This window comes from Muscardinus avellanarius, assembly GCF_963383645.1.
Source record: "Muscardinus avellanarius genome assembly, chromosome: 15".
Classification (NCBI taxonomy): domain Eukaryota; kingdom Metazoa; phylum Chordata; class Mammalia; order Rodentia; family Gliridae; genus Muscardinus; species Muscardinus avellanarius.
The window spans coordinates 20430874-20546571 of NC_137801.1; the positions used below are offsets into that span (position 1 = coordinate 20430874).

At 45.9% G+C, this 115698-nt stretch overlaps 2 protein-coding genes across 2 annotated transcripts; both read left to right on the forward strand.

Moving 5' to 3' along the window:
• Window positions 1–19057: 19057 nt before the first annotated feature.
• RAB10 (RAB10, member RAS oncogene family) lies at window positions 19058–78906 on the forward strand (the record flags this gene model as incomplete). The annotated part of the gene is made up of 6 exons (XM_080711920.1): window positions 19058–19184; window positions 54170–54230; window positions 65327–65465; window positions 73464–73553; window positions 74002–74103; window positions 78823–78906. The coding sequence occupies 6 exons, from the start codon at window positions 19058–19060 to the stop codon at window positions 78904–78906; spliced, it is 603 nt and encodes a 200-aa protein (XP_080568046.1).
• A 21408-nt stretch (window positions 78907–100314) lies between these two features.
• Window positions 100315–114917, forward strand: GAREM2 (GRB2 associated regulator of MAPK1 subtype 2; the record flags this gene model as incomplete). The annotated part of the gene is made up of 6 exons (XM_080711477.1): window positions 100315–100426; window positions 103229–103369; window positions 110931–111061; window positions 111734–112636; window positions 113415–113578; window positions 113933–114917. 6 exons carry the CDS (start codon window positions 100315–100317, stop codon window positions 114915–114917), a joined length of 2436 nt encoding a protein of 811 aa, XP_080567603.1.
• Between the last annotated feature and the right edge of the window lie 781 nt (window positions 114918–115698).

Here is a 115698-nt window from a genome sequence, read left to right on the forward strand (position 1 = left end):
TTAAGAGACCCTGTTTCCAAATAAAAATGTAAAAATAGGTCTGGGAGTGTAGCCCAGAGGTAGCAGGGCTTCCAGGAACCCCAGTACCACCAAAAAAAAAAAAAAAGGAAAGAAAGCGTTGGGCGTGGTGGCGCACACTTGTAATCCCCGCACTTGGGAGGCGGAGAAAGGAGGATTGCGTAGGTTCAAAGCCAGCCTCACTGGCTTAAGAGACCCTGTTTCCAAATAAAAAATAATAAAAAAAAAATAGTTCTGGGAGTGTAGCCCGGAGGTAGAAGGGTTTCCAGGAACCCCAGTACCACAAAAAAAAAAAAAAAAAAACACAGAAGTAAATCTTCTTTTCCTTGTATTAGGCAATGGTTTCTTAGATATGACACCCAAAGCACAAAAAAACAAAATAAATAGATAAAGATAAGTTGGACTCTGTCAAAATGAAAAACTTGTCTGCTGCTCTGGATACCATCAAGAATGTAAAAACACAACATACAAAATAAGAGAAAATCAGCCAGGTATGGTGGTGCACACTTGTAATCCCAGGATTTGGGAGGATGAGACAGGAGGATTGCAGGTTTGAGAATAGCCTCCGCAAATAGTGAAATGCTCAGCAACCTAGCAAGAACCCGTTTCAAAATAAAAAGAAAAGCCGGGCGTGGTGGCGCACGCTTGTAATCCCCGCGCTTGGGAGGCGGAGACAGGAGGATCACACAGGTTCGAAGCCAGCCGCGCGCGCTGGCTTAGGAGACCCTGTTTCCAAAATGAAAATGCAAAAATAGGTCTGGGAGTGTAGCCCGGAGGTAGAAGGGCTTCCAGGAACCCCAGTACCACCAAAAATAAATAAATAAATAAATAAATAAATAAATAAATAAATAAAATAAAATAAAAAATAAAAAGAAAAGACGGCTGGGGGTGTAGCTTGGAGATAGAATACCTGAGTTCAATCTCCAGTGCCACAGAGAAAGAGAGGGAGAGGGAGAGGGAGAGGGAGAGGGAGAGGGAGAGGGAGAGGGAGAGGGAGAGGGAGAGGGAGAGGGAGAGGGAGGAAGAGAGGGGGAGGGAGGGAGAGAGAGAGAGAGAGTATCTTTACAAATCATGTTTCTAGTAAGAAACTTACTAGACAAACATATGTAGTATTTATATATCCAGAATATATGAATAATTATTGAAAATAAAAAATCCCAACCCAGCCGGGCGTGGTGGCGCACGCTTGTAATCCCCGCGCTTGGGAGGCTGAGACAGGAGGATCGCGCAGGTTCGAAGCCAGCTGCAGCTACTTAGTGAGGCTCTCAGCAACTTAGTGAGACCCTGTTTCCAAATAAAATATCAAATAGGTCTGGGAGTATAGCCCGGAGGTAGAAAGCCTCTGGGTTCCACCCCCAGTACCACAAAAAATAAAAAAATAAAAAGTTTAAAAAAAGGGATAGGGTTTCCAGGCATGGTGGCGCATACTTGTAATCCCAGCACTTGGGAGGCTGAGACAGGAGGACTACACAGGTTCGAAGCTGGCCTCAGCTACTTAGTGAGGCTCTCAACAACTTAGGGAGACCCTGTTTCCAAATACCAAATAAAATACAAAATAGGTCTGGGAGTATAGCCTGGAGGTAAAAAAAAAAAAAAAAAAATCCCCTGAGTTCCACCCCAGTACCACAAAAAGGGTGGGGGGGGCTAGGGTCAGGCACAGTGGTACATGTGGTATCTATAATTCTATAATTCCAGTGTCTGAGAAGCTGAGATGAGAGGATTACAGATTTGAGGACAGCCTCAGCAACCTAGTGAGGCCCTCAGCAACCTAGTAATACCCTGTTTCCAAACAAACAAACAAACAAACAAACACACAAAACAAACAACAACAAAAAAAAAACTGCTGGGGTTGTAGCTTAGAGGTAAGGTCCCTCTGGATTCAATTTCCAGTACCAAAATCAGACAACCTTAGCCAGGTGTGGTGACACACACTTGCAATCCCAGTACTTGGGAGGCTGAGTCAGAAGTATGGCAGGTTCTAAACCATCCTTGGCAGCTGGGCGTGGTGGCATGTGCTTGTGATACCCACGCTTGGGAGGCTGAGACAGGAGGATTACACAGGTTCGAAGCCAGCCTCAGCTACTGAGTGAGGCTTTCAGCAACTTAGTGAGACCCTGTTTCAAAATAAAATATAAAAAATAGGTCTGGGGGTAGAGTCCAGAGGTAGAAAGTCCCTGGGTTCCATCTCCAGTACCACAAAAACAAAACAAAACAAAACAAAACAAAACAAAAAAAACCACCAAAGCCAACCTTGGCAACTTAGCGTGAAATCTTGTTTCCAAGTAAAAAATAAAATCAGGCCAGGTGTGGTGGCACATGCTTGTGATCCCAGCATTTGGGAGGCTGAGACAGAAAGATCGCAGTTCGTGGACAGCCTCAGCTACTATTTAGTGAGGCCCTTTGCAACTCGGTGAGACCCTGTTTCAAAAGAAAGAATAAAAAAATAGGGCTGCGGGTGTAGCTTGGAGGTAGAATGCCTTTGGGTTCTATCCCCAGTAACACACACAAATAAATTATAATAATAATAAAATAAAATCAGGGTAGGAGTGTATCTTGGAGGGAGGATGCCTCTGGGTTCAATCCCCAGTATAAAAAAAACCAAAAATAAAATAAAGGGCTGGGGATATAACTCAGTAGTAGAGCATAGAATACTTGCCTAGCATGTGCAAGGCCCTGGGTTCAATCCCTAGCACTGAAAAAAAAAGTTATGTACACCATATAATCATAGTAAAATTCCTACAAATATATTATATAATATAATATATGTAATATACACAAACATTTTAACAAATATATACATATATAATATATATGCATATATAATATATACATATAAAACGTATATGCATATATAATATATGTATATATGTAATATACATATACTATATATGCATATATAATATATGCATATATAATATATACACACGTATAATATATGCATATATAATATATAAACATTCCTACAAATATATCTATCTCCCGAGCAGCCCAGGTGTGGTGACGCATGCTTGTAATCCCCGTACTTGGGATGGTGAGACAAGAGGATTGAGGGTTCGCAGCCAGCCTCAGCTACTTAGCGAGGCCCTCTGTAACTTAGTGAGACCCTGTTTCAAAATAAAGAATAAAAAATAGGGCTGAGGGTATAGCTCAAAGGTAGAATGCCCCTGAGTTCAATCCTCAGTACTGCAAAAAATAAATAAATAAAATACTTTATCCATGTGTGGTGGTGCACACCTATAACCTTAGTACTTGGGAAGCCAAAGCAGGAAGATTGCAGGTTCAAGACCAGCCTCAGCAATTTACCAAGATTCTCAGCAAACTAGTGAGACTCTATGTTTCAAAACAAAAAATGAAAACAAGAGTATAGCTGGGAGGTAGAATGCCTCTGGCTTTATTCTCAGTAACACACACACACACACACACACACACACACACACACACATTAGACTTTGCATTTTATTGCTCAACCAATAGCATACACACTCTATTAGTCAGGACTTCTTTTGAAAGGGACAGAAATCCACCTTAAAGTCGTTTAAGCAGAGAATAGAATGTATTGGCTCACATAGCCGAAAATTACAGGGGTTGTTGTTCAGGCAGAGCTAAATCCAGAGGCTCAAATGATGTCATCCAAGAAACCTTTTCTTCCCAGCCCTCAGATCTACTTTCTTCTGTATTGGCTTCATTCTTAGGCAGACTCTACCCAAGTAAAGGCAGGACAGCCACTAGTGTCTATAAGATTACACCCTCCCAATTTAGCAGAAAAACACAATATTTTTACTCAGTAATCCTATCTCAAACCCAAAACATCCAGAACTAGATTTTGATTCTACTGGCCCGAGTCATGGGTGCGGCAGAGGGGCGTGATACTCTCATTGGCTAGACATTGTAAGAGAGGGCAAACCATATTGAGTTTGTGTTGATGCTACAAATGTCAAAATTGTCTGGGTGTGATGGCACACTCCTGTAATCCCAGTACATGAGGGGCTGAGACAGGAGGGTTAAATGTTTGTGGCCAGCTGAGCGTGGTGGTGCACATGTGTAATCGTAGCATTTGGGAGGCTGAGACAGGCCCCGATCATGGTTCGTGGACAGCCTCAGCTACTTAGTGAGGCCCTTTGCAGCTCAGTGAGATCCTGTTTCAAAATAAAAGAATAAAAAAATGAGTGGTGGGGGTGTAGCTCGGAGGTAGAATGCCCCTAGGTTCTATCCCCAGTACCAAAAAAAAAAAAAAAAAAGTTTGTGTGGCCAGCCTCAGCAATTTAGGGAGGCTCTCTGCAACTTAGTGAAACCCTGTTACAAAATAAAATATGCCCAGCTGTGGTGGCGCATGCTTGTAATCCCCCGTGCTTGGGAGGCGGAGACAGGAGGATCGCGTAGGGTAGGTTCGAAGCTAGCCTCAGCTACTAAGTGAGGCTCTCAGCAATTTAGTGAAACCCTGTTTCCAAATAAAACACAAAATAGGTCTGGGAGTATAGCCTGGAGGTAGAAAGCCCATGGGTTTCACCCCCACTACCACACACACACACACACACACACACACACACACACACATTAAATAAATAAATAAATAAATAAATAAATAAAAATAAAATATACCTGGTCATGGTGGCACACGCTTGTAATCCCAGTGCTTGAGAGGCTGAAACAGGAGGATCATACAGGTTCAAAGCCAGCCTCAGCTATTAGTGAAGCTCTCAGCAATTTAGCGAGACCCTATTTCCAAATAAATTATAAAATAGGGCTCGGGTGCAGCCCAGAGTAAAAAGCCCCTGAGTTCCACCCCCCAGTACCACTAAAATAAATAAATAAATAAATAAATAAATAAATAAATAAATAAGCCAGGCATGGTGGCGCACACTTGTAATCCCAGCATTTGGGAGGCTGAGACAGGAGGATCACGATTTGAGGACAGTCTCAGCTACTTAGTGAGGCCCTCCACAACTCAGTGAGTCCCTGTTTCAAAATAAATAATAAAAAATAGGGCTGGGGCTGTAGCTTGGAGGTAGAATGTAGAATGCCTCTGGGTTCCATCCCCAGTACTGCAAAAAAAAAAAAAAATATATATATATATATATATATAATTGTATGTAAGAGTGAGCTTCATAGTAATACATTAATATATGCATATAACACTATTTGGTCTGTTTCCTTCCCCTTTCCTCCCCTTTTCCTACCCTCTCCCATCTCCTTCATTCCATTCTAGTCTACTTTTCTTTTTCCTGTTTTCTTTTCTTTTCTTTGTCTCCCTACCCTCCTTTCTTCTTTCTTGTACTGGAAAATGTCCCCGGGGGCATTCTACTATGAGCTACATCCTGGGCCTTATTTTATTTTATTTTTTTGAAACAGGGTCTTGCTGAGCCTGGAGTGGTGGTGCTCACCTGTAATCCTATTCACTTGGGAGGCTGAGGCAGGAGGATCGCAGATGAGAGGACAGCCTAAGCAAACAATGGGACTCTCACCAACCTAGTGAGGCCCTGTTTCCAAATAAAAATAAAATAGGGCGTAGCTCAGAGGTAGAGTGCCCCTTGGTTCAATCACCAGTGTCTGTCTAGAAGTCTGTCTGTCTGTCTGTCTCTCTCACACACGGAAAGAAAGAATGGAAGGAAGGAAGGAAGGAAGGAAGGAAGGGAGAGGAGGAACCTTGCTAAGTTACATGTGCTGGCCTTGAAATGGCAATCCTCCTATCTCAGCCTTGTCTGTTTTCCTGAGGCCCCTTTTCGTGCCTTTTTCTGTCTTCCACATAAGAGAAAAATCATGGGGCCCATGGTTTTCTGATGCAGCTTATCTCACTTAGCAAGCTGTTCTTCAGTTCCATTCATTTTCTTGCAATTCTGTTCTCCTTTAGGGCTGAGTAAAACTCCATTGTAAGCCAGCCGTGGTGGCGCACGCTTGTAATCCCCGCGCTTGGGAGGCGGAGACAGGAGGATCCCGCAGGTTCGAAGCCAGCCGTGCTGGCTTAAGAGACCCTGTTTCCAAAATAAAAATATAAAAATAGGTCTGGGAGTGTAGCCCCGAGGTAGAAGGGCTTCCAGGAACCCCAGTACCACCAAACAAAACAAAACAAAACAACAACAAAAAAATCCACAAATCCATTGTATACCTGCTCTTCTCTGGGTCTGGGCTTGGGGGTAGAATCCTACTTTACTGGAGGGGAGTGTGTGTGCATCTTTACACTTAATTCTGTCTTGTGGCTCCTAAGGCAAATACCAGAAACACCCAAAGAAGGAAGACTTTGGCAGACAGACGGAGCCCGGCTCATCCTTCCCAACAGGGCCAGATTCCAGGGCCCTGTGCAAGTCTCTGAGGACTTGATCGTTGAGTTCCCTTCAGAGCTAAAGCTTCAGGCATGAGGCCGCTGCTCTGGGCGACAGGGGCAGCAGAAGGGTGGGAACCCCAGCTAAGATTCGGGGAGCGAGATGCTGCCCACTGACTGAGGCGGCTGCAGGGCCGGGTGGCCAGGCTAGCCCGACTGGTTCAGCCCGGCAGGGAAGGGCAAGTAAGATCTGGCCGGAGGGGAGGTTGGGCAGGGGTGTGGTGCTGACTCAGGGGCTGGCAAGTCAGATGACAAGGCCAGGACAGCTGTTGCTGGGTGTTTTTAGAAAACTCTGGCTGCCAACTGTTCTCAGGACTGCTTCTCCTCCTCCTCCTCAGAAGCAGGCAGGAAGGAGGGCGTCTTCTTTATCACAGGCTCTGGGTGGGAGCGCTACTGTGATGAACCCGGAAAACAGAACAAGAAGTCAAGTCTCCCGAATTCCCGTGGAGTTCTCAGAAATCACTTTATCTTCTGAGGCACCTTGCCAGGAACCCCGTGTAGGAGGGAAGAGAGCAGCGGCCAAAGTTAGGAGGGTCGGCAATCCTAGCCCAACGTTATCACTTATTAGATGACTTTGATCAAGTTAAAAAACAGAGTCTCTCTGGTGTCCAGCATGGCCTCGCTCTTTGGCCTAACAGACTGGATTTGTGGCCTGTTTCTGCCCCCCAGTTCCTGAGCCTGGACTGGGATCCCATCCCTGTGGGATGTGCGGGTGCCCGGGAGACAGCGTGCTATAGTCACAGGCCACGGTCCTCCCAGCACGTTACCCCTTTGTCTGCTTCTTTGTGCTAATAGACTCAGAGTCTAGAGTTTAAACTTGTGCTTCTTCTTTTTTGTTTTTTTTATGGTACTGGGGATTGAACCCAGATGCCTTCTACCTCTGAGCTACACTCCCAGCCCTATTTCTTTTCTTTTCTTTCTTTTTTTGGTGGTACTGGGATGGAACCCAGAGGCTTTCTACCTTCAGGCTATACTCCCAGACCTATTTTTTATACTTTATTTGGAAACAGGGTCTCACTAAGTTGCTGAGAGCCTCACTAAGTAGCTGAGGCTGGCTTTGAACCTGTGCGATCCTCCTGTCTCAGCCTCCCAAGGGCAGGGATTACAAGCGTGCGCCACCACGCCCGGCCCAGCCCTATTTCTTATTCAGGCTTTCACTAAGTTATGGAGGGCCTCACTAAGTAGGTGAGGCTGTCTGAGAACCTGTGATCCTCCCGTCTCAGCCTCCCAAGTACCAGTATTACAAGCGTGTACCACCACACCCTGTTTTTTTTTTTTTTTCTTCAGGTTTGGGGATGAAACCCAGGGGCATTCGACCTCCGAGCTATACCCCCTGCCCTATTTTTTTATTCTTTATTTTGAAACAGTGTCTCACTGAGTTGCAGAGGGCCTCACTAAGTAGCTGAGGCTGTCCGCAAATTGCAGTCCTGAATGCTGAGATTATAAGGATGAGCCACCACACCTGGCTTTTTTTTTTTTTTTTTTTTTTAAGACAGGGTCTTGCTAGTTGCCTAGATTGGGTCCTCCTGCCTGAGCTTCCTGAGTAGCTGGGACCACAGGCACACACCACTGCACCTGGCTTTTACTGATGCTTCTGATTGGTAGAACTCAGCTCATGTGCCCACCGCCTAGATGGGTTGTGAAGATGGGGAGCGGTGCTGGGGAAAGGAATATAGAGGGAATAGAGCTCTGCATGCTGCAAAGGGGTTTGCCGCTGGATCCCCAAAGGCCTGATAAAGGTCCAATAGAAACTTTTGCGCGTGAATGTGGGTGAGGGTGGAGGATGGCACTGGTAGGAACAAGGCAAAGAAACAGCCCCTTATTGGCTGTCAAGGACGCTGGGCAGGTTCGTCCTGTGGACACCAGTACCCTAAGGCAGGGGAAAATAGTGGAACGCTGAGAGTCCAGCCTGCTCCGGGGCCCGGCTTCCTCTAGCGGGCATTCGGGACAACAGAGATGGCACTTGCAGATATTATTTTGGCAGTGTCTAAACCAGTTGGCATGTAGTGTGAGGGCTTTTGATACTCTCTGCTTCTGCCCTTTCTCTGGCTCCAGGAAAGAGGTGGGGCGGCTTGCAAATAACTGGGTGTTTATTCCAAAGAGCTGGAATCAGATAGGGCAGGGTAAGTGCCGACAGCTGTCAGCTCAGAGTTGAGCACCCAACTTCAGGAACAGAAAATTCTGTGAGGTCTCAGTTTCCATGATTAAATAAATGTGATCAAAGAAATCTGTCACATTTTAAAATTTGCATACCTATTGTTGTGCGACGTGGTGATTTAGGTGTAAAGGAAATTTATGCCATCGTAATTGTCCCAGGTTTTCCCTAGACTGAGAAAGTAGATGCCTGTTAGCCTCTGTGTGTGTGTGTGTGTGTGTGTGTGTGTGTGTGTGTGTGTGTGTATGTGTTACTGGGGATGGAACCTAGGAGCATTTTACCTCCAAGTTATACCCCTAGCCCTATTTGTTATTCTTGATTTTGAAACAGGATCTCACGAGGTTGTGGAGGGCCTAAGTAGCTGAGTCTGGTCATGAACCTACAATCCTATTGTCTCAGTACTCCCAGTACTGGGAGTACAAGCGTGTACCATCATGCCGGCCTCTTCTAGCCCTTTTTGACATTGCCCCATTGAATAGTTTACTATGCATCACTTCATGGTGAAGGAGAATCACTATGTTTACATTTTTTTTTTTCAGTACTGGGGATTGAACCCAGGGCATTCTACTTCCAAGCGACACACTATTTTCTATTCTTTATTTTGAAATAAGTCTCACGGAGTTGCAAAGGACCTCACTAAGTAGCTGAGGCTAGCTGCAAACCACAATCCTCCTGTCTCAGCCTCCCAAGCACTGGGGTTGCAAGTGGTGTGCCACCAAGCTTGGTTTGTTTCTTGGTGGTTTTCTTTCTTGCTTGCTTGATTTCTTGTTTTCCTACTGGAGATGGAACCCAGGATACACTATCTGTGAACTACATCCCTAGCTCTTTTAATTCATTTATTATTTTATTTTTGTGGTGGTGCTGGCGTTGTTTGAAGCCAGGGGCATTCTACCTCCAAACTGACCCTCCCTCAGCTTCCCCCCTTTTATTATTATTATTATTATTATTATTATTATTATTATTACTAGTGGTGGTACTTGGGTTCCTGGAAACACTTCTACCTCCGGGCTACACTCCCAGACCTATTTTTATACATTTTAAATTTGGAAACAGGGTCTTGCTGGGCGTGGTGGTGCACGCTTGTAATCCCTGCGCTTGGGAGGCAGAGACAGGAGGATCGCGCAGGTTCGAAGCCAGCCGTGCGTGCTGGCTTAGGAGACTCTGTTTCCAAATAAAAAAAAATGCAAAAATAGGTCTGGGAGTGTTGCCCGGAGGTAGAAAGGCTTCCAGGAACCCCAGTACCACCAAAAAAAAAAAAAAAAAAAAAAAAAAAAAAAAAAAAAAAAAAAAAAAAAAAAGAAAGAAAGAAAGAAAAAGAAAAAGAAAGAAAGAAAGAAAAACAACAGGGTCTCTTCAGCCAGCGCGTCTGGCTTCGAACCTGCGCGATCCTCCTGTCTCCGCCTCCCAAGCGCAGGGATTACAAGCGTGTGCCACCACGCCCGGCTATTATTTTGTTTTGACACAGGATCTTGCCAGGTTGCTGAGAGCCTCACTGAGGTGCTGAGGCTGGCCTCTAACCTGCCTCTGTCTTGGCCTCCTAAGTACTGGGATTATAGGTGTGTGACACCATACCTGGCTTATTCATTTAGTTTTGTAGTGCTGGGGAATAAACCCAGGGACATTTTACCTCTGAGCTACACCCCATCCCTTCAGTTTCTTGTTTTTGCAACATGGACTCACTAGGTTACTGAGAGTCTCTTCTTGCTGAGGCTGTTCTCAAACTTGTGATCCTCCTGTCTCAGTTTCCCAAGTACTAGGATGACAGAAGTTCACCACTGCACCCAGCTTATTATTTACTTAGTTATAGTTTTTAATTTTTATTTATTTATGTGTGGTACTGGGGATTGAACCCAGGGGCATTCTACCTCTGAATTATACTCCCAGACCCTACTTTATTTTTCATTTTGAAAAATAAAGACCTTTGAAACAAGGTCTAGCTAAGTTGCAGAGGGCCTTGCTAAGTTTGCTGAGACTGGCCAGGAACTTGGGATCCTCCTGTATCAGTCCCCAAAGCACTAGGATTTTAGGTATGGAAAATCATGCCCCACCTTATTTTATTTATTTATTTATTTATTTTTGGTGGTACTGGGGGAGGGGGACCCAGGGGCTTTTCTACCTCCAGGCTATACTCCCAGACCTATTTTATACTTTATTTGGAAAAAGGGTCTCACTAAGTTGCTGAGAGCCTCACTAAGTAGCTGAGGCTGGCTTCGAACCCGTGCGATCCTCCTGTCTCAGCCTCCCAAGCTCTGGGATTACAAGGGTGGGCCACCATGCCCGGCTCCCACCTTATTTTTTAAATTTTTTATTTTTACAGTACTGGGGGTGGAACCCAGGGGCATTCTACCTCCAAGCAACACCCCCAGCCCTATTTTTTCATTCTTTATTTTGAAACAAGGTCTCACTGAGTTGCAAAGGGCCTCACTACCTCACTAAGTAGCTGAGGTTCATGCTTGTAAATCCCAGTATTTGGGAGGCTGAGACAGGAGGTGGCGCACGCTTGTAATCTCAGTACTTGGAAGTCTGAGACAGGAGGATCGCGCAGGTTCGAAGCCAGCCTCAGCTACTTAGTTAGGCTCTCAGCAACCTAGTGAGACCCCGTTTCTAAATAAAATATAAAATAGGTCTGGGAGTGTAGCCGGAGGTAGAAAGCCCCTGGTTTCTATCCCCCAGTAGCACAATAAATAAACAAATGATAATAATAATAGTAATAATAAAAAATAAGCCTGGTGTGGTGGCACATGTCTGTAATCCCAGTACTCGGGACACTGAGACAGGAGGATCACAGGTTCCAGGACAGCTTCAGCAACTAGAGAGATTTTCATCAACCTAGAGAGACTCTGTTTCAAAATAAAGAAACAAAATAGGGCTGGGAGTGTAGCTTGGAGGTAGAATGCCTTTGGGCTCAGTCCTCAGCACCATAAAAATACACATACACATACACACACACACACACACACACACACACACACACACACACACACACACACCTCATATATAGCTTAGCAGTAGAATGCTCCTAGGTTCAATCTCCAGTTTAAAAAAAAAAAACAGCTGGGCGTGGTGGCGCACGCTTGGGAGGCGAAGACAGGAGGATCGCGCGGGTTTGTAGCCAGCTACGCTGGTTTAAGAGACCCCGTTTCAAAAAATATAAAAATAGGTCTGGGAGTGTGGCCCGGAGGTAGAAGGGCTTCCAGGAACCCCACAACCACAAACAACAACAACAACAACAAACCACTGTGGAAGACAGCCATGTTGAAGGCTTTTAAACAAACTGAAGGCTGAGGGATGGCAGGCTGAGGAGAGAGGTTGCTTTTATCAAGGAGAAAACCACATTCAACTAACCTTGAAATCAGGAAGATACAAAGTAGATGTGGGCAAGAAAACTTTTCTGGAGAGAAGCATTTGTAAGGAAGGATAGAAAACTAAGGCTGGCGAGGGCCCGGAGCCTCGTAGAATGCCAGCTGCAATCCAGCAACTGCTTAAGACCCTCAGCAACTTAGTGAGACCCTGTTTCAAATAAAAAAAATAATAAAAAGGGCAGGGGTATAGCTCAGAGGTAGAATCCTTAGTACCAAAAGGTGTGGGGAAAAAAAAAAAACCCAAAAGAACTGAGATGCCATAGGACTGAGATGCCATAGGACTGAGATGCCATAGGCATCCAAAGGGCTGGGAAGTCTGGGGCCAAACTTTTTCTTTTTGTGGTACTGAGGATGGAACCCAGGTTGACCTCTGAGCTACACCCCTGTCCTATATTTTATTCTTTATTTTGAAACAGGGTCTCACTAAGTTGTGGAGGGCCTCACTAAGTAGCTGAGGCTGTCGGTGAACCGTGATCCTCAGGTCAGATCTCAGCTTCCCCGAATGCTGGGATTACAAGTGTGTGCCACCACACTTGGGGCCATACTTTTCTAACAGGAGGGGGCCTAAATCAAGGTATTCAGGCAGTCAGGCAAGGTGGCATGGCACACATCGTGGTACAGCCTGTTGTCTCAGCTATTTGGGAACCTGAGGCAGGAGCCCAGGAGTCTGAGCCTGCCTGGGCAACTTAGCCAGACCCTCTATCTATCTATTTTTTTTTTTTTTTTTTTGGTGGCACTGGGGTTTCTGGAAGCCCTTCTACCTCCGGGCTACACTCCCAGACCTATTTTTACATTTTTATTTGGAAACAGGGTCTCCTAAGCCAGCTGAGGCTGGCTTTGAACCTGCGCGATCCTCCTGTCTCTGCCTCCCAAGTGCAGGGATTACAAGCGTGCGCCACCATGCCCGGCGCTCTATCTATCTATTTTTGCAGTACTGGCGATGGAACCCAGGGCATTCTACCTTCGAACTACACCCCCAGCCCTATTTTCTAGTTGGTGGTACTGGGGGTGGAACCCAGGGTCTTTTCTACCTCCAGTTTTTACTCCCAGACGGTTTCACTAAGTAGCTGAGGATAGCTTTGAATCTGTGCAGTCCTCCTGTCTCAGCCTCCCAAGCGCTGGGATTACAAGCGTACACCGCTAGGCCCGGCAATCTTTTTAGTTTTTGAAACAGGGTCTCACTCAATTGCAAGGGCCTCGCTAAGTAGCTGAGGCTGTCGGTGAACTGAGATCCTCCAGTCTCTGCCTCTGGAATGCTGGGATTACAAGTGTGCACTACCACACCGGGCTTGCCAGACCCCCTTTCAAAAGAAAAAACAAATGTTCACTTTTTTGGCAGACTCTAGTGATAAGAACAGTGGTAGCCTCTAGGCAATCAGTACTTAGCCCCGGGACAGACTAACAATGACCTTCCTTAAGGAAGTCTGTGGGTGTGAACACAGGAAACAGGCAGTAGTAAATAGACAAGTTCCAGAGACTGAAGGGGCAGTCAGGCAGTGACGCAGCAGAGCTGGCCCTTAAGGGAAAACTCTTACGAAGAACCAAGAGCGAAGGGGACGGGATGAAAGGACCAGACATGAGATGCAGGGACTAAGCAATTGTGCAGGAGACTCTTGCTAAAGGTGACCCTGGGTCACTATCTTTTGAGGTGGAGATTTCCTTTAAGCCATAGAGGGAGGTCCTGGAATGGGAAGCTGCTCAGCTTTGCCTTGTTTTCAGCTGTGCTTTTAAAAAGAAAAGTAAGCCAGGAGGTGGCGCCACCCTTCCCCCCAGTATTTGGAAGGCTGAGACAGGAGGGTCCCAGGTTTGCAGTCAGCTTCAGCACCTTACTGAGGCACTATTTTATTTTATTTAATAAATTTATTTATTTTTTGGTGGTACTGGGGGTGGAACCCAGAGGCTTTCTACCTCCAGGCTATACACCCAGACCTTTTTATATTTTATTTGGAAACAGGGTCTCACTAGGTTGCTGAGAGCCTCACTAAGTAGCTGAGGCTGGTTTCAAACCCGTGCGATCCTCCTGTCTCAGCCTCCCAAGCGCAGGGATTACAAGCGTGTGCCACCTTGCCCGGCTGGCCCTATTTTATTTATGTTATGTATTTGTGTATGTGTGGGGGGGAAGGTACTGGGGATGGAAACCAGGGGCATTCTACCTCTGAGCTACACCAGCCCTATTTTTTTTTTCTTCTTCTTCTTCTTTTTTTTTTTTTTTTTTTTTGGTGGTACTGGGGTTCCTGGAAGCCCTTCTACCTCCGGGCTACACTCCCAGACCTATTTTTACATTTTTATTTGGAAACAGGGTCTCCTAAGCCAGCGCACACGGCTGGCTTCGAACCTGCGCGATCCTCCTGTCTCTGCCTCCCAAGCGCGCGGGGATTACAAGCGTGCGCCACCACGCCCGGCCTTATTCTTTATTTTTGAAACAGAGTCTCACTGAGTTGCAGAGGGCCTCGCTAAGTAGCTGAGGCTGTCCTCGAACCTCCCGAATGCTGGGATTACAAGCATGTGCCACCACGCCTGGCTTCCTATTTTAAATTAAATGCAAAACAATAGGGTTGGGAGTGCAGATCAGAGGTAGAATGCCCCTAGGTTCCATTCCTACATCCCTAGTAACACACACACACACACACACACACACACACACACACACACAGACACACACACACACACACAGAGCCAGGATGCCCATACCTGTAATCCCAGCTGTGAGGTAGAATGCCCCTGGATTCAAACCCCTGTGACACACACACACACTCACACACACATACACACACACTCACACAATACTGTCTCTCTATATATATGGTGATAGTGTCTTAAAAATATAAACATATACCTGTTTCCTTTCTCGGTTTTACAAATATGTGGACTAGATTTGTTACAGAGCAACTTTGAAAGAGGCGTAAATCCTAAATTAGTCCTAGTTTGTCATTTTCTTTCACTGTTTCCATTTTTATGAATATTACAAATAATATTTTATTGTTTAGGCCTATGTAGATCCTCATCTTATTCTTTATTTTTCTAGAAGAGTCAGAGGCCTTCTTTGCCTTGATCTTTTTTCTTTTTCTTTTTCGGAACTGGGTATTGAGCCCAGGGGTATTCTACATCGACAGTACACCTCCAGCTCTAATTTTTTACTCTTAATTAATTAATTAATTAATCAATCAATTTGGTGGTTCTGGGGGTGGAACCCAGAGGGGCCTTCTACCTCCGGGCTACACTCCCAGGCCTATTTTATATTTTTTTGGAAACAGGGTCTCTTAAGCCAGCCTTGGCTGGCTTCGAAACTGCGCGATCCTCCTGTCTCTGCCTCCCAAGCGTGGGGATTACAAGCGTGTGCCACCATGCCCGGCTTTACTCTTTATTTTGAAACAGGGTCTCACTAAGTTGCGGAGGGCCTCATTAAGTAGCTGAGGCTGCCCGCGAACCGTGATCCCCCTCTCTCAGCCTTTCAAGTACTGGGATAACAAGTGTGCGCTACAACGCCCGGCTTTGCCTTGATCATTTCTTTTTCCTTTTCTTTATAGTGTGTGTGTGTGTGTGTGTGTGTGTGTGTGTGTGTTGCTAAAAATTAAATTCAGGAGCGTGGGACACAATTGTAATCCCAGCATTCAGGAGGCTGAGACAGGAGGATTGAGGTTCGAGGACAGCCTCAGCTACTCAGTGAGGCCCTTTGCAACTCAGTGAGACCCTGTTTCAAAATAAAGAATAAAAAATAGGGTTGGTGGTGTAGCTTGGAGGAAGAATGCCCCTGGGTTCCATTCCCAGTACTGAAAAAATAAAAAAATAAAAATTCAATTCAGGGACATTCTAACTCCAAGCTACACCCCAAAGCTTTATTTTGTGTGTGTCTCTGTGTGGTATTGGGAATGGAACCGAGGGGCTTTCTATCTCCAAGCTACATGTACCTCAGCCCTATTTTATTCTTTTTTTTTTCCCAGTACTGGGATGGAACCCAGGGGCGTTCTACCTCCCAGCTACACCCCAGCCTATTTTTTCTTATTCTTTATTTTGAAGCAAGGTCTCACTAAGTTGCAGAGGGCCTCAATAAGTAGTTGAGGCTGTCCACTAACAGGTGGTCCAATTGTCTAAGCCTCCCAAGTACTGGGATTACAAGTGTGTGCCACCACACCTGGCTATATTTTATTATTTTGTAACAGTGTTTCACTAAATTGTGGAGGGCCTCACAAGTTGCTGAGGCTGGCCAGGAACCTACAATCTCCTATCTCAACCTCCCAAGTACTGGTATTCAACGTGCACCACCACACACGGCTCCCAAAGCTATTTTTTTTAATTTATTTTATTTCTTTGTGGTACTGGGGATGGAACCCTCAGCCCTATTTTATTTTTTATTTGTAAACAGGATCTTGCTAATTTGCAGAGTGTCTCACTAAATTGCTGAGGCTGGCTTTGAACCTATGATTCTCCTGTCTCAGCCTCCCAAATACTGGGATTTATAGGTGTGTCCCACCATACCTACATCTGCTTTTGTCATTTCTCCTGACTTCAGTGGCAGATGTGGCTTGATGCTTAGGCCTCGTTCCAGCAAAAACTTTAATTAACTTTATTAAGCTAATACTAGGTAGCAAATCCTAAGTATTAGCCAAGTCTCTTAATTCTTATTTCATAACTGTATAATTCATAGAGTAAGCTGTGTTGTGGAAGTTTTCTTCTCCCCCCCCCCCTTTTTTGTGGTGTCCTGCCCCATCTTATTTTTATTTTGAAAGAGGACCTAAGTTTAAAGAGTCTCACTACTTGCTGAGGCTGTTCTTCAAACTGTGATGCTCCTGTCTCAGCCTCCCATGCCTGGTTTAAGAGAAGTCTTTAAAGAACAGGAGCCCTAAACTGGGTGCGGTGGCACATGTTTGTAATCCCAGCATTGGGGAGGCTGAGACAGGAGGATCCGGGTTCTAGGCCAGCTTCAGCTAATTAGTGAGGACTTCTGTTTCAAATTAAAGAATAAAAAAATCAGGCTGGGGGTTTGGCTCTGAGGTAGAATGCCCCTGGGTTCAATCCCCAGCAGCGCGCGCGCGCGCGCACACACACACACACACACACACACACAAATAAAAAAATCACGAACCCTGAAACATGATGCCTGGAACTGCCTCAAAGACTCATTTTAGTTACATATCGATAACACAAATATTTGGTGATAGTGGGATTTTGTATGTGAAAAAAAAGTATATATTTTACTTGTCTTTTAATCCCTGTTTGTTGCTTTGCTGATGTCCTAGGGTTTCCTATTCTTTCAGGTTAAACCAGCTCACCAGGTTCAACTACTCTGCCTGGTGTGATGGGGCACACTGACAGTGGTTAAGTCAGAAGCACTAATATTTCAACTACAGAAAGAGAGAAAAGGGAGGAGAAAGATTGATGGGAAGAAAGGAAGAGGATAAGATGAATGAAAATGCACAGACAGGCCATGCGCTGAGGGACATGCCCATAATCCCAGATTCAGGAAGCTGAGGTCGGAGGATTGCATGTTCAAGACCAGCCTGGTCAATTTAGGGAGACTCAGTTTCCAAATAAAAAGAAGCTGGGCGTGGCGGGGCAAAACTGTGATCCCAGTACTTGGGAGGTTGAGACAGGTGGATCTCAGGTTCGAGGACAGCCTCAGCAATTTAGGGAGGCTTTCGGCAACGCAGACCGTTTGTAAATAGTAATGATAATAAAAGCAATAATAATAAAGCCAGGGATGTAGCTTGGAGGTAGAATGTCTCTGGGTTCAACCTCCTGTCCCCCTACTCAAATAAAAAGAGCTGGTAATGTGGGTTGGTGGAAAAGCACTCCTCGGACAATGCTGCATTGGGTTGGAGGAGGTTGGAGGTTGTCGTAACCATCTTTTTCAACGCCATGGTTACGACTTTGTAAGGAGGGGCTCAGCCTCCTCCGTGCAGAGCTCTCGGGCACTCCAGATTTCCCATGAACCGCAAGGCTTGGGGCGGGTTCTCTGCGTAGATTACTGCAAAGAAGCTTCCATCGGTGAGGAGGGAGGTTCTCCCGGAGCCCGGGTCCCTTCTCTTCTCGCCCCGGAAGGTCGATTACATCATCCCAATCCGAGCAGTGTGGCCAGTTTTTCCATTCCATACTCCCGCTCTTCCGAACCCCAACTCGTGCTTCCCGAGAAAGCCGAGAAGGAGCGCTTAACGTTTCCCCTGTCACTGCGGGTCCAAGGGAGTGGACACTCGAGGAGGCTTCTCGTTTTAGCCAAAGAGGCTACTAAACGACCCAGGTCGTCAAGTTTTTCAAGTCTATCAGCTATATCTACGCAGGGACACATGACCACCCACGCCCGTCACTGCGCCATGATCCTCACTTCCACAATTCCAGACAAACCCAGCGCAGAGGATACCCCGCACCTTCCGCAGGGCGACCCCGGGAACGCGAGAGGGGAGCAGGGGCTAGTCGCCGAGCTGCGCCTGCGCAGTCTCTAGGCAGCGCCTTCCGCGGGGCGTGCTCGCAGCGCCGCGCACCCAATCAGAAGGCCCCAGGGAGCGCGTCCGTGGCCTCGCCCTCCTTGGCCCCGCCCCCTCCCCTCTGGGCTCAGCCTCTGAGGGGGGCGGAGCGCGCCCGTCCCCGCCCACGCGCACCTCCCACGCCCTCCTGCGCGCGTGCGCAGAGGCGGGCCGCAGGGCGAGGGCGCGAGGGAAGGGCGGGCGTACGTCCTTGCGTGCGTCTGGGGCGCGCGCACGCCGGCGTGAGAGGGCACGGGGAAAAGGTGGCTCTGGCCCGGGCGGCTGGGCTTCCTGGGGCTATGTAGCTGGGCTCCTCGGCTCGCGCTCGCTCTTCGCCGCCTTCACTTTGCCCTAGCGGGGAGTTTCTGCTCGGAGGAGGCCGTCCTCACGCCCGCCGCGCTCCGTGGACGGCAGAAGTCGCTCGCCCGCCCGTGGGAGCGTCCCGGCCGAGCAGCCCTGAGGGGGGAGGGGAGGCCATTTTGTCCCGACCGACTCCCCGGAACCGGGCGGAGCGGCTGGGAGAGGCTGCGGAGCCAGGGTCGCCGCCCTCGGAGGCACCGGACGCCGCCCGCGTCGGGGCTTCCTCGACGAGGCCGCTCGTAGGTCGCCCGCGTCCTCTCGAGTCCTCCTTTCCCCCAGGCTTCCCCGGTGCTCCGGCCCCAGAACCACCCGGGTGAGGAGTTGGCCGTGGTGCGAGGGACCGATCCCCTGGGGCCGCCGGCGGCGAGAGCCCGAGCCGCTCCTCCCAATGGCGAAGAAGACGTACGACCTGCTTTTCAAGCTGCTCCTGATCGGGGACTCGGGAGTGGGGAAGACCTGCGTCCTTTTTCGTTTTTCGGATGATGCCTTCAATACCACCTTTATTTCCACCATAGGTAAGACCTGTGGGAGGATGGGGTACGGTCTCTGTAGCTGCAAGCCGGTTTCTTTGACTCCAGACATCTTGCTTCTCGTAATATACGCCTTTGTTTCAGCGATTGCGATTCCAAACGACAGACCCAAGTTACTGTTGGAATCGAGATCGAGCTTACTGGGGCGGGGTCTTCCCTCGCGTTCCATCCGGTCTTCTGCTTTCAAGTCTCCCCCTCTGCTCCGAGTCTGCTGGTACAAAATATGCAGCCTTTAACGACGTTCCAGAATCCTGTTTAAGCGACTTGGTCGGCTTTTTTCCTATATTTGTGCGGAGTTGCTAGATGTGTGGGGTTTGTCAGGAACGCATTTTAGTGTTTGGGATTGAAGCTGTGCTATGTGGTAAAGGCCTGAATTTTATACTTGGGGGCAAAGATAAGATTCCATATGGTCATAACGTAAACTCGAGGGTTTACGTGAAGAACAATTCAGGCGAATTAGAGGGGAAAAGTGAGTTGGCCGTGTTGACTAATCCGTTGATGTGTCAAACAATCGGAGGCTCTTCATGCTCGGGGTGCCTCACCGTGCTTTTCAAGACATCCATAGAAGCAGTAATCTGAGGAAGACGATCAGTTTCTGTCCTCATCTCGAGAGGATGAAGTCAAGTTCTTTTAGTTTCCATAGACGCTAGAATTTAGAGGAAAGTCTTTTGCCAGTCATCGCCCTAAGGGCTTGTAATGTACTTTCACCACATGTTTCAGAATTACTTAGTGTGAAAGTAAGAGCTAACTATTGACCTTTTAATTCAGTTTCCCGTTTAGCTGAAGAACAGGGAAGGATCTCAGAAAGTCCCTGTTGACTCTGGCACAAATGCTAATTGTAAAGTAATTGTACGTGTATCCGCTTCCCCCACCCCCCCACAAATTCCTTAAAGAACACCTGGTTGTCTTTGTCATTTGGTGCACAGCTCTAGCATTGGGGCAGTGCAATAAACCTCCGTTTTAAATGTAACTAACTTTATAATGAGGCTAGAGAAGCAACTCCAGTGTCTTGGAATTCTGGAAATTGTCAAAATTAAACTGATTTCAACCAATTTACAGCATTTCTGAAATTGTTGGCTTTGAGTTCTTATGACATATTTATCAGCAACTTAACTCGTGAAATAAGTTTATACTGAAATTGGACAGTTGATTGTTTAAGTATTTTACTCACTTTCTGGGCGTGTACCCGTGCAAGGAGAGGGGTTGTCATCGTAATCATTATTTCCTGAATACCTCACCATTCTCTTGGACCATCATACATTTCATGAAACCCAGAACTTGTTCTGCTTTGTGGGTTAGCACTTTTTAGCACTAAGTTCCTTTTTACTATTTTGCTTTTAGCTGTAGCTAGATGGGTAGGTCAGGTAGTTAGGTTGGACAGCAAGTATTTACTGCGCACCTAATGCTAGGCACTGCTGTAGACACTGGGGACAAGTAGTGGATACAATAGATCCCTTGAGCATCCTGGTAAGGACAATTGTAACAGTGTGGAAAATGCTACAGTAGTAAGCATGAGAGGAGGGGGGAGTAGCCTAAATTGTGGGGAGTGTGAGTAACCTTGCATGAACATGATATCTAAAATGAAGTCTGAAAGACAGATAGGAATTGGGCCAGAGGGGTGGGATATGCAGCCTTTCTTTCTTTTCTTTTCTTTCTTTCTGTACTTAGGATGGAACCCAGGGGCATTCTACCTCTGAGCTACACCCCCAGCCCCCATTTTTAAATTTTATTTTGAAACAGGGTCTCACTGAGTTGCAAAGGGCTTCACTAAGCAGCTGAGGCTGTCTGCAAACCACCATCCTCCTGTCTCAGCCTCCCAAATACTGGGATTACAAGGGTGCACCACCGCTGCTGGCTAGCCTTTCTTGAATATTCAGGAAGGATTTCATTGTGTGTGTGTGTTTGTGTCACTGGGAATGGAACCCAGGGGCCTTATACCTCCAAGCTACACCCTTGGCCCTATTTTTATTGCTTCTTTTGAAACAAGTTCTCACTAAGTAGCTGAGGCTGTCCAGAAATCTCCAGTCTCCCTGTCTCCCCCTCCCAGATACTGAGATTGCAAATGTGGGCCACCATGCTTGGCTAGGATTTCATTCTTGTGCTTGTGTGTGGTCCTGGGAGATTGGACCTAGTAGCTTTCTACTTCCTAACCACACTCTCAACCCTTTTTAATTTTTGTTTTTGAAACAGGGTCTCACTATTTTGCTGAGAGTCTCACTATGTTGTTGAGGTTGGTCTTTTTTTTTTTTTTTTTTTTTTGATACTGTGGATTGAACCCAGAGGCATTCTACCTCCAAGTTATTCTCCCAGCCCGATTTTTTTTTTCTTTTTCTTTTCTTTTTTTTTTTTTTTTTTTGTGGTACTAGGGTTGGAACCCAGGGGCTTTCTACCTCTTGGCTACACTCCCAGACCTATATTATACTTTATTTGGAAACAGGGTCTCACTAAGTTGCTGAGAGCCTCACTAAGTAGCTGAGGGTAGCTGAACCTGTGGGATCCTCCTGTCTCAGCCTCCCAAGTGCTGGGATTACAAGCGTGAGCCACCACGCCCCAGCCCGATTCCTTCCTTCCTTCCTTCCTTCCTTTCATTTACTTATTTTTTCAGTACTGGTGATGGAACCCAGGGGCATTTGACCTCCGAGGTACACCCTCTGCCCTATTTTTTTATTCTTTATTTTGAAATGGTCTCACTAAGTTACGGAGGCCCTCACTAAGTAGCTGAGGCTATCCTCGAAGTGTGATCCTCGGTTCTTAGCCTACCAAATGCTGGAATTACAGCGTGTGCCACCATGCCCGGCTTCGATTTATTTATTTGGAAACAGGGTTTCACTACGTTGCTGAGACTGGCTTTGAACCTGTGATCCTCCTGTCTCAGCCTCTGAAATACTGGGACTAGCCAGGCGTGGTGGCTCATGCTAGTAATCCCAGCATTCGGAAGGCTGAGATCGGAGGATTGTGGTTGGACAGCCTCAGCTATACTTAGGCCTTTTGCAACTCAGTGAGACCCTTTTTCAAAATAAAGAATAAAAAATCGGGCTGGGGGTGTAGCTCAGAGGTAGAATGTCCCCAGTACTGCAACAAAACAAAACAAAACAAAAAACTGGGGTTACAGATTACAATGTGTTCCTTAACTTGCCTTTGAGAAGGGTGATAATGGAGAGTAGGAAGCCAAGCAGTAACTCCATCTCTTCCAGTCATTTTTGTAAAGGAATGGAAGAGATGGACAAACAAACAAAACCCAATTCTGGAAGATAATGGCATCTTTGCGTATAGTCCTTTTACTTGGGAAAGCATATGGTGATTTTGGATCAAGGCCTGTTGGGTAGGAATCCTGATTCTACAGGTTACTAGTTGTAAGATATTGGTAAATTATTTAATCTCTCAATGCCTGCCTGCCTTCCTGGTACTGGGGACTGAACCCAGGGGTGCTCTTCGAATGAGCTACATCCTCCGCCCTTTTTATTTTTTATTTAGTGACAGAGTCCTGCTAAATTGGCTGGGTTGGCCTTGAACTTGAAATCTTTCTGCCTCATCCTCTTGAGTAGCTGAGATTACAGGTGTGTGCCACTGCATCTGGCCTCATTTGTGTGTGTGTGGGAGGGAGGGACTGGGGATTGAACCCAGGGGCATTCGACCTCCACACTACACCCTCAGCCTGATTTTTTTATTCTTTATTTTGAGACAGGGTCTCACTGAGTTGCAAAGGGCCTCACTAAGTAGCCAAGGCTGTCCTCAAACCTTAATCCTCCTGTCTCAGCCTCCCAAATGCTGGGATTACAAGCGTGTGCCACCCTACCCCAGCCCCATTTTACTTTTTGTTTTTGAAACAAGATCCTTGTAGCTGAGAGTCCCACTACTTTGCTGAGGAGGCTGTTCTCCAGCCTGTAATCCTCTTGTGTCAGCCTCCTAAGTACTGGGATTACAGGTGTATACCACCACGTCCAGCTTCTTTTTTTTTTTTTTTTTTTTTTTTTGTGGTACTGGGGTTCCTAGAAGCCCTTTTACCTCTGGCTACACTCCCAGACCTATTTTTAATACTTTTTTATTTGGAAACAGGGTCTCTTAAGCCAGCAAGGCTGGCTTCCAACCTGTGCAATCCTCCTGTCTCCGTCTCCCAAGCTCGGGGATTACAAGCGTGCGCCACCACGCCCAGCTTTAGTTTGTTTTTTAAGTAGTATTAATAATAGTAGCCCCTACTACATATGGTAGTTGTTAGTATTTTGTGGATCAGTGAGAGTAAAGTACCTAGCATGGTAACAGGCGCATTGTAGAAGCATGTTACATACTAGCTATATATAGAATATATGAACCTTCTGCTACTAAAATGTAATAGAACATGTTATTTTATGGATTGAATGTCTTGCACACTATGGTCACCAAAATATTTGTTGATGTTCTGCTAAGCAATTTCACTTTGGTCTCTGAGGTTTATAATTTTAATATAAAAAGGTTTTATTTGTGCCGCCCCCCCCCCGCCCTGTACTAGGGATGGAACCAAAGAGCCCTCTACCACTGAGCTATATTCCCATCTCCTTCTCTTTTTGAGACAGGGTCTCACTAAGTTGCTCTGCTAACTTGTGATCCCCTTGCCTCACCTTCCCAAATTGCTGGGATTACAAGCTTGTGCTACCATGCCTAGCAAAATGTTTGATGTAATTATCTTACAGGTGTTTAGCTGGGCGTGGTGGTGTATGCTTGCAGTCTCAGTACATGGGAGGCTGAGACAAGAGGATTATTTATTTATTTATTTATTTATTTATTCATTTTTTGGTGGTACTGGGGTTCCTGGAAACCCTTCTACCTCCGGGCGGGACCTATTTTTATACTTTTTTATTTGGAAACAGGGTCTCTTAAGCCAGGCGGCTGGCTTCGAACCTGCGTGATCCTCCTGTCTCCCGCCTCCCAAGTGCGGGGATTACAAGTGGGCCTGGCAAGACAGGAGGATTAGAAGGCCAGCCTCAGCAATTTAGCGAGAACCTCCGCAACATAGCAAATCCTGTTTCAAAAAATAAAAAAAAGAGCCAGGCATTGTGGCGCACACTTGTAATCCCAGCATTTGGGAGGCTGGGACAGGAGGGTTGCAGTTCACAGACAGCCTTAACTACTTAGTGAGGCACTCTGCAACCCAGTGAGACCCCTGTTTCAAAATAAAGAATAAAAAAATAGGGATGGAGGTGTAGCTAGGAGGTAGAATGCTCCTGGGTTCTATCCCCAGTACCGCAAAAATAAATAAAAAAGGGCTGGGGGTATAGCTCAGAGCTAGAATGTCCCTAGGTTCAATCTCCAATACCCCCTACCCACCCAAAATATGAAATGTATATGTAGATTAAAAAAATTTTTTTTTGCGGTACTGGGGATTGTACCCAAGGGCATTCTACCTTCAAGCTATACCTCCAGCACTATTTTTTATTCTTTATTTTGAAATAGGGTCACCAGGCGTGGTGGCGCACACTTGTAATCCCAGCATTCAGGAGGCTGAGACCAGAGGATCGCAGTTCGCGAATAGCCTCAGCTACTTACTGAGACCAGGTTTCAAAATAAAGAATAAAAAATAGGGTAGGGGGTGTAGCTTGGAGGTCGAATGCCCCTGGGTTCCATCCCCAGACCTGCAAAACAAAACAAACAAACAAACAAACAAAAGAAATAGGGTCTATTAAGTTGCAGAGAGCATCAGGAAGTAGTTGAGGCTGGCCACGAACCTGCGATCTTCCTGTCTGAGCCTCCCAAGTACTTGTATTACAAGTGTGTGTCAGTACACCCAGCTATATATAGATTTCTATAGTTGATTTAACCATAACTCTTTTGGCAGTAGGAGCTCAAGAAAGTATCACCCATTAGTAATTTGGTAGCAACATGAACTTATGCCCAAAACATAAATTTTTAGTGCGCTGTTTCTACTGGATGTGCTATCTTTTGGTGATGTTAGACCCCTCTCCATTTATTTATTTGTCTTTTTACTAGGAATTGAACCCAGGGGCATACTACCTCTGAGCTGTTACTGCAGTACCCCACCCTACCCCGTCCCCTACTTTCCTGTGGTACTGAGGGTTGAACCCAGAAGCATTCTGCCTCTGAGCTACTCCTCAGCCCTATTTTTTAATTTTAAAACAGTCTAAGTTGCTGAGGCTGGAGGCTGGTCATAAACTTGTGATCCTCCTGTCTCAGCCTCCCAACCTCCAGCTTTTTTATTTTATTTTATTTTATTTATTTTTTGGTGGTACTGGGGGTAGAACCCAGAGGCTTTCTACCTTTGGGCTATACTCCCAGGCCTATTTTATATTTTATTTCCTATTTTATATTTTATTTATTTATTTATTTATTTATTTATTTTTGTGGGTCTGGAGATGGAACCCAGAGGCATTTGACCTCTGAGATACACCCCCTGCCCAATTTTTTATTCTTTATTTTGAAACAGGGTTTCACTGAGTTTCGGAGGGCCTCACTAAGTAGCTGAGGCTGTCCGCAAACCGCAATACCCCTGTCTCAGCCTCCCAAATGCTGGGATTACAAGCGTGCGCCACCGCACCCGGCCTTATATTTTATTTGGAAACAGGGTCTCAACTAAGTTGCCGAGAACCTCACTAAATAGCTGAGGCTGGCTTTGAACCTGCGGGATCCTCCTGTTTCAGCTTCCCAAGGGTGGGGATTACAAGCATGCGCCACCACACCCGGCTCAGCTTTTTTATTTTGAAACAGAGTTTTGCTACATTGCAGAGGGCCTCTATAAATTGCTAAGGCTGTCCTCCAATTTGTGATCTTCCTGCCTTAGTCTCCCATGAGCTGGGATTGCAGGTGTGGACCATCATGCTCCCCTACCCTAACTTATTACTTTTTCTATAGGAGATATTTTCCATTGGGAAATGGAGTCTCTGAACTTGATATAAGAAATTAAATTGATAAAAGTTCTTGTTCCTGGGAGAGATTTAATAATACATCTTTTTTATTATCTGAGTATTTTTTGCTTAGCTTTGGAAGAGTAAGTTGATTCCAGTAACCTACATTTAAGAACCAGTTGATTACAATCAACTGTGTCCATTTAACGTACGGCAACTGCTCTTTAGAGAAACGAGCCAAACCTTCGTCACATTAAATAAATGTGTCTGGCTCCACTGTGATACTCACGTGGTAGCGTATGCTGCAGGAATGCCAGAGTGCTAAAGGAATTTTTCTCAGTTAAACACGTACTTTTTAGATTTAAAAGCTACAGACTTTTCTTCAAAGAATATGTACAAATGGTCAATAAGCATGAAAAAAGGCTGAACAACACTAATAATTGGTATAGTGCAAATCAAAATAACATTGAGATGTTTCTTTATACCCTGTAGAATAGTTACTATCAAAAACCATAGAAAACAAGTGTTAGTGAACATGTGGAGAAATTGGAGCATTATTGTGTTGCTCATGAGTGTGAAATGGTAAATCCACTGTGAAAACCAGCGTGGCAGTTCTTCTAAAAACTAAGACTGTGATACAACAAGTCTACTTCTAAGTTATACCCAAAGGGTTTGAAGCAGGGACTTGGACAGGTGCTTAAATGCTTTATTCAAAGTAGCTAAAATATGGAAGCAACCCAGATATCCATTCATAGATTAATGTGATATATACAATGACACAATATTATTTGGCCTTTTTGTGTGTGTGTGGTACTGAGGGTGGAACCCAGGGACTTTCTACTTCCGGGCTACATTCCCAGACCTATTTTCTATTTTATTTGGAAACAAGGTCTCACTAAGTTGCTGAGAGTCTCACTAAATAGCTGAGGCTGGCTTCAAACTTGCAGGATCCTCCTGTCTCAGCCTCCCAAGTACTGGGATTATAAACATGCATCACCACACCTGGCTCTTTTTTAGCCTTTAAAAAGAATGAAATTGCCAGGGCGTGGTGGTGCATGCTTGGAATCCCCCATGCTTGGGAAGCTGAGACAGGATCGCGCAGGTTAAATCTGCCTCAGCTACTTTGTGAGGCTCTCAGCAACTTAGTGAGACCCTGCTTTCAAATAAAATATAAAATAGGTCTGGGAGTATAAGCTGGAGGTAGAAAAGCCTCTGAGTTCCACCCCCAGTACTACCAAAAAAAAAAAAGAAGAATGAAATTGCTGGGTATAGTGGTGCATGCCTGTAATCCCAGTACTTGGGAGGCTGAGACAAGGAGAATTGTAGGTTTGAGGCTAGCATCAGCAATTTAGTGAAACCGTGTTTCAAAATAAAATAAAATTTAAAAAATAGGGATGGGGTGTAGCTTGGCGGCTGAATGACCTTGAGTTCAATTTACACACACAAAATCTGACAAGGACTAAAACACAGATGAATTAAAAACATTGTATGAAGTGAATTAAGCCAGACAACAAAAGGATAAATACTGTGTGAGGTACCTTAAATACATAAGTAGGTGGAGAAAGTAGAATAGTGATTCCCGGGCTTAGAATATGAGATTATGGGGAGTTATTGTTAATGGGAACAGAATTTTAGTTTGGAAGGATGAAAACATTCTGGAGATAGTGGTGATTGTATGATATATAACTATTTAATGCCACTGAAGTTCACTAAAAAATGTAATGCGGTTAAAATGCACAAAAAGACAAATACTGACTGATTCCTCTTACATTAGGCATTTGAAGTCCCACTTATAAAAACAAAGTAGAATGGTGATTACTAAGGACTGAGCCTGGGGGAATAGAAAGGTTTTTGGTTGTTTTTTTTTTTTTTGTGTGGTACTGAGGGTGGAACCCAGGGGCTTTTCTACCTCCAGGCTATACTTCCAGACCTGTTTTATATTTTATTTGGAAACAGGGTCTCAACTAAGTTGCTGGGAGCCTCACTAAGTAGTTAAGACTGGCTTTGAACCTGTGCGATCCTCCTGTCTCAGCCTCCCAAGGGCAGGGATTACAAGCGTGTACCACCACGCCCAGCTAGGAAGTTGTTTAATTGAGTGTAAAACTATTTCAATTTTAACAGGATGAAAAAGTTCTGGATAGCTGGGCGTGGTGGTGCACACTTGTAATTCCAGCACTTGGGAGGCTGAGACAAGAGTATAGCGGTCCACAGACAGCCTCAGCTACTTAGTGAGGCCCTGTGCAACTCAGTGAGAACCTATTTCTTCTTCTTCTTCTTCTTCTTCTTCTTCTTCTTCTTCTTATTATTATTATTATTATTATTATTATTATTATGGTACTGAGGGTGGAACCCAGGGGCTTTCTACCTCTCGACTGTACTCCCAGACCTATTTCATACTTTATTTGGAAACAGGGTCTCACTAAGTTGCTGAGAGCCTCACTAAGTAGCTGAGGCTGGCTTCAAACCTGTGTGATGTTCCTGTCTCGGCCTCCCAAGCACTGGGATTACAAGTGTGTGCCACCACGCCCGGCTAGTGGGAACCTATTTCAAAATAAAGAATAAAAAAAATAAGGCTAGGGGTATAGTTCGGAGGTGGAATGCTCCTGAGTTCCCTCCCATCTCCAATACCGCAAAAAAAAAAAAAAAATACTGGAAATCTATTGCACAATTATGAAATATACCCTTTTCCTGCATCTTAGTTGGTTTCATTATAACCCCATCACCACAATCTGCAGATAAGTATCTTTTATCAGATGGTATATAGTATTTGCATATAACCTATGCAATCCTTCCATATATTTTATTCATTTATTCATTTATTTATTTATGCTACTGGGGATTGAACTTAAGTGCTCCTCCACTGAGCAGCATCCTTAGCTCTTTCTGTGATTTTCTTTTCCTTTTTTTCTCCTTTTTTTTTCTTGAGATGGTCTAAATTGCTGTTTTGAGAATACCCTGAAACTTGTTATCCTCTGCTTTAGTGCTCCTGAATAGCCAGGATTACAGGTGTTGTACCACCTTTACCAGACTCCCAGGTACTTTAATCTTTAGATTACAGATTACTTTATTTTTTATTTTTATTTTTTGCAGTGTTGGGGATTGAACCCAGGACCTTACAACCTAAGCCCTTAAATTACTTTTTTTTTTTTTTTTTAGTACTGGGGATGGGATCCAAGGACATTGTATCTCCAAGCTACACTTCCAGCCTGATTTCTTATTCTTTATTTTGAGATAAGGCCTCTTTAAGTTGCAGAAGGCCTTTCTAAGTAGCCAAGGTCTGTCCATGAACCTCAGTCCTCCTGTTTTAGCTTCCCAAGTACTGGGATTAAAGTTCTGTGCCATAGCTGGGTGTGGTGGCGCACGCGCTTGTAATCCCAGCGCTTGGGAGGCTGAGATAGGAGGATCGCTCAGGTTCGAAGCCAGCCCCAGCTATTTAGTGAGGCTCTCAGCAACTTAGTGAGACCCTGTTTCCAAATAAAGTATAAAATAGGTCTGGGAGTATAGCCCAGAGGTAGAAAGCCCCTGGGTTCCACCCCAGTACCACCAAAAAAAAGAAAAGTGTGTTATCACACCCAGCTCCTTAGGTTACTTTGTGTTAAATAGTTGTTATATTGTGTTGTTTGAGTAATAATGACTAGAAAAACTATACATGTTAAGTACAGAAACAATTTCACCCCCAGATGTTTTTTTGTTTTTTCTTTCTTGCAGGGGGATGGAAACTTGGGGCATTCTACATCCAAGCTACATCCTCAGCCCTATTTTTTATTCTTTATTTTGAAACAGGATCTCACTGAGTTGCAAAGGGCCTCACTAAGTAGCTGAGGCTGTCTGTGGACCGCTAAACTCTTGTCTCAGCCTCCCAAATAATGGGATTACAAGCATGTACCACCATGCAGGTTCCTTCCAAATTTTTTTCATTTGTAGTTAGTTGAATTCATGGATGGGTAATTTGCTAATGTAGTATTTGCTGATGCTGAACCTAAAGATGGAGATGGATTGTACTTACCATTATTGGACTGTTTATTAAAAATGGTTAAACTAAAGCCGGGCGTGGTGGTGCACGCTTGTAATCCCCGTGCTTGGGAGGCTGAGACAGGAGGATTGCATGGGTTCGAAGCCAGCCTCAGCTACTTAGTGAGGCTCTCAGCAACTTAGTGAGACCCTGTTTCCAAATAAAATATAAAAAAGGTCTGGGAGTATAGCCTGGAGGTAGAAAGCCTCTGGGTTCCACCCCTAGTACTATCAAAAAAAAAAAAAAATGGTTAAACTAAGCCGGGTGTGGTGGCGCACGCTTGTAATCCCAGCATTCCGGGAGGCTGAGATCAGAGGATCGTGGTTCGCGATCAGAGGATCGTGGTTCGCGGACAGCCTCAGCTACTTAGTGAGGCCCTGTGCAACTCAGTGAGACCCGGTTTCAAAATAAAGAATAAAAAAAGAACAGGGCAGGGGGTATGGCTTGGAGGTCGAATGACCCTGGGTTCCATCCCTAGACCCGCAAAAAAAAAAAAAAAAAAAGTTGAACTAGTCGGGCGTGGTACCGCGCACTTGTAATCCCTGCGCTTGGGAGGTTGAAACAGGAGGATCGCGCAGGTTCAAAGCCAGCCTTGCTGGCTTGAGACCCTGTTTCCAGATTAAAAAAAAAAAAAACATTAAAAAATATAGGTCTGGGAGTGTAGCCTACAGATAGACGGGCTTCCAGGAACCCCAGTACCACCAAAAAAAAAAAAAAGGGTTAAACTAAGTGGGGCGTGGTGGTGCACGCTTGTAATCCCAGCCTTCAGGAGGCTGAGACTGGAGGATCGGGGTTCGCAGACAGCCTCAGCTACTTAGTGAGGCCCTCCGTAACTTAGTGAGACCCTGTTTCAAAAAATAAAGAATAAAAATAGGGCAGGGGCTGTAGCTGGGAGGTCAAATGCCCCTGGGTTCCATCCCCAGACCCGCAAAAAAAAAAAAAAAAAAAAAAAAAAAAAAGGTTAAACTAAAGCTTGACGTAGTGGTGTATGCTTATAATCCTACTTGGGAGCAGGAGGATCACAGGTTTGAAGCCAATATCAGGCAGTTGGCAATTTAGCGAGACCATTTTTCCAAAATAAAAAATAAAATGGGGTTGGGACTGTATCCTGGAGGCGGAAGGCCCCTTTGTTCCATCTCCAGTACCACCACCAAAAAAAAAAGTTAACCTGGGATTGGGGTATAGTTGGTTGTAGAATGTGTGCCTAGCATGTGCAAGGCCCTGGGCTTTTAGTGTGTGTGTGTGTGTGTGTGTGTGTGTGTGTGTGTTTGCGGGGTAGATGTTTTGAGCGTTATATGCTTTAAAAAAAAAACTTTTAGCCGGGGGGGGGGGGTGGTGGTGGTGCACGCTTGTAATCCCAGTATTTGGGAGGCTGAGACCAGAGGATCGCAGTTTGCAGACAGCCTCAGCTACTTAGTGAGGCCCTCTGCAACTTAGACCCTGTTTCAAAATAAAGAATAAAAAATAGGGCAGGGGGTGTAGCTTGGAGGTCGAATGCCCCTGGGTTCTATCCCCAGACCTGCAAAAAAAAAACCCAAAAAACACTTTTATTGGTGCAGTGTAGTCTCACACCATGAGGTAATTCATAGTGAGGGGTATAGATGACGGATGCACACAGTACTTAGAAGGCTCTGCTTTTGATCCCATGAAACTCCTACCTCTAAAATACTTTTTGTGTGTGTGTATGTGTTGCTACGGGGGATGGAACCCAGGGGCATTCTACCTCTGAGTTAACACCCCCAGCCCTATTTTTTATTCTTTATTTTGAAACAGGGTCTCAGTTACGGAGGGCCTCACTAAGTAGCTGAGGCTGTCTGTGAACCGCGATCCTCCAGCATCAGCCTCCCGAATGCTGGGATTACAAGTGTGCGCCACCACGCCCGGCTCCAACCTTATTTTTTATTCCTTATGTTGAAACAGGGTCTCACTGAGTTGCAGAGGGCCTCACTAAGTAGCTGAGGCTGTCCTCAAACTGATTCAGCCTCCCAATTGCTAGAATTACATGGGATTACAATCATGTGCCACCACACCTGGTTTAAAACCACAGACTTGTTTAACATTTGACCCAGTAATACCTAAGAATATTTGATCACAGTTCCTTTGGTTCCAGGTGATGGCCACTATTAACCTGTGATCAGTGAGTCAAGAGGATAAATAGTTCTTAGTTATTGAGGGCAGTTTGTCTTTTTGTTGTGCATTATCTACAGGATGTCTTTGGAATGTTAGAATGAAAGAAAGTTAATGCTGGAATGAATCCTACTGTGAATTTTCAGAGAGGCAAAGCAACTTCTAAAGGTCATATAGTTAGTGAAAGAAGCTTTTATTTTTTTGGTGGTACTTGGGGCTGAAGTTTAAGGCGTTCACCACTACAGGTGTGCATCACCACACCCAGCTAGTGAAGGAGTTTTGATTAGAATTCAGAGCTGACTGAAGCGAGATGTAGTGGCTCATACCTTTAATCCCAGTACTTGGGAGGCTAAAACAGGAGTATCACAGATGTGAGGCCAGCCTCAGCAATTTGGTAAAGCCATCAGCCACTTAATAAGATTGTTTCAAAATTAGAAATAAAATAGGGCTGGGGGTGAAGCTCAGAGGTAAAACTCATCTTGGATTCCATCTCCAGCTCAGAAAATAATCCGGAGCCAGCTTTGTTCATGTGTTCATGTCCATGTTTTTTATTCTGAGAATTTCATTGTTGTGTTCAAAAAGAAAAAAAAAAAAGAGAAAAGCAGGAAGGTAGTGCTGCTCATCAGTTTTATTTATGTATTGTGATACTAGCGATTGAATCCAGGTGCATTCTACCTCTGAGCTACACCCTCAGCCTGTTTTTTTTTTTCATTTATTTATATTTATTTTATTTTATTTATTGCAGTACTGGGGATTGAACCCAGGGGTATTCTACCTCAGAGCTACACCTCCAGCCCTTTTTAAAATTATTTTGAAACAGGGTCTCTGTAAGTTGCAAGGGCATTACTAAGTAGTTGAGTCTGGCTGCAAACCTGCAATCCTCTTGTCTCAGCCTCCTAAATACTAGCATGCGCTACCACACCCGGCTATTTATTTTATTTGGAAACAGGGTCTTGCTGGGTTGACGAAGAGTCTCAGTACTTGCTTAGACTGCCCTCTAACCTCTGTGATCCTCCTGTTTCAGTCTCCCAAGTACTAGGATTATAGGCATGGGTGTCGCCCTGCCTGGCTTTAGGTTTCAGTTTTAGACGTGGGGATGTGCTGAGTGTGATAGCGAATGCCTGTATTCCCAGTACTTAGGAAGCTAAAACAAGAGGATTGCAGGTTTGTGGCCAGCCTCAGCAAATTAGCGAAGTTCTCCATAATTTACTGAGACCTGTTTAAAAATAAAATGGGAGCTGGACATGGTGGCACAGGCTTGTAATTCCAGCATTCGGGAGGTGGAGACAGGAGGATCGCGATTTGCAGACAGCCTCAGCTACTGAGTGAGGCCCTTTGCAACTCAGTGAGACCCTGTTTCAAAAATAAAAAGACTAAAAAATAGGGCTGGGGGTGTAGTTGGAGGTACAATGCCCCTGGGTTCCATCCCTAGTATTGCAAATCAATCAATCAATCAATCAATCAATCAGAAAAAAAGACTGAAAAATAGGACACCAGGGGTGTAGCTCGGAGGTAGAAGGCCCCTGGGTTCCACTCCCAGTGCTGCAAAATGAATAAATAAAATATAATAAAATGGGGCTTGGGGTGTAGCTCAGTCAGAATGCCCCTGAGTTGGCTTGCTTTTGGAGGTGGACAATAATAGGGAAGTAGTAAGTCTTAATATCAAATGTGAAGGATTTTGTTTGAGCTATTAATATTAGAGGTAATTATGTTTTTTTCAAGAATTATGTTGTTTAATAATGTATAAGGTGGGAGCCGGGCGTGGTGGCGCACGCTTGTAATCCCCGCGCTTGGGAGGCTGAGACAGGAGGATCGCACGGGTTCGAAGCCAGCCTCAGCTACTGAGTGAGGCTCTCAGCAACTTAGTGAGACCCTGTTTCCAAATAAAATATAAAATAGGTCTGGGAGTATAGCCCGAAGGTAGAAAGCCTCTGGGTTCCACCCCCAGTACCAAAAAAAAAAAAATGTTTAAGGTGGGGCAAAAGAAGGGAATGACTGGTAGGAGAAATACTGGTTATCTGTTTGAATTTGTAACAGTACAATGTTGCCCAGGCAGTTCTATGGTAGCAGCTATAATGGACAGAGACGAGGGCTTGTTGAGTGATGATTTATAAATAAGAGACTCTGATTAAGCACAAATGTAAATTGTATGGCCAGCTCAAGAGACGTACTTGGGAAAACTGCTTATGGAGGTGGTAAAGTCAAAAAGGAGTTTAAAGGAGATACTGAAGAATCTGTAGACTGATAAGATTTTTAAGTTTCATAGTGTGCCTTCAACTAGATGAGTAATTTAGGAGTTTGGCATGGTAGCCCATGTCTGTAATCCCAGTACTTGGGAGGCTGAGACAGGGGGGTTACAGGTTCAAGGCCAGCCCTTGGTAATTTAGTGAGACCCTGTTTTAAAAAAAAATAGGTCTGGGGATGTAGCTCAGAAGTAAAAGGCCTTTATGTTTAATTCCCATAACCACAAAACAAAAAGCAACCTCTTGTCCCATCTTTTCTCCATTTCAGTCATGCTCTTCAGAGATATTCTTCAACTCTTCTATTATATATCATTGTATTTTGAGAAGTTATGCTAATATAGGGATCTATATAGTAGAGATTTAACCCAGGGGAGCTCTACTATTTAGCTACATCCCCAACCCCGTCTGTCTGTCTGTCTGTCTGTCTGTCTGTCTGTCTATCTATCTATGTATTTATTTTGTGGTACTAGAGGTGGAACCCAGTGGCTTTCTATCTCCAGGCTGTACTCCCAGACCTCCTTTATACTTTATTTGGAAACAGGTTTTCTACCTCCGGGCTATACTCCCAGACCTATTTTATACTTTATTTGGAAACAGGGCCTAAGTTGCGAGGGCCTCACTAAGTAGCTGAGGCTGACTTCGAATTTGTGTGATCCCCCTGTCTCAGCCCTCTAAGCGCTGGGATTACAAGTGTGCGCCATGCCTGCCTTGAGACCCTGTTTGAAAATAAAAAAATAGGGATGGGGGTGTAGCTTGTAGGTAGAATGCTCAATCCCCAGTACCACACACACACACACACAGATACTTAAAAGGATAAATAAAAAATTGGGATTTGTCAGTGGAAAAGTGAAGCCTAAGGTGAATGTATTATAAACAAATTATGTGCTTGGTTAAGAAAAGCTTAATACTTACTTATTCTCAAGTAACAGGATTGTTGTGGGGTTAGCCTTTGAACTATGAGTGAACCAGTTTGGGAGATAAACAAAAGCATTTTATTGAATAATACATTTAAAGACATAATTTCTCTATATTAAATGGGATTCAAAAAGAGTTTCACAGATATGTGAATGTCAGAGTCATAAATAGCACCACAGTGAGACTGGCTTATACCTAACCTTTGTGATGGACTTCTGGGAACATAGCCATGCTCTTAACTTAATTTGAATCCCTTAGAAAAATAGTGGGCCTTTTTTTTTCTTTCTGTGTGGTCTGGGGATTAAACCCTAGATCATTTTATTTCTGAGTTATATACCCAGCGCTTTATATTTTAACCTAAAATTTTTTTTGGGGGGGTACTGGGGATTGAACCCAGGGCCATTCTACTTCTGAGCCATTTTTTTTTCCCATTCCAGCCTTTTTTTTTTTTTTTTTTTAGTTTGAAATAGGGTCTTTCTAGGTTTCTGAGAGTCTTGGTAAGGTGCTGAGGCTGGTTTTGAATTTGTGCTCCTCCATGCCCAGCTTTATTTTTTAATTATTTATTCTTTGTGCTGGGGATTGAACCCATGCATTACAAGCGTGCACCACCATGCCTGGCTTGTGTTTTATTTGGAAAGTCTCTTCAAGTTACTATGCTGTGGTCCAGAACCTCTGGTCCTCCTGTGTCATTTTTACAAGCACTGGTGTTAGAGGCAAGTGCCACCAGACCCTGCTAATAGTACTAGAGTTTCTTTGGAGGGGAGGGTACTTGAGAGCCAACCTAGAGGCCTCCTACCTTTGAGCTACTCACCCAGCCCTATTTTTAGTTGTTGTTGTTTGTGATAATACTTGGAATGGAACCTGGGGGCATTCTACCTCTGCCCCCTTCTTTTTTTTTTTTTTTTTTTTTGGGTGGTACTGGGGTGGAACCCAGAGGTTTTCTACCTCTGGGCTACACTCCCAGACCTATTTTATACTTTATTTGGAAACAGGGTCTCACTAAGTTGCTGAGAGCCTCACTAAGTAGCTGAGGCTGGCTTTGAACCTGTGTGATCCTCCTGTCTCGGCCTCCCAAGTGCGGGGATTACAAGTGTGCGCCACCACGCCCGGGTACCTCTGCCCTTTTTATAACAGCCAGGTGAAGGTGCACACTTGTAATCCCAGCATTTGGGAGGCTGAGACTGGAGGATCATCGTTCACGGACAGCCTCAGGTACTTAGTGAGGTTCTTTGCAACTCAGTGAGAGCCTGTCTCAAAGAATAAAAAAAAATAGGGCTGGGGGTGTAGCTTGGAGGTATAATGCCCCTGAGTTCCATTCCCAATACCTCAAGGGCAAAAAAAGGTTCTTAATCCGTAAAGAAATTTACTAAGTACAAAGAATTGAAATATGGTCTCTCTTGCTGGTGTGCCTGGAATGAGGCCAGTAGAAGCAGATGTGATGTAGGCATAGGCCAGGCCACACGGTGTGGTGATCCATGCTAAGGATTTGAATTCCATTGAAGGTTTGAACAGTGGTATGACATGGTTAAATTCAGTTTTAGGAAGATGATTGGTTTAGGCAGTGTGCAGAATAAATTGAAATTGGAATTTTCTAGTTAGATTACCAAAGAAGGTTTTAGTGTGTGTGTGTGGGGAGGTACTGGGGATGGAACTCAGGGGCATTGCACCTCCCAGCCCTATTTTTTAGTCTTTTTATTTTTGAAACAGGGTCACACTGAGTTGCGAAGGGCCTTGCTAAGTGGCTGAGCAAGCATGAGCCACCATACCTGGCTGCCAAAGAAATATTTAAATTCCTAATTGTGTATTATTAAGTTTACCTTTAAGAATCATGGTGTCAGAGAAGCTTTAGATTTTGAAACGATCTTTTAGTGCTAATACATTAGAGTATCACGTTAGGAGGCAAGTTGCAATCCTGTTGAATTTAATCCTATAGAGCAAAACAGCCCGCCTCTCTCAGCTTCCTTTAGCCTCCCACAGTCTCTCAGCCTCCTCCATTTTCTCAGCCTCTTTTCAGCCCGCCTCTCAACCTCTCTCATTCTCAGCCTCCTCCCCAGCCTCTGTATGTGATTGGGCGTGTTCAACTTTAATTGCTTAACTCCCTTCAGCACTCGGGCCTGGTCTTGCAGAGTCATCTTCTCAGAATTGTAGTTGAGGCTTCACTATAAACAAGAAGACAAACTGGTGTGGTGGCGGACGCTTGTAATTCCAGTACTTGCAGCTGATTGTACAGGTTTAAAGCCAGCCTCAGATACTTAGTGAGACTCCCAGCAATTTAGTGAGACCCTGTTTCCAAGCAAAATATGTCTGGGAGAGTAGCCCATAGGTAGAAAGCCCCTGGGTTCCATCCCCAGCACCACACACACACACACACACACACACACCAAAAAACCCCATAAAAACAAAACCCAACAACCAGGCAGAGCTGGGCGTGGTTGTATACACTTGTAATCCTAGTATTGGGAGGCTGAGACAGGAAGATGGCAAGTTCTAGGCCAGCCTCAGCTATTCAGCGAGGCCCTCCGCAATTTAGTGAGACCCTGTTTCAAATAAAGAATGAAAAATAGGGCTGGGGTGTAGCTGGGAGGTAGAATGCCCATGAGTTAAATCTCCAACCCCCCCCCCCCAAAAAAAAGCCCCAGGCAAATATGACATCTCTTGCATCTTCTGAGGAAGGCAGCGTAGAGTTGTTTCATGTGTTATTTATTGTGGGGTTTTTGTTTAGGTTTTGATTTTGATACTGGGGGTTGATCCCACAGGTGGTTTACCTGTGAGCTACAGTCCCAGCCCTATTTTATTTTTTATTTTTGTAAGTTGCAGAGGGCCTTGCTAAGTTACTGAGGCTGGTTGCGAACCTGCTCTCCTCCTATCTCAACCTCCGAAGTTCATCACCATGCTCAGCTTTCATTTTTTTAAATTTTTAAACAGGGTCTGGTCAGTTGCTAAGGCTGCCATGAACCTGTGATTCTCCTCTCTCAGCCTCCCAGGATGTCAGTTCATACAGATTTTTCTCCTTTTGAAGAGAGAGAACACAGTGCGCTATAGCTTGGAGCTACTTGTGTACATCTTTGCAGTGGCAGTTTGAATTTAAGACCTTCTTGCTAGGGATGGTGATTTAGGTAGGTTTGAGGTGGGAGTGTTAGAGCCCTGGAATAAGAGGGAAGATTGAGCAACATAGCAAGATCTGCCCCTTGCCCCATGTACACATGCTGTACACATGCTGTACACATGCTGTACACTGAGCTCCATTCCCAGCTCAAGACCTGTTCTCAAATTGTTTCATCTTAAGTCTTTTTATAATCTCATATACATATATATACACACATATATTTTAAAATTTTAGTTGATGTTAGTGTCTAATATAGCTTCTTTTCCCTGTAAACAACATTGAGATGCTTCGGAAATTTTATAAAGTTGTTTTAATTTCTACAGTAGGGCCATGGCTTAGGCTAGTAGTCTCATCAGTAGCAGTAGGCCCCTAACTAATTGCATCGGGAAAACTGCATCTTGGGCTCTGTGGTTTAAAAAGAAGAAGAAGATAATCCTCTGTCCCAGAAATAATACTGGATAGTAATGTTCAAGATTTTATAGATTTTGTTTTTTATAATTAAAAGATTTGGGGCATATCTAGAGGATAAAAGCAAGACATTTAAAAAACATTAATTTTAATGATAATAGTATTGGCTTAGCAGAACTGTACTTCTGTATCTGTCTTAGTTTTACATGGTTTATTATAGTTATAATGAATGTACAGTTAACATTTGTTTTCCTAGAGACTTGAAGTTATGCAAGCAGCCTTGACCTTGGCTTCAGATTTCCCTTTGGAATTTGTGTTCTGGATTTTTCATACAGTAGAGGAGACCCCCCCCCCCATAGTGGGGATAGAATCCAGGGGCATTCTACCTCTGAGCTACACCCTCAGCCCTATTGTCTGTCTGTCCGTCCTTCCTTCCTTCCTTCCTTCCTTCCTTCCTTCCTTCCTTCCTTCCTTCGGGTCTGGGGATGGAGCCCAGGGGCATTCGACCTCCGAGCTACATCCCCTGCCCTATTTTTTTTTCATTTTTATTTTTTTTTTGGTGGTACTGGTGTTTCTTGAAACCCTTCTACCTCTGGGCTACACTCCCAGACCTATTTTATACGTTTTTATTTTTGGAAACAGGGTCTCTTAAACCAGCGAGGCTGGCTTCGAACCTGCACGCTCCTCCTGTCTCTGCCTCCCAAGCTCCTCCTGTCTCCGCCTCCCAAGCATAGGGATTACAAGGGTGCACCACCATGCCAGGCCCCCTGCCCTTTTTTTTTTTTTTTTTTTTTTTTTGTGGTACTGGAGTTCTTGAAAACCCTTCTACTTCCGGGCTACACTCCCAGACCTATTTTTATAGTTTTTTATTTGGAAACCGGGTCTCTTAAATCAGCGTGGCTGGCTTCAAACCTGCGCAATCCTCCTGTCTCCGCCTCCCAAGCATGGGGATTACAAGCGTGCGCCACCACGCCCGGCCCCCTGCCCTATTTTTTATTCTTTATTTTGAAAGAGTTGTGGAGGGCCTCACTAAGTAGCTGCCTCTTGAATGTTGGGATTACAAGCTTGAGCCACCACACCCGGCTCCTATTATTTTATTCTTTATTTTGAAACAGGGTCTCTGAGTTGCAAAAGGCCTCACTAAGTAGCTGAGACTGTCCACAAACCGTGATCCTCCTGTCTCAGCCTCCCACATGTTGGGATTACAAATGTGCCACTACACCCAGCAAGGAGTTGCTTTTGCTCTCTAAAGAAGTTCAAAAGCCCGGCATGGTGGTGCTCACTTGTAATCCTAGCATTTGGGAGGCCGAGACCTGAGGATCACTGTTCATGGACAGCCTCAGCTACTTAGTGAGGCCCTCTGCAACTTAATGAGACCCTGTTTCAAAGAATAAAAATAGGGCAGGTTGTGTAGCTTGGAGATTGAATGCCTCTGAGTTCTATCCCCAGAGCTCTCCCCCCCCCCCCAAGAAAAAGGTTAGGAAATTAAAGCTTGTTAAAGAATAATAAGCTTAAAGCCTGATATAGTGGTACATGCCTGTTATCCCAATACTTGGGAGGCTGAGACAAAGGAGGATCTTTGTGGCCAACCTCAGCAATTTAGTGAGGCCCTGTTTCAAAAATTAAAAAAAGGGCTAAGTTGGGCGTGGTGGCGCACACTTGTAATCCCTGCACTTGGGAGGCTGAGACAGGATTGCGCAGGTTTGAACCCAGCCTCAGCTACTTAGTGAGACCCTGTTTCCAAATAAAATATAAAAATAGGTCTGGGAGTATAGCCCGGGGGTAGAAGGCCCCTGGGTTCCACCCCTAGTCCCCCTCCACAAAATAAATAAAATCAAATACATTTTTTTGGTGTGTGTGTGGCACTGCTAGATCCCCTGCCCTATCTTTTAGTCTTTATTTTGAAACAGTGTCTCACTGAGTTGCAAGGACCTCACTAAGGAGCTGAGGCTGGCCATGAACCCCAGTCCTCCTGTCTTTGACTCCCAAATGCTGGGATTACAAGTGTGTGCCACCAGGCCTGGCCAGAAAATAGTTATTTTTCATAAATATGTTATTTGTGTTAATAAGCAGATATTGATTGATTGGTTGATTGTGGTACTGGGGATCAAACCACAAATGTTTGCTAGACAGATGTTCTACCATTGAGCTACAAAACTCTGATTTTGCAATTCTCAAATTTGCAGTCCTCTTGTTTGCAGTACAGGTGTGTTCCAACTTGCCTGTCTTTGAGTTTATTGTTTTTACTTTTATTGTTTACTTATTTATTTATTTTGCAGCGGTAGGGATGGAACTCCTCGGGCATTCTACTTCCGAGCTACACTCTCAGCCCTATTTTTATTCTTTATTTTGAAACAGGGTCTCACTAAGTTGTGGAGGGCCTCACTAATTAACTAAGGCTGGCCACAAACCTGTCTCTATAAGAGTTTATTTTTAAATAAGTTAAAAGATACTTTAATTTTTTGTTAGTTTTCATTTCTAATGTGGTAAGTAAATTTCTAATATTGTAAATTGACATAACCCACATATCTAGATTACTACTGGTGAGATAAAGGTAAATGGTGAGATGAGGTTTTAAACTGCTTGTCTCTAAACAAATTGTGTGGAGGGATTAGAAGCTAATGATTGTGGAATTGAGGGCCTAGGAAAGATGGAAAGTTAGTATACTTTCAAAGTATTTTATAATCATTTAAAAACTAAATGATGAGGCTAAGAATTGTTTTATGCATGGTTATACATACTTTTAGAAGAAGGCAATAAACAAGGTAGATACTGGGACTTACTAATTCAGTGTATAATCTGGTGGGAGCCAGTTATGATGGCACATGTCTGTAATCCCAGTATTTGGGAGGCTGAGACTGGAGGATTGCAGGTTCAAGGACAGCCTCAGCAAGTAGTGAGACTCTCATCACCCTAGTGAGACCCTGTTTCCAAATAAGAAATAAAATTAGATAGGGGGTGAAGCTTAAAGGTAGACGGCCTCCGGGTTCAATCCCCAGTATACCATTAAAAAAAAAAAAAATCCCATGGGAAAGAACAACGCAAAATGAAAAAGGCAATATATGTAATAATGATACTGAAAAAGGCACCGAAAGGGAATTCGTTGAAAATAGTAAATAAAATTTCCCAGCAAATAATGGAAAATAAAAATGCTTGCAAAATTGTTGAGAAAAGAAATTAAAATGGACAAAGCTGAATTAGCTGGCTCATGGCTGCAATCCCAGTAGTTGGAGGGCTGAGGCAGGAGTACTTCAGGTTCAGGGCCAGTGTGGTAATTTAGCAAGACTTTTATTTATTTATTTATTTATTTATTTATTTATTTATTTATATATTTTTATACTGGGGGGTGGAACCCAGGGCATTCTACCTTTGTGCTACCCCAGCCCAATTTTTTTATTCTTTATTTTGAAACGGTCTCACTGAGTTGCAGAGGGCCTCACTAAGTAGCTGAGGCTGTCTAAGAACCACGATCCTCCTGTCTCAGCCTCCCAAATGCTGGGATTACAAGCCTGTGCCACCATACCCAGCTAGCAAAACCCTGTTTAAAAAGTCCTGAGCCAGGTGTGGTGAACCACACTTGGGAGGCTGAGACAGGAGGATTGCAGGTTCAAGACCAGGCTAGCAACCTACTAGGCCCTGTTTCAAAAAAAAAAAAAAAAAAAGGATTGAGGAGCTGAGCTGGACCAGAGGTGCACAGCTGTAATCTCAGTTCGTTCGTTCGTTCTTTCTTTCTTTCCTTCTCTCTCTCTTTCTTTCTTTCTTTCTTTCTTTCTTGTAGTAATGGGGATAGAATCCAGGGGCTTTCTACCTCCAGGTTATACCCTTAGATCTAGTTTTATAATTTATTTGGAAACAGTCTCACTAGGTTGCTGAGAGCCTCACTAAGTAGCTGAGGCTGGCTTTGAACCATTGCAATCCTCCTGTCTCAGCCTCCCAAGTGCTGAGATTACAAACATGTGCCACCACGCCCGGCTCTATTCTCAGTTCTTGAGAGGTAGGATCCCCTGGGTTCAATCCCTGACGCCCACCCCACTCCACCCTATAGGGAAGGAGGGGAAAGGAAAGCAGAGAACCCAGAATAGCCAGAATAACCAAGGAAAAACCTTGCAAAGTTGAAGACTCACATTTCCTTATTTGTAATAGTAATCATGACAATGTGCTTCTACGAAATGAGGATAGACACAGATCTCTGGAGTAGAACTGACAATTGAGATTTCCAGAATAAACCTTTACATTTCTGGTCAGTTATCTTTTGATCATTAAATATTGAGCACCTAAAATGTTCTTTCCTGTTTACCCTGTCTCTACTCTCAATTTTCTTTATTTAAATCAGGTATTTGTTGGTCAAGACATAGAATGAGGGTAATTTCTCAGGGGATATTTATCACATACAAATAGTTACTAGAACTGGCTTAGTCTCTGAGCTTAGGAAGGAGAATGTAAGTTTTATTTGTTACTCTTTTGTACTGGGGATTGAACTCAGGGCATTCTACCTCTGATCTATAACTGCAGCCCTTTTTATTTTATTTGCTTATTTATTTTTGTGATACTGGGGACTGAACCCAGGGGCATTCTACCTTCAAACTAAACCCCTTTACCCCCCCCCCCTTTCTTTGTGGTACTAGGGAAGGAACCCTTCTACCTCCGGGCTACACTCCCAGATCTAATTTTTATATTTTATTTGGAAACAGGGTTTCTTAAGCCAGCAAGGCTGGCTTTGAGCCTGCGTGATCCTCTTGTCTCTGCCTCTCAAGTGCAAGGATTACAGGCGTGCGCCACCATGCCCGGCGTAGCCCTTTTTTTTTTTTTTTTTTTTTTTAATGTGAAACATGGTCTTGCTAAATTGCTGAAGTTTAGCTCAGAGGTAGGACGCCTCTGGGTTCAATCCCCAGTGCCACAAAAAAATAAAAATAAAGCCGGGTATGGTGGTTTACATTTGTAATTTCAGTACTTGAGTATAAGGCTGAGACAGGAGGTTTGAACCCAAGGACATTTTTCCTATGAGCTACACCTCAGCCTTATACTTATTTTGAAACCAAGTCTCAGTAAGTTGATAAAAAGCCTCACTACTTGCTGAGACTTGTTACGGTTTAAATGGTGGGGGTTCTTTTTCTTATTTAACTAAATAAAGTTTGTTGAATAGAAAAATTAAAACGAATAGGCAGCTTAAGTGTGGCTTTAAACAAGTCTTTATTCCAAAATCAGTAGAAGATAGAGAAGAAAAGGAAAAAGCACCATGCTGACCCACACATGCAGGAGAGCCTGAAAATGGAACTCTGGCCCCTTTTTGGGACCCCAACCTTTATGTAGAGTGTGTGTACTGGGTGTGGAACCCAGGGGCTTTCTACCTCCGGGCTATACTCCCAGACCTATTTTATGCTTTATTTGGAAACAGGGTCTCACTAAGTTGCTGAGAGCCTCACTCAGTAGCTGAGGCTGGCTTCGAACCTGTGCGATCCTCCTGTCTCAGCCTCCCAAGGGTTTGGATTAAGATTTTGTATTGGTATCTTTCTTATCAGCATTACCAAGGCAATGGGCTAATAACTTATTCCTTAGGCAGGTGGTGCCTCTTTGTCTCCGGACAGTGCACTTACTAAGTGCACAGGCCAAGAACTACTTGGCCCTTGCCTCTATTATATTGGGCAGTATCATTTGCTCATCAGCCAGGGTGCTTTGAAGCCATACACAGAGTTTACCTTTCCTATACCCAGGCCAGGTCACAGAGGGGAGTTTGCCTCTATATAGTTTTAGGGCTAAAGGCTTTAATTGACTCTAAGGCTTTTACTATAGGTTAATCATTAGAATGAAGGGCAAAGACAGGAACTCTCCATTGTAATAGCTGCAGTCCCCGCCCTGCCTCAGGGACATTTTGTAAATTAATATCAAAGCAATTTTCCAATACCCCGACACAGGCTGTCCTGGAACCTGCAACCTGCAGCCCTCCAGTCTCAGCCTTCCAGGTACTGGGATTACAGGTGTGTGCCACCACACCGGGTTTATATGCTCATTTTGTAAAACAGAAAGATAGAGATAGTTTACCTAAGGTCAAAGGATAAATGGATGGTAGAACCATCATTCAATTTGATGTCTGATTCTTACCATATATGCTATTAACCTATACTATTTTATAATTTCATCTTTCAAGTAAAAATTATGTAATCTTGACCATTTATAAACGAATAATTCACAGTGTTGTATAACCACCAGTTATGTCTAGTTCCAGCGCATTTCATCATCTCGAAAGGAAATCCCAACTCGTTAAGCAACTACTTCCCGTGTTCTTTCCCCTGTGCTGTAGAAGCTCATTCTGGGTTATTCATAGAAGTAAAAGACTGCAGCATGTGACTTTATGTTTGGCTTCTTTCAGTTAGCACATTTTCAAGGTCCCTCCATAGTGTGGGTGTGGTACATATTAGTACACCATTCCTTTTGTGACTAATAGTATGGTGTATGTATATGCTGTAATTTGTCCACTCATCTGTTGATGAACATTAGGCTGTTTCCACTTTTTTGCTTGGTTGGTTTATTAGTGGAACCTAGGGATGGAATTGAGGGGCAGGCCTTACCTCAGCCTCCCAAGTGATGAGATTACAAGTGTGTGTGTGCCACACCATGCCTGGCAGCATAGGATTCTTTTTTTTTTTTTTTTTTTTTTTTTGGCAGTACAGGGGATGGAACCCAGGGGCATTCTCCCTCTGAGCTACACCCCCACACTCCCAGCCCAGTGTTTTATTTTATTTTATTTTTTCAGTACTGGGGATAGAACCCAAGGAGCATTATACCTCTGAGCTACACCCCCAGCCCTAGTTTTTAGTCTTTTTATTATTGAAACAGGGTCTCACTGAATTGCAAAGGACCTCTATAAGTAGCTGAGTCTGGCTGTGAACCCTGACCCTCCCGTTTCAGCCTCCCAAATGCTGGGATTAAGGCATGCCCCACCACGCCCAGCTAGTAAAGATTCTTAATTTCTGTCTGGGTGTGGGAAAACTGGTTTTTGTCTGCAAAATTGTACATGTTGATCATTTAGCTATAAATTGCTAATCTTTGGTTATCTGAAATTTATTATGTAGGTTGTTTCTCCCTGCATTAATTGCTGTGTTTTTGATTGCTATCAGAAGCTGAGCTTTGCAAAAACTCTTTATAGTGGCTACAGGTTGCAGTTACTCCTCTTGCCACTGGATGGTACTTGTGTAACAAGTTACCTGATTTTGTGTGTGTGTGTAGGGGGGGGGGTGGAACTCAGGGGCTTTATACCTCCGGGCTATACTCTCAGACCTATTTTATTCTTTATTTGAAAACAGGGTCTCACTGAGTTGTTGAGAGCCTCACTAAGTAGCTGAGGCTGGCTTCGAACCTGTGTGATCCTCCTGTCTCAGCCTCCCAAGCACTGGGATTACAAACATGCGCCACCACACCCAGCCTTTACTTGATACTTTTTCTTGAGCATTTGAAAATGGATAAATGAGTTGGCTGCAGTAAATTTTTACCTGAGTCCCAGGGATCTATATATAGAAAGTGGGAGTTCAGCCGGGTGTGGTGGCGCACCCTTGTAATCCCTGTGTTTGAAGCCAGCCTTGCCGGCTTAAGAGACCCTGCTTCCAAATTTAAAAAATATATAAAAAGTAGGTATCTGGGAGTGTACCCCAGAGGTAGAAGGGTTTCTAGGAACCCCAGTACCACCAAAAGAAAAAAAAAAGGTGTTTTTATATGAGCAAAAACCTGAAAAAGAGTCGCTGGTTGGATTGAACTCTATGATTTTCTGGTAATTTAGCAAATTATAGTATGGCAGGAGAATCTCCTGGCAGAATCTTAAAGGCTGTTACGTGTTCCTAGATATTTTTTGGCACCTGAGCTATTTTTTTGTGTGTGTGTTTTTTTTTTGCGGGTCTGGGGATGGAACCCAGGGGCATTCGACCTCTGAGCTACACCCCCTGCCCTATTTTTTTATTCTTTATTTTGAAACAGGGTCTCACTGAGTTGCAGAGGGCCTCACTAAGTAGCTGAGGCTGGCTGTGAACCTCGATCCTCCGGTCTCAGCCTCCCGAATGCTGGGATTACAAGCGTGCGCCGCCACGCTCGGCTTGGACCTGAACTATTAATTGATTTCACCCTCATTCCTACTAGCTTTTCTGCTCTGTCATACATTTTCCTGTACTTAGGTAGGAATGTGGGAATATGGAGGTGTGGAAAGTACACAATGGTGTTGATTTGGGAAAAACAGGTCAGAGCTGCTTGTGACTATAGGTGGAAGACTGTAGGAATGACTGGAGAGACAGCTTTGGGTACTAAGAAATATAAGTACTTTTAGTCATAGACATGGTGATCTAGTTAAGGAGCTTAAATGGCAGAAAGACCCCGGGGCTTGATGACCATGACCTGTAATCCCAGTACTTGGGAGGCTGAGGCTGGAGGATGGCATATTCAAGACCAGCCTCAACAAGTAGTGAGACTCAACCTAGCGAGATTCTGTTTCAAAATAAAAATAAAAAATTTGGACTGGGGTTGTAGCTCAGAGGTAGAATGCCCCTGGTGGAGCGACCGTATTTGTAAACATACTTGTTAACTTAATTTTCGGTTCACGTAATAGGTACATATTTTCAGAAGTCAGGTAGTGAGTGCTTCACGGCTTTGATAGCAGCAGCTGCAGCAGCAAAAGCCCGTGCCCGCTAGTATCTTAACTTTCCCACAGTTTTTTTGCTTCTGCTTCTGTTACTCAATTCTGAATCCCTCGTCTTAATGCTTCTAACTTTTGAGGAACCTCATCTTAGAAAGTCTCTCTAGCCAGGCGCTGGGTCGCACACATTCCAGTGCTTGGGAGGCCAAGACAGGAAAACCATAGGGCACCTTCAGCAGTTTAGTGTGAGGCTATGTTTAAAAACGAAAGTAAAAGAGAGCTGAAGACTTAGCTCACAGGTAGAATGTGCCTAGTGCCAAAAAAGAAAAAATGTTGTCTCCCTATTTAAGATGAGAACTTTTTTTGGGGGGGGGGTGGTTCTAGAGACTGAGCCCAGGGACATTCTCTCTCTAAGCTACATCTCTGTCTCTAGTTTATTCTTCATTTTGAAGCAGGATCTCACTGAGTTGCTGAGACTCTCCTGCAGCCTGTGACCCTCCTGTCCCAGCTTCCTAACCACTGGGCTTACAGGTGTGTGTCCGCACGCCCAGCTGAGAATTGAACACTCTTTTATACCTTTGGACACTGGCACTTCCTCCTTCGTTTTCTCAAATAGTAGTAAATCAGGTATGGCACGGGCCTGTAATTATAGTACTTGGTAGATTGAGACGGATGGATTGCAGGTTTGAGGCCAGTGCATGGTAACTTAGAGAGACCCTGTTCAAAATAGAAAATAAGAGCCAGGCATGGTGGCACATGCCTGTTACCAATACTTGGGAGACTGAGAAGAGGGAGTCAGAGCCAGGCGCGGTGGCGCACTTGTATAATCCCCGCGCTTGGGAGGCTGAGACAGGAGGATCGCACAGGTTCGAAGCCAGCCTCAGCTACTTACTGAGGCTCTCAGCAACTTGGTGAGACCCTGTTTCCAAGTAAAATATAAAATAGCTCTGGGATTATAGCCCAGAGGTACAAAAGCCCCTGGGTTCCACCCCCAGTAACACACACACACACACACACACACACACACACACGGTTCTGGTGGGATATTAAACAATGCTCAAGGTAATTATCATAAGTGAATGAGTACCAGGCGTGGTGGCACTCTTTGTAATCCCAGCCTTGAGGATCTCGGTTCGCGGACAGCCTCAGCTACTTAGTGAGGCCCTCTGCAACTCAGTGAGACCCTTTTTCAAAATAAAGACTAAAAAGTAGGGCAGGGCGTGTAGCTCGGAGGTCAAATGCCCTTGGGTTCCATCCCCAGACCCGCCAAAAAAAAAAGTAGTGATTGAGTAAAGGCATCTAAATTTCCCAGAAACCAGGGAGTGTGGCAGTTGGCTTGGGGAATGAGGAACTTTAGCACAAGGCTCTCATATTAAAGTTACTTTTTCCTAGATCTCTGTGTGTGTGTGTGTTTTTTTTTTGTTTGTTTGTTTTTGTTTTTTTTTTTGGTGGTACTTAAAGTTGAACTTGGGCATCCTGCCTCTGAGCTACAGCCCAGCCCCCGTCTTTTTTTTGGCTTTGAAACAGGGTTTCACTGGGTTACTGAGAATCTCTGCAAGTTGCTGAAGGTCTCTTCAAATTGCTTAGGCTGGCCTTGAACCTACAGTCCTCCTGTCTTAGCCTCCCAAGTATTCGGATTATAGGCTCTGCACCTACCACGCTCAGCTCCTTTCTGTTTTATTTTAGTTATTTCTATTTTCTCTATCCTGTTTCAACATGGTTTAAGCTTAAAGAAGAGGGAAGTTGGGGAGGGCTGTAGGTAATTTTAGAGGGGTAGGAAATGAATTTTAGGCTAAATGGATGCATTTGGTAAACAAATAGCTTGGCACAGGGTTCCTTTCTGGACCAGGTGGTGGTAAATCAAGGGATGGAACTGCACTACAAAGGCAGTCTACTGTGCATATTAAATCTCTTTGATCATATATGGGAGCTGCCCTAGTAAATATAGATGAAAAGTGTGTCTAGGGTAGAGATGTTTATTTAGTCTGGTCTGTTTTCCTGGTTACTTGGTGAGATTATATTGGAGAGGGTAGAAGACAATTGCTTTTTGGGGGGAGGAGTACTGGGATTGAACCCAGGGGCATTCTACCTCCAAGCTGCACCCCCAGCCCTGTATTATTTTTACAGTGATACAGGGTCTCACGAGATTAATTAAGAGTATCATTACTGCCTGTGCACGCTTGTAATCCCCGCGCTTGGGAGGCGGAGACAGGATCGCGCAGGTTCGAAGCCAGCCGCGCTGACTTAAGAGACCCTGTTTCCAAATAAAAATATAAAAAATAGGTCTGGGAGTGTAGCCCAGAAACCCCAGTACCACCAAAAAAAAAAAAATATATATATATATATATATATATATATATCATTACTTGGTGACACTCTTCTTGAACCTTGGTCTTCCTGTCTCAGCCTTCCAAGTATGGGGATTACTTCATTTCTTTTATTGTGTGTGTGTGTGTGTGTGTGTGTGTGTGTGTGTGTGTGTGTGGTGGTGGTACTGGGGTTCCTGGAAGCCCTTCTACCTCGGGCTACACTCCCAGACCCATTTTTTATACTTTTTTTTATTTGGAAATAGGGTCTCTTAAGCCAGCGCGGCTGGCCTTGAACCTGCACTATCCTCCTGTCTTTGCCACCCAAACTCAGGGATTACGAGCATGTGCCGCCACGCCTGGCTTTTTTTTTTTTTTTTTTTTAACACAATATTGGAGATTGAACCCAGGGGCATTCTACCTCCCAGCTACATCCCCAGCCCTATTTTTTATTCTTTATTTTTGAAACAGGGTCTCACTAAGTAGCTGAGTCTGGCCGTGAACCTGTGATCCTCCTGGCTCAGCCTCCCAAATACTGGAATTTCAAGTGTATGTCAGCAGGCTGGGCTGCTTCTTTTCTTTTGAAAGAAGAACTGGAGCCAGGCTTGGTGGTGCACGCTTGTAGTCCCCGCACTTGGGAGGCTGAGACCGGAGGATTGCACAGGTTCGAAGTGAGGCTCTCAGCAATTTAGCGAGACCCTGTTTCCAAATAAAATATAAAATAGGTCTGGGAGTATAGCCCGGAGGTAGAAGGCCCCTGGGTTCCACCCCAGTACCACCAAAAATAAAAATAAAAATAAATCAAAGAACTGCCTTCAGTCCCCTAAAGGAACTTCATAGAGTGTTCTTCCATGCATTTGGGCTGAGAAACAAGGGAAGAAGGTTAGATTGCTATTTTGAGTCTTCATTCAGCTCTGCATGTACCATACTTTTGGGGGGAATTTTTTTTTATTTGTTTGTTTTTTTTTCTGTATTGGGGATTGAGCCCAGGGGCATTCTACCTCCGGGCTATTTTTCATTCTTTATTTTGAAACAGGGTCTCACTAAGTTGTGGAGGGCCTCACCAAGTAGCTGAGGCTGGCGGCGAACTGCCATCCTCCTGTCTCAGCCTCCCAAGGATTACAAGTGTGTGCTACCACACCTAGCTTTGGAGGAATTATCTTTTGAACCCTAACTCATGGGAGCTAAATATGTGGAGATTTTCATGTCTGAAAATGTCATTCTTTTGTATTGGCTAGTTATTGGTTGAAAATACTTTTTGAAAACAGACATCGCTGCCAGGTGTGGCATACTTGGGAGGCCGAGACAGGATTGCAGGTTCAAAGCAAGCCTCAGCAATTTCATGAGACTGTTTCAGAATAAAAAATAAAATTGGGTTGGGATGTAGCTGGAGGTAGAATGCCCCTGAGTTCAATCCCCACTACCACAAAAAGCAAACCATAAAATAGGACTAGGGATATAGCTCAGAGGTAGAAAGCCTCTGGGTTAAGTTTTTAGTACTACACAAGAAGATATTGTCTTAGCTGGTTGTGATGGATATGCCTAAAATCCCAGTGCTTGGGAGACTGAGACAGGAGTATCAGAGGTTCAAGGTCAGCCTCAGCAACTGGGGTATAGATTGGAGGTAGAATGCCCTAGGGTCCAGTACCTAGCGCGCGCGCTTACACACACACGCACGCACGCACGCACATGCACCATTGTCTTTTTGTCTCCCAGAATCTAGTGTTAATATTAAGATGATATTGAGAGTTGTTCGTTTTTGATCCTAATGTGACTTAGTTTGTTTCTCTGAACTTTTTCCTGGGGGAGGGTAATAGGGATCGAAACTAGGAATATACACCTCTAGCCCTTTTTTGGGGTGTGTGTGTGGTACTGGGGATAGAACCCAGAGGCACTGTACCTCCAGCCTATACCCCTTGTCCCTTTTTTTTTTTTTTTTTTTTTTTTTTTTAAATTTGGAAACGGTCTCACTAAGTTGCTGAGAGCCTCACTAGCTGAGGCTGGCTTTGAACCTGTGTGATCTTCCTGTCTCAGCCTCCCAAGCTTTGGGATTATAGGAGTGCGCCACCAAGCCCAGCGATTTGTACCTTTAGACAGGCAGATATTACATTTGCTCTTCATAGTCCAGGCCCATTTTTATGTAAATAGGAATACTCAAAGCTGAATGAAGCAGGAACCTGTACCAGAAACCTTCTTCTGATTGTTCTTCCATTGCTCATGAGCAGAGCTTGGTTGTTAGGTTGATTCTTGGTAAGGTTGTATTCTTTTCTAGGTTTCAGGCAAAGGTCTCCATTCCAGGGCTGTGCACTGTTGGCTTGAGGCCTCTCCTTGTGTCCCCAGTAGGTCTGTTACAAATGCAGGCGTTGTTTGTGCTCTCCTACCTTTATCATTCTGTGTGCAACTAAAGCTTCTTTATCTGCTCTGGTTTTCAGTTTCTTTTTGTTTCTGGCCCAAAGGAATGTCCCTAGCTTTTGGAAAGGGTGTTTGATATATGCAGCATTTGCAGATGTTCCTAGTGGAGTAAGTTTCAGTTTATTAAGTCTTCTCTGGAAGGTTGGATTAGATGACTTAATCTGTCTACAGATTACTTAGTATGGATTTCTGAATAGAGATACTAACCCTTTTTCCTACTTTACTTTTTGCTAGCTATTTATTATTCAGTTTATAGCCTGCAAAGCAAATGGGCTTTTTTTTTGTGTGTGGTTACTGGGGGTGGAACCCAGGGACTTTTCTATACTTTTCTATACCCAAGACCTATTTTATACTTTATTTTGGAAACAGGGTCACAGTAAGTTGCTGAGAGCCTCACTAAGTAGCTGAGGCTGGCTTCAAACCTGTGCTATCCTCCTCTCTCAGCCTCCCAAGTGCTGGGATTGATTACAGGCGTGGCTTGCAAATGGAGGACTATTTTGCAGTCACTCACCTTAAGATGATATAGTCAAAAAGCAGCTTCAGGGGCCGGGATGTAGCTCAGTGGCAAAGTGCCTGCTATGCAGGTATGGTGCTCTGGGTTCGATCTCCGGTTCCAAAAAAGACCAAAAAAAAAAAAAAAAAAAAAGAACCCCTTTTTTAAAAAAAAAAAACGGCTTCAGAGTTCTCATAGAAAGGGTAAGAATGAGAACCAGAACTCTCTAACGCCCTAATATTGTTTAATTTGCAGGTCAAGCCTTCATCTGGATTGATTTCAATGCACTTTTTTTCTTTCTCTAATAACACTTTTTTCACTCTGTCAAAACCTAGAGGAGGTTACTTTTAAAATATTGGTAGGCCAGGCGTGGTCACGCACTTGTAATTCTGGTACATGGGAGGCTGAGACAGGAAGATCTTACATTTGCAGTCCCCAGTACTGCAAAAAAAAAAAAAAAAAAAAAAAAGATAAGGAGGGAATGGTAGTACATGCGAGGCTGAGACAGGATGATTGCCAAATTTAGGGCCAGCCTGGGTAACTTAAACAAGACTCTCTCATAGGATAGAGGTGTGTCTTTTTTTTTTTTTTTTTTTTTTGTGGTACTGGGGGTGGAACCCAGAGGCTTTCTACCTCCAGGCTATACTCCCAGACCTTTTTTATATTTTGTTTGGAAACAGGGTCTCGCTAAGTTGCTGAGAGCCTCACTCAGTAGCTGAAGCTGGCTTCGAACCCGTGCGATCCTCCTTGTCTCAGCCTCCCGAGCGTGGGGATTACAAGCGTGCGCCACCATGCCTGGCTTAGAGGTGTGTTCTAATGGTAGAGTGACCCTGGGTTCAATCCCCAGTCATGCACAAGTTGTGTGCGTGCGCACGCACGCGCACACACACACACACACTCACTCTCACACCAAAAAAGAGAGAGGAAATGTTAAATTTCAACTATTAGCTGTTTAAAATTTTTGCTTTATTATTTCCTAACTTATAAAAATTGCTCTTTCAATGTGGTTATTTCTCATCCTGAATTTTATATTACTCAGTTTTAAAATTGTGGATATCAGATGCTGTGGGCACAGCCTTGTAATCTCAGTACTTGGGAGGCTGATAGAGAATTGCAGGTTCAAGGGCGGCCTCAACAATTTAGCAAGACCCTCTTTTAAATAAAAGTCTAACTAAATGACTTAGGGTGTAGCTCAGAGGTAGAATGTCCCAGGGGTCAATCCCCAACACCTACCCTTCGAAATGAAATTATGACAGCTTTGCTCAGATTTGCATGCTTAGTGAATATCCAGAACCAAACAAACAAGTTTAAAAAGTATACATTTTCTTTTTCTTTCTTTGATGGTGCTAGGAATCAAACTTGGGACCTTGCACGTATTAAGCATGTGCTCTATCACGGAGTTATATTCCCAGTCCAAATAGAAGCATTTTTACTTTAGTAAATTTTATTATAGTAAACACAAAGCCACAATTACAATTTACTTTTTTTTTCTATGTTACAGGAATAGATTTTAAGATCAAAACAGTTGAATTACAAGGAAAGAAGATCAAACTACAGATATGGTAAGTGTTGCTAATTTATTTACATTATATAATAGCAGAAAGCCAGGTTTCTTAAGGTTTGGTAGAAAAATGCTTCCTTGTTACTTACATTCTATTAGATTTCCTTTTCTAAAGTATAAGTGATTAGGTGACCTTCCAGTGAAGTAAAAAAAATTATTGCCAAGAATTGTGGAGTCCCTGAACTCTAGCTAAATGTTTAATTTTTCTATTTGCTGCATAAACTTGGGCAAGCTACATGTTCACTGTTAGACTTTTATATCTTCATGTGTAATGGAGTTAATTCTAACTATCTCAAAGAATTGTTGTAAGAAATACATGAAATGGCCGGGCAAGGTGACACAAGCGTGTGATCCCAGTACTTGGGAGGCTGAGACAGGAGGATCTCAGGTTCGCGGCCAGCCTCAGAGGTACTTGTCATGTCCTCCCCAATTTAATGAGACCCTGTCAAAATAAAGAATAGGGCTGGGGGTGTAACTTGGAAGAAGAATGCTCCTGGTTCAATCCCCAGCACCACAAAAAGAAAAGAAAAAAGAAAACAAGAGGCTTTGTTTGTTTGTTTGTTTTGTGATACTGTGGATGGAACCCAGGCTACCTTTGAGCTACATCCCCAGCCCTATTATTTTATTCTTTGTTTTGAAACGGTCTTATGGAGTTTCAAAGCGTCTCACTAAGTAGCTGAGCCTATCCACGAACCGCAATCCTCGTGTGTGTGTGTGTGTGTGTGTGTGTGTGTGTGTGTGTGTGTGTGTGTGTGTGTGTGTGTTGGTACTGACGGTGGAACCCAGGGGCTTTTCTACCTCTGGGCTATACTCCCAGACCTATTTTTTATACTTTATTTGGAAACAGGGTCTCACTAAGTTGCTGGGAGCCTTACTAAGTAGCTGAGGCTGGCTTCAAACCTCCAGTCTCAGCCTCCCAAGTGCTGAGATTACAAACGTGTGACCACGCCCTGCTTCTTAATGTGTTTTAAACTTTAGGAGGGTTTCAGGCTCTGGGTTTGATTCTCAGCAACACACACAGTAGTGTGTGTGTGTGTGTGTGTGTGTGTGTGTGTGTGTGTGTGTGTGTGTTACTGGGGATAGAACCTAGAGGCATCCTACCTCCAACCTATACCTCTTATCCCTTTGTGGTTTTTTGTTTGTTCTTTGTTTTTGTTATTGTTCTGAAATAGTCTTGCCAGGTGGCTAAAGAATCTAAGTTTCTGGATCTGGTCTTGAACTTGTAACCCTCCTGTCTCAGCCTCCCAAGTACTGGGATTATAGGCATGAGCCACTATGCCCACCCTTATCCTTCCTGCCTTCCTTTCCTTTCTTTTCTACTAAGGATTGAACCCAGGGCAAGTGCTCTATCATTTAGCTAAATCTCAACCCTTTTTTAAGATTTATTTATTTTTGGCAGTACCAAGGATTGAATCCAGGGCCTACCACTGAGCTACATTCTCAGACCCAACCTTTTAAATTTTTATTCATTATGTTTTGTTTTATTTTGAGATAGTCTTGCTAAGTTGCACTGGCTAGCCTCAAATTTGCAATCCTTCTGCCTCAGCCTGTTAAGTAGTTGGGATTAATGGAGTGCAACACCATACTCAACTTCACAGACTAAAATATTACATAGCAGCCAGATGCCTGTAATTCCAATACTTAGATATAATGTCTCCAGTACACACACAAATACACAGAGCAATATTTTTCAATAAAAATTATATATGAATATTAATCCATTAAATATACATAAGGGCATGTGTTTGAATAGACACATATATGCATATATAACAGAAATAAAAGTTCACAAAACAGTTTTTCAGATTATTTTGCTTTATAATATGTAAAACATTTGTTACTGAATTTGTTCTGTTCCTCTATTTTTTTCCTCCACAACTTTCTTTTAATATACATTTCCCCCTTATTGTCTCAGTCTTTATGTAACTTTTAGAAGTAAACATAACATTTGTTTTGTTTGTAAAAGAGGTGTCACTGGGTGTAGTGTTACATGCCTGTAATCCTAATATTTGGGAGGCTGAGACAGGAGTATCACAGGTTCAAAGCCAGCCTCAGCAATTTAGTAAGGCTCTTAGCAACTTAGTGAGCCATTGTTTCCAAATAAAATAGGGATGTTTTATTTATAAATAAAATGTGGAGGTATATTTGCTTGCAGGTAAAATGCCCCTGGTTCGAGGTAACAAAAAAAAAAAAAAGAAAGAAGGAAAAGAAGAAAAGATTTTTTTTAGTATGGCCTTCAAGAGTAGTCTGTAAAAGATTTCTGGACTGGGGATGTAGTTTAGTAGTAGACCACTTGCCTAGCATGCATGAAGCCCAGGGGTTGATTCCCAGCACTGCAAACAAATACTTCTATCTATAAACCTCAAGCATAGCATAAAAATGGTAACATTTCTAGTTTAAAGTTTAGTTTTTAGTCGCTTTTAGTAGAATCTTTCTGAGATGAGACATTTATACATGCCAGAATTTCAGGAAGAAGCCATGTAGCTCAAAGTTAAGTGATCATAGAGATATCCATAGTAATTCAAGAGTGTTTTAGCATAAAAAGCACATTACTAATAACTTTGAAATTTAAAGCTTTATCCTTACCTTTAGGTCTTTCCTTCCAATTTCAACTAAAAAGCAATGATTTTTATATTTCTCTAATTCAGATACATATATTCAGGTTCTTGTTTCAGTATGAAATGCCTGTTCTCAAATTGAATATTAATCTTAGAAACTTCAGTCTAAGATTTATCCTTTTCCCCCCTATATTTGAATGATCTTTATGTCTTTGTTTTTTTTTGTACTAGGGATCAAATCCAGGGGTATTCTGCCCACAAACTACATCCTCCTACTTTTAATCATTATTTTTTTTAATTTCTTTTGTTGTTGAAACGGGGACTTTCTTCTGAGCCCCCAAGATGAAGCAGGGGGTTTCTTGAGAAGAATCCTGGAGTTTCATCAAAGATGAAACGAAGTTTCTTGAGAAGAAACTTGGCGTTTCCTTTCCAGGTTCTTGTCTACGGTGAGCAAAGAATGACACCCGCAGACTGCAGGGAGGGGAGTAAATGGTTTATTGGAAGCAGTAGGGAATAAGGAAAGATGGCTGAACACCCCAAAGGGGCTGGGAGTAGCCCAAGCTGAATGCCTTCAGTTATAAGCTGCTTTCTCCCAGAGTCCACACGATCTGCCAGAAAGGAATAGGGAAGTGGCTGAACACCTCTAGGGCTGTCGGGACTCTGGTATCCAGTAGCTGCCTTCAGGTCACTACCCGAGTGTTGCCCGAGCCAAGTGCCGTCAGTTGCAAACTACTTTCTCCCAGGGTCCACACGATCTGCCAAAAAAGAGGTTTAGGTCACCCCTAGGGGCCCTGGTCGGCCTTGATGTCCAGCAGAGGCCTTCAGGTCACTACCCGAGAGTAGCCCGAGCCATGTGCCCTCAATTGCACTCTGCCTTCTCTCAAGGCTAACAAGACCTGTGAGAGAGAGAGAAAAAAACTCCCCAAAGGGGAGGGGGTCCCCGAGAGGGGAAAAAAACCCAATTGGTGGCTGTGCTAGGGGTTTTGCCAGATGTCTGCGTGTCCTCTGTTTGGTGTGGTGAGTTTGGGATCCTGGGAATTCTGGGAAGCAGCTCTCAGAATTTGCATAGGATATTTGCAAGTCCTTTGAAGAGTCTCCTTTCAGAAGTGTCAGACTTGCTCCTGCTCCTGGATTTGTTGATTAGTAAACCGATGGCTTTGTGAAGCTTTGGTCCTTATCTCTGAACCTTGGAATAGCTGATCTCAAAAGCCTTGGAAGTTAGTATTCCTTGCCCCTCAGGAAATTGTTTTTTCTACCGAGGCCTTTTCCCTGTCTATTTCCTATCTCCTCATTTTGATACAGGAGATTGAACCCAGAGGCATTCTGCCTCAGAGCTAACTCCCAGCCCTATTTTATTTCTTTGAATCAGGGTCTCAACAAGTTGTGGAGGGCCTAAGTTGCTGAGGTTGGCCTCGAACCTTCCATCTTTCTCAGCTTCCCAAGTACTAGAACTGCAGGCGTGTACCACCACACCTGGCTGAGGGTGGCTTTTAAAATCCCAGCTTCACTGAAAATTTCTACCATTTTTTTTTTAAGTGGTACTGGGGATGGAACCCTTCTACCTCAGAGCTACACTCCCAGACCTATTTTATATTTTATTTGGAAACAGGGTCTTTTAAACCAGCAAGGCTGGTTTCGAACCTGTGGGATCCTCCTGTCTCAGCCTCCCAAGCGCAGGGATTACAAGTGTGCGCCACCATGCCCGGCCCACAGTATATTTGTTACCTGTATTTTCCTTATAGTAGTGATCCTGCCAAAAAAAAATTTTTTTTTTTTTTTTCTGTACTGTGGATGGAACCCAGGGGCATTCTATCTCCAAGCTAAACCCCTAGCCCTATTTTTTATTCTTTATTTTGAAACAGGGTCTTACTGAGTTGCAAAGGGCCTCATTAAGTAGTTGAGGCTCCAAGGACCTCTTTGTTTTGATTTTGAATGGACTGTCTTGCCACTATCAACATCTGTATCTTGTACCAGCAGCAAATTCGATATCAAGATAGTCATCTGAAACTATTGAAACGGGTTTCTTGCGTTTCTTGTCTACGGTGTGCGAAGAATGACACCCGCAGACCTCAGGAAGGGGAGTAAAAGATTTATTGGAAGCAGCAGGGAATGGGGCAAGGGTGGCTGAACACCCCCAAAGGGGCTGGAACTCTGGGTCCAGCAGCTGCCTTCAGGACAATACTTGAGAGTAGCCCAAGTCGAATTGCCTTCAGGAGCAGGCTGCTTTCTTCTTGCAAGTCCGTTTTGGTTAGGGTGACTTTTGGGATTCCAAGGAGAATTTGCATAGGGCATTTGCAAGTCCTTTGAAGGGTCTCCTTTCAGGAATGCCAGACTTGCTAGGTGGGTTTGTTGATTAGGAAACTCAGGATGGCTTTGTGAAGCTCTGGCCTTCTTATCTCTGAGCCTTTGGAGTTTCAGGCATTTGTCACCCCTCAGGAGACTCAGGAAATTAACTTTTTTCTACCAAGGCCTTTTCCCTATCTGCCTATTTCCTTTCTACCTCCTCACTATCAGTTTGGTTTTGTATCCTCAACTGTGTACCTGTGTAGTGTGCCAGATGCTTGCTATTCATCTTATGCCTTTACTCCACATCCAGTCGATTATGAAGCACTGTCGATTCTCTACAAAGTATGTCAGAATCCATGTACAGTTTTTTTTCATTTGCAGTGTTAACCTCCTGACCATACCACCATTACCTGTTCTTTGAACTCTTGGCTCTTAGTTTCCTAATAGGTCCTTACTTCCCCATTTGCCTTCTTCTAGTACTTTTCTCACATAACAACCACAGTAACCTTTTTCAAATATAAATCTGAACACAGTTCTCATTCTTTCATCTATTTATAGCCTCTTAGACTTTACATTGCATTGGAAATGAAAGTCCAAAGTCTGAATCCAAGTTTCTTACCATAGTTTACACGGAGGGCCCCTGCCCACGATTCTTATCTCATTCTTATCTCATCTCGTTTGCTTTTCACTCTCCCTTGTGTATAGCTTCCAGGTCTAACTGGTTGTCTTTTGACTCCGTAAACACACTACCCCCCATTCATAGGATCCTGTATATGCTCTGGGAACCCCCCTAACCCTCAGACTACCCTCTCCCCGGTTTATAGACTGAGCCCTCCTGGGCACCGCTCCACTTCAGAAGCTCCACGTGGCCCTGTCCTCTTGGACTTACCTTTTCCACCTTTGCTCCAGCCACTGTAGCCCTTCTTTGTTCCTTTAGATATGTCGAGCAGGGTCCCGTTTTCGGGGCTTTTGTACTTTTACTGTTCTTTCCACTTGGAATGCTTCTCATTACCTCATTGCCTTGCTGCCTTCTCTTACCCAGATCTCAGTTTGGTGTTATCTTTCGAGAGGCTTTGTGTGATGACTAGCTCAGGAAACCCAGTCCTTCCAGGCACTATCACATTTAGCCTAGTTTATCTTTCTCATGGTAGTTTTCAGTATCTGGACGACTGGTTGGTTTCTGTTCATACTTTACTTCTATAGAGAGTATCTCCTAGACAGTCTATCTAAATTACTTCCTCCCTCCTCCTTACCTCATTCACCAGCACTTCTCCCTATTTACCTCGCTAGCATCTATCACAATTTGTGATTATATATTATGTTTTCCTGTCCTGATGTTGTAAGCGGAGGGAGCAGACTTTTTACTTTTCGGGGGGAAAATATATATATATATTTTTTGGATGAAGATAAGCATAATTTAAACTCAAGGTATTTGAGAATAGAGAAATTGTGGTTCTTTGAGGAAATCCACATCTTACTAAAATTATACCTAGTCAAGTAAGGTGGTCCATGCCTGTCATCTCAGTTCTTGGGAGGCTGAGGCAGGAGAATCGCAGGTTCTAGGCCAGCCTCAGCCCTATTTCAGAATCCCCCTCTCCAGGTTAATTCCTCAGCACAAAAAAGGTGGGTGGGGGGCTGGGGGGTTAGCTCAGAGGTAGAATGCCCGTGAGTTTACCTTCAGTTTAAAAAATTATGATAGTAGTACTCAACACATTAAATTTGACACTCTTAACTTATAGAGTAAGGGAAAACTTCATTATGTTACCACATCACAGAGTTGTGAAATTTGGGGTCCTTGTTTGTAGACCAGATTGATTTTTGCCTTTGACATGTTGTATGTCAGTTCGCGGCCTAAAAATAGCTGTCCTGAGAGCGCCAGAGGACACAGCTTTTCTGGCCCCACGTGTGGGACTAACAACTAAGAAAATGAGTGGTTCTTATTCCTAGGAACATAGTATTCCTTTTATAATGTGTTTTTGGAAGAAAATAGTATTTCACATTTTCTCTGCTGTGTATTTATGTAAGAAAAATTCTTTTGTCATTAGCTTTTAATTTCAGAAACCGGATCTTACTAAGTAGGTTAAAAAGAAACACATTTCAGTAGCTGAGGAAAACTGAATGGTTTTGAAAACAGGCTTAGAAACCTGTATTATTGTCACATGAAAGGAACTGGGAACACGTAAAATGTTTCATTGCTCTTTAGATATTTAACACCTGCCGTTGCTCTCTGGGTTGGACATACTCTATTGGATTAGACTTGGGCACATGTGTGTATGCCAACCTAAAAATAATTTACCAATGAACAAGCAGCTCTGGCTATTTTTAGCCCTGAGTAAAGAGTTACCAGTTAGCCAAGAGGTAAAGACTGTTTTGAAGTAAATTGTTGATTTGCCTTAACAATCAGTATGAACTGGTATATTGAGACTCTAGACTGAACTAGGGAAAAGGAAAACTTGAGATAAAGGAGCCGAGGTTATTTTATGGGGCAAATACAGCTATGTTGAAAAGTATAAATGTGAGCCAGGCGTGGTGGCTCACGCTTGTAATCCCCGCGCTTGGGAGGCGGAGACAGGAGGATCATGCAGGTTCGAAGCCAGCCTTGCTAGCTTAAGAGACACTGTTTCCAAATAAAAATATATTTAAAAAAAAAAAATAGGTCTGGGAGTGTAGCCTTGAGGTAGAAGGGCTTCCAGGAACCCCAATACCACCACCAAGAAAACAAAACAAAACAAAACAAAAAAACCAACCATTTTCATTACAGGGAGACTTTTGAGGAAGGGTGCTGGGGATGGAACCCAGGGAAACACTACCTCCTCCAGACATGACCCCAGCCTTGTGGGGGGCTACTGAGGATTGAACCCAGGGGCATTCTACTTCCAGAGTTAGATTCCTAACCCTATTTTATATTATTTTGAAACAGGGTCTCACTAGATTGATGAGTCTCACTACTTGCTAAGGCTGTCCTCAAACCTGTAATTCTCTCTCCCAACCTCCCAGCTATTGTGATTACAGAAATATGCGCCACGCACAGCTCATTTTTATTATTTTATTTTATTTTTTTGTGGTACTGGGGGTGGAACCCAGGGGCTTTTCTACCTCTGGGCTATACTCCCGGACCTATTTTTTTTTTAAATATATGTATATTTTATTTAGAAACAGGGTCTCATTAAGTTGCCGAGAGCCTCACTAAGTAGCTGAGGCTGGCTTCGACCTGTGCGATCTCCTATCTCAGCCTTCCAAGTACTGGGATTACAAGCGTGTGCCACCACGCCCAGCTTATTTTTTATTTTTGAAACAAGGTCTTCTTTAGTTGCTAAGGTTTTCTCTAAATTGCTGAGTCTGGCCTCAAACCCACCATTCTCCTGTCTCAGCCTTCCAAGTACTCAGATTACAGGCTTACACCACCTTGTTGGGTTCAGACCTTTGTTTTATTTTTTAAATTTTTGAAACTGGAGATTGGACCCAGAGGCATTCTGCCTTGGAGCTATACCACTTGCCCTTTTTATTTTGAAACAGGGTCTTGTTGAGTTGCTGAGGGTCTTGCTAAATTGCTGAGGCTGGCCTTGAACCTGTGATCCTCCTGTCTTAGCCTCCCAGATACGGGAATTACAAATGTGTAACACCACTCCTGGCTTCAAACCTTTTAATTAATTAATTAATTAATTATTTTTCTTGGTGGAACTGGGGATTGAACCCAGGGGCATTCTGCCTCCAAGCTACACTCCCAGGGTTTCACTGAGTTGCAGAGGGCTTCACTTAAGTAGCTGAGGCTTTTGATGAACAGAGAGTCTCCTGTCTTAGCCTCCCAAGTAAGTAAGTAAGTGGTGTGCCATCATGCCTGGCTAAGATCTTTATTTCTTAATGAAGCATTTATAATTATATACCTGATTTGAGGTACTTTGTTTCCAAATAAAAAATAAAATAGGTCTGGGGATATATCTTGGAAGTACACACATACACACGATTAGTACTAAAACATGATTGCTGATGAGAATTAGCTATAAAAAGGAAGAAATGAGAGCATAAACTGGGCATGGTGCCTGTAATCCCAGTATTTGAGAAGCTGACAGGAAGATCTCAGGTTCCAAACCAGCCTCAGAAACTTAGTGAAACCTTATGGTTTGCACTTGTAGTCCCAGCACTTGGGTGGCTGAAATAGGAGGATCATAGGTTTGTGGCCAGCCTCAGCTACTTAAGTGAGGCTCTCTACAACTTAGACCCCTTTTCAGAATAAAGAACAAAAGGCAGGGCTGGGAGTATAGTTCAGATGTAGAATGCACCTGGATTTAATCTCCAGAACCAAAAACAATGAAATAGGGCCGGGGATGTAGCTCTGATGTAGAACTCCCTTGTTTTTGTTTTTTAAAGCAAAGGGCTTCAGCTGGGCATGGTGGTACACACTTGTGCATTTGGGAGGTCGAGACAGAAGGATCCAAGTTCAGGGACAGCTTCAGCTATTTATTGAGGGCCTTTGCAAATCAGTGAGACCCTGTTTCAAAATAAAGAGTAAAAATAGGGCGGGAGGTGTAGCTCAGAGGCAGAATGCCCCTGGGTTTCATCTGCAGTACCACAAAAAAAAAAAAAAAAAAAAAAGAAAGAAAGAAAAAGAAGGAAGGAAAAAAAGAAAAGAAAAAAAAAGGGCCTCATAAGTAGCTGAGGCTGTCAGCAAACCACTATCCTCCTGTCTCAGGCTCCCAAATGCTGGGATTACAAGCGTACACCACCATGCCCTGCTAACTCCTTTGAGTTTAATCCCCAGTACAAGAAAGAGAGGGAGATAAGGCAGAAGGGAGGGAGGGAATATAAATGAGAGTATGATTATTGGACTATATATTAAACTTTAGCCCGAATTAATTTTATAATAATGAAAAATACTGTAATACTGGGATTATAGATGTGTGCCACCACACCCAGCCTCCTTTAACATTTTTGTTTTGTTTTGAGGTATACCCCCAGCCCTCTGTTTTTATTCTTTATTTTGAAACAGGGTCTCACTGAGTTGCAAAGGACCTCACAAGGTAGCTGAGGCTGATCGCAAACTAGGTTACTCCTGTTTCAGCCTCCTAAATGCTGGGTTTACAAGTGTGCGCCACCAAAGCCTGGCTAACATCTTTTAAATGATTCTAAATGTAGCACTGTCCCCAAATGTCCTAAAAATTCCATATGCTTTTGTGTTGCATTATAAAATTACTGAAGTGAAATTCTAAGAGTTTTTATGATGCTTGCTGGTGTTTAGTAGTAACTTCCAAGAGTTTTATGTGTCAATTGCTACTGTTTTCCAGATTTCCTATATGGAAATAGGTCATTGATTTTCTTCAACTAAACGTGTGTGCATGTGTTTATGAAAGATGTTAATTTTTAGCCGGGTGTTGTGGAGCTCACTTGTAATCCCAGTGCTTGGGAGCCAGCCTCAGCAACTTAGTGAGATCCTTTTTCCAAAAAAAAAATAATAAAGTAGGTTTGGGATGTGTAGCCTGGAGATAGAAGGGCCCTGGGTTCTATTCCTAGTACACACATACACTCACCCCCAAAAAAGAAGAAGAGCTGGGCGTGGTGACTCACCCTTGTAATTCCAGAATTTGGGAGGCAGAGACCGGAGGATTGCTGTTCCTGAACAGCCTCAGCTACTTAGCGAGGCCCTTTGCAACTCAGTGAGACCCTGTTTCAAAAATAAAAAAGACTAAAAACTAGGGCTGAGGGTGTAGCTCGGTGCTGTAATGCCCCTGGGTTCTATCCCTGGGGCCGCAAAAAAAAAAAAAAAAAAAAAAAAGGAAAAAAAAGAAAAAGCATAATTGTTTGCTAGTTGTGAGTTCAGTGAAGCCAGGTATGATGATGCACCACTTGTAATTTCAGTATTTGGGAGGCTGAGATGGGAGGATTGCAGGTTTTAAGCCAATCTCAGCAACTCAGTGAAACAAAAAGGGCTGGAGGGTATAGCTCAGAGGTAAAATGTCCCTGGGTTCAACCCCAGCACCACAAAAACAAAGAGTTAAATGAGTAGTTGTTCTATTTTCATTTGTTTTGTTTAGAGATAGGATCTTCCTATATTGCCCAGGCTGGTCTCAAAGTCTTGGGCTCAAGTGATCATCCTGCTTCAGCCTACAAAGTCACTGGGGTGGCGTGCACATGTCCACTGGGCCCAGCTAGATAGTGGCGTTTAAACCATTTTGTCAAATTGTTGTACTGTTTTGTCCTTTATCTGGAATGTAGTAATATAAAAATGCTTAATACAATTATTGGCTGTTTATTTCAGGGATACAGCAGGCCAGGAACGATTTCACACCATCACAACTTCCTACTACAGAGGAGCAATGGGTATCATGCTAGTTTACGACATCACCAATGGTAAAAGTTTTGAAAACATCAGCAAATGGCTTAGAAACATAGATGAGGTAAGACCTAGAAAATATATAAACCCTTTCTTCTTAAACTCGGGCAGCATATCTAAAAACCCCATCCAAGGCAATAACTAATTACCCAGAAAATTGATATGGCGTTGTTGTTGTTGTTGTTGTTGTTGTTGTTGTTGTTAGTGGGGGGGTACTGGGGATGAAACCCAGAGGCATTCTACCTCTGAAATACATTCTCAACCCAATTTTTTATCTTTTATTTTGAAACAGGGTCTCGCTGAGTTTCAAAGGACCTCACTAGTGGCTGAGGCTTTCCACAAACTGCGATCCTCTTGTCTCAGCCTCCCAAATGCTGGGATTACAAGTGTGAGCCACCATGCCCACTTGTATGGCCATATTATAAGATGTTCCCAAATAGAAATTTACCAACGATATTTACAATGCCGTTCTCTCATTCTTTCTCAATTTTATTTTTTGGGGGGCGGGGGGTCTGTGCTAAGTATGGAGCCCAGGGTCTCTCTGCCACTGAGCAAAATCCCCAACCTTTTTAAATTTTAAGACAGGATCTCACTAAATTGCTCAATCTGCCCCTGAACCTGAAGTCCTTCTGCCTCAGCCTCTTAAATAGCTGCGATTACAGGCATGTGACACTGTACGCAGCTCACTGAATTTTTATTGAATGACTAAAATTTTCCTTAGTAGTTTTAAGTTATTTCTAAGTTGCAGAAATGTCATATTGCTTCAAGACATTTTGAAATGCATGGAGTAAGTGGGCATGGTGGTGTATGCTTGTAATTCTAGTCCTTAGGAGGCTGAGACAGGAGGATCGCAGGTTCATAACCAGCCCCAGCAATGTAGTGAGGCTCTCAGCAGCCTAGTGAGACCCTGTTTGCAAATAAAAAATAAAATAGGGCTGGGAGTGTAGCCTGGAGGTAGAATCTCCAATACTCCCCATACCCCCAAAAAAACACAAACATGGAATAAAAAATCTAATACGGAAAAAAATCTGACCAAGAATGTTATACCATGTCACTACGTATGAAGGTAGCAGTTTCTATAAGGTATCGTTGAATAGAAAAGCATCTTTTACTCTGCTGTAGCTTAGGTGACTTTGTGTTGGAAATATTTTAATTGCTGCTTCCTTATTGCTTTGATTACAATGTATGTTTAAAAAAATCTAATGGGTTATCTTTTTTTTTTTTTTTTTTTTTTTTGGGTCTGGGATGGAACCCGGGGGGAATTCTACCTCCGAACTATGCCCCTGGCCCTATTTTTTATTCTTTATTTTGAAACAGGGTCTCGCTAAGTTCTGAAGGGCCTCGAGTAGCTGAGTCTGTCCGCGAATCATGATCCTCTGGTCTCAGCCTCCTGAATGTGTGCGCCACCACACCTGGCTACTAATGGGTTATCTTATTGGTGTTTGCATATCAAAACATCTCATGTTTAGGAAACATAGCTTCTAAATGCTTTTTATGGTTAGTTATTGCAGGTAATAGCCCTCAAAGTTACATGGAACCTCTGATTTATTCAATGAGGGACAGTGGCCTCTTTCTAACTAATGATTCTCATTTGGGTAATTTTACCTTCAAGAAAACATTTAGTATTCTAAACATGTCTCTTTATGGATATGTCAGTTTGTCTTTGTGGTTTTGCTTGATGTGGTTGTAAATACAAGTTCATTCCATCAGGATGAAAAAGATTAATCAGCATATTAGCATAGGGAAACGTGTGTGAGAATCTGCATTGTAAAGACAAAGGTACCAGCCTGGCTTGTGATCGCTGTATGGGGGAGATTGAGACAGGAGGATTGTAGGTTCTTGGCCAGCCTCAGCTACTTAGGCCCTTAGCAATTTAGTGAGACCCTGTTTCAAAATAAAGAATAAGAAATAGGGCTAGGGGTATAGCTTGAGGGTAGAATGCCCCTGAGTTCAATCCCAAGTACCACCAAAAAAAAAATCTGTGGTCCCCAAGTTTGGCATTGAACCTTACTTTACCTTAATTTCATCTTGCTTATTTTATTATTGGTATCTTAGTTGTAAAGATTTATCTGATGTTATTTTGAACTTTTAAGTTTTTGTGTTTGTTATTCAAAGAAGCATATCCCAGCTGTTTTTTCAGGTACTTTCTTAGCCTTGCTACAAATCTCTTAGGCACAGTGTAAAAGGGACAGTAGCTAGGGGAAAAAAAATCAGAGCCAAAAGGATACTAATTGAGTAGATTTCCTGGACTGATAGGAATATGTTTTTACTTCACTCAGACAGAAAGGCATCCTTGGTGCTGGTCATGGTGGTACATGCCTGTAATCCTAGTACATGGGATGCGGAGACAGGAGAATCACAGTTTCAGGGGCAGCCTCAGCAAGTAGTAAGATTTTCAGCAACCTAGCAAGACACTGTTTCAAAACAAGAAATAAAGTTGGGCTGGGGGTGTAGCTTGGAGGCACAATGCCCCTGGGTTCAATCTCTAGTACCATACACAAAAGAAGCACGTCCTTGTTGCCTTGTGAATGATGTAATTTAATCTTTATTGCGGAGTAGAATTCCATTGTGTATATTTCCCATAATTTTGTAGTACATTCATCTGTTGGTGAATACCTAGGTTGTTTTCATAATTTGGCTATTGTGAATTGTACTTTTATGAACATGGGTATATATATTACTATAGTTCTCTGGTTTCAACCCCTTTGGAAAGATACCCAGTAGTGGTATAGCCAAAATAAAGTTGTTTTGAAAAGTATTTCTGATATAACATATAGCTAGGGTTATAAGAAGACTTCAGTGTCATAACATTTTGTAAAACACACTTTCTTGTACAGATTGTTAGAGGTACTTGTACAGATTAAGAGGTACTTGTGCTTTATATATCATTACTTGCTACAGAGGCCTTTAACTTGATAATGAAAATTTATAATGTGACAATCTGCCTTGAGTCAAATTAAATGCAGTTCCAAAATTTCTCTCAGAAAAAGAAGATACAGCTGGGTGTGGTGGTGCACACTTGTAATCCCAGCATTTGGGAGGCTGAGACCAGAGGATCGCAGATTCACAGCCAGCCTCAGCTACTTAGTGAGGCCCTCCAACACTTAGACCCTGTTTCAAAATAAAGAATTAAAAAAAGGGCTGGGAGTATAGCTCGACGGTAGAGTGCCCTGGGTTCCATCTCCAGTACCACCAGAGAAAAAAAGATGCATATATACTAGTTTTAAAGAAAAAGAAAAGCTGCTCATGGCAGCACATACCTCTGATCCCAGTACTTGAAAGGCTGAAACAGGAGGATCACAGGTTCAAAGCCAGTCCCAGCAACTTAGTGAGGCTGTTAGCAATCTAGTGAGACCCTGTTTCTAAATAAAAGTAAAAGGGCTGGAGTACCTTGGGTGGGGGGGCATTTGAAACAGAAGTCTTTTTTCTTTTAGTGGTACTGGGGATGGAACCCAGGGTCATTCTACTTCCAAGCTACACCCCCAGCCCTATTTTTATTTTTTATTTTGAAACAGCATCTCACTAAGTTGCAGAGGGCCTCACTAAGTAGCTGAGGCTGTCCGCAAACTACGATCCTCCTGTCTCAGCCTCCCGAATGCTGGGATTATAAGTGTGCGCCACCACGCCCGGCTGACAGATGTCTTCCTAATCGTTACTAGTAGTTTTAATGACAACTGGACTCGTTAGCATGTTTTCCCCTGCTATCTTTTGGTAAGAGATTGCTAACCCTGTCAGGAAGCCAAGGCTGAATCAGAAGGTAAAGGAGGAAAGCCGGCCCTGGTGGCACACAGCTTTATCATCCTAATGCTTGGGAGGCTGAGACAGGAGGATCGCAGGTTTGTGGCCAACCTCAGCAACTCGTGAGGCCCTTCATAACCTAGTAAGGCCCTGTTTCAAAATAAAGAATAAAAAATAGGGCTGGGAGTGGAGCTCAGAGGTAGAATGCCCCTGGATTCTATCCCCCTGTACCACCAAAAAAAAAAAAAAAACCTTTCATTAGTACCCAGACTTGAGGGAAGACATACTGATCACAGGATGTGGATCACCACTGTCTTCTGTGGTGTTGCTCTAGGATTGACACTTAGCAGCGCAGGATGCTAATGTTCAGGCTCTTTTCAAATCTGTTTTTAAGCTTGAGTTATATTTATGCTCTAATTTGTTATACATAATCAATGAATTTTACCTATTTTCTCATTAGCCCCATATTAGTGAGGTATGGAATTGTAGTGGGATGTTAATTGGTAGTCATATTGCCAAAGCTTGCTTGCTTTCCTGACAAAAAACTTAAAATTTTTTAAAAATTTTTTTAAAAATTTGAAACAGTGTCTTGCTAAGTTGAAGATGGCCTCAAACCTGCAATCCTCCTATCTCGGCCTCCTAGCCAAGTACTGGGATTACAGGTGTGTGCCACCACACCTGGCTTAATTGGGTATTTTGCTGTTTCTGTTTTGTTCACATCTCATGTAATTTTACACTTAATTATTAAAAGGCTTCCTTTCATTGGCTTACTTATGCTTTAATGTTTTATAAGTATCCTAAGTGAAGTAGTGCCTCTAAAGGTACAGACTTAGAGAGTCTTCTGTTTTAGTCGAGACCCACATTAGAAACTTTCAGTGTCTGTAAGTGATCAGGGTATTAATAAATGATTTCAGATAATTTTGATAATTTGTCCATTTAGTGACTGGGAGTCTCTTAAGGCAGTGGTGTAGATCCTTTGAGAATTTAAACCTTACCAGAGCAATATTACTACTTGCTTTTAAATTGAAAATGTCATAATTATTTAAAATTCTTTTTTTTTTTTTTTGGTGCTAGGGATTGAACTCAAATGCATTCTACATCTGAGCTATACCCCTTACCCTTTTATTTTGAAACAGTATTGATGAGTTATGGAGAGTCCTCTTGATTTGCTGACACTGACCTCGAACCTTCAATCCTCTCTTTCAACCTCCCAAGTACTGGAATTACAGTAGTATGCCACCATACTTTGATAACTTAGCATTCTTGAAACTACTGATGTCCATCTGTCGCAAACCAGCTCAGTCTAATTGGGGCGAGTCCACTCGCGGTCGAGAACCTCAGGAAGGATCAGAGTGGAGCACTGCAGCCTCTTATCTGCAGCGATTCTTTCCCTTCTAGGAACTAAGAGTTCCTAGTGACGGCGCTCTCTAGAAAGAATCTGATATGGACAAAGGCTTCTTGAGCCAATGACAATTTATTACAGGAACCCAGAAAAATTTATACCCTTCACCAGTGAGATTAATAATAGGAGAAAAAAGAAAAGGGGTGTAATCACAGTAAAACAATAGTGAATTACATGCAAACAAAGTAAATGACTAGTCCAGCATTTAGGAGAGTAACTCCGGATCTTTCTTCCGATATTGCAGCAGAGCAGGTCCAAAGGGTAACTTCCAGAGAAAATACAGGCACGCCCAAGGCCCAGTGCTTGGAGAATACGCTTTCTCATGGAATCTTCTTTTGCTTTCTTTTTTGAAGTTTCCATCTACATCCATATGACAAGCATGGGGAGATATGGCGGTCCAGGGAGATGCGATGGGAGTCTCTAAGATCTCATCCGCCTTGCCTTCTGAAGTCTGAAAGCTTACAAAAACTCACAACACAGCTTGGCAAATAAAACACCACAAACAACACCATGAAGTTCTTGGATTTAGTTGTCAGATGTATTTCCTTAACTGCTGAACACTCTTCTTTAGACAACAAGCCTATTAAAAGCCTATTCATCTTTAATAATCCATTTCCCTGTCACAAACCCTCTGCAACTTGCTTCTAACTTTCTAATTCCTTTCTTTCCCAGTTGGGACGTTCTTATGATAAGCTCTTCTTCATGCAAAAATGCTTTTCTTGCTCTTACGGTATTTCCTTTCCTTCATACATATATATTTAGAACATCTGTCCTTTATTTTGTCATATTCATTTCTAACCATGCGGCCAGTCTCTCTGTCTCAGGGAATGCTCATACTGGGCATAAAAGTCAACAATCTTTTTCCTTCGGCTCTATTGTATTTGGGCGACTAAGTTGTTCATCAACTAAATTGCTTTGAAGTCACACACAAAGTTTTATCTTCTCTGTCTCTAGGCAGGATCTCAAGGGTAAACAGAGTTACCTTAAACTGAGCTACCGGTTACCGGAGTTAATGGCTTAACCTAAGTTAGCTATAGGAATGAGGGTCGGAGACCATTTGTGATTGCTGCAGCTGGAATGCTTATCACAGCATCTGAGTTCTGGCCAGTTCTTCATTACTATTGAGCAAAGCCAAGGGCGTTTAGACAAATTATTAGAGAATTTATTTCCACGGACTCAATTTCTTTCATAGTCCTGATCTCACATCACCGGAGCAATTTGTGTAGAGAGTTAAAAGGAATCATTACCAAGAAAATAATAGTCATGAAGGGTATCTAAAAGTGGGGGGTACTTTGGCCAGAGACGACACCTTCTTCTCGGGGCTTGTTGCCGATTGGCTATGTGGAGTGGGGTCTCAACACATAGATGCCGAGGCAGCAGGCGGTCTCGGCATCCATCCATATACTGCAAATTAGGAATGCCTCTTGATGATTCTTTTACCACTCTGTGCAATATTAGGAGCACCTGGTATGTTGCTCGTTATTACTGGGTATCTACCAAGTTTCCTTTGTTGTAGAAGTAAAATAAATTAGGAAGCACTGAGTTCAGATAAGACCATAGAATTCCTAAATAGGGCGTTTCTTAATTTCTTTTCTAAGTTTGTGATTTTCCTAAGGGTATCTCTTACCCCCCCCACCCCACCCCCACCACACACACAAATAAAGAGGTACATTTCCTAGCACTACGTTTTTGTCTCCTCTTAGACTATATTGAAGAACATATTTTATGACTTACTTATATCTACTTTCTTAAAAGAAATGGAGTAGCTCAACTGTGGTAACAGTTAAGAGTGGTAACACTTTTTCACTATTGTGAAAAGTATTGCTACAAACACATACTTACTTGAGCTTTACATTTTTGGTTATACATCTACAAGTGGAATTGCCAGATCGTTTGGTTTTTGCATTTAGCTTTATAGGAACTGCCAAACTCTTTTCTCGCAGTGATTTTACCGTATCACTTAACAGTGCACATAGATTTTGATTTTTCTACATCCTACTGCCACCTCCCCTGCCCCCCTTCCTCCTTTTTCTCTTCTCCTTCTCCTCTTCCTCCTTTTTCTTGTTTGTGGTACTGGGGAGGGAACCCAGGGGCGCTCTACCTCTGAGTTATGCCCCCAGCCCTATTTTTTATTCTTTATTTTGAAACAGGGTCTTACTGAGTTGCAAAGGGCCTCACTAAGTAGCTGAGACTGTCAGTGAACCGTGAACCTCCTTTCTCAGCCTTCCAAATGCTGGGATCACAAACATGTGCCACCACGCCCAGCTTTTTCTTCTTCTTTCTTCTTCTTGTTTTCTGTTGTAGTTTTAGTAGCTATACTAATATGTGTCAAGTTTTATCTTACTGTGGTGTTGCTTTGCATTTCTGTAATAACTAATGATATTGAGCACCTTTTCCTGTGCTTAATTTTCATAGTATATCTTCTTTGGAGAAATGTCAAGTTTTTTCTTTGCTTCTTTTATTTGTGTGTATATGAGATACTGGGGACTGAACTCAGGGGTATTCTACTTCTGAACTGCACCTCTGGCCCTTTTCTATGTTTTGTTTTGAGACAGGGTCTTTCTAGGTTGCTGAGAGTCTTCCTATGCTGCTAAGGCTGTCCTCAAACCTGCGGATCACCCTGTTCTCAGCCTCCCAAGTACTTGGAATTACAGGCTTGCAGCGCCACACCCTGCTCGTCCCCAGCCCTTATATTAATGGGTATTAGTCCTTTAAATACTCATAAGGGCATGTGTCTTAATAAACACATACATATGTATATACATTTGTGTAGGCCTTTAGCAGAAGTTGGTTTTAGGGTAATTGCTTTAAAAGTTTGCAGTTATGGAAATAACACTAATTTGAGAAAAATAAAGTCACTTTACAGAATATTAAGCCATAATTTATGGTAATGTGCAAAAGTAAAATTTTATTTCATTTTAGCACGCCAATGAAGATGTGGAAAGAATGTTACTAGGAAACAAGTGTGATATGGATGATAAAAGAGTTGTACCGAAAGGAAAAGGAGAGCAGGTAAAACTCTGGATGAAATTACACTGTGTTTCTTCGTGGCGATGGGACTACGTCGCGCTGCTTGATGATAGTGACGGTAGAACGCGCTGAGCTAGTCACAGCGTTTTCAGATGCCTGGTGGAAACGGTAACATCTTTAGAGTGAACATTCCTCATTGCGTTTCCAATGTGTGTGGGAGAATCAAATCTGTGGGTATAGTGTTTTTAACCTTATTTAAGCCACAGAGGGAAAAATATAAATTAGTGATTCTTAGTTTTTTATCTTAGGACTTTAAAGAAATGTATGATTTCAAAGTTTGATAATCAGAAGCCTTATAACAATCAGAAATTAGATCATTGAGCTTCTCCTTTGCCCCCAAAATGAAATATCTGATATTTCCTAAGTTGTGAGTAATCAGTTGCCAACCCATACTTGACGATTTTATAATGCTACTTTGTTTCTATTGTAGATTGCAAGGGAACATGGTATTAGATTTTTTGAGACTAGTGCAAAAGCAAATATAAACATCGAAAAGGCATTTCTCACATTAGCTGAAGATATCCTTCGAAAGGTAAGTTACCATTTTTACTTTTTGCTAAGTTGAATGTTTTGTCTGTTCTGAAATACTGGATTTCCTTTCAAAATTTGCGTTTGGGTGGGATTTTTTCTAAAACAGTATTCATTACTAGTGTCACATCATCCTCCAGAGTTAAGAACTGCTAACGAGATTGTTAGAGGATATCTAGCAATTTGAAGGATTAGCCAGAGGCAGCAGTTTTTATCTGAACTCCTACAATCACTCTGTTCTCTAATGTTTCTTTTTCTAGCTTTTTTCCCTCCTTGGTGGTGGTGGTGGGTGGTATCCAGAGTCTGCTAGGTAAGCCCTTTCCCAGTGAAGTAGCCCACACTCTGGCCCCATCCAGCTTTTTCACTCATGGACTTGTTCATCTTAATGTGTCCTGTGCATCGCCATAGAAGAAATGAGAAGTAATTTTTTTTTTTTTTTTAACGGGATTGAACCCAGGGGCATTCTACCTCCGAGCTCCAGCGCGGGCCCTGTTTTTTATTCTTTATTTTGAGACAGGGTCTCACTAAGTTGCGAAGGACCTCACTTAATAACCGAGGCTGGCCACAAATCTGCGACCTTACTGTCTCAGCCTCCCAAGTACTGAGATTACAAGTGTGTGTCACCCCACCTGGTTTAGAAGTAATCTTCTGTAGCTACCAAATCTCTGTTCCTTCATAATGTCATTTCTCAGACAGGCACATAGAAAGTTTATGTCTGCTATGTAAATGGAATTAACACACACACCCCCGACTTTAGCCAATCATTTTATGATAAACTCTGTATCGCGGCATGCGCTTGTAATCCCAGTATTTGGGAGGCTGAGACAGGAGGATTGGAGGTTCACAGCTAGCTTCAGCTCTTAATGAGGTCCTCTGCAACTTACCAAGACACTGTTTCAAAATAAGAATAAAGGAGCCACTGATTTTTTTTGTGTGTGTGGTACTGGGGTTCCTGGAAGCCCTTCTATATCAGGGCCACACTCCCAGACCTATTGTTTTAGTTTTGGAAACAGGGTCTCTTAAGCCAGCGCGGCTGGCTTCGAACCTGCACAATCCTCCTGTCTCTGCCTCCCAAGCGCGGGGATTACAAGCGTGTGCCACCACGCCTGGCGGTACACCACTTCTAATGGCGAAGCTGACACAGGAGGATTGGGGTTCACAGCCAGCCTCAGCTACTTAGTAAAGCCCTCTGGAACTTAGTGGGACCCTGTTTCAAAATAAAGAATAAAAAATAGGGTTGGGGGTGTAGCTCAGAGGTAGAATGCCCTTGGGTTCAATCCCAAGTACCGCAGAATAATAACATAAAATAATAATAACAATAAGAAGAGGAGGAGGAGGAGGAGGAGGAGGAGGAGGAGGAGGAGGAGGAAAAAACAGGGGTGGGGGTGTAGCTTGGAGTTAGAATGTCTCTGGATTCCATTCCCAATACTGCAAGAAATTAAAAAAAAAAAAATAGGGCTGGGAGTGTAGCTCAGAGGTAGAGTGCTCCTGGGTTCCATCCCAATAACTCACTCACTCACTCACTCACTCACTCACTCACTCACTCACTCACTGTGAAGCCTGCTGGGCCTGATGGGACCAAGTCCTGTAATCCCAGCTACTGGAAAAGCTGAGGCAAATTTGAGGCCTGGGTAACCTAATGAAACTCTAGAACGAAGTACAGAAATTATGATTCCTAATTCTCTATTCATTGTGACCAACAGGAGTGATCACAAAAGTCAACAAAAGCCGGGCGTGGTGGTGCACGCTTCTAATCCCTGCGCTTGGGAGGCGGAGACAGGAGCATCGTGCAGGTTCAAAGCCAGCCGTGCGCGCTGGCTTAAGAGACCCTGTTTCCAAATAAAAATATAAAAATAGGTCTGGGAGTGTAGCCCGGAGGTAGAAGGACTTCCAGGAACCCCAGTACCAACAAAACAAAACAAAAAACCAAAAGTCAACAAAACACTCTTGTCTCTGGACTTTTGGGTTGTCTTCATGGGCTGGTTCTTTTCAATCTGTAAGGAGTCATTTGATCTTAACCATCCTGACACTTTATTGTATAGTGCTATGTTATATAAAAGTTAAATTATATATGTACCATTATATAAAGATCTCAGTCTAGAATCTTCCCCAGGTAAACAGGCCTGAATATGAGGTAGTGGCTTTCGTTGTTGCTCATACACATATATAACACTTTAGTGTAATAACATTATGAGCTCAAAACATCAAAGAAGGCTGGGGCTGGCATATGCTTATAATACCAGTACTTGGAAGGCTGAGACAGAAGAATCATAGGTTCACAGCCAGCCCCAGAAATTTAGGAAGACCCTGTTTCAAACTAAAAAATAAAATAGGGCTGGGAATGTGGTTCGGAGGTAAAATGCCCCTTGAGTTCAGTCCACAGTGACACACACACACACACACACACACACACACACACACACACACACACGGAGGGAGAGAGGGAGGGAGGGAGGGAGGGAGGGAGGGAGGGAGGAACTTGCTTCACATTAGCATCGACTTAAAATTGAAGGCAGTTTAAAACTTTTTTTTTTTTTTGGGTGGTGGTACTGGGAATTGAACCCAGGGGTATTCTACCTCCAGGCTACATCCCAAGCCCTATTTTTTTATTTTTACTTTGAAGCAGCTTCTCCCTTGGTTGATGAGAGCCTTACTATTTGCTCATTCTGTCCTCGAACCTGTGTTCATCCTGTCTCAGCCTCCCAAGTATTGGGATTACAGGTGTGCGTCACTATGCTCAGCTTAACTTAAACATTTTAAAGCTTATTTATTAAATCATTCATTCCCATGACTCAAATATTTAAAATAAAAAGTAAGCCAGAAACAGCGTTGCATTCCTGTGATTCCAGCTCCCTTGGGGAGCTGAGGTAGGAGGATCATGTGTTTGAGGCCATTCTCAGCAATTTAGGGAGATCCTGTTTCAAAATAGAAAGGGCTAAAGGTGTAGCCAAAAGGCAGAATGTCCCTGGGTTCAGTCCTCAATACTGCAAAAATAAGTAAAGCTGGACACAGTATTTGTGTACTTTATGCATGTAAATTATCACTAATTTATTCATACAGTATGGGACTGCTCGTTTAAAATATTGAGTTCTGATTCTAAGAATTATATTAGAATGTTGGGACAGTCTAAGATGATACAGAGAAGAAAATGAAAATCATCCATAAGCCTACCACATAAGAGTCGCACCACTAACATTTTGTTTAAGTCCTTTTGAGGTTTCCCTCATGAACTATCTAGCTGCATTTTGCCCCATTGCCTAACACCTTTTTTACTTACTCATAGTTAAGGTTGCCGTGTGTGTGTGTGTGTGTGTGTGTGTGTGTGTGTGTGTGTGTGTCTCTCTCTCTCTCTCTCTCTCTCTCTGTGTGTGTGTGTGTGTGTGTGTGTGTGTGTGTGTGTGTGTGTCTGGGGATGGAACCCAGGGGCTCTCTACCTCTGGGCTACACTCCCAGCCCTGTTTTTATATTTTATTTGGAAACAGGGTCTCACTAAGTTGCTGAGAGCCTCACTCAGTAGCTGAGGCTGGCTTCGAACCTGTGCGATCCTCCTGTCTCAGCCTCCCAAGTGCTGGGATTACGAGCGTGGTCACCATGCCCAGCTAAGGTTGCCTTTTTAAAACAGTGATTAAATAGTAAAAGCTGTGCTCTAGAAAACTAAACAGAAAGGGCTGTATGACCTCTCTAAAGGTAGGCATAACACATCATTGGCTTCATACAATTCTCTTGATAATGCTTAGGTTTTTTGTTTTTGTTGTTGTTTTGTGGTACTGTGGATTAGACCCAGGGGCATTCTACTTCCAAGGCACACCCTCAGTCCTTTTTTAAAATTTTTATTTTGAAATAGGGTCTTGCCAGCTTGATGAGAGTCTTTCTACTTACTAAGGCTGTCCTTGAACCTGCAATCTGCCTATCTCAGCCTCTCGAGTACTGGGATTTAAAGCATGCGCCACCATGCCTGGCTTTGATAATGGTGTGTGTGTGTGTGTGTGTGTGTGTGTGTGTGTGTGTGTGTGTGTGTGTTACTAGGGATGGAATCCAGGGCTATTCTACCTCCGAGCTACACCCCTTGCTCTATTTTTTATTCTTTATTTTGAAACAGGGTCCCACTGAGTTGCAGAGGGCATCACTAAATAGCTGTGACTGTCCTCAAACCCAGATCCTCTTGTCTCAGCCTCCCAAATGCTGGGATTACAAGCGTGCGCCACCACGCCCGGCTTGATAATGCTTTTTTTTTTTTTTTTTTTTTTTGGTGGTGGTACTGGGGTTCCTGGAAGCCCTTCTACCTCCGGGCTACACTCCCAGACCTATTTTATATTTTTGAAACAGGGTCTCTTATGCCAGCGCGGCTGGCTTCGAACCTGCTTGATCCTCCTGTCTCTGCCTCCCAAGCGCGGGGATTACAAGCGTGCGCCACCACGCCCAGATTGATAATGCTTTTTAAGTAAGAAATATATCGAACAGTCAGGGCTAGGATCTATTCGGGAAAATTACAACAGAGGTGACTTGAGAATTGTTATTAAGTGTTGCCAGGAAATGTCTGTAACATCTCATAGCTTGGAGGAAGCAGGTTGAATAAAGACCAGAAACAACGCCTCCTATCTCATGTGACTATAGTTGCCTTTTGTTGCATAAATTGACATTGATGAGAATGCTTCTGCTGAATCTTGATTTGTCCATGACGATGCTTTTTTCACGAGTTACTTTTCTTGTGTGTTTCTTCCAGACCCCGGTAAAAGAGCCCAACAGTGAAAATGTAGATATCAGCAGTGGAGGGGGCGTGACCGGCTGGAAGAGCAAGTGCTGCTGAGCGCTCCTGCCCGCGCCGTCCACCACCCGTTCCTCTTCTTGCTGCAAAATAAACCACTCTGTCCATTTTTAACTCTAAATAGATATTTTGTTCTCATCTTAACTCTCCAATCCACTTATTTTATTTGTTCTTTCATCTGTGACTGCTTGCTGACTTTATTATAATTTTCTTCAAACAAAAAAATGTATAGAAAAATCATGTCTGTGACTTCATTTTTCAATGTCCTTGCTCAGCTCACCACTGCATTTCAGTTGTATTATAGTCTAGTTCTCAACATTAAAACCTATAGCAATCATTTCAACTCTATTCTGCAAATTGTATAAGAATAAAAGTTAGAATTAACAATTTTATTTTGTACAACAGTGGAATTTTCTGTCATGGATAATGTGCTTGAGTCCCTATAACCTATAGACATGTGATAGCAAAAGAAACGAAAGCCAGGAAAGCACTCATTTCGCCTTGAATGTGTAAATGGGGTTAACTTTGTCCTGTGCCTTATGTGGAAAGGAACTCCTTTGGTTTCCCTTTTTGTTTGGTGGAAGCATGTGCAGGAGACATATCATCCCACAGCCCATTAAGATGTTTGTGGTTTGCTCGGCCGTGCTGTCTCAGTAGTCAGTTGAGGACAAAGGGTAGTGCAGAATGATGCTTTGGTTTGCTGAGTCTCACTCCAGTGGCCTTGATGTCGAAGCCTATTCCTGCCGCCAGTTCTCCTCGGCCACTTCTTCCTCGCGTCTCTTCCTGCATGCTGCTTTATTTGCTTCTCCCCACCGCCTCATGGTATGAGTTATTTAAAATGGGGGGGCGAGCTAGTAGGTTTGTTGAGTTTAACATAAAGCACTGATTTAATTTGCTAAGTAAACTGAAAGATAACTTCTAACTGCCTACTGTCAGAGGCCAGCTGACCGCGTCTTCTGTGCGCTCTCCCGCAGGCCTCTCCCGTCCCTCGTCGGCCTTTTACTTCTGTGTCCCTCTCCTTCCCTTCGTTCTCTTCCTGTCTGTTCATTGTGTTTCTGAAATGGAAGAGTTAACTGCATGCACTAGTGTTTGGAGGGTGTCGTGGTTTGTCTTTCTAATTAGGTATATATCCTATTCACTTTCCTAGAATAAGTCTCTTCACCTAAATTTGAGTAGTCTCCATTTTGGCAACTCCTCTGGTGGTTTGGTAGCCCAGTAAAGATTGTTTAAAAGAAAATAAAAGGGCAGGAAGGAGGAGTGGGTTTTATTAACGTTTGCCAAATATACTGAGATTTGGCCTCTGAAGAACACTTTTTCAGTGTTAAGTTGTCTTTAAGATTTAGAACTTCTTTAGGATATTATTAATTTTAAGTCCTATCTTCATATCCTCTTCGAAAATTTGTATTACCATGGATTTAGACAAAGGACAAAGGCTTCTCCTGTAAAGCTGGGATCTCGAGCTGTTCCTCGCCCCGTCCTTCCTTCTCTTCATCTTCCTGGTTTTGCCTCATCGCTTACATTAGGGTAGGGTAGGTTAAGTTTGCTATGCTGCTAGCATCCTAAGATGATACCTTTGTTGGAATAATTGTGAATAGCATGATTCATTTCGAGCAGAGGCTGAGTTTAGGACAGCAGCTTCCGTTGAAAAGTCTTTCTGTGCTGGGACACGCATTTTAATGACCTCTTGGCTCACATAACAACATAGGGACATATCTGCTATGAAAATCCATGAATTTTTCAGATAGTGTCCTGAAAACAATTTTATATGCCTCACTGGTTGGTGTTCTTAGATTTTACCCTCACTTGACTTTATCATTGTTTACTAGTAAAAAGCAGCATTGCCAAATAATCCCTCATTTTCCACTAAAAAAATAATGATGTTACAGCGTTCTGAAAAGTTTTAGGTTATACCTACTGTTGTTAATGTATTCGTTGCTTTCCTTTCTCTGAAATGTGGCAGTAGTTTTTTTTTGTTTTGTTTTTTTGTTTTGTTTACTTTTAACCCTCTTTAATCCTTACTCAATTCAGTGACTTAAGGTTTGAGAGCTAAACACTGGGATTTTGGGTAACAGACTGACAATTTTATTGTTCGCATAATTTGGCATTGTACATAGAAAGGTTATGGCTACCTTTTGTTAAATCTGCACTTTCTAAATATCAAAAAAGGGAAATGGAGTATAAACCAGTTTTTGTATAATCTGTTTGAAACATGAGTTTTATTTGCTTAATATCAGGGCTTTGCCCCTTTTCTCTAAGTCTCTTGGGATCCTGTGTAGAAGCTGTTCTCATTAAACACCAAAACAGTTAAGTCCATTCTCTGGTACTAGCTATGAATTTGGTTTCATATTCTACTTAACAATTTAAATAAACTGAAATATTTCTAGATGGTCTACTTCTGTTCATATAAAAACAAAACTTGATTTCCAACTGTGTGGTTTTCATTCATTTATGGAATTGGAGGATTTCTGCTGAAGACAGTGCAAATTAGCAGATAATATTGAGTGGCAAAATGAAGGGAAGTAATTTTCCCAGTCCACAGAAAACAGGGAAGGCAGTTGCAAGAACTGTCTTTGATAAGAAACTGTATTTAAAAGTAGAAGAGCTAGGTGTGCTGGCACAGGCCTGTCCCAGTACTTGGGAGGTCGAGGCAGGAGGATCGCAGGTTCAAGGACAGCCTCAGTAACTTATCAAGCCTCTCAGCAACCTAGTGAGAACCTGTTCCAAAAAAAATATTAAAGGGCTAGAGGTGTAGCTCAAGAGGTAGAATGCCTCTGGGTTCAATCTCTAGTACCAAAATGAAGGGGGAAAAAACCCCATCTAGGACACTTAAAACCTAATAATCATCTGGTATAAAACAGCACCTGCTATAGTCCTGTCTCCTCCAGCTGACATTAGTTGACTGCGCTTCTGACCAACTGCAAGTAAATGGGTTGCCGGTCAGGGCTCCAGGCAGGCTCCCAGGACTGCAGGCGGAGGCACGTCCTCAACTTAGCTGTGGTTGTCCTCTTATCTGAAACACGTGTCCTGTTTGGTCAACCACAGCAACCGCTATATATATACTATACATATACATGTATATATAGTATTGCAAAAGAAATGTTTACTTGTGTGTTAAGGCCCTACTAATTAGTAAACGTATTAGTAATATTTGCTGGGAGGATGCATACAGGCTTTCTCATGAACTGTTTATAAGAACCGCCTGGTTTGTCTTCGGTGCTGTCCCACCCAACCTTCACCAAGAATCTTGCTCATCCAGGGTGAGGCCTATGATTCTGCCTTTGAGATTGATTTAGGGACACAGGGTGTCCTTAAGTTTCTGGTCTGGCTTAGAAAGCAAAGTAATTAAGCCAGCTGGGCATATGGGGTCCAGTTTTACCTGCTGGCTTAATGGGAGAACAGGTTCTATTGGGGAGAGTAGCTGGGTTGCCTTTTTGAGGGAAAAAGTACATGGATTAATTGACCCTTCCGTGAGCAGACTGCAGGGCAGAGGGGGCATGGTACGCAGAGACCACGGACGCTTTGCGGGAATGCAGAAGTGCGTGTGGACAGTGGCGGGCCGTGGGGACGCTCGCTCCTGAGTGGTGAGAAGTGAGGGGAGCAGGTGGTTGAAAGAGAAACTGAAGGGGCGGGGCCCCAGATCACAGGGTGGAGAGGAAGCTGGCTAAGATGCCTCTGGGGAAAACACAGTCTTGGCTAGTGAAAGGGAAGGTGTATCTTAGGATCCCTCTTGGGGCTTGAATCCTCAGTACCTCAGCACCTGTTACTGTATTAACATTTCGTTCTAGTTCAAGCCATTTTTTGGCAGAAAGTAGTAAGGCTGTGATACAGTTCTCTTACTTGGCTTGTATGTGTGTGTGTGGGAGTGGTACTGGGGATTGAACCAGAGCATTCTACCTTTGAGCTACACCCCTAGCCCAATTTTATTTATTTGCTAGGTTGCTGAGGTTGTCCTTGAACCTGCAATCCTACTGTCTCAGCCTCCCAAGTACAGGGGTTACGGGCATGTGCCGCCACCCCCGCTTCTTATTGGCTTTTGAAGTTGTCCTTTGAGGACAACTTGTGTTGCTTCAGAATGGCCAGGACAGGAATACTAGTGAGAAGAGAACAGAATAGAGGCGGAGGAGAGAAGATATTTACATGTAGTTGAGGCTGGCCTCTTGGATGGACTTGATCATTTGAAGTAGATTAGTAAAGCATAATCTGAAATATGATCAGAGCCTAGTGGGGTGGGTAAGATTTCCAGTACAAAATGAAGCTGGGCGTTGTGGCACAAACCTTTAGTCCCAATACTTGAAGGGCTGAGACTGGAGGATTGCAATTTCAAGGGCAGCTTCAGCAACCCAGCAAGACTCCATTTTGGACGAAAAAACACTGGGGAAGCTGGGCGTGGTGGCACACACTTGTAATCCCAGCATTCGGGAGGCTGAGACTGGAGGATCGTGGTTCGCGGACAGCCTCAGCAACTTAGGCCTTCTGCAACTTAATGAGACCCTGTCTCAAAGAATAAAAAATAGGGCAGGGGTGTAGCTCAGAGGTCAAACACCCCTGAGTTCCATCCCCCCCAAAAAAAAAATAAAAGAAGGCTGAGACAAAAGGATCGCAGTTTGCGGCCAACCTCAGCTACTTAGGCCCTCTGCAATTCAGTGAGACCCGGTTTCAAAATAAAGACTAAAAAATAGGGCAGGGGTGTAGCTCAGAGGTCAAATACTCCTGGGTTCCATCCCCAGACCCTCAAAAAAAAAAACCAAAAAACTGGGGAGGCCAGGCATGGTGGTGCACACTTAATCCAAGTACTCTGGAGGCTGAAACAAGAATTGCAGGTTTGAGGTCTGCCTCAGCAAGTAGTGAGGCACTCATTAGCCTAGTGACACCCTGTTTCAAAATTTAAAAGTAGGGCTGGGGGTGTAGCTCAGAGGTTGAAAGCCTTTGGGTTCAATGCCTAATACTGTACAAACACACACATACACACACACACACGAGCTGGGGGAAAACAGGAAGATCACAGGTTCGCCATCCTCAGCCACGTAAGCCCTCTCTAACTTAGAACCTGTTTCAAAATAAAAAATAAAGGCCAGGCATGGTGGTGCACGCTTGTAATCACAAAACTTGGGGGCTAAGACGGGATTGCGCAGGTTCAAAGCCAGCCTCAGCTACTTAGTGAGACCCTGTTTCCAAATAAAATATGTCTGGGAGTGTAGCCCGGAGGTAGAAAGCTCCTGGGTTCCATCCCCAGGACCACCATAAAAAAGGGGGGCTGGGGAGTGGGCGTGGTGGTATACACCTGTAATGCCAGTACTTGGGAGGTTGAGACAGGAGGACTGCAGGTTCGGGACCTGCCACAGCAATTTAGTGAGACCTTGTTTAAAAATAAAATAGAGCCGGGCGTGGTGGCGCACGCTTGTAATCCCAGCGCTTGGGAGGCTGAGACAGGAGGATCGCACAGGTTTGAAGCCAGCCTCAGCTACTTAGTGAGGCTCTCAGCAACCTAGTGAGACCCTGTTTCCAAATAAAATATAAAAAATAGGTCTGGGAGTATAGCCCAGAGGTAGAAAGCTTCTGGGTTCTACCACCAGTACCACACACAGACACACAAATAAAAATCCGGGCATGGTAGCGCATGTTTGTAATCTCAATACTTGGGAGGCTGAGACAGGAGGATCGCACAGGTTTGAAGCCAGCCTCAGCTACTGAGTGAGGCTCTCAGCAACTTAGTGAGACCCTGTTTCCAAATAAAATATAAAGTAGGTTGGGAGTGTAGTCCGGAGGTAGAGGCCCTGGGTTCCATCCCCGGAACCAAAAAATAGAATAGAGCTGGGTGTGGTGGTGTCTACTTGTAATCCCAGTTCTTGGGAGGCTGAGACAGGAGGATTACAGGTTCACGGCCAGCCTCAGCTACTTAGCGAGGGCCTTCACAACTTAGACCCTGTTTCAAAAATAAAAATAGTGCCGGGGGTATAACTCAGGGGTAGAATGCCCCTGGACTCAATTCCCAGTACTACAAATAATAAAATAGGGCTGGGGTCTAACTCAGGATTGGAATATTCCTGGGTTCAATTCCAGCACAAAAAAAGGGCAATGTCTTCCTGTTGCATTAAAGACCATAAAAATTACTAGGAAAAAAAACCTCTAGCACAAAACTCAGAAACTTACCACTCAGGGTCATTGAAGTACAAAGTGAAACAGCCTCCCAGATTTATCAAACACGTTTGTTCATGTCATATATCGGATGCCAGAGAAATTGCTGAAGTAGTGAGGTCGGTTTGTAAGTTGGTGGTGATCTGACTTGTTATAGACAGAATTTATTGCTTCTTAAAGGGTGACTGACATTCTCATTGGACTCCGAAATAGTCTCAGTTGGTCTTTTGGCTGGAGCCAGGGAGTGGTCAGTTTGAGAGTAAGGGCTCTACAGCTTCAAGTGCGGCATCTAAGTGAAAAAGATGGCTTCCCTGAGAGTCCAGATGTGCGGGAGGCAGAGCTGAAGTTGCTTCAAGAATGGCAAATCTCAAAGGAGGGTCTTTCCACCTGTGCCTCTTCCAAAGGGCCCGAAGTGCTTCCATTAAAGAGTCTTAAGTAAAGCAGGGGGTTGTGGCGCACGCTTGGAATCCCAGCATTCTGGAGGCTGAGACCGGAAGATCGCGGTTCCGGGACAGCCTCAGCTACTTAGTGAGGCCCTCTGCAACTCAGTGAGACCTTGTTTCAAAATAAAGAATAAGCTGGGCGTGGTGGCGCACGTTTGTAATCCCAGCACTTGGGAGGCTGAGACAGGAGGAACACACAGGTTCGAAGCCAGCCTCAGCTATTTAGTGAGGCTCTCAGCAACTTAGTGAGACCCTGTTTCCAAGTAAAGTATAAAATAGGTCTGGGAGTGTAGCCTGGAGGTGGAAAGCCCCTGGGTTCCACCTCTAGTAACACCAAAAAAAAAAAAAAAAAGAAGAATAAAAAATAGGGCTGGGGGTGTAGCTCGGAGGCAGAATGCCCCTGGGTCCATCCCCAGGACCTATAAAATAGTCTTAAGTATCCATTACAGATCAGTCACTGTGGGCCTCAAGATTTGCATTAAGGCGGACTTGCATTAAGCTTGGAGCTGCTGCGAGCCCTGCAGGTGATCTCGCTCAAGGCAAGGGTTAGGGAGGAAGCTTAAGTCGTTGAGAGCCTGTCTGCTCTGCCCCCACAGTTACACGGGAGAAAGGACTGCACACTCACCTCACTGCAGCCAAACCCTACTTTTCCTCCTAAAAGGTTGTTAAAGGGTGAGCAAGGAAGTAAATATTGGATGATAACTTAAGGACTGCATTTCCACGATAGGGATCACTGTTTGAGGTTAAGCTCTAAATAGCTCTCATGCGGGTAGTTACATGCATCTTCTCGTTTCCATCCTGCTTCCATACAGGCCCTCGGGTGTTCCCTGACGTGCCACTGCTGGACCCTGGTGCATGTCTGCGCCCGCAGGGAACGGCCTCCGCCAGGCCTCGGCTCTGACCAGTGCTGCGCCTGTCCACCCCGCGATCCCTGGGTCTCAAAACACACAGCAAGGTCTCCACTGTCCCTTGACAGTCCACCATGATCAGTTTTTGTTCTCAGCTGTAAATGGTAAAAGTCAACTTTGGCTAATTGAAGCAGTAGAGAACTTTTTCTCACACCTTTTCTTTGGTACTGAGAATTGAGCAAGGGACATTCTACCTCTGAGTTACACTCCCAGCCCCATTTTAAAATTCTATTTATTTACTTATTTTGCAGAACTGGGGATTGAACCCAGGAACAATCTACCTTCAAGCTATACCCCAGCCCTATTTCAACTTGGAAACAAGATCTTCCTCCTTTGATGAAAGTATCACTATTTGCTGAGGCTGTCCTCAAACCTGTGAGCTTCCTGTCTCAGCCTCCCAAATATTGGGATTACAAGCGTGCATCACCATGTCCGGCTATTTTCTTTTCTTTTCTTTCTTTCTTTTTTTTTTTTTGGTGGTACTAGGGGTGGAACCCAGAGGGTTTCTACCTCCGGGCTATATTCCCAGACCTATTTTATATTTTATTAGAAACAGGGTCTCACTAAGTTGCTGAGAGCCTCACTAAGTAGCTGAGGCTGGCTTCGAACCTGTGCGATCCTCCTGTCTCAGCCTCCCAAGCTCGGGGATTACAAGTATGCGCCACCACGCCCGGCCATGTCCGGCTATTTTCTATTGAAGCAAGATCTCACTAAGTTTCAGAGGGGCGGAGAGCAATGTGTTGGCAACCAAAGTAAAAAGCAGATGGACGATTAGGTTCTGTGTTTGTTTTTTTTTGTTGTTGTTTTGTTTTTTGCGGGTCTGGGGATGGAACCCAGGGGCATTCTACCTCCAAGCTACACCCCCAGCCCTATTTTTTATTATTTATTTTGAGACAGGGTCTCACTAAGTTGCAGAGGGCCTCACTAAGTAGCTGAGGCTGTCTGCAAAGCACGATCCTCTAGTCACAGTCTCACGAATGGAATGCTGGGATTACAAGCGTGCGCCACCACGCCCGGGCCCGGCTGTGTGTGTGTGTGTGTGTGTGTGTGTGTGTGTGTGTGTGTGAATTGAACTTGCAGATGTTCTACCTCCAATCCATCTTCTACCTTCTTCGCCATGCCCACCCCCGTCTTCTTTTTTTTTTTTCTTTCTTTCTTTCTAGATGGAGTTGGGCCTGGGTGTGGTGACATTTGTAATCCCAGCATTCGGGAGGCTGAGACCAGAGGATCGTAGGTTTGTGGCCAGCCTCAGCTACTTAGTGAGATTCGCTGCAACTTAGTGAGACCCTGTTTCAAAATAAAGAGTAAGCCGGGCGTAGTGGCGCATGTTTGTACTCCCAACATTTGGGAGGCTGAGACAGGAAGATTGTGAAGGTTCGAAGCCAGCCTCAGCTACTTAGTGAGGCCCTTTGCAACTCAGTGAGACCCTGTTTCAAAATAAAGAATAAAAAATAGGGCTGGGGTGTAGCTTGGAGGTAGAATGCCCCTAGGTTCAGTCCCTAGTATAGAATAAAAAAAAAAAAAAAGTAGACTAGAGCTGGGCATGGTGGCACACACTTGTAATCCCATCATTTGGGAGGCTGAGACAGGAGGATCGTGATTCACAGCAATTCGTGGACAGCCTCAGCTACTTAGTGAGGTCCTCTGCAACTTAGTGGGACTCTTCCTTCCTTCCTTTCTTTCTTTCTTTCTTTCTTTCTTTCTTTCTTTCTTTCTTTCTTTCTTTTTGTGGTACTGGGAGTGGAACCCATGGGCTTTTCTACGTCCAGGCTATACTCTCAGACCTATTTTCTACTTTATTTGGAAACAGGTTCTCACTAAGTTGCTGAGAGCCTCATTAAGTATCTGAGGCTGGCTCCGAACTTGTGCGATCCTCCTGTCTCAGCCTCCCAATAGCTGGGATTACAAACGTGCGCCATCACGCCAGGCCGAGAGCCTGTTTCAAAATAAAGAATAAACTGGGTGTGGTGGCGCACACTTGTAATCCCAGCAGTTGGGAGGCTGAGACAGGAGGATTGCAGTTCTTGGCCAGCCTCAGCTACTTAATGAGACCCTTTGCAACTCAGTAAGACCCTGTTTCGAAATAAAGAATAAAACATAGGGCTGGGAGTGTAACAGCTCAGAGGTAGAATACCCTGGGTTCTATCCCCAGTACCAAAAATAAAGAAAGAAAGAATAAAAAATAGGACTGGGGTATAGCTCGGAGTAGAATGCCCCTGGGTCCCATCCTCAGTACTGCAAAAAAAAAAAAAAAAAAAAAAGTGGACTGAGTTTTTTTTCCAAGACTCAGTCTAATGGAAATAATTCTTCAATTCTGAGGTTCCCTTTGCTGGATTAACCAAAACTCATAATATTCCAACTCTGTTGGCAGATAGGGGTCACTACAGGGAAAAATTATAAATTAAGCACAGAGCCGCTCCGCCTCCTTGTGGCCGTTCTTGGTAGCTGCAGTTTTCAGCGTACCTTGAGACCCTGCAAAGGAACCCATGGAGAATTTAGGATGAACACAGCCACAGGAAATTCAATCGTCTTTCCCAACCTCCACTAAAACAACAGGAGAAGAAATTTTAAAGTGTAAGTCTATAAAAGCCATAATAAATAAATAAAAGGAGAAGGTGTAGTTACTTGCAGGTGAGAATTAAAATTTTTATTTATGCAAAAATTGAACAACTAGGTGTGGTGGTGCACACCTGTAATGCCAGAACTTGGGAGGCTGAGATGGGAGGTTTACAGGGTTTTGGCCAGCCTCAAATTAAGCAAGACCCTTGACAACTTAGTGAGATCCTATTTCAAAATAAAAGATAGAAGCCGGGTGTGGTGGCCCACGCTTGTAATCCCAGTACTTGGGAGGCTGAGTCAGGAGGATCATGGTTTGCAGATAGCCTCAGCTACTTAGTGAGGCCCTTTGGAACACAGTGAGACCCTGTTTCAAAATAAAGAATAAAGGCCAGGCGTGGTGGCGCACGCTTGTAATCCCTGCGTTTGGGAGGCTGAGACAGGAGGATCGCACAGGTTCGAAGCCAGCCTCAGCTACTTAGTGAGGCTCTCAGCAACTTAGTGAGACCCTGTTTCCAAATAAAATATAAAAAAGGTTTGGGAGTATAGCCCGGAGGTAGAAAGCCCCTGGGTTCCACCCCCAGTACCACCAAAAAAAAAAAAAAAAAAAAGAATAAAAAATAGGGCTGGGGGTGTAGCTCCGAGATAGAATGCCCCTGAGTTCCATCCCCAGACATGCAAAAAGGAAAGAAAAAGAAGGAAGGAAGGAAGGAAGGAAGGAAGGAAGGAAGGAAGGAAGGAAGAGAAGGAAAACAGAAAAGTGACTGACATAGAACCTAAGGTACAAGCTAAATGTTTTCAAAGGGAGATGCCAATAAAACTGATCAGATTTTCACTGAAGGATCCCAAGAATTAGGATTTACAGGCCCCGTGGAAGCCGGGCAGGTGGAAAAAGGCTGGACCCAGGGCTGATGGCAAAGGGTCCCTGGAGGCTTATTCTCTCCAAATGTGCGGACCAGGGTGCAGGGCTGGGGTGGCGAGTCAGCTCACACACGAGGAGTGGGCGCGTGGATCGTGAGAGATTGGATCCAAATTGTTGGCTGCCACGTGTACACACCGGGCAGAAGATCAGGACATCTTTTCTTATTTTTGTAGTAAGTATTGAACTTAGAACTGTCCTATCTCTAAATTACTCTACCCTATATATGAGTCGGGCGTGGTTGTGAACGCTTGTAATCCATCGCACAGGTTCGAAGCCAGCCTCAGCTACTGAGTGAGGCTCTCAGCAACTTAGTGAGACCCTGTTCCCAAAGTATAAAATACGTCTGGGAGTACAGCCCGGAGGTAGAAAAGCCCCTGGGTTCCACCCCCAGTACCACACACACACACACATTCTATCTTTGAGCTACATTCCAGCGTAATCTTTTTTTTTCTCTCTTTTCTTTTTTCTTTTCTTTCTTTCTTTTTTTTTTTTTTTGTGGTACTGGGGATGGAACCCAGGAGCATTCTACCTCCAAGCTACAACCCCATGCCCTATTTTTTACTCTTTATTTTGAATCAGGGTCTCACTGAATTGCAAAGGGCCTCAGTAAGTAGTAGCTGAGGCTGTCTTTGAACCATGATCCTCCTGTCTCAACCTCCCAAGTGCTGGGATTACAAGCGTGCACCACCACGCCCGGCTATTTTATTTTAAAACAAGGTCTCACTAAGTTGCTGACAGCCAGGCTTCTGAGGCTATCTATCCTCAAACCTGTGATCCTCCTGTCTCAGATTCCTAAGTACTGGGATTACAGAATGTGCCACCGTGCCCACCTAAAAATTTTACTTTGAAACAAGGTCTCAGTTGCTGACGCTGGCTGGCCTCAAAACTTCAATCATCGTGTCTCAGCCTCCCAAATACTGGGATGACAGGCATGTGTCACCACACCCAGTCTATGATATACTATGGTCTGGAATATCAGTACAAAACAGACTAAAATATAGTCTCAGAGTAAAAGGAACACACATACATAGCAAACCGCAATCCTCCTCTTTCAGTCTCCCAAAGGATTACAAGCATCTGCCACCATGCCCGGCTCTATTTTTATTTTGAAATAGTGTCTTGCGTGGTTGATAAAAGTCTCACTACTTGTTGAGACTGTCCTCAAACCTGCGATCCTCCTGTCTCAGCCTCCAAAGTACTGGGATTACAAGCATGTGCCACCCCACCTGGCTCCTATAGGAGCATTCTGCCTCAAAGCTATACCCCTAGCCCATTTTATTTTGAAATAGGGTGTCTCTAAGTTGGTGAGGGTCTCACTAAGTTGTTGAGGATATAAGGAGTTTCCCCCCTCCCCCCGGTATTGGGGATGGAACCCAGGGGCATTCTACCTCCAAGCTATGCCTCCAGCCCTATTTTTTATTCTTTATTTTGAAACAGGGTCTTACTGAGTTGCAAAGGGCCTCACTAAGTAGCTGAGGCTGTTCGCAAACCACAGTCCTCCTGTCTCAGCCTCCCAAATGCTGGGATTACAAGCGTGCGCCACCATGCCCGGCTTTGATTCTTTGTTTTGAAACAGTGCGGATGGCCTCATTAAGTAGCTGAGGCTGGCCACGAACCTGTAATCCTCCTGTCTCAACCTCCCAAATACTGGAATTACAGGCGTATGCCACCACACCTGGTTAGGAAAAAATATTAAATTGAACTTCTCATACTTTTCACAAAAATTAGTTCAAGGCAGAATAAATGATAAACATGAGAGGCAAAACTATAAAACTTGTACAAGGCAAAAGAGAATATCTTTAAACTTTGGTTAGAAAATGCGCCCCCCCCACCCAAGCCAACTGGTATCCAGCTTTTTTTTTAATTGGTGCACTGTATTCATACATCATAATGGGATAAAAAAATACTTTTGTAGACATACATGCACACATTGCCCAGTTAGCCCCTACCTGATCCCCACCCCGTTTCCTCCCCATCCCTCCTTCCCATGCTTGGCTTAGTGGTTGACATCTAGTATTATAGCAAGTTATTCAAAATTAACAATAATAATCTCACATAACAGTTTCATTTGTCTGATACCAAGCTTTTGATGACTTAAAGATAACATTTCAATATTTCTTTTTGCTTTCTTTCTTACCAGAGAATATTTTTTTTTTCTTTTGCTTTTTAGGTGGAACTATCATACATTTATTTATTTATTTTTCAGAAAAAAATCTATCCTAATACGGAATATGGACTCTAGATACCCAAAACAATCTCAAAAAAGAACAAAGCTAGAAGATGTATATTTTCTGATTTCAAACCATATAAAGCTACAATAATTGAAAAGTGTAGTACTGCTATAAAGGCAGATATATAAACCATTGGAGTTACATAAAAGCCTAGAGATAAATTCTTCCATATATTGTCAAGTTATTTTTGGCAAGGTTTCCATGAACATTTGGTGGAGGAAATAATAATCTTTTAACTAAATATTGTTGAAAAATAATAATTACATGAAAAAGAATAAAATTGGACCCTTACCCAACACCATATATAAATATTAACTCAAAATAGATAAAAGACCTAAATATAAATCTTAAGACTATAAACTTTTAGAAGAAAATCTGGGTCATAAAACCTCACATCATTGAGTTGGCAGTGATTTCCTGGATATGATTTCAATGGCACAGGCAACAGAAGGGTAAAAAAAAACTCCCTAAAATATAAAAAAATAGACAATGTAAACAGAGTTAAAAGTTACTGATAGAATGGGATAAAATATTTCCAAATGCTATATCTGAAGATATGTTATCTAAAAATTAGCAACAATAAAAGCAAACAATACAATTTTGAGATAGGTAAAAGACTAACATAAATAATGAATCTCCACAGATAACCAATCTTAGTTGTCTGTTGGATGGAAAATCTTGTTTCTCTGGTTCTGGTGTGTGTTACCTATTTCTTCTTTGTAGTTAATCTCTTTGAGTATTTTCTCTAGCGCTGGTTTTGAAGACATAAATTCCTTGAGTTTCTGTTTGTCATGGAAGCTTCTTATTTCCCCATCTAATTTGATAGAAAGTTTTGCTGGGTAGGAAATTTTTTGCTGGAAGTTGTTTTCTTTCAGAGTTTGGAATATGTTACTCCAAGCCCTTCTGGCTCTCATGACTTGGTTTGGGAAGTCTGGAGTGATTCTAATTGGTTTGCCTCTGAATGTCACTTGGCCCTTTGTTTTTGTTGCCTTTAAGATTCTCTGCTTGGCTTCCACATTGGTTATTTTGACAGTTATGTGGCGTGGGGATCCTCTTCTCCGATCCTGTCTAAAGGGAGTTCTATAAGTTTCCTAGACCTGTGTATCGACCTCTTGCTCTATGTTTGGAAATTTTTCTGCTATTATTTCCTTGAAGAGATTGTTGATCCCTGTGGTTTCACCTTCTTTTCCCTCCTCTATTCCGATTATTCTTAGGTTAGCTCTCTTAAAATGGGCCCATATTTCTTCAATGTCAGATTCCTGCTGTCGGATTTTTTTTCTAAATTAGAAACTATGCGTTCATTTTTGGAGTGATCATCTTCTAGAAGTGAGATTCTATTCTCCATGTGGTCTAATCTGTTGTTTGTGCTTTGAATTGAGGCCTTTACTTCATTAATTGCATCCTTTATTTCTTTTTGGCTCTCTCTGAATTCTTTTCGAAACACCTCTATTATTTCTACAGTTATTTTCCTGATCTGATCTTCTAGAAATCTATGAATTTCTGTTTTATCAGGTTCTGATGTTATGGGGTTGTGGGCATTCATTGCTCCATTGTTATTCCTCTTTCCCATGATTTCGGAAGTTTGTGCCTTTTCTGGGTTCTTCCCTTGGGTCACTATGACTTCACTTAAGGTGCTCTGGATCTCGAGTCTGTGGTATCTCAGACCCCACTACTCCTTTACTGGGTTGTATCGCAGAGTCTCAGACCCAGGGAGTCGATAGAGGCTGCTTTAGACCATAGGGGGTGCCAGGTTGCGCGTTCTCCTATGGTGTATATCTCTGCCACTGCCACTCCCCCACTGGGTCAAGTCCCTGGGAGTGCAGTACTGGGATTTCTTCTCTAGGGGCCGCAATTTGACTCACGGTTGTTGAGTGCGCTGATGGAGCTATAGTGGACTCGGTGAATTCGCTGCTGCTGCTGCTGCTGCTGCTGCTGCCGCCGCCGGTGGCAATATGGCGCCGCTGCCACGCCCTCGGCCATGAGGCTGGCGTATTTCTTCTCTGGTTTTGAGCTCCGCTCTGAGTCCCTGCAGGGCATGCTGAGCCCAGCCACTGGGAGCTTTAGATGCTCCCTGCACCGAAAAATCTCCCAAATTCCTCCCGGCTGTTCCGCAGTGGCTCACCTTGGCTCGCTGTCCGCTGCTCCTCTCTGGAGCCTGGTGGGCTGTTGAGTGCGTTGGTCTGTAGCCGTCTGGTGAACTCGCCGCTGCTGCAGGCAGTAAGGTGCTGCTGCCGCGTCCTCGGGCATGAGGCCTGCGTATGTCCTCTGTGGCTCTGAGCTCCGTTCTGAGTCCCCCTCCAGCACTGCGGTCTGGTTTCTTTCTGGTGTCTCATTTTTCCAGCCCTCTTTTTCTCTGTCCCTTGTAATTACATTTTTTTCCAGGAAGTCCTGGTATCCAGCTTTATAAGATACTTTTTTTTTTTTTTTTTGGTGGTACTGGGGGTGGAACCCAGAGGCTTTCTACCTTTTTTTTGTGTATGTGTGTGGTACTGGGGTTCCTGGAAACCCTTTTATCTCCGGGCTACACTCCCAGGCCTATTTTTTATATTTTTATTTGGAAACAGGGTCTCTTAAACCAGCGCGGCTAGCTTCCAAGCTGCGCAATTCTCCTGTCTCTGCCTCCCAAGCACAGAGATTACAAGCGTGCACCACCACGCCCGGCTTTATAAGATACTTTTTAAAAAAACAATGACTTTCCAGAGGATGTGGACAACGACTTATAACATTTTACAGCTTCCAAAGTGCCTTCCAAAGTCGCTGTAAAAGTCAACAAAGTCACCGGGCGTGGTGGCGCATGCTTGTAATCCTCGCGCTTGGGAGGACGAGACAGGAGTATCGCGCAGGTTCAAAGCCAGCCTCTCTGGCTTAAGAGACCCTGTTTCTAAATAAAAATATAAAAATAGGTCTGAGAGTGTAGCCCGGATGTAGAAGGGCTTCCAGGAACCTCAGTACCACCAAAAAAAAAAAAAAAAAAAGTCAACAAAGTCTTTTGTTGCTGCTTTTTATTTATTTATTTTAGTGGTACTGGGGTGAAACCCAGGGGCTTTTCTACCTCTGGACTACACTCCCAGACCTATTTTATATTTTATTTGGAAACAGGGTCTCACTAAGTTGCTGAGAGCCTCACTAAGTAGCTGAGGCTGGCTTCGAACCTGTGCGATCCTACTGTCTCAGCCTCCCAAGTACTGGGATTATAAGTGTGCACCATCACGCCCAGCTTTTTTGGTTGCTGCTTTGAACAGGAAAAATTCACAGGAAGTCTGGACGTGTTACATGAGGCACGTACAAGCCTTTTAAAGGCCAATTCTGACATGAGGGGTTGAACTAGCATCTCCAAGATTCTCATCAGGGGGATTCGCAAACTAAAGCTGGCTCTCTTGGCTCCTGAGTGACGCCATCTCCATACCACAGTCGGGATCTGCGGTGCCGAGACCAGGCGGACGGTAGGACTCAGCCTTCACACTGTCAGGTCTGTGCTGATGGCAGCCAGGAAGGAGAAACCCGGAGCACTGCTTCCCACACTGTAACGTCCTCTGTGCCCAAGTGGCCAACCTGTGAATGTCAGAGACACTTTCCTGGGAACCACGAATAACCTTCAAAAATGAGGGTAAGCCGGGTGTGGTGGCTCACGTTTATAATTCCAGCCTTTGGGAAGCTGAGACAGGAAGATCAATCGCAGGTTTGCAGCCAGCTTCAGCTACTTAGTGAGGCCCTCCACAACTTCATGAGACCCTGTTTCAAATTAAAAAATAAAAAATAAAAAATAGGGCCGGGTGTGGTGGCACACCCTTGTAATCCCCGCGCTTGGGAGGCGGAGACAGGAGGATCTCGCAGGTTCAAAGCCAGCTGCACTGGCTTAAGAGACCCTGTTTCCAAATAAAAAATATAAAAAATAGGTCTGGGAGTGTAGCCTGGAGATAGAAGGGTTTCCAGGAACCCCAGTACCACCAAAATAAATAAATAAATAAATAAATAAATAAATAAATAAAGTAGGCTGGGCATGATGGCGCACGTTTGTAATCCCTGCATTTGGGAGGCTGAGACAGGAGGATCACACAGGTTCGAAGCCAGCCTAAGCTACTTAGTGAGGCTCTCAGCAACTTAGTGAGACCTGTTTCCAAATAAAGAATAAAATAGGTCTGGGAGTGTAGCCCGGAGGTAGAAAGCCTCTGAGTTCCACCCCCAGTACCACCAAAATAAATAAATTAATTAAAAAATAAAAATAAAGAATAAAAATAGGGCTGGGAGTGTCTCTCAGAGGTAGAATGCACCTGGGTTCCACCCCCCCCCAGTACCACCAATGAATAAATAAGTAAATAAATAAATAGGGTAGAAAACTGTATTTTTCTTTATTTTAATTTAGCTTCAGAGACAGACGTATTTGTGTTATTTTTCCTTTCCACAAAAAAACAAGAACAACGTTTATAGCTGGATGTGGTGGCACACACTTGTAATCCCAGGACTTGGGAGGCCGAGACCGTAGAGTCCCGGTTCATAGCCAGCCTCAACTACTTAGTGAGGCCCTCTGCAACTTAGTGAGACCCTGTTTCAAAATAAAGAATAAAAACTAGGGCTGGGGATATAGCTTTGAGTAGAATGCCCCTGGGTTCAAATCTCAGTATTGCTAAATAAATTATTATTTTTTTCTTTTTGGTGGTACTGGGGTTCCTGGAAGCCCTTCTACCTCCGGGCTACACTCCCAGACCTATTTTTACATTTTTATTTGGAAACAGGGTCTCCTAAGCCAGCGCACGCAGCTGGCTTCAAACCTGCGCGATCCTCCTGTCTCTGCCTCCCAAGCGCGGGGATTACAAGCGTGCGCCACCACGCCTGGCTAATTAATTTTTTTTAAAAGGGCTTGGGGTGTAGCTCAAATGTAGAATGCCTCTGAGATAAATATATATATGCTGAGGATGTAGCTTAGAGGTAGAACACCCCTGGATGTTCTAGTACCACAAAAAATTAAAATAAAAACAAGAAAACCCCAATAGGAATCAAGGGCTGTTGGGGGGACCTAAAGGATGGAGTTTCATTTTCTTTTCTTTTTTTTTTTTTGCGGGTCTGGGGATGGAACCTAGGGGCATTTGACCTCCGAGCTACACCCCCTGCCCTATTTTTTATTCTTTATTTTGAAACCGGGTCTCACTGAGTTGCAGAGGGCCTCACTAAGTAGCTGAGGCTGTCCGCAAACCGCGATCCTCCAGGTCTCAGCCTCCAGAATGCTGGGATTACAAGCGTGAGCCACCACGCCCGGCTTGGAGTTTCATTTTCTGAGCTGGCTGTGGGAGCAGTTCACGGCAGATACATAGAAATAAGAGTGGGCCTGGGTCAGTAAGTGTCGAAGCTTGAGACAAGTACCCTGGGAGTCATAATGCTATTATCCCTGGTTATGTTTACATTTAGCATTCTCTGAAATAAAGTAAATACAGTATTCCTTAGAACTTTCAGAGCTGCTTTTTCTAACGTTCCCTGGTCCCCCCTGTTTGTGAGCCCAGCAAAGGCACTCTGTCCCCTAGCTGGAGTGTGGTGGTATTTAATGTATAGCCCAAGCTGCCTGGCAGCTCCGCTGTCCCCACCTCCATTGATAGCTGTGGGCTCTGCTTGGCAGGTGGCCAGCTCTCCTGCAGCCTGGCCTCTGGGCCAACAGAGGCTCTACCAGGACTGCGGCCCCTACTGGGCCCTCCTTCAGGTGGCTGGCCTCTCCTCTCCTCCTTCCCTCTGGCCATCCGGAACCACCTTTTCCGGTCAGTCACAGCAGAGTAGCTGGGGTCCAGGCACAGCCACAGCCACAGCCTCAGACGGCACTGAGGCGCCAGGCTCTCTCCCCACCGCCCGTGCCCAGATGCTCCGTTGGCTTCCCTGCTGGAGATCTGCCACCTCCTTCCTGGCCCTCCTTCCTGCCAGCCTTGTCCCAGCCATCGCAGCCCCTGGAGAGATGGAAGTGTTTCTGATTCCAAGTGAAGCTTAGTTGCTTTCTATGGGGCTGGAGGCTTCCAGCAAATCAAGAAACATACAGGTCTGGGCACTCGTGGCAGGGCCCTCAACATGGCCCACAGTTAAGATGATACATGGTTGCCCTATTCAAGAGAGCTCCTATGGCCGGTCCTGGTGGCACATGCTTGTACTCCCAGCATTCAGGAGGCTGAGACAGGAGGATCACGGTTCATGGCCAGCCTCAGCTACTTAGTGAGGCCCTTTGCAACTCAGTGTGACCCTGTTTCAAATAAAGAACAAAAAATAGGGCTGGAGATGTAGCACAGAGGTAGAATGCCCTTGGGTTCCACCCCCAGTTTCGCAGAGAGAGAGAGAGAGAGGAGAGAGAGAGAGAGAGAGAGAGAGAGAGAGAGAGAGAGAGAGGGATGGATCTCCAATGGAGTAGAAAAGTGAATCTAAGGTAGAACCCTTTTCATTCATTCAAGTGTGTGTGTGTGTGTGTGTGTGTGTGTGTGTGTGTGTTATTGGGAATTGAACCCAGAGGCACTTACCCCAAGCTGTACCCCCAGTCTTTTTTTTTTTTTCTTTTGGTGGTACTGGGGTTCCTGGAAGCCCTTCTACCTCTGGGCTACACTCCCAGACCTATTTTTATATTTTAATTTGGAAACAGGGTTTCGTAAGCCAGCGCGGCTGGCTTCGAACCTGCGCCACCCTCCTGTCTCTGCCTCCCAAGCAAGCGTGTGCCACCACGCCCGGCAGTCTTTTCTTACTTTTTATTTTGAAGCACAGTCTCGCTAAGTTGCTGAGGCTGGCCTGGAACCTCCGATCCTCCTGTCTCCGTTTCCTAAGTACTGGGATTACAGGTGTGTGCGTCACCACGTCCTTCACACTGGCTTCTTTCACCTCTGACTTCAAACCCTCTGTTCCTGCCTGGGGTACTGGTGCACGCTTGTAATCCCCGCGCTTGAGAGGCGGAGACAGGAGGATCGCGCAGGTTCGAAGCCAGCGGCGCTGGTTTAAGAGACCCTGTTTCCAAATAAAAATATAAAATATGTCTGGAAGTGTAGCCCGGAGGTAGAAGGGTTTCCAGGAACCCCAGCAACACCCCCCCCAAAAAAATTATATATATATATACACACACACACACACACACACACACACACACACACATATAGCCTAGAGGTAGAAAGCCTCTGGGTTCCACTCCCAGTACCACCACCACCAAAAAAAAAAAAAAAAAAAAGGCAGAATAAAGATTAAAAATAAAAAATAGGTCTGGGGGTTTAGCTCAGAGGTAGAATGCCTCTGGGTTTCATCCCCAGTACCGCAAAAAAAAAAAAAAAAGAAAGGAGGGGTATGTGTGTGGGAATGACCCGAGCGTACCGAGGTTGAGGACTAGAGCCAGCCGGGTCCTTTATGGCCAGCCTCGGGGACAAGGTTCACTTCTTGCGGGACAGACCCACATGCTGTGCAAGCCAGGCCTGCACCAGCCCCTGACCGCCTGCAGAGGGCGCCGCGGACACGCCGAGGGCCGAGGGGTCTCAGGAGAGCGTGGCGAGGCCCAGGTCTTTGCAGCTTCTGGGAAGCACTTCCCAAGACGAGCTGAGGTGAGGGAGGAAGAGGAGGAGAAGGAGGAAGGGGAGGGGGAGGGGAGGGGGAGGGGAGGAGGGGGAGGAGAAAAGAGCAGGGCTGGGGGTATAACTCAGAGGTATGACGACCGGAGAGAGGACTCCACAACTGCAGAACCTGTTTCCTCCCTTATGGACTGGACTCCAGGACTCGGGAAAAGCGGGCAGGAAGGCGCGGGAACTTGGGGAGCGCTCCTCTAGGGGACGGGGCGGGTGGCACTGGGCAGGGGTTTGTAGTCGACCCTGGGTTCAGGTTCTGACGTCTCCGTTTGCTCTTCCGTGGCGTGGCCTGGACGAGGCTGCCCGCGGGCTCTGCGAGGCTGGACCGCGGACGGGATGGCCGCAGTCGAGCTCAGACGGCGCCTCGGGCGGCGGAGCAGCCCCGCGTGGCCCGGACCCGGGAGGTCGCGGCGCGAGGCACGTTCGGGGGCGAAGGGCGGCCGAGTGCTCCCGTCCAGCTCTCTTCCCGGGTCCGGATCGGCGCTGTCACCTGGGCGCTCGCGGGGCGGGGAGGTGGGCGGGGCCGCGACAGTGGGCGTGTCTGTGGGCGTGGTCGGCCGCTGGGGGCGGTCACGTGACGCCCTCCCGCGGGGAGCGCCGCGGCGGCCCCCGGAGGTGGCGGCGGGCGCGGAGCCCGGCCGCGCGGGACTGGCCGTCGGGGCCCCGGGACGACGGCCCCGGGGAGCCCATGCCATGGAGAAGCTGGCGGCCGGGCTGGCCGGCCTGCGCTGGAGCATGGGCGCCTTCCCGCTCGACCTCATCGTCAGCCGCTGCCGCCTGCCCACGCTCGCCTGCCTCGGGCCAGGTACCGGGGCGGCGGGGGAGCGGGGCCGGGCCGCGGGGGAGTGGGGGGGCTCGCCAGGCAGGCGCTGGGGATGGCGCGGAGGACGCGCCCGCCCTCGCTGCTCCCGGGCCCTGGCCCCGCGCGCTCCTGCGCGCCTGCGGACCCCCGGCCCACGAGCCCAGGGTCCGGCTTTGGGTGCCGCGGACCGGCGCCGGGACAGATCCCTGGACAGGCCCGGGACCCAGTGTCCCGGCTCCTCCGGAGCCCGGAGTGCCGCTGGGCCGCCGCGCCCGTCCCGTCGGTGCACCCCTATCTCGCCGCCCCGCAGCCCCCGCCCGGGCCGCGCCCCCCTGGTCCCTTTGTCTCCGGCCTCTCACCTCCATCCTCCCGCATCCCTGGGGCCTCGGACTTCATCTTCCCCCCGCCGTCACCCGCGAGACCCGCTCGGGCCTTTTGGGGATGCTTCCCACACCCTCCGTTGGCGTCCTGGGGAGCAGCCTCCGGTCCTCAGGGGCCGGCAGGCTACCTTCCGGAGACGTCCGAGTGAGCGGGCTCTGTCGCCAGGTACCCCCCCTCCCCGAACCCCCGGCCCTCCCCAACCTCCCGTTCCACTTCTCCCTGGAGCCCCCGGGAAGGGGGCCGCTTCCCTGTGCATGGGACCCTGCCTGGGGGCCCGAGAGGGGACGCCTGGAAGCGCAAGGGGACCGTTCGGGGGAAGAGGGGCTGCTTGGCTGGGGGAGGGGCGGGAGCTGGGGCTGGCAGCCAGGCCGGGGGTTTTGTGTGTGAGAAGAATAGGGGTTTGGCCCGCGTTGGCACACTCGCTTCCCTGAATGCTAATGGGGATCCTCCACTCTCCTCTCCGCGGGGCCGGCAGCCCCTCCTCCGACCCGCAGCGGCAGGGAGCAGACACAGCGGGCGTCCGTGTCCCCAGCAGGCTCCTGGGAGGGAGCATAGCATCCACCCCGGGGCCGCCGGCACGGCGCAGGACAGCCACACTCCTGTTCTCAGTCGCTGGATGGTCATTCCACCCAGCGTGTGATGCCCACTCTGTCCGTGGCAGCAGCAAGGCGGTCCATGTCTGTGTGTGAAGGGGCTGTGCTGTCCCAGGCTCTTCCTGACCACTTCCCACAACCTCTTTGACATCTTCCCCTCTGGAGCATCTTTTCTGAGCTCCTCAGTCTGAGTAGGGCTTCTTCAAGCGTCCTGGCAACTTGGCACCCCTGTGTGGTCTCCTGCTGCGCACCCCATTGTAATGGTCCTTTCTTATCTTCCTTTGGGGTTTGGCCCCTTGAGGGAGGGCACCCTTACCTAACAGGTTAGGGACTGAATGAATGAATGAGGAATGTGTGATGGTCCAGCTGTCATTCCACCCTGGCTGTGGCTGTGGTCAATGGTGTGATCGAATGGGATGTCCTTGAAGGGCCCCTATGTGCCTGTGCACTGGGAGAACCCCTTGGTGGTATCAGGAGACTGCGGGGGATCATTAGGGTGACAAGACCTGTGCCTGTGGGTGATCATGACCCAGGGCTATTGTGCCCGACTGTGCCCCCAGGGAAGGGCGGTAAGTGAGCTCTCTAAGAGGTGCAGAGTCCAGAGCTTTCTCTGCCCCAGAAAGTGGGGAGTTGAGGAGGAAGACACACACACACACACACACACACACACACACACACACACACACACACAGAGCCACACACACACAGAGTCCTGCAGGCCTTGAATATAGCCCCTCCCCTCCCCAAATGCACACTCATTTCCCATTTGGTTGGCTGGTAGAAATTTAGTAAGTTGTGTCAGAGGAGACTGGGAAGCGGATGGCCCCCACCCCCACCCTGCCCACCAGCTGCAGCCAGGAGAGGAGGCCCTATCAGCCTCCTGGAAGCTGGGCCGCCTCTCCTGCTCCCCTGGAAACCGTTGCTGGGCTTGGAGCCTCCTGGGCTCAGGCCCCTCCCAGCACCTCTGACCCAGTGAGAGCCGCTTCCCAGCCTGGGCTCCCCACTCCTGCCTTCTGGATCTCCCACCCGCATCCCCCATCGCTGTGCCTGGGAGGATGGAGGCCAGGGAGGGAAAGCCTGAAGCAGCTTGCTTGAGGTGGGGCTGGGGTGTCAGGGGGCCCTCCCCTGTCCTTTGAGGTGTCCAAAGCCTCTGGCAGTGGTGGAAGGGAAAGGCTGCCCAGGAAAAAGCTAGGAATCAGCTCCTGTAAGCCCCGCCGGGCTCCTGACCTCAGCGACTCAGGGGTCTGGGGGAGCTCTCACAGCTGCGAGCCATGAGAACGGCCCCTTCTCAGCCCCTCCACTGCCCAGCCAGGCCCTCCTTGCCTGGCCCGGGCATTGACTCCGGGCTGAGGATTCTGCTGGTGTGGACTCAGCAGGTTCTGAGCTCCAGCTCACCTCTTCTGCCCAGTAAAGTCTCCCTCAGCCCACCCCAGCCTGCACCAGCCACTGCACTCTGCCTTGAGTCCCCAGAGCTCTTTACTCAGTGCCCCAAACATCCCAAAGTGTCCCTACCTCCCAAAGGCCCTCCAGGCAGAGGCTGGCTGCGCACAGCACTTCCGCTGGGAGTCCCCAGCCCCTGCTCAGGCCGGGACAGCAGGCGCTCCAGTGGAATGATGAATGAGGGTCATGGCTGGAATGGTTGCCGAGGCCCCGTCCAGAGCCAGAGCCCCAGAGGCTTAAGCCTGAAAGCCACCGCTGGCAGCCAACTGTCCCTTGAGTGTCGCTGACCTGGGCAGGGACCATGGGTGGAGTGCGTTCACCCTGCCTGTTCTTTCAGCCCCTCCTAACCTTCTTTCTTCCTTCCTTCCTCCTCTGGCCTTTCCTCTCCCAGGGGAGTATGCTGAGGGCGTCAGTGAGCGAGACATCCTGCTCATCCACTCTTGCCGCCAGTGGACCACTGTGACAGCTCACACACTGGAGGAGGGCCACTACGTCATTGGGCCCAAGATCGACATCCCTCTGCAGTACCCAGGTACACCCAGCCAGGGACAGGTGGCCAAAAGCCTGTGGAGGGTGCAGGGCTGGCCCCAAGGGTGGGGGGGGGTAAGCTACTGGTAACCACTGACTTCGAGGCTGCAGAGGTGAGCAAAGGGCATGGCTGTGCAGCCGGGCTCTCTTGGAGAGGAGACGCTCAAGTTTACAATCTTTGATTCGCATTTTATTTTAAAATAGATTTTTCAGCCAGGCATGGTGGTGCACAATTGTAATCCTAGCAATTTGGGAGGCTGAGACAGAAGGATCACAGTTCGAAGACAGCTTCAGCTACTACTTAGTGAGGCCCTTTACAACCCAGTGAGACCTTGTTTTCAAATAAAGAGTAAAAAGCCAGGCGTGGTGGCACACGCTTGTAATCTCTGTGCTTGAGAGGCTGAGACAGGAGGATCACACAGGTTCAAAGCCAGCCTCAGCTAGCTTAAGAGACCCTGTTTCCAAATAAAATATAAAATAGGTCTGGGAGTGAAGCCCGGAGGTAAAAAGCTCCTGAGTTCCATCCCCAGTACCACCAAAAAAATTAAAATAAATAAATAAATAAATAAAAATAGGGAGCTGGGTATGGTGGCACATGCTTATAATCCCAGCATTCGGGGGGCTGAGATGGGGAGGATTGTGGTTTACGGACAGCCTCAGCTACTTAGTGAGGCCCTACACAACTTATGAGACCCTTTTTCAAAAAAAATAAATAAATAAAGAGCCAGGCATGGTGGCGCACACTTGTAATCTGTTAAGAGAATGACAGGTCACACTTAATGTCTTTCACGAATACTCGGTTTATTTTACAATGCTCATAACACTCCCATCTTCTCTAACTAAGCCTCTGGCCAGATAGCATTTGGTTACCTGAGGCAAACGGGTCTCCGCGGGTAACCTACGTTCAGGGTCGCTGTCACAGCCGCCCTCGACGGTCAAGGTGCAGATGCTTGAGGTCCAGGAGTGATGGGGATGAGCCCAGCTGTCATTTAGAGGAATCGTCCAGCAGCTACCAGGGGAATGTTTCCTTCTAGACGGGCTTTCAGCCTCTTAGACAGTTGGGTCAGAGCCGGCGATCTAGCCATTTGCTAGGTCTTATATACCCTAAGCTGATGTCACTAATTGCGTAGGCTCATTGCTTCGACCGCCATCTTGTTTTCTCAGCTGTTTCATCTTATGGATGTATGTCCGGGATGTGTGTCTGTTACTTCATCCTTACCTTGTCTTGCAGTTGTCCCATCCTACAGACTTGTGCCCGGGGTATGTGTCCATAAATTTGTCTTGGGCATGTCAGTTACATCCTTCTTCTGCCCCATCTTCTTTGCATATCTGGCCAGTCTATCTGTCCCTACGCTATACCTATATCCTGACATATAGTTCATATACTCACAACATTTTTGACATATATTTGTATGCTCACAACATAATCCCAGCGCTTGGGAGGCTGAGACAGGAGGGTCACACAGGTTCGAAGCCAGCCGAAGCTACTTAGTGAAGCTCTCAGCAACTTAGTGAGACCCTGTTTCCAAATAAAGTATAAAATAGGTCTGGGAGTATAACCCAGAGGCAGAAAAGACCCTGGGTTCCACCCCTAGTACCACCAAAAAAAAAAAAAAATAGCAGGTGTGGTGGCACACACTTGTAATCCCAACATTTGGAAGCTGAGACAGGAGGATCCTGGTTCGCAGATAGCCTCAGCTACTACCTAGTGAGGCCCTTTGCAACTTAGTAAGACCCTGTTTCAAAATAAAGAATAAAAAATAGGGCTGGGGGTATAGTTTGGAGGTAGAATGCCCCTGGATTCCATCCTCAGTATTGAAAAAAAAAAATAGGGCTGGGGGTGCAGCTCAGAGGTAGAATGCCCCTGGTTCCATCCTCAGTACCACTAAATAAATAAATAAGTAAATAAATAAATGAATGTTTCAAGTCAGGCATAGTGGAGCATGCTTATAATCCCAATACTTGGGAGGCTGAGACAGGAGAGTCACAGTTTCTCAGTCAGCCTCAGCAACTTAATGAGGCCTCCACAACTTAGTGGGAACCTGTTTAAAAAAAATAGGGTTGGGTGTGTAGCTCAGATGTAGCATGCCCCTGGATTCAATCCCTAGTACAGAAAGAAGAAAGAAAGAAAGAAAGAAAGAAAAAGAAAGAAAGAAAGAAAGAAAGAAAGGGAAGGGGAGAGGGAGGGAGGGAGAGAGAAAGAGGAAAAAAGATTTCAAGTAAGGATTAAAAATAGCTATACCCTAAGCCGGGCGTGGTGGCGCACGCTTATAATCCCTGCACTCGGGAGGCTGAGACAGGAGGATCGCACAGGTTCGAAGCCAGCCTCGGCTATTTAGTGAGGCACTCGGCAACTTGATGAGACCCTGTTTCCAAATCAAATATAAAATAATAAGTCTTGGGAGTATAGCCCGGAGGTAGAAAGCCTCTGGGTTCCATCACCAGTACCACCAAAAAATATAAAAAAGAAACATTAAAAATAAAAAGTGCTTGGATATTAAAAATGTGAAAACAGAAAAAATTCAATAGAAGGTTAGAAACAAACGTTGATGAAATCACCCAGAAAGTAGAGAAAGGCAAAACGCCACAAAACAAAACCCCAACAGAGCTGAGTGTGGTGGCGCACACTTGTACTCCCAGCATCTGGGAGGCTGAGACCGGAGGATCACGGTTCGCAGACAGCCTCAGCTACTTAGTGAGGCCCTTTGCAACTCAGTGAGACCCGGTTTCAAAATAAAGAATAAAAAATAGGGTTGGGGGTGGATCTTGGAGGTAGAATTCCGTGGGTCTCATCCCTAGTACTGAAAAAAAAAAAAAAAAAAAGAAAGGAAAAAGAAGAAAGCGCAGCCCTTTCGATGTGCAGTTGTTGAGCTGCTGGCGAGGGAGGGCAGTGACGGCCCAGGGTCCCACAGTGAGGGAGAAAAGGGCAAGGGCCAGAACCAGGTGTGCTGGCTGCGGGCTGCTGCTGCATCCTGCCAGGAACTCAGGGCTGTCGGCCCCGTGTGGGAGGGACGGCAGTCTGGTGGCCCCCGTTTGAGCCAGAGTGCCCCAGCTACTGCACTCCAGACATGGACTGGGATTGTCCCTGCATCCTCACGGCTCTTCTCTCTCGTCTACCAGAGGCTGAAGCTCTGGAGGGCTTGGTAGCTAGCCCAGGCTCACGCTCTCCGCTGCTGCGTGGCGCTCCTGCCCTGTGCCCCAGCATAGGCTGGGACCCCTGGAGCTGGAAACGCTCATAGCCCCTTCCTCACAGGTGGCCACAGGGCACGTCCCCCATGGCCTCGGCTGTTTACAACACGCTGAGGGTGGGGGTGTGCCTCCTACCTACACACCCTGGAAAAGATGGGGAAATTCACCCACCGGGCTTCCTGGCCTGGGTTCTGTTGGGGGCCTATAGGCCTTTGGGGGTTACTCTAGCCTGAAATTTCCTGGCCTCTCAATCTGGCACTGGCTCAGAGAGAGATCCCAGGGCTTCTGGTGGTAAAAAAGCAAAGGTTAGCCGGTCCCAATGGTGGCACACACTTGTAATCTTTGTACTTGGGAGACTGAAACAGGAGGGTCACAGCTTCGTGGCCAGCCTCAGCTATTTACTGAGGCCCTCTGCAATTTATTGAGACCCTGTTTCAGAATAAAGAATTAAAAATAGGGCTGGGGGTGTAGCTTGGATGTAGAATACCCCTGTGTTCAATCCTGCAAAAAAGAAAAAAGAAAAGAAGAAAACAGCAAAGGTTGGGGAAAGCCCTTCCTGACAGAAATGTGACTTCCTCAGCTTTGTCCGTTTCAGTTGCACTATTAAAACTCTGGGAAACGTCAGGCATGGTGGTGCATGTCTGTACTTCCAGTACATAGAAGGCTGAGACAGGATCGCAGGTTCAAGGCCAGCCTCTAACTTAGACCCTGTTTCAAAATAAAAAATAAAATAGGCTGAGGATGTAGCACAGAGGTAGAATGCCCCTGGATTCAGTACACACACACACACACACACACACACACACTGCCCTGGGCGACAGCTGGCCTGCAGGGGGGTGGCAGGCCATCTTTCCGCTGGCTGAAGGCTGCCTGCATGGGGGAGGGGAGGGGTCAGCCGTGGTTAAGGAGGGGCTCTGAGTGCAGACTTCACGTGCAGCACTCCTGATGAATTAATAATAGTCTGGGCGGGCAGAATGGACAGGGCTGTGGACCACGAAGGGAGCTTCAGCCAAGTGGGGGAGGGGCAGGCCCAGGGGTACTGCCGTGACCCGGGTCTCCAGGCTGTGGCCCACTGCTCCTGAAGACCATTGCCACTGGTGCTGCTGAAGGGCCAGGTGTCATTCCCAAGGCCATGGGGCGCTGGGCAGGTGCACTCCACTAGCCTCGTAATAAGCTTCTATTTTGCAGAAGGGAGTTAGTGCCCAAACAGAGTCAACAATTTGCCTAGCGTCACACAGCTGGTTGGTGGCAGAGCTGGGATCCAGCTAGGTCTGACTCTAAAGCTGGTGCATCCACTCACCCACCTACCTTATTTCTTTTCTTTTTCTTTTTTCTTTTCTCTTTCCTTGTCATTCTGGGGATCAAGCTCTCAGGGCTTCGGTCCTGCTAGGCGAGTACGTGGCCGTGCACACACAGCTGCAGCCAGGGTTCTTTATTGAGAGCCTACTGTAGGCCAGGTGCTGGGGTTGGGGTGGAACAAGACTTGCTGCAGCCCCCAAAGTGCTTCAGGCTGGAAGGGCAGACCTACATGGTGCATGCATGTTCTAGGACAGCAGAGGCAGGGAGATGGGGCCAGGAGGGAACCCTTTGTGCCTCACAGGGAGAGGCAGGAGGAAAGCTGCGGGTTTCCAGGGGCCCGAGCATCACTCCCCGGAGGTCCCCTTCCTTCCTCCCAGCCCCATGACTGGTGCTAAGCGGCTGAGGGGGCGGTGCTGGGTACCATGGTTACATCGATCCTCCCTGCCACATCCTCCCTTGGCTCCAGCCCCGACTTGGCTCCAAATCTCCCCACAGGGGGCAGTGAGCCTTTCTCCCTGCCAGTGCTTGTGGTTGGGGTGTGCGTGTTTGTGTGTGTGTGTGTGTGTGTGTTAGATGTGGGGGAAGGGCTGGGGATGGGTACTGGTCAGATGATGGCAGACCTGGAGCTCATGCCTCATGAGTCGTGGCCCCCTCCCCATTTAATTCCTGCTGCGTTTATGACCTCGGCACATCTGAGGCCTCTTCCCTTAGCTTCCCAGGAGCTTAGAGCAGGAATGGGGGCCCCTCCAAGCTGGCTCACAGGTATGAACCGCGGCCCTCTTTTCTTCTGCTGCTTCTTAATGTTGATTCTCAGGCCCTGACCTTGGCCGTGGACTCTTCCTGTCCTGCGCAGGGGGCATCTCAGCCTGGATCTTCAGGTGGGCTCCGGGGGCTCTAGAAACCCCCATACTGTATACAAAATTGAGCACAGTGTGGACATTCTTCTGGGGTGTGGCTCCCCAAAGGGTTAAGACCCTCTGCCACTCCTCTTTCCTGGGCCATGGAACCTGCCCGGCGGCTGAAGCTGTGACCGTGCGCTGGTGCGCTGGTGCGCTGGTGCTCTGGCCAGGGGTCCCCATGCTGTGGGTCCACACCAGGGGCCCTACCACTGGGAGGCCCTTCCTTGGCTCCTAGGATCTGCCCTGCCCCTCAGTCTGTTCCCTGGAGGCTTCCGGCTTGGCTCCACAGCTCTGCCATCTCCTTTTTGAGATGGGCCCAGTCATCCTAAGCTCCTTTCTTCTTCACCTGTACCCCTCCTGTCACCAGGGTCTCAGGATTCTCCTCCCTTCTAAGAATTCCAAGTTCTCTTTTTTCTTCTTCTTCTTTTTTTTCTTTTGTTCCCTGGCTCTTCTCTAAAATTCCCCTGGTTAATTATTTATTTATTTCCTTATTTTGTATTGAGGATTGAATCCAGGGGCATTTTACCTCTGAGCTACATCCCTATCTCTTTTTATTTTGAAACAAGGTGTCACTAAATTGCTCAGGCTGGCCGGAAACTTGCCATCCTCCTGTCTCAGCCTCCCAAGTACTGGGATTACAAGTGTGTGCCACCAAGCCCGGCCTAGCTTTATTTTCTTTTTTGAAACAGGGTCTTGCTAGGTTGTTTAGCATTTTGATAGATTGCTGACACTAGTCTTGAACCTTCTTCCATCCCCCGTCTCAGACTCCCAAGTACTGGGATTACAGGCACACACCACCACACCCAGGTTCCCGCTTGGCTTAATAGGGTTCAACCGGATGATGGTATTTCCTTGTTAAAATCCTCCAGTGGATCTTTTTTCATACCGAGTAACGTCCTACTGCCTTCGCATGGAGTTCAGAGCTTTTCCAGAACCACTTGCTGTCTTCTCAGCCTCCTGTCCTCCCTGCAGCAGCAGGATTCCAGGCTGGCAAGGCGTCTTTGTTTATGCCGTGCATTTCTTCCACTTGACATGCCCATTCTGCAGTCCTGTTCCTTCCCCAGGTGCAGCGCTCTCCTGGGCGGCTTTCTCCCAACCCAGGGCTCCTCCAGCTCTCTGGTCAGGAGTCTGTCCTAGCGCCTGTCACCTCCTGCCGTTACTGAGTGCTCACTGTCACTCCCTGTGTCTGGATTTCTTGGAGGGCAGACTGTTTCACACACAGTTGTTCCCTCTGAAGGGTCTGGCATGGGGGACACACAGTGCACCATAAATGTCAGTGGAATAAATAAATGAGTGTACTGGGACTGCAGCAACAGCCAGGAACTACTGAAGCATCACCCTGTCCTTGCTCCAGCTGTTGATCCTCCCCTCTGCTAGGCTCTCTACTGTGTAAAGCTGGGGAAGAGGCTACCCGTCCCAGGCCAGGGCGGCTCACAGCCTGTCTGGGTTCACGTGGGTGGGCACATAACAGATGTGTGGTCAGCACAGGTGAGACAGTTTGCACAGGGTGTTGGCTTCACAGATTAACATCACATCTCTAAAGCCTGGAAGGCAGCTGAGTCGGCCAGAACACAGCCCAGCTCCAGGTCAGAAGGCTTTGTCAGAGGCAGATAGCGTTGATGGACTCAGGTCGCAGGCATGGTGGGATTGGATGTTGGACCAGGGCAGGGTCTGGGAACAGAGCTGGGTCAGAATGGCTCTGACCCCGTGATCAGTGTGGATCAGTGAGCCTTGGTGGGTGCGTGAGAGGCCAGAGCCAGGCAGGGCCAGGAGCACGTCTCAGCCCGCTCAGAGGAGGACCCATGCAGGGGCTCAGAGAGGGGAAGGGACTTGTCTAGGGTCACAGTAAGTCAGAGGCCAGGCTGGGACCCAGCTGGAAGCCAGCATCTCTGGGACCCAGCTGGAAGCCAGCATCTCTGATGTCACAGGGATGCCTGAGCAGAGGCCAGCTATGTGTCCAAGTCCCCGGGGCAGATCTGCAGCCCCGTCTCAGCACTCCCCCATAAGCTCTCTAGTGGCTCGGCTCCTCCCCGAGACTCAAGCCAGATGGCTAGCCCCTGGCCCCACGCTGGTGCATACCTACCTGCCCTCGGCTCGCTGCTGAGGGTAGCAGGAGGTAGGGGCCAGGGGGGCTCTTGGGAGACAGACCCGCCCAGCAACCTGTGTCCCCCTGTGCAGGGAAGTTCAAGCTCCTGGAGCAGGCGCGGGACGTGCGGGAGCCGGTGAGGTACTTCAGCAGCGTGGAGGAGGTGGCCAGTGTCTTCCCGGACCGCATCTTTGTGATGGAAGCCATCACCTTCAGCGTCAAGGTCAGTCCTAGCACAGGAATGGTGTCCCCCCACGCCCCTCCGCCCTACCTCAGGAGCAACCCTGACCCTGGTGGGAGGGTTGCCCTTAGGGTCTAGGAGGAACAGTGGCTTCTGGGGACCCCCAGAGGGCCTTTGGTACAATCAGGCCATGCCTGCAGAGCAGGGTGTAGGATCCCAAAGACTTCTTGACACAGGTGGTGAAGCAGGCAGTGCGTGGAGGGGTCACGCCCTCAGTGGAGGCCTTTCAGGGCGGCCTGTCCTGGCTGCCTGGCTGCTCAGCAGCACTGGTGCTGGCCATGGGTGGCTACGTGAGTACATTGCAGTCTCTGCTGTGTACGGATAGCCCTTAACTGTTTACAGATCCTCTTCTTACCCTTCAGTTTATGTTGGATGGGTAGGGCTCCGTTACCACCCAAACGGCAAACACGATGTAATAAAAGTTGCTCTTTATCGAATGCTGTCAAAGTACCTCCCTATAGTCTGGTTTAATAACCCCAGACAACTCAGGAAACGGTTATCACGCAGGCTGGGATGGGTCGTGGGTCTCCTGGCCCTCGTCCCGGGCTCTTGATCTGGCGTCAGTGCTGGAAGGGCCCCAGGGGAGGGCTGCTCGCCTGTGCTGGACAGCCCCGGCTCCTGGCTGAGGCCTCGCCCTGTCTGTGGGATCCCCAGGTGGTGTCAGGCGAGTTCAGCGAGGACAGCGAGGTGTACAACTTCACGCTGCACGCGGGCGACGAGCTCACGCTCATGGGCCAGGCGGAGATTCTGTGCGCCAAGACCACCAAGGAGCGCTCGCGCTTCACCACGCTGCTGCGCAAACTGGGCCGCGCCGGGGCGCTGGCGGGGGTGGGCGGCCCGGGGGCGGCGGGGGCGGCGGCGGGCGGCGCCCGGCCCGTCAAAGGCAAGATGCCCTGCCTCATCTGCATGAACCACCGCACCAACGAGAGCCTGAGCCTGCCCTTCCAGTGCCAGGGCCGCTTCAGCACGCGCAGCCCGCTGGAGCTGCAGATGCAGGAGGGCGAGCACACGGTGCGGGCCATCATCGAGCGCGTGCGGCTGCCGGTGAACGTGCTGGTGCCCAGCCGGCCGCCGCGCAACCCCTACGACCTGCACCCGGTGCGCGAGGGCCACTGCTACAAGCTGGTCAGCATCATCTCCAAGACCGTGGTGCTGGGGCTGGCGCTGCGCCGCGAGGGCCCCGCGCCGCTGCACTTCCTGCTGCTCACCGACGCGCCGCGCTTCGCGCTGCCGCAGGGGCTGCTGGCCGGCGACCCGCGCGTCGAGCGCCTGGTGCGCGACAGCGCCTCCTACTGCCGCGAGCGCTTCGACCCCGACGAGTACTCGACGGCCGTGCGCGAGGCGCCCGCGCAGCTCGCCGCCGCCGCCAGCCCGCGCATGCGCACGCGCCCGCGCCCGCGCGCGCCCGCGCCGCCCGGGGACGCGGAGCAGGAGTACGTGAGCCCCGACTGGGCCGCGCCCGCGCCCGCGCCGCCCGCCGCCGAGATCCCCTACGAGGAGCTGTGGGCGCCCCCGGCCGCCGCGCCGCCGCCCCCCGTGCCGCCCAAATCCGAGGCGGTGAGTGAGCGGGGACCCCGGCCCGGCTGTGGGAGGGGACGCCCGGGCGATGGCCGGCGCGCGGGGAGTTGCCAGCCTCAGAGGATTCGGGCGCGCCTGGGAAGCTGACCCAGAAGGTTCCGTGCAACAGGAATCCTAGTTACTTCTTATTTATTTACTGAGGTACTGGGGGACAGAACCCAGGGATAGTCTGCCGCCAAGCGACAGCCACCACCACCACCCCCAGTCTGATTTTTTTTTTAATTTCTTTTTTGGAAACAAGGTCTCACTAGGTTGCTGAGAACCCGCCAAGTTGCCGAGGTTGGCTTTGAACCTGTGCTCCTCCTACCTCAGCCTCCCAAGTTCTGGGGTTACAAGCGTGAGCCGCCACTCCCGGCTGAGATTATCTTTAATGCAGAGTTTCTGAAACTTATTTGTCCACAGGACATTTGCCCATAAGGCCTACTAATGCCCAGGAAGCCTGCTTTAGGGTCCTTCACCCGTACGCAAGGGCTCCAGATGGTGGACGCCTGTGCTTCTGTTTGTCCCTTCAGTCGCAGGGTTTTCCTCTTTGCTTGAGGAAGAAGTTCGCCTGCTTATCTGATTGCTTTTGACCCACTGGCAGGGGTCTAGGAGTCAGTGTGCCCGCCGTGGGCAGAGCGGCCCTGGGGGAAGTAGGCTGGGGGGGTGGCCAGCTGGACAGAGGGGGTACCCAGCAAGGCAGCCCCCACCCCACTGCTTGGGAAGGGGAAGCTGAGGGCCACCTGGGGAAGGTGGCGTCAAGTCCCTCTGCCCGCAGGTGAAGGAGGAGTGCCGCCTGCTCAACGCGCCCCCTGTGCCTCCCCGGGGTGGCGGCGGCCGGCTCTCCGGCAGCCCCCCTGTGCCGCCCCGCTTCCCCAAGCTCCAGCCTGTCCACTCACCCAGCTCCAGCCTCTCCTACTACTCCTCCGGCCTCCAGGACGGGTGAGTCCTCCCCTCCCTCGGCCCTGGGTCTCCTCGGGTGCACTGAGGCCGGCCTAGCGTCCCCGTGGGCAGCTGCAGGCGCGTCCTCCTGCCTCAGCTGTTGCCTTCCTAAGACCTGAGGACGGGGTGGCAGCCTCGTGCTGGTTCCCTCTGGACTCAGGCTTTGCTGCAAGAGAGTGCTCCTTGCTGCTTTTTTATTTTTATTGCGGGTGCTGAGAAAGCGCAGGGCAGTCCCACGGGTCTCTGTGTCCCTGTGGCCTCCATGACCCGACAGCTGTGGTTCCCTGCCCAGTGTGTGACCTTGTGGAGCCCCTCGCTCTGCTCTGTCTCACTCCTTCCTGTGTCTCCTCACAGGGAGGGTTCCCGCAATGGCAGTGGCTCCCCGTCACCGGATGCCTACTCCCTCTACTGCTACCCTTGCACCTGGGGAGACTGCAAGGTGGGCGAGTCTTTCAGCCGGCCGCCTCCAGGCCCCCTGCCCTCCACAACCACACAGCCCAGCCAGGCCTCACGGGCCCTCGCTGAGCCCTTGAGTGGCCGAGCCACCTCCCTCTCTGGGTCTGACACTCCGGCCAAGACCTACCACAGCTGTCCACCTCTGTTCAAGCATCCCCAGAGACGCTTTGCTCCCTTGGGAGCACTCAACCCCTTCTCTGGACCTGCCCACCCCGCAGGCCCTCCTGTGGCCTCCTCTTCTGGGCCCACAACCACCTCCAGCAGCCTGGCTACCTCCAGCCCCGTGCACTCCCCAGACCCAGCCTCACCAGGCCGGGCCTATTCAGCTGCTCCCCCCTCGTCCCCTTCGTCCTCTGAGTGGCAGGAACCAGCCCCAGAGCCCCTGGACCCCTTTGAGCTGGGGCACAGCAGTTCTCCAGAGCTTGGTCTGCTGCGCTGTCAGGAACCCAGAGCTGCGGTGGCACCTGGGCCGGGATCCTGCCTTTCTCCACTTGGTCCACCCAAAGCCTTCGAGCCTGAAGGCTTGGTGCTAAGGCAGGTGCCCACCCCGCTGTCACCAGCTGCCCTGCAGGGGCCTGAGGCAGGAGGGGCCCGGCTCTTTCTCACCCAAGGGCGCCTGGAAGGACCTCCTGCCAGCCCCCGGGATGCCTCCTCCTGGCAGCCCCCTGCAGACCTGTCTGCGCTCTCCCTAGAGGAGGTCTCTCGCAGTCTGCGCTTCATAGGGCTTTCAGAGGATGTGGTGAGCTTCTTTGCCCGGGAGCGCATCGATGGAAGCATCTTTGTGCAGCTCAGTGAGGACATCCTGGCTGACGACTTCCGCCTCACCAAACTGCAGGTCAAGAAGATCATGCAGTTCATCAAAGGCTGGCGGCCCAAGATCTGAACTGCCCAGCCTGTCGCTGCACAACTGGAATGCTGGCAGGCGGCCCTGGGGACCAGCGTGGGCCAGCTGGGGACAGCACTCCCAGAGAGGCAGGTCCTGCCTGTGGGGAGCATCTTCACAGAGACTGAGGCTGCTCCGAGGCACTCAGAATGTGGTCCAGAGGAAGGCGCTGAGAAATGGGGTCTGGGGTCAGACCCCTGCGGGGAGACATTTTGCCTCTGTGAAGAATCCGTGGAGAGGGAGCCTCAGGCACCACTGTGCAACTGGTCCCATGAGGCACTGCTGTGATTCCCACGGAGGAGGGTAGTGTGTGTGTCCAAACGCTTCCCCTGCTCTAGCCCTTTGTAAACATCTCGTATTTCTTAACCCTGTGGGCTCAGATTAGAAACAGGGAAGAAGATGGCCTGTGATTTAAGCACAAATTCCCCAAGTGCCCACTGTCCTTTGTGCTCTCTGGGCTTTTGACCTGCGGCGATTTCTGTGCCTCTGGGATGCCCTTCCTTCCTCTTGCATTTCCCCATGACTTAAGTGCCTGATCCTGAGCACAGCAGAATCAAGTATACCCTGTGCCACAGCACCCCAAAGGCTTCACCTCTGGGTGCTAGTTCCTGCCGACAGGAAGAGCACAGCCCTGCGCTGACCTAGTAGGGAGGCAGACGCTCCCGTCTGGTGCCCTAGCTCCTGCTGTCCTTGCGGCAGAAGGCCATCCTTCTTGTTGGGTGGGGTTGTTCTCCAAAACCGACTCAAGTAGATTCGGGTCAGCGGCTCCTTTTGACTAGAA